The sequence below is a fragment of the Coregonus lavaretus genome (assembly GCF_964263955.1).
Source record: "Coregonus lavaretus genome assembly, chromosome: 18".
NCBI classification, from domain to species: Eukaryota; Metazoa; Chordata; class Actinopteri; order Salmoniformes; family Salmonidae; genus Coregonus; species Coregonus lavaretus.
Genome location: NC_140005.1, coordinates 6,740,504 through 6,862,399, shown reverse-complemented (window position 1 = coordinate 6,862,399; position 121,896 = coordinate 6,740,504). Strand labels below are relative to the sequence as shown.

The following is a 121,896-nucleotide window of genomic DNA, read 5'->3' as shown; positions in this document are numbered from 1 at the left end:
AAAACAAACCCCAGATGAATGACCAGTCCAGTCCAGACATCACCAGTGTGGTACAGATAACTCTTGGTGCGATTACTTTTGGCAGGCTGTGAGAAAGATTTCAATATGCATGACATGTTTTGTTCATGGATATTCCAAGTAAACAAGAAGCAGGAGTCAAGGTGAAAAGGTCAGTATGGTAGCTAAGTCACAGGTTTAAGATGGTTCTCTCTCCTTTAAGCATTGGAGTGATCAAAAACGGCTGTAAATATCACAGAGTGGACCTTTAATAAGCCTTGGAGTAGTGATTCCTTGCAGGTGGCATAAAGTAGGGTAGCATTACCAAGCCAAACCGAGCTGTACTGAGCTAGTCTGGTTACACTTCCACCATAGTTGATGGAGCCATGCTGAAAAGGACCAAGTGAAAAATATAATAATCGAGCCAGCACAGTACGGTTTGGTTCGGCACTATAGTGTGAAAAGGGAATTGGAGAGGAAACAATTACAGTGCAATGGTCTGATTAGTGCAAACCTCTTATTTACAGAACTAGTTTGAGACAGGAAGAGAAGGGAGACTCAGGAAGGAAGTGACCTTGGCAGCAGATAATATATAACAGTGTAGTCCAAATATGTTTGAAACAGAGGCTGGTGGGAGGAGCTATAGGAGGCCAGGCTCATTGTAAAGACTGGAACGCAATTAATGGAACGGTATCAAACGCATCAAACATATGAAAACCATGTTAGACTCCATTCCATGAATGCCATTCCAGCCATTACTATGAGCCCGTCCTCCTATAGCTCCTCCCACCCGCCTCCTGAAACAAAGTTCTACTTCAGCTCTGTCAAGCACAGAATAGCCTCCCAAAATGATGCTTTTCAACAGGTGTAAATAATTATTGATTGTTCATTGAATAATTATTTATTTGTTTTTAAAGGGCTCTTTGAAATGCCAGTGTGATACTTTATCATATTATAGTTTGCAGAGTAATGAAGTCGTTGTTATGACACATGCAATACCTCAGGAAGCCAGACGGTGGCAGCAGAGTTTAATATCGTCATATTTCTATGTAGCCTCATAGAATTCATCCGCACACTTGGCCTAGTAACCAACTGGCTGGGGTAAACCTGCTGCATTCATTGTAAAATACACATCACAAGATGAAATAGTCATTTTACTCTATCAGCTTCAGTTGGAACCAAATGTATGTGCTTTCAGTATAGACCAAATGCACATCATCAATATAAATCTCTCTTTGTCTTTCCAAGGCGGAGTGGCATCTGTAGCAGGCCAGAGAGGCTGCCATTGATATGGCATAGGGAAGAAATTCAACTCCTGCTTTTCTATTGGTTTCCTGAGCTGTGAAATATACAAAATAAAGGAGAAAGACAGAGCGATAAAACCAAAACAACATGTACTGCCTGTTGTATCCCCCCTCCCCCCCCCCCAACAAGCCAATCCTATGAACTGATCTAGGATCAGCTTGTCCTCCTTAACGATTAATGGGGGAAATGCAAAACCAGGGGCGGGTCTAAGGGCAACTTCCTCCTACTCCAATAAGCTCATTGGGATCCATGTACAGGAAAGCCTCTGGGAGTGCTCCTTCCCTACCCTACCCCACCCTACCCCCACCCTACCCTACCCCCACCCTACCCCACCCCACCCTACCCTACCCCACCCTATCCTACCCCACCCTGATCCATAAAGAAACTGCATGTATGTCTCACACTATTCGCCACTGCATGACACTCATGTCCTTGCCCCCAGTGGAAACCAGGCAACTGTCGTCAAACAGGAAGTTCACATTGGTCACATGACTGCTGTGTCCGCCATAGACATGACTGGGAGCCTGGAAGGAGAAATAAAACTCAACCAATGGCCTCATATAATCTTTACAGGCTCTTCTCAATTTATATATCTAACTCATTTTTGTATCTTACCCGGAATTGGGAGCAGGGGTATGAGAAAAGGCAGACTTTTCCAAAGTCGTCTCCTGTGACAAGCAGCTGCTTCTCATTGGATCTGGAGACTGCGTTGATGTCAGTCCCGTCGGAGCCATCAGGCCATAACCCTGTGGACCAGAGAGTTACAGTATCGGTCCCATTATGTTATATTCTCTTATCCCTGCACTCTGCACACAATGTGAATGGCCTTATAGTATGGCTGATGTCACACAGCCAGCCCAATTATTGGCAAAACAGCTGATCTGATTGGTCAAAAGACCAATTAGTGGCGAAAAGATCAGAATTGGGCTGCCTATTTAAATGCAGCCTATGTCTCCAGCTTCTTCAACAAGTAAATTATCCAGCTACTTCAACAAATAGATTCTCCAGCTTCTTCAACAAATAGATTCTCCAGCTGCTTCAACATTCCTCACCAAAGACTTGGAAGCCCAGAGTGCATGTGGAGGTGGCCCAGGGGATGTCCCGGGTGGTCTCCACACTCACCACCTGTTTGCACACAGACGGGATCCCTGGAACGACATACAGCTGATTGAAACGGGGAGGTGCTACCTGAACTTGTCCAATAAGAACACAGACTTTTAATTTTCCGTTTGAATGAACATGACAATACTTACAATAGAGTATCTCATAGTCTCCTGAGTTGGACACCAGGTACTGAGAGTCCACTGACCAGTCCAGATGGGTGATGAAGCTGGAGTGGCCCTGAGAGACAGAACGAGAGAGACAGAGAGAAACAGAGAGAAACAGAGAGAGAGACAGAGACAGTGAGAGGGAGAGAGACAGTGAGAGAGAGAGGAGAAAGAGAGAGAGAGAGTGTGTGTGTGTGTTTGTATGTGTGCGAGAGAGGGGATGGAAGGTAGCGGGAGAGAGAGAGTAGAGGAGAGAGAAGAGAGAGAGAGATGATGGGAATCAGCTATAGTCGGAATGGATGACTCAGCTTGTTTTAAACCATAATGCACTAGGGCTGTTGAGTGTGCGTAATTTAGCATGTCCTCCTGGTGTGATGCTGAGGAGAAGAGGGGGTAGGTCTTAAAAATAAAAGGTGCTCACCGAGCACTTCCCCAATCTGCTGTACTTCCTGCCACCGTTCCCCACTGCGTAGATATAGATGTAGTTATCGTGAGAGCCGATGGCCAGGAAATTACCATCTAGGAATAACGACAGGAGATGTAGGTTAGAACAGATAATGTGGCCTGTATCAGTATTACTGTTAACCTGTAACTGTTAGGAGTTCTCTCAGAGCAGGCCTACCGTAGACCTCTTGGTATCACTTTACAGAAGGTAGGTTATAATGCATTATGATGCAGCTATAAAGCATTATGAGTATAGTCCCCTTGTATTTTCTTACAACCATCTGATAACGATCATGACTAGATAACAGCCATTTAATGATCCTGACTAGATAACAGCCATTTAATGATCCTGACTAGATAACAGCCATTTAATGATCCTGACTAGATAACAGCCATTTAATATTCCTGACTAGATAACAGCCATTTAATGATCCTGACTAGATAACAGCCATTTAATGATCCTGACTAAATAACAGCCATTTAATGATCCTGACTAGATAACAGCCATTTAATGATCCTGACTAGATAACAGCCATTTAATGATCCTGACTAAATAACAGCCATTTAATGATCCTGACTAGATAACAGCCATTTAATGATCCTGACTAGATAACAGCCATTTAATGATCCTGACTAGATAACAGCCATTTAATATTCCTGACTAGATAACAGCCATTTAATGATCCTGACTAGATAACAGCCATTTAATGATCCTGACTAGATAACAGCCATTTAATGATCCTGACTAGATAACAGCCATTTAATATTCCTGACTAGATAACAGCCATTTAATGATCCTGACTAGATAACAGCCATTTAATGATCCTGACTAAATAACAGCCATTTTCATTTAAAATATGTACTATAAATATGAATCCTTATGAGTCATTATAAAGCCTCATACATGCTTATAACAAGTAGCCTAATAAAGCCTATAACAGCACTTACCTGGAGCAAAGCGGACAACAGACAGCTGTTCATTTCCATCAGTGTGCACTGTGACTAGATCCTTAGAGTCTGTATCCAGCACCAGCCACCTGTATGATGGAAGATACCCATCCTCTCATCATCAAAAGCATACTGACACATCACATCTCTCCTGTAGTTTCACAAAGCCCACTTTGAGACTCCTATTGTAATGAGAAACACTATACAGATGATTATTATTATTATTATTATTACTGGTAGATCTCTATGGTTTCTTGTGATGGAATTGGCATAGTGTGATTCTCCTCAAGCACCACTTTGTCACCTGCCGGTCTGCGTTCCTATAGCAACCACTGCTCCAGAGGGATGGAATCCAGCAGACTGGGCCGCGTCCTGTCCACAAAAGAAAACAAAAAGGAAGTCTCATGTCAATGCTGCATCCTGAAACATTCACCACACCTCAGTGAATAACTAATACAACACAAAAGAGACTGAAGCTTTTTCAGAGATGTCTTGAGATATTACCCTACGCTTTCCTCCACTATCTTATAACTAGGGCCCAAACTGAGTTTTTTCCTGAATCAGGTCACGTGGTCAGCAAAAGCTTGTGGCAGCCTGCTCCCAGCCACAGCCAACATAGTTGGCATGACAACATTATTGGCTATACAATACAAACAGATATGGGACCAAGCTAAGCTTGTGGCCCTTCTACAGTTATCTGAGTGTAACGTGTGAGGCTCAGAGTTGTCCCCAGGGGGCGCTGTCTGTCTGTCTACCTCCATAGTCTTGGTCCAGACAGGCTGGTGTGAGGAGGAGTCCCACAGGCTGACGTGCTTGTCGTGACCACAGGTGAGGAAGTGGGGTTTCCAGGGGTGCACGGCCAACCCCCACAGCTCATCGGTGTGACCCTGGAGAAGTTAGGGACGCCAGTTAGCATACCATAATTTAACAGCTGCAGTGTTTTGCTTATAATGTAATTGTTAGGCATCTTTCGAAACTTTAGGTTTAATGTCTGCATGAACTAGAATGTCAGATAATTGTACCCACTTGTGTGATGGGGGTAAATTCGCCATATAAACTGCCTTGTAGAACATAGTTCCTGGTGGTCCCAATAAGCACACTCTCCCCTTTGCCCTCGGCAACAGTCCGGACGGGACCAAATAATTCAGGAACCTGGGAAAGGTGGGAAAATAAATATTATTATTCATACCAACGGTAAGCTTCCTGCCACAGTGGATGTGAGGGTTGTTTTCTTTGTCTTTTCAATGTTTGATTTCACAGATGGCTGAGTGGGGGGATGGGGGAGAGCGGAGGTTGTACAGTACGGAGAGGGGACATGGCCCATTGTAAAACAGAGCGTTGTTTGCATTGTACAAATCATTGGCATTATTATTTTCATCATATGAATACAGTGGGGAGAACAAGTATTTGATACACTGCCGATTTTGCAGGTTTTCCTACTTACAAACCATGTAGAGGTCTGTAATTTTTATCATAGGTACACTTCAACTGTGAGAGACGGAATCTAATAAAAAATCCAGAAAATCACATTGTATGATTTTTAAGTAATTAATTTGCCATTGTCCATTCGGAAGACCCATTTGTGACCAAGCTTTAACTTCCTGACTGATGTGTTGAGATGTTGCTTCAATATATCCACATAATTTCCCTTCCTCATGATGCCATCTATTTTGTGAAGTGCACCAGTCCCTCCTGCAGCAAAGCATCCCCACAGCATGATGCTGCCACCCCCGTGCTTCACGGTTGGGATGGTGTTCTTCGGCTTGCAAGCAGCCCCCTTTTTCCTCCAAACATAACGATGGTCATTATGGCCAAACAGTTCTATTTTTGTTTCATCAGACCAGAGGACATTTCTCCAAAAAGTACGATCTTTGTCCACATGTGCAGTTGCAAACCTGCCTTTTTTATGGTGGTTTTGGAGCAGTGGCTTCTTCCTTGCTGAGCGGCCTTTCCGGTTATGGCGATATAGGACTTGTTTTACTGTAGATATAGATACTTTTGTACCTGTTTCCTTCAGCATCTTCACAAGGTCCTTTGCTGTTGTTCTGGGATTGATTTGCACTTTTTGCACCAAAGTAAGTTTATCTCTAGGAGACAGAGCACGTCTCCTTCCTGAGCGGTATGACGGCTGCATGGTCCCATGATGTTTATACTTGTGTACTATTGTTTGTACAGATGAACGTGGTACCTTCAGGCGTTTGGAAATTGCTCCCAAGGATCAACCAGACTTGTGGAGGTCTACAATTCTTTTTCGGAGGTCTTGGCTGATTTCTTTTGATTTTCCCATGATGTCAAGCAAAGAGGCACTGAGTATGAAGGTAGGCCTTGAAATACATCCACAGGTACACCTCCAATTGACTCAAATGATGTCAATTAGCCTATCAGAAGCTTCTAAAGCCATGACATAATTTTCTGGAATTTTCCAAGCTGTTTAAAGGCACAGTCAACTTAGTGTATGTACACTTCTGACCCACTGGAATTGTGATACAGTGAATTATAAGTGAAATAATCTGTCTGTAAACAATGGTTGTAAAAATTACTTGTGTCATGCACAAAGTAGATGTCCTAACCGACTTGCCCAAACTATAGTTTGTTAAAAAGAAATTTGTGGAGTGGTTGAAAAACGAGTTTTAATGACTCCAACCTAAGTGTATGTCAACTTCCGACTTCAACTGTATCTCACCGGAGAAAGCATCCGAGCGAGCGAAACAGCGCCCCCTCTGTTTCAGTATATGTAGCCCATGTATCTGATGCTGTCTGGACTGAAAGTGTATGACATTATTGCCGCCCGTAGCATTGAATTCAAATAGCAAGGGAAGCCAGCGAGCATTTGGCCTCCCCTGATAATTTTTTAAAAATAAAATAAAAGCCAATCAGTGTTGAGCTAAACCGAGTGAGGTCAACTGTGAATGGTCCTGGTGCACAAAAAAAAAAGGTAAAGGGATGACAAAAAAAAACATGAATGATTATTGTCACTGTGTCGTTGTCCTTCGGTGGCTAGCGAGCTAAAATGATCCCTTTCCTAAATTAGCCATGGATGGAGATAGGGAGTTGGACTTGTGGTTTTGCTTAATTCTCCGTACTGGCCAATGATTATAACGGCGATTCTGATCCAACCATTAATTCATACATTGTGCCCCTGGCCTGAGAGGATGGGAGTTAAATATATACAGTGAGGGAAAAAAGTATTTGATCCCCTGCTGATTTTGTACGTTTGCCCACTAACAAAGAAATGATCAGTCTATACTTTTAATGGTAGCTTTATTTGAACAGTGAGAGACAGAATAACAACAAAACAATCCAGAAAAATGCATGTCAAAAATGTTATAAATTGATTTGCATTTTAATGAGGGAAATAAGTATTTAACCCCCTCTCAATTAGAAAGATTTCTGGCTCCCAGGTGTCTTTTATACAGGTAACGAGCTGAGATTAGGAGCACACTCTTAAAGGGAGTGCTCCTAATTTCAGTTTGTTACCTTTATAAAAGACACCTGTCCACAGAAGCAATCAATCAATCAGATTCCAAACTCTCCACCATGGCCAAGACCAAAGAGCTCTCCAAGGATGTCAGGGACAAGATTGTAGACCTACACAAGGCTAGAATGGGCTACAAGACCATCGCCAAGCAGCTTGGTGAGAAGGTGACAACAGTTGGTGCGATTATTTGCAAATGGAAGAAACACAAAAGAACTGTCAATCTTCCTCGGCCTGGGGCTCCATGCAAGATCTCACCTCGTGGATTTGCAATGATCATGAGAACGGTGAGGAATCAGCCCAGAACTACACGGGAGGATCTTGTCAATGATCTCAAGGCAGCTGGAACCATAGTCACCAAGAAAACAATTGGTAACACACTACGCCGTGAAGGACTGAAATCCTGCAGCGCCCGCAAGGTCCCCCTGCTCAAGAAAGCACATATACAGGCCCGTCTGAAGTTTGCCAATGAACATCTGAATGATTCAGAGGAGAACTGGGTGAAAGTGTTGTGGTCAGATGAGACCAAAATCGAGCTCTTTGGCATCAACTCAACTCGCCGTGTTTGGAGGAGGAGGAATGCTGCCTATGACCCCAAGAACACCATCCCCACCGTCAAACATGGAGGTGGAAACATTATGCTTTGGGGGTGTTTTTCTGCTAAGGGGACAGGACAACTTCACCGCATCAAAGGGACGATGGACGGCGCCATGTACCGTCAATTCTTGGGTGAGAACCTCCTTCCCTCAGCCAGGGCATTGAAAATGGGTCGTGGATGGGTATTACAGCATGACAATGACCCAAAACACACGGCCAAGGCAACAAAAGAATGGCCTAGCCAGTCTCCAGACCTTAATCCCATAGAAAATCTGTGGACGGAGCTGAAGGTTCGAGTTGCCAAACGTCAGCCTCGAAACCTTAATGACTTGGAGAAGATCTGCAAAGAGGAGTGTGACAAAATCCCTCCTGAGATGTGTGCAAACCTGGTGGCCAACTACAAGAAACGTCTGACCTCTGTGATTGCCAACAAGGGTTTTGCCACCAAGTACTAAGTCATGTTTTGCAGAGGGGTCAAATACTTATTTCCTTCGTTAAAATGCAAATCAATTTATAACATTTTTGACATGCGTTTTTCTGGATTTTATTGTTGTTATTCTGTCTCTCACTGTTCAAATAAACCTACCATTAAAATTATAGACTGATCATGTCTTTGTCAGTGGGCAAACGTACAAAATCAGCAGGGAATCAAATACTTTTTTCCCCTCACTGTAGCTAGATGTAGTAGGCTAATGTTAACTAGTATGCTCATCGTTGCCCATGAAAGGAAGTTAGGCTAGTGAGTAAGCATTTTAGCCAGGTAACCTAGGACAACAAAAACTAAAAGGGTGTACTGTATGACAGATTCATAGACCGTTTCGGCAACATGAAAGAGAGGAGGATGGGATTTGCGTTTCTTTACAAGTAGGGTGAGTCAACATGTTTTTTCTACTTGCAAGCACACACAGAAATCAGTACCATGGACAGCCACATCATATTTAGCTTATGTTGATTGGACTAAATTGTTTTTGGTATCTTTAAGTTGTCACTGTATTAGACTAAGCAGAGGTGATTTGATGATGTTGAAATGTTGAAGTTGAAATGGTGCTGGAATAGTGGAGGCAGCTTTGCGACTTGCAATAACTCTCCGTAGTTCTAAATCAATAGTTGTTTAGTGGTCCGAAAATGTTGGAAACTGTAGGTCATGTAACTGTTTGTTACATGCAATATTTGCTTTGTGGACTTCATCAAACAGATGTTGCTCTCCGGTTTTGTGATGAAACAAACGTGTGGTTGAATTTATTCTGCCACTGTGTGACTTTTTGTTGTCTCGGCCTTATTGTATATCACGGTGGGGTATGAACTAACAGGTTACACGGAAAAAAACAACACAATTATCAAGTTTTGTTTTTCTGGCTTCCCAAGTGATTTTACCCACACATTGCTACTGGTCTCACCTCAACCGATTGTATCTGCTGGTAGCTCCCATCCCAAGAGATGAGTTTCCGATCCTTTCCCCCTGACACCAGTGTGCCACTCCTCAACATGCACAGTGCAAAGATGCTCCCATCGTGTGCGCCCTGAATGGCATGGCTAATTCGATTAGTGCCTGCATGACAGAGAGAAAGACAGAACACCCTTGGAGAAGGCAGAAGATAGCGGTTTTGTTTTAACCTCACAACACGTGGTCAGGAGCAGTTCTTCTCACAAGACAGGCTTTTGTTGTTCTATCCTAGGAATGACCCCGTTCTGACCCCAGCATCCTGACAACTGTCTCATAGTAAAGAGCCTTTGATGAGCCAAAACATCTGACATCAGTGGCACAGCCCGGAAGTAACAGATACAAACTTTGAAAACAACGTGACGGTCAGCTGGGGTAGGATAAATACTCAGCAGGTCTGTTTCATTTGCTTCGCTTTCGATCAGAAAACCTTTCCGTAATGTTATTTTCTCTTCAAGATGTATGCGTGGAACTTGTGAGGCTCTTGATGTATGTGAGCTTTGCTTATTGCTTCACTTTCCTTATAGCTGACACACAGTAGTAAAGAATGACAGTGTTTACCTTTCCCCCACACCAGAATATTTCCACTTGAGTCTCCAGTTATGGTATCTCCATTTTCTGAAAAAGTCACACTCAAGACAAACTTGGGCTTCTCTTGTTTCTGTAAGAAATATAAATATGGCTTTATTTACTTGGGGTGGGGTGGGGGCAGAGATACAACAGAGTTGTGGTAGTCACAAAACATACAGAGACAGACATGCAGCTTCACTGACACTACCTTTCTAACATGGGGCAAAGAACTAAAGCAACACAGCCAGTACTAGCTACATCCACTTTTGGCAAAAAGCGTCTGCTAAATGGCATATGTCATATTGATTTTGACAAATACATTTTCCCCTAAAACTCAGATGATCTAGCAGATGAACGTGAGGCCGTGTAAATAAGAGATCTTGAGTCGTACCTCAAACAAGCCTTGTTTCTTGACCAGGGTGCCCCTTTCCAGAGTCCAGAAGTAGAGGTGGGACTTCCCACACGTGACTATAATGTTGGTGTCAGTGGGGTGGAAGTCGGCAGCGAACACTGCCTCGTTGGAACACTGTAACGGGACAGAAAGAGTCACGGTCACAGTCAGAGTGCCTCTGACTCCATCTGTTCAGGGGCAAATGTGAACATTCTGAGGCTATGGCTGAACATTCGCCTTACAAATCATGAGAACATTTCAAATTGTCTATGAGGATATATATAGAGCAACTCAAAAGCCAGGTAAGCTTTCCTGAGACCTGAAGACTTGCGTTGGATTCCCCAAGCTAATGCCTAGAATTTAGCTCAAAGGGCTAAGACAGTCTTGATGCGCACAGGTTCAAACCCTGGTCGCACACACACACACACACACACACACACACACACACACACAGACACTCACCTTGACGTCAGCCAGTCTCTCCTCTCTCTGCCAGTCCCACACAGAGAGCACATGGTCGTTGGAGTCGTCTACCACACACAGCATGTTACCGCCGTTCTGCACAGACCAACAGAGCGGGATCAGCCCTGTCCTCAGTTATTTAGGAAAGCTTTTCTGACAAGTAAAGAGACACTCAAAATCTGGTTCATATATTAGCTATGATTGTTTTCATGAAGGTCCATAGCTTACCGACTTGGAGAAGGCAAGGCAAACCAGGGCGCGGTCAAAGAAGCCTGTTCCCAGAACGTGGAGGGTGTTGAGGCTCACTGAGTCCCAAACCCGCACATGAGGAGCCAGCTGCTGTCAGTACACACACACACACGCACGCACGCACACACACACACACACACACACACACACACACACACACACACACACACACACACACACACACACACACACACACACACACACACACACACACACACACACACACACACACACACACACTATTTCTAATCATGAAATAAGTGTACTGATCATAGATTTAAAGTTATGTGACAATGAGAGGTCTCTTACTTTGCCATCAGAAGAGGTGCCTGCTACCTGTCCTGTTGCTATGGTGATTTTATCAGGATGGACAGCCAGGCTATAGAACAGACACATAGGAACAGAGAGACGGCAAACACTTTGAACATCTGAAGGGTGGATTTGAAAAATGATGACAAAACCACAGAGACCTCAAAGCAGATCAAAGACAAGTGTTTTGTGTCTTACGAAACTGTGAGTTGCTATCATATAATATATGTTGTTCTGTCAAACTGAAGGTCATGTGGTGTCGTTACAGTAGGTAATGTCTGATTTCATTCTTACTGATGTTGACAAGACTCCCCCCTCTTCTATTACTGACAGCAGATAGAAGGGCACTACAGAAGGGCACTACAGAAGGACACTACAGAAGGACACTACAGAAGGACACTACAGAAGGACACTACAGAAGGACACTACAGAAGGGCACTACAGAAGGACACTACAGAATGACACTACAGAAGGGCACTACAGAAGGACACTACAGAAGGGCACTACAGAAGGACACTACAGAAGGACACTATGCCTTACAGAGAGATAAGAGAATGTCAGAGGACTCTTTACTACAGAGTGAAAAGGAAGCTAACATCTCCCTGTGCCCTGCCACGAATCATCGCTTTATTAGTTAGATATTCATTATCAGCATGACCCCAGGCCGACCCTTCGCCTGTTAATGTGCCAGTCGTCATTGCTGAGTTTTTAGCTCATTATATTTCTTACCAGGCTTTTCTGTCTGAGATAATTACCTGCCCAACACTTTAACTGAGGAAAAGCTGCTGCAGACCAGCCACCTGTTTACTTTAGTCTGCCTCATTATGAAGGGGTTATTCCATAGCATTAGACAGGAATACTGATCAAAGCATTGCTGAGACAAGGTACCTCTGTCTGCACTAAAATACATGGAGGATTTAATATGACGGTGGGCAACAGGCCTCCGCATCAAGGTGCATAACAAAGCATAGCCTTTTCAGCATAAATTAAACACTTTCAACTTGGAGTTGTGTTGCATGTTTCTTTGGATAGCGGAAAGATAGCATAGTTATCAACTAATTATTTAAATACATCGCTTTAATAAATGTTGAATACTGTCGGTCTGAGAATACTGTACACGGGAGATGGTGACAATGATTTAAGGGTTAAATAGGGCAGTCTCTCTTCTGGCATGACCCCAGTTACCTCTCTGACTCTTAGGCCCTACTACTCAATGTTTGACAAGTAAAGTGTCCAGATAAGAACATCAACACACATCCACATCGGAACACAGTATACAGGGAGAAATATAGTGTTGTGTCATATTCTGTTTCCTCTCACCACTTGATGTCGTCAGTGTGCCTGGTGTAGTGTCTCTGGAGCTGATCGTCCACATTGTAGAGAACCACCACAGAAGCAATGAAGTACACTGTCTCTCCCGTGGGTAGCAGGTACAGGTTACTGCGACAGTCACGCCCCCGGTACCCATAACTGGACATTTAGGTCAAGAGCCACACAACTTCAGACGGAACTTCAACTGTAGCCTACATATAAACCAATCTAGTTTGACTGAATTCAATGAGGCATGTTAATAAAAGCTCTTGGCACCTTAGGGCCACCGTAGTCTATATTTACAACCTATCACTCAGCATCATCCATCATGCATACAGCTACCCTCTGTAACCTTCCGGAGTTCCAAATGGATAATTCAGTAAGATATGATAGACGCACTTCTGTTGAAAGTCAGTTCTATCCATCTTCCCTTTTTTTGGAAAATCCACAGTCGCCTTCAGGCAAAACACTAGACCGAACACAGAACATTCATAGTTTCATCCTGATCCTGGTGTTTCCAGAAATATGCTTTTCTTTTAAATAATCAGTATAATCTCCTCTCTCTCACTCTAATGAAATGGGGGTCGATACCTTCAGGGACAGAGAGGGGGAGAAAATAGGGTGCAGCCTGCTGGCTTCTGGGCTATAGGCAATTGCTGAATACCAGAAAGCAGGGTTTGTATTTCAGTATGCAGTGGAGATGAATAGGAAATAAATATCTACTGGAACATCCAGGATGTTTTCATTCACAGCTGTGCAATAGAGTGAATTCTGAATTTAACTTAGCAATACATGGGGGATACATCTAGCAATGCATCTCTGGCCTGAAAGAGTAGATTTTCAAGCCTGTTGTTATGAACATAACTAAAATGTTGTAATGACACGTAACAATCCGTTTCTTATCTTTTGAAACATACATTTTCTATTAGCCTTCCATTTTGAAAAATGACTCCACAACAGTGAAAAAAAGGATACACCCAGTCCAGTTTGAGCTTCTTGTTTGGCAGGTCCGATTTGGCTTCCAGGCAGTAGGTATCCACAAGGTCTTTGGGCATGTACATGGTGATGGGTCGTCCCTTCAAATACATTTTCACATACCCTTCCTCTAAAAGAAGCAACAGACATTTTCAGTGGACAATTTGTCCTGAATCATTGGTAACAAGGAGGAGTGTTTGTGATGGTGAGAACAGTGTATGAGACTCACGAGAATGAAAGAGGGGTGTATGAGACTCATGAGAATGAAAGAGGGGTGTATGAGACTCATGAGGATGAAAGAGGGGTGTATGAGACTCATGAGAATGAAAGAGGGGTGTATGAGACTCATGAGAATGAAAGAGGGGTGTATGAGACTCATGAGAATGAAAGAGGGGTGTATGAGACTCATGAGAATGAAAGAGGGGTGTAGAGCAGTGGGGGCTGCTGAGGGGAGGACGGCTCATAATAATGGCTGAAGACAAAGAAAAAAAAAAACACACAACAGTTGACTTTAGAGTGCATATTTGTAGAGGTTAGAAAGTGTAAAAATAATCATATTGGTCTCAGGCGTTACACCAATAGTTCATGAGTTATAAATTCAGGCCAGTCTTTTAATCAATACTTGCAGTTGAAACCAGTGGAGGCTGCTGAGGGGAGGACGGCTCATAATAATGGCTGGAAAGGAGTGAATGGAATGGATTCAAACCATGTGTTTGATGTATTTGATACCATTCTACTCATTCCACTCCTACCGTTACCATAAGCCTGTCCTCCCCAAATAAGGTGTCACCAACCTCCTGTGGTGTAGAGACGATCAATAGTTTAGAGGGGTGTCATGGTTATGAGATGTTGATATACAGTACCAGTCAAAAGTTTGGACACACCTACTCATTCAAGGGTTTTTCTTTATTTTTACAATTTTTTTACATTGTAGAATTATAGTGAAGACATCAAAACTATGAAATAACACACATGGAATCATGTAGTAACCAAAAAACAAATAAAAAAATGTTTTTTATTTGAGATTCTTCAAAGTAGCCACCCTTTGCCTTGATGACAGCTTTGCACACTATTGGCATTCTCTCAACCAGATTCATGAGGTATACAGACGATAGCCCTATTTGGTAAAAGACCAAGTCCATATTATGGCAAGAACAGCTCAAATAATCAAAGAGAAACGACAGTCCATCATTACTTTACGACATGAAGGTCAGTCAATCTGGAAACGTTTAATGTTTCTTCAATTGCACTATGATGAAACTGGCTCTCATGAGGACCGCCACAGGAAAGGAAGACCCAGAGTTACGTCTGCTGCAGAGGATACGTTTATTAGAGTTACCAGCATCAGAAATTGCAGCCCAAATAAGTGCTTCACAGAGTTCAACTAACAGACACATCTCAACATCAACTGTTCAGAGGAGACTGCGTGAATCAAGCCTTCATGGTCAAATTGCTGCAAAGAAACCATTACTAAAGGACACCAATAAGAAGAGACTTGCTTGGGCCAAGAAACACGAGCAGTGGACATTAGACTGATGTAAATCTGTCCTTTGGTCTGGAGTCCAAATTGGAGATTTTTGGTTCTAACCGCTGTGTCTTTGTGAGACGCAGTGTAGGTGAACGGATGATCTCCACATGTGTAGTTCCCACCATGAAGCATGGAGGAGGAGGTGTGATGGTGCTTTGCTGGTGACATTCTGTTTTTATTTAGAATTCAATGCACAATTAACCAGCATGGCTATTACAGCATTCTGCAGCGATACGCCATCCAATCTGGTTTGGGCTTAGTGGGACAATCATTTGTTTTTCAACAGGACAATGACCCAACACACCTCCAGGCTGTGTAAGGGCTTTTTGACCAAAAAGGAGAGTGATGGAGCACTGCATCAGATGACCTGGCCTCAACAATCCCCCGACCTCAACCCAATTGAGATGGTTTGGGATGAGTTGGACCACAGAATGAAGGAAAAGCAGCCAACAAGTGCTCAGCATATGTGGGAACTCCTTCAAGACTGTTGGAAAAGCATTCCAGGTGAAGCTGGTTGAGAGAATGCCAAGAGTGTGCAAAGCTGTCATCAAGGCAAAGGGTGGCTACTTTGAAGAATCTAAAATCTAAAATATATTTTGATTTGTTTAACACTTTTTTGGTTCCTACATGATTCCGTGTGTGTTATTTCATTAGTTTTGATGTCTTCACTATTATTCTACAATGTAGAAAAACCCTTGAATGAGTAGGTGTGTCCAAACTTTTGACTGGTACTGTACATTTAAAAAATAAAAAGTTTCAAAAGAAGTGAATGAATTGAGTAAAGGAAATGATAGATCAGCAAACACAGAGATAGATTTTAGAGGCTTTCGATGTCCTTTTATTCGTCATTTCAAATACATTCAGATAATAACAAGGAACGGTGCAAAATGAACTGAGAAGACAAAACATGCATAGGGTCATGGTGCCACAGCAAGGGAAGCAAACCAACCTGAAGACTCAAAAATAAGAGTCAAAAACCAAAAACCAACCAAGACGAAAAAACATAAAAACATGACAGTCATGGAGAGGAATGTTTTTTTTTTTCAAGTCAATTTTTACATTCAAGTTTAACACAGAACTTCTTTCAATCTAATGCCAAGCGCTGGTTTAGGCCTAGCTTAGTAACAGATTTGGAAGTACTGGCTGGGGGATTTGACGGGGCTCCTGTAGCTCGGAGTGTCTAAGGGGGAGTAGGAAGACTGGCTGACTGACTTTCTCAGGGGGATGGTGAACGTCGGCGTCTTCCTGACTCCAGTGGACCTGACAGACTTGTCAGATTCGCTCTTGGAGTCAGGCGTGTGGGGAGCAGAGGAGCGGCCAGACAAGGCCGCTACGCAGGATTTGGGCGCCTCAGCGGTTCCAGTCCTTTTTGACGGGCGGGTCAGATATATCTGCACGGTTACTAGGTAGGTGAGGTGGTAGAGTTGGAGAGGGGCCAGTGGGAAGGGGGAGGAGGGGTCGGTAGAATATATCCAAGTTAGATGTGATCGACAACTTGCTGTTACGCCACAATGGACGACCACAAAACACAGGACTGGTACAAAACAAGCTACGGTATCTACTGGTTAACAACAGCTGGATGGCTAATCTACTGGGGTTTTTACTCTTTAAGTTAAACTTCAGCCTTTTACTAAAAGAGTGCATCAGTGGCTCAACATATAACTAATGTCTATGGTAAACATGACACAATAAAGCGTCTCTTTTTTGGTCTACTTTAGCCGGCATCAGGTTGAATAACAGTCTTTAAATAGGTTCACTTCACTTGACCTACCATTTACTATGGACCTGCTTTTATTATGTATTTCATTATTATTCTATATTTTTTTGCCACTGACAGCCTTGAATCTGTCACAGGGACCATGAGTTTCACGACAGTCTGCTTCCAAACATGTCTCTTTCATCTTTCATTAGCAAAGCTTATGGAAATTAGCCACAAGCTGTCCATCAAACAACTCCAAAAAGAATTCAAAAGCTATAAAGTAAAGACATTGTAATGCAAACAGCCCTTTTGAGGATACATGATACCAAGACAAGACAATTGGCTTTTTGTGCTCTGAAAAGGGGACTCTTAGGAGATCAGGGTGCACTGCAGGAAATATTTGGTGGGGTTCCTATGGTGACAAGGACAAAAGAGTGCTGTGTGGCTGTGAGCAAACATCTCTAGAATGTGGCAATTCCACACTAAGGTTAAACAGCTAGTCTAAAAAGCATCACTGCAATCAACCACACACAGTTCAGACTCAGTGTGTTAGAGCATGGTTTCCCAAACTCGCCCCCCCCCAGGTGCACATTTTGGTTTTTGCACTACAACTACACAGCTGATTCAAATAATCAACTCATCATCAAGCTTTGTTTTTTTTTAAATCAGCTGTGTAGTGCTGGGGCCAAAAACAAAACGTGCACCCGGGGGGGGGGCGAGGGACAGAGTTTGGGAAACCCTGTGTTAGAGAGTGTATATTAGTCCACAGTTGGCTGACATATTGGGGAGGGATCCTATCACACTCACTGTCAACCCAAACCCACCCATGCCATGGGCCAGCTCTCTGTGCATTGGGCCTATGAGCCAGTAGCCTATACTGTACGTTCTCGCACCAGACAAGAACAAGAGCTGTAGTCTAAGTGTAATAGCTCCAGGTATGTGCAACGTAATATCCTGCCGACTACGCCATATTGTGGCATGGAGGGGTCTTACATTTGACATTTTAGTCATTTAGCAGACGCTCTTATCCAGAGCGACTTACAGTTAGTGAGTGCATACATTTTCGTACTAGCTACCACACTATTTCTTTGGGCGCAATTCCCATGATGGTGGCGTAGTGCGTTAGATAACCCCCCCCACGCCACATACGGCTAATTTATGTATAGATTAACTATTTTTCTAAGGCCTTAAGAGAACACAATGTCCAGAGAGCTGCTAAGGTAAGGGGGCTTGAGGACCAAGGCCTACCTTTGCAGTGCGTCACTCGTCGCATCCCTTTCAGAGAGAAGGGGACAGAAGGACCAGGTGAGGTTTTGCTTCCTGTTCCTGACCTGGGCTTCCTGTTCCTGACCTGGACTTCCTCATCATTGTGACTTCTTACACTTCCTCCGTTTTATGCAAGTGCCTTGCCTCAGCGTCTTCTTGACAACACTTAGGCTATTGTGCTTGAGGTATTTTCTGTTTGAATCTAGGCAAATCATCCATCCATCCATCCATCCATCCATCCATCCATCCATCCATCCATCCATCTGATCTACCAGTCTGAACAGGAGCATCTGACAATTTCACATAGGCTAGAGGCTAAGCATGTAGGGTTGGTGTCACTTGTTTGGTCCTTAAGGATTAGTGGAAGGTTGGATGGGCTATAGAGAGATTCTAATCAACAGAAAACAATTCCACAGATTATATGAAGGCACAGTGTCCATTGGGATTATTCAGGATTTATCATCTTGATACATTGATTCGTTGACTTCTTCTTAAGGTTGAAAGTTTACGACACTACCCTGGGACTGTACTAGTCTGATCAGGGTATTATAGACAGTAACTGATTCAAATCATCAACAAGGCTAAGTTAATGGTGGTACCAGTACATTTTCTCTGCTGATCAGCACCCACTGTCTTGCTGGAATCAATCCCCAGCCACAGTAAGGTTCAGCAAGAATCAACCCCCAGCCACAGAAAGGTTCAGCAAGAATCAACCCCCGGCCACAGAAAGTTTCAGCAAGAATCAACCCGCGGCCACAGTAAGGTTCAGCAAGAATCAACCCCCGGCCACAGAAATGTTCAGCAAGAATCAACCCCCAGCCACAGAAAGTTTCAGCAAGAATCAACCCCCGGCCACAGAAAGTTTCAGCAAGAATCAACCCCCGGCCACAGTAAGGTTCAGCAAGAATCAACCCCCGGCCACATTAATGTTCAGCAAGAATCAACCCCCGGCCACATTAATGTTCAGCAAGAATCAACCCCCGGCCACATTAATGTTCAGCAAGAATCAACCCCCGGCCACATTAATGTTCAGCAAGAATCAACCCCCGGCCACATTAATGTTCAGCAAGAATCAACCCCCGGCCACATTAATGTTCAGCAAGAATCAACCCCCGGCCACATTAATGTTCAGCAAGAATCAACCCCCGGCCACATTAATGTTCAGAGGGGTGATGATCAATCAGGGAGAATTACACCAAATAAATCAACCTAATGGGATACAGCAATCTAATTTATCCAGCGATCAATACCATCCTGGAGATCTCATAGTGTTTACTGTTACTACCACTGTATACAAACTCATACAGTAAAACATGTAGTACAGGTGCATTACTCCTGGTAAGGAAAGGAAAAAAGGAAATTATAGATGACAATGGAGGTTGAAATGCTTCGTCAGAATTTATGGGAGGATGGAAGTGGTTATGGAGGGTTGGATGATTATTGGTTGGAGGATGATTGTTTTCAGCACGTTACAACAGAAACGTCACCACTGTCCATCACAGCACATCACAGAACATCACAGAACATCACAGAACATCACAGAACATCACAGAACATCACAGAACATCCCTGACTGGTACTCTAAGAGCTGGGTATTAACCAAGTGAGCAAAAGTGTCATTACAACCAAACTTGTCACTAATGACATCATTGCAACCAGTTTGGCCTGCTGGGGAGGAGGCGCTGACTTTAACCTGCAAAGACCCTGTAACATACCTTACATTTGGTTTTGCACGTCTGACAACCAATGCTGACAAATTGAAGGAATCCAACCATTTAATCAAATAATGGCTCAAATGTTCAGTTGACAACAGCTATCATATATGTCTAGAATAGATCGTGCAAAACAAAATCAATGACATTTTCCAGGGTTATGTTACGATACGCTTCTCAAAATCTTTAACCCTCTCTAACTCACAGGGAGCCAATGAGTGCATGGCATCACTGATTAGAGTCCTGTTGGCTCTTACCTGTATTGAAAACGGGCTCCTTCAGTTTGCTGCAGGGTGGGTGAAAAAAAATCTGTGTCAACACTGAACCCGGCACTGCGCCAGGTATGTTCAATCAAGCGCAGATAAAGTATTTGAACGATAAGAAACACTACTTGAACCCAGGGGGTCATGTGCAGTAGGGTAAAACGTTTTGAAACTGACTGAAACGGTTAGGTTTCCACTAAGAAATGCTTGTTTTAGTTTTACGTTTCAAAACATTTCACTACGGTGTGCCCTACTGAACACTACCCAGGTCTGGCTGTGAAGGACCAGTCGTTGTTGTTATGCTGGCGGTACCTTTCGCTGGCTCTCTTGCCGCCGGAGTTGCTCCCGGTGGAGCCGGTGCGGGTGCGGTTGGTCTTGGAGTCGCCGCTGTCTTTGCGCGTCAGCGTACTCATCGTTTCGTTGGAGTTGGTTCTCCTCACAGTACTGGGGAGAGATGGTAAAATGGACGATAAAACTACCTGCCTTTTAAATGAATACAGGTGCTTAAAAGATATCGTCCAAGGAATTATGTTTTCTAAGGCGCATAAGGAGTACTTCGTTACTTGCCTGTAAACTATTGAAATGCACACCCAAGATTTCTCTCTCTGGGGAAGAGATAGTAAAATGGATGATCAAATGCCCTGATGGTAAAAGAGAGAAGCCTAACATGAATTGTCTGGGGAATACCGTTAAAATAGCCTGTTATTTAGCTGTATCCCCTCAGAGGGTTTTCAGGTGCAAATCCTTCTGGAAAACATGATCTATCAACTGAAAATCCTTCTGGAAAACATAATCTATCATCTGAAAAATCAAAGACTTCAATTTATTTGAGTGTAGCGGCAAGGACAAGCAAGGACCATACCAGCAAGCTATAAATACCACTATCTGTTACAAGTCCTCATACGTCCCTGTAAGTATCATAGTACACCAAGGAAGGCCCTATACTAGGAAACGAGATTACTGATCCACGACAGAGAGAGACTTTTCCCTCGCTTTCCACTGTGGACACATTTGTGAGGGTATTAGAGGAGATAGTTGAAACATGTCAAAAGGCTTTCCATTAAAATGCCTGTACAAAGGAAGGGCCTTTTCAGCAGTCCATTGGCTAGAATGGCTTCCAGGCTCAAGTCTAATCCGGCCTACAAAACCCAAATCTATTCACTTCTGCCGTTGGGGCTGATGTTATCCCCCTGAAACAAGGTCCGGGGATATGTGTGTGTGTTGTGTGTGTGTGTGTGTGTGGGGGGGGGGGTAGTTGAGGTATGCCAGGCAGCAGGCATACCTCGATCAGGAATGGAGTGAATAAGGTCATTGGGCTTTAGGTTGGCATGGGAGCAGCACCTACTGTAGTTGATTTAATCAACACACACACAAAGAGGGAGGGAGAGAGAGATCGAGAGAGAGATTCATTCATTTGTTTGTTGAATTATTAATTAATTAATTAATTCCATTTAATTTATACAGGATAGTCCACTCAGAAACAATAACAATTGCCACTGCTTTCCAGGGAGAGAGATGTTTTGTGATGAATGTTGTTATTCATTGTTCATAGAAATGATCTGTAAATGAAATGACTCATTAATCTATGGGGGATGGGTAGCATTGAGGTAACATTATGAGCATTTAGGATGATGATAACATCTCAGTCTGGACACTTTCTCATCTGCTAGGAGAAGTGATGTAGGGGGTCTGGGGGGTTAGGGCCAGACAGACTGGAGAGACTGGGTCTGGGGGGGGGGGGTGGGGGTTAGGGCCAGACAGACTGGAGAGACTGGGTCTGGGGGTCTGGGGGGGGGTTAGGGCCAGACAGACTGGAGAGACTGGGTCTGGGGGTCTGGGGGGTTAGGGCCAGACAGACTGGAGAGACTGGGTCTGGGGGGTTAGGTCCAGACAGACTGGAGAGACTGGGTCTGGGGGGTTAGGGCCAGACAGACTGGAGAGACTGGGTCTGGGGGGTTAGGGCCAGACAGACTGGAGAGACTGGGTCTGGGGGGTTAGGTCCAGACAGACTGGAGAGACTGGGTCTGGGGGGTTAGGGCCAGACAGACTGGAGAGACTGGGTCTGGGGGGTTAGGTCCAGACAGACTGGAGAGACTGGGTCTGGGGGGGGTGGGGGTTAGGGCCAGACAGACTGGATCTGGGGGGGGGGGTTAGGGCCAGACAGACTGGAGAGACTGGGTCTGGGGGGTTAGGGTCAGACAGACTGGAGAGACTGGGTCTGGGGGGTTAGGGCCAGACACTGGAGAGACTGGGTCTGGGGGGGGGTTAGGGCCAGACAGACTGGAGAGACTGGGTCTGGGGGGGGTGGGGGTTAGGGCCAGACAGACTGGAGAGACTGGGTCTTGGGGGGGGGGGGGGTTAGGGCCAGACAGACTGGATCTGGGGGGGGTTAGGGCCAGACAGACTGGAGAGACTGGGTCTGGGGGGTTAGGGCCAGACACTGGAGAGACTGGGTCTGGGGGGGGGTTTAGGGCCAGACAGACTGGAGAGACTGGGTCTGGGGGGGGGGGGGGGTAGGGCCAGACAGACTGGATAGACTGGGTCTGGGGGGGGGGGGGGGAAAGAGGGAAAGGACACAGTGAATGGTAGACAAAAAAGACTGGTGATATATGATACCACTCTCTGTGATATATGATACCACTCTCTGTGATATATGATACCACTCTCTGTGATATATGATACCACTCTCTGTGATATATGATACCACTCTCTGTGATATATGATACCACTCTCTGTGATATATGATACCACTCTCTGTGATATATGATCCCACTCTCTGTGATATATGATCCCACTCTCTGTGATATATGATACCACTCTCTGTGATATATGATACCACTCTCTGTGATATATGATACCACTCTCTGTGATATATGATACCACTCTCTGTGATATATGATACCACTCTCTGTGATTTATGATACCACTCTCTGTGATATATGATACCACTCTCTGTGATATATGATACCACTCTCTGTGATTTATGATACCACTCTCTGTGATATATGATACCACTCTCTGTGATATATGATACCACTCTCTGTGATTTATGATCCCACTCTCTGTGATATATGATACCACTCTCTGTGATATATGATACCACTCTCTGTGATATATGATCCCACTCTGTGATATATGATACCACTCTCTGTGATATATGATACCACTCTCTGTGATATATGATACCACTCTCTGTGATATATGATCCCACTCTGTGATATATGATACCACTCTCTGTGATTTATGATACCACTCTCTGTGATATATGATACCACTCTCTGTGATATATGATACCACTCTCTGTGATATATGATACCACTCTCTGTGATATATGATACCACTCTCTGTGATTTATGATACCACTCTCTGTGATTTTTAGGAGAATTCGTGTGAACATCGGCATACCTCAAAATACAAATAATAGTCTCCAATGTAAACAATTCAGCTTCCTGAAGACTCCCTTCCGTCTCTTAACACAGAGTGTAAACTATCCTTTCTGCAAAGAGTTAGAATTCAGAGGTCCGGATATAAGGGAGGCCTCTATGTGCACACGACCAGGGAGGCACTGTTCATCTCATCATTGGACAAAACACTTACACCTCTAATCCTATTAAGACACAACAGACCATTGACATTTCCCCTGTGCCTTAGTGTGTCAATGTGTCTAGCCTGGTCCGCTATATACTGAGCGTACAAAACATTAGGAACACCTGCTCTTTTTCCATGACATAGACTGACCAGATAAATCCAGGTGAAAGCTATGATCCCTTATTGATGTCGCCTGTTAAATCCACTTAAATCAGTGTAGATGAAGGGGAGGAGACAGGTTAAAGAAGGATTTTTAACGCTTGAGACAACTGAGACATGGATTGTGTATGTGTGCCATTCTGAAGGTGAATGGGCAAGACAAAATATTTAAATGCCTTTGAACGGGGTATGGTAGTAGGTGCCAGGCGCACCGGTTTGAGTGTTTCAAGAACTGCAACGCTGCTGGGTTTTTCACACTCAACAGTTTCCCGTGTGTATCAAAATGGTCCACCACCCAAAGGACATCCAGCCAACTTGACACATCCAGCCAACTTGACACATCCAGCCAACTTGAGTCAACATGAACTAGTATCCCTGTGGAACACTTTCGACACCTTCTAGAGTCCATGCCCCGATTAATTGAGGATGTTCTTAAGGCAAAAAGAGGTGCAACTCAATATTAGGAAGGTGTTCTTAATGTTTGGTACACTCAGTGTATATCACTCTAGCTCTATTGATTCAGTCTGGAGAAAGTTCATTGATACGGCATCCATATTAGGAACTCCCTCCCTCTTCTCCCCTTTGTATCAATTTACTCCAGAGTCTATAATCTCATCCATCCACCATCCACTCGTCAGTCCTGGATTATGATCATTCGACTCCAGGCATAACCATCAGTGGAGGAGCGCCTTTTGTTCCCCTGACAGTAGGGATTGATTACCTGCGCTCCCCTTTCCCCAGTCAGCCCCAGTCAGTTAAATCAAGGCCTGGTCTCTGAATGCCACGGCGGTGGATATGGGGACGGCTGTGACAGCACTGTCCATTTGTTTTACTACCCATGTAAAATGTCAATGTCTCTCCCTTCGGAGGAGGAGGGGACATTTATGAGGGGGAAATGAGACGTGGCAGACAGACAGACAGACAGACAAACAGGGGAGATAGTAGTTACACAGTGAAGAGAAACAGTGTGGGTTTGTAGCAGACATAATGTGGGTTTGTAGCAGACAATGTGGGTTTGTAGGAGACATAATGTGGGTTTGTAGGAGACATAATGTGGGTTTGTAGGAGACATAATGTAGGTTTGTAGGAGACATAATGTGGTTTTGTAGGAGACATAATGTGGGTTTGAGGAGACATAATGTGGGTTTGTAGGAGACATAATGTGGGTTTGTAGGAGACATAATGTGGGTTTGTAGGAGACATAATGTGGGTTTGTAGGAGATATAATGTGGGTTTGTAGGAGACATAATGTGGGTTTGTAGGAGACATAATGTGGGTTTGTAGCAGACATAATGTGGGTTTGTCTACAAACCCACATTGTCTCCTACAAACCCTTATGTCTGCTACAAACCCACATTGTCTCTTACAAACCCACATTACGTCTCCTACAAACCCACATTATATCTCCTACAAACCCACATTATGTCTGCTACAAACCCACATTATGTCTCCTACAAACCCACATTATGTCTGCTACAAGCCCACATTATGTCTCCTACAAACACAAATTATGTCTACTACAAACACAAATTATGTCTACTACGGAGACATAATGTGGGTTTGTAAGAGACAATGTGGGTTTGTAGCAGACATAAGGGTTTGTAGGAGACATAATGTGGGTTTGTAAGAGACAATGTGTGTTTGTAGCAGACATAATGTGGGTTTGTAGGAGACATAATGTGGGTTTGTAGCAGACATTATGTGGGTTTGTAGCAGACATAATGTGGGTTTGTAGGAGACATAATGTGGGTTTGTAGCAGACATAAGGGTTTGTAGGAGACATAATGTGGGTTTGTAAGAGACATAATGTGGGTTTGTAGCAGACATAATGTGGGTTTGTAAGAGACAATGTGGGTTTGTAGCAGACATAAGGGTTTGTAGGAGACATAATGTGGGTTTGTAGGAGACATAATGTGGGTTTGTAGGAGACATAATGTGGGTTTGTAGGAGACAATGTGGGTTTGTAGCAGACATAATGTGGGTTTGTAGCAGACATAAGGGTTTGTAGGAGACATAATGTGGGTTTGTAGGAGACATAATGTGGGTTTGTAGGAGACAATGTGGGTTTGTAGCAGACATAATGTGGGTTTGTAGGAGACATAATGTGGGTTTGTAGGAGACATAATGTGGGTTTGTAAGAGACAATGTGGGTTTGTAGCAGACATAAGGGTTTGTAGGAGATATAATGTGGGTTTGTAGGAGACATAATGTGGGTTTGTAAGAGAAAATGTGGGTTTGTAGCAGACATAAGGGTTTGTAGGAGACATAATGTGGGTTTGTAAGAGACAATGTGTGTTTGTAGCAGACATAATGTGGGTTTGTAGGAGACATAATGTGGGTTTGTAGGAGACAATGTGGGTTTGTAGGAGACAATGTGGGTTTGTAGGAGACATAATGTGAGTTTGTAGCAGACATAATGTGGGTTTGTAGGAGACATAATGTGGGTTTGTAAGAGACAATGTGGGTTTGTAGCAGACATAAGGGTTTGTAGGAGACAATGTGGGTTTGTAGGAGACATAATGTGGGTTTGTAGGAGACATAATGTGGGTTTGTAGGAGACAATGTGGGTTTGTAGCAGACATAATGTGGGTTTGTAGCAGACATAAGGGTTTGTAGGAGACATAATGTGGGTTTGTAGGAGACATAATGTGGGTTTGTAGGAGACATAATGTGGGTTTGTAGGAGACAATGTGGGTTTGTAGCAGACATAATGTGGGTTTGTAGGAGACATAATGTGGGTTTGTAGGAGACATAATGTGGGTTTGTAAGAGACAATGTGGGTTTGTAGCAGACATAAGGGTTTGTAGGAGATATAATGTGGGTTTGTAGGAGACATAATGTGGGTTTGTAGCAGACATTATGTGGGTTTGTAGCAGACATAATGTGGGTTTGTAGGAGACATAATGTGGGTTTGTAGCAGACATAAGGGTTTGTAGGAGACATAATGTGGGTTTGTAAGAGACATAATGTGGGTTTGTAGCAGACATAATGTGGGTTTGTAAGAGACAATGTGGGTTTGTAGCAGACATAAGGGTTTGTAGGAGACATAATGTGGGTTTGTAGGAGACATAATGTGGGTTTGTAGGAGACATAATGTGGGTTTGTAGGAGACAATGTGGGTTTGTAGCAGACATAATGTGGGTTTGTAGCAGACATAAGGGTTTGTAGGAGACATAATGTGGGTTTGTAGGAGACATAATGTGGGTTTGTAGGAGACATAATGTGGGTTTGTAGGAGACAATGTGGGTTTGTAGCAGACATAATGTGGGTTTGTAGGAGACATAATGTGGGTTTGTAGGAGACATAATGTGGGTTTGTAGGAGACATAATGTGGGTTTGTAGGAGACAATGTGGGTTTGTAGCAGACATAATGTGGGTTTGTAGGAGACATAATGTGGGTTTGTAGCAGACATAAGGGTTTGTAGGAGACATAATGTGGGTTTGTAGCAGACATAAGGGTTTGTAGGAGACATAATGTGGGTTTGTAAGAGACATAATGTGGGTTTGTAGCAGACATAATGTGGGTTTGTAAGAGACAATGTGGGTTTGTAGCAGACATAAGGGTTTGTAGGAGACATAATGTGGGTTTGTAGGAGACATAATGTGGGTTTGTAGGAGACATAATGTGGGTTTGTAGGAGACAATGTGGGTTTGTAGCAGACATAATGTGGGTTTGTAGCAGACATAAGGGTTTGTAGGAGACATAATGTGGGTTTGTAGGAGACATAATGTGGGTTTGTAGGAGACATAATGTGGGTTTGTAGGAGACAATGTGGGTTTGTAGCAGACATAATGTGGGTTTGTAGGAGACATAATGTGGGTTTGTAGGAGACATAATGTGGGTTTGTAGGAGACATAATGTGGGTTTGTAGGAGACAATGTGGGTTTGTAGCAGACATAATGTGGGTTTGTAGCAGACATAAGGGTTTGTAGGAGACATAATGTGGGTTTGTAGGAGACATAATGTGGGTTTGTAGGAGACAATGTGGGTTTGTAGGAGACAATGTGGGTTTGTAGGAGACATAATGTGAGTTTGTAGCAGACATAATGTGGGTTTGTAGGAGACATAATGTGGGTTTGTAAGAGACAATGTGGGTTTGTAGCAGACATAAGGGTTTGTAGGAGACATAATGTGGGTTTGTAGGAGACATAATGTGGGTTTGTAGGAGACATAATGTGGGTTTGTAGGAGACAATGTGGGTTTGTAGCAGACATAATGTGGGTTTGTAGCAGACATAAGGGTTTGTAGGAGACATAATGTGGGTTTGTAGGAGACATAATGTGGGTTTGTAGGAGACATAATGTGGGTTTGTAGGAGACAATGTGGGTTTGTAGCAGACATAATGTGGGTTTGTAGGAGACATAATGTGGGTTTGTAGGAGACATAATGTGGGTTTGTAAGATACAATGTGGGTTTGTAGCAGACATAAGGGTTTGTAGGAGATATAATGTGGGTTTGTAGGAGACATAATGTGGGTTTGTAGCAGACATTATGTGGGTTTGTAGCAGACATAATGTGGGTTTGTAGGAGACATAATGTGGGTTTGTAGCAGACATAAGGGTTTGTAGGAGACATAATGTGGGTTTGTAAGAGACATAATGTGGGTTTGTAGCAGACATAATGTGGGTTTGTAAGAGACAATGTGGGTTTGTAGCAGACATAAGGGTTTGTAGGAGACATAATGTGGGTTTGTAGGAGACATAATGTGGGTTTGTAGGAGACAATGTGGGTTTGTAGCAGACATAATGTGGGTTTGTAGCAGACATAAGGGTTTGTAGGAGACATAATGTGGGTTTGTAGGAGACATAATGTGGGTTTGTAGGAGACATAATGTGGGTTTGTAGGAGACAATGTGGGTTTGTAGCAGACATACTGTGGGTTTGTAGGAGACATAATGTGGGTTTGTAGGAGACATAATGTGGGTTTGTAGGAGACATAATGTGGGTTTGTAGGAGACAATGTGGGTTTGTAGCAGACATAATGTGGGTTTGTAGGAGACATAATGTGGGTTTGTAGCAGACATAAGGGTTTGTAGGAGACATAATGTGGGTTTGTAGCAGACATAAGGGTTTGTAGGAGACATAATGTGGGTTTGTAAGAGACATAATGTGGGTTTGTAGCAGACATAATGTGGGTTTGTAAGAGACAATGTGGGTTTGTAGCAGACATAAGGGTTTGTAGGAGACATAATGTGGGTTTGTAGGAGACATAATGTGGGTTTGTAGGAGACATAATGTGGGTTTGTAGGAGACAATGTGGGTTTGTAGCAGACATAATGTGGGTTTGTAGCAGACATAAGGGTTTGTAGGAGACATAATGTGGGTTTGTAGGAGACATAATGTGGGTTTGTAGGAGACATAATGTGGGTTTGTAGGAGACAATGTGGGTTTGTAGCAGACATAATGTGGGTTTGTAGGAGACATAATGTGGGTTTGTAGGAGACATAATGTGGGTTTGTAGGAGACATAATGTGGGTTTGTAGGAGACAATGTGGGTTTGTAGCAGACATAATGTGGGTTTGTAGCAGACATAAGGGTTTGTAGGAGACATAATGTGGGTTTGTAGGATACATAATGTGGGTTTGTAGGAGACATAATGTGGGTTTGTAGGAGACAATGTGGGTTTGTAGCAGACATAATGTGGGTTTGTAGGAGACATAATGTGGGTTTGTAGGAGACATAATGTGGGTTTGTAAGAGACAATGTGGGTTTGTAGCAGACATAAGGGTTTGTAGGAGATATAATGTGGGTTTGTAGGAGACATAATGTGGGTTTGTAAGAGAAAATGTGGGTTTGTAGCAGACATAAGGGTTTGTAGGAGACATAATGTGGGTTTGTAAGAGACAATGTGTGTTTGTAGCAGACATAATGTGGGTTTGTAGGAGACATAATGTGGGTTTGTAGGAGACAATGTGGGTTTGTAGGAGACAATGTGGGTTTGTAGGAGACATAATGTGAGTTTGTAGCAGACATAATGTGGGTTTGTAGGAGACATAATGTGGGTTTGTAAGAGACAATGTGGGTTTGTAGCAGACATAAGGGTTTGTAGGAGACATAATGTGGGTTTGTAGGAGACATAATGTGGGTTTGTAGGAGACATAATGTGGGTTTGTAGGAGACAATGTGGGTTTGTAGCAGACATAATGTGGGTTTGTAGCAGACATAAGGGTTTGTAGGAGACATAATGTGGGTTTGTAGGAGACATAATGTGGGTTTGTAGGAGACATAATGTGGGTTTGTAGGAGACAATGTGGGTTTGTAGCAGACATAATGTGGGTTTGTAGGAGACATAATGTGGGTTTGTAGGAGACATAATGTGGGTTTGTAAGAGACAATGTGGGTTTGTAGCAGACATAAGGGTTTGTAGGAGATATAATGTGGGTTTGTAGGAGACATAATGTGGGTTTGTAAGAGAAAATGTGGGTTTGTAGCAGACATAAGGGTTTGTAGGAGACATAATGTGGGTTTGTAAGAGACAATGTGTGTTTGTAGCAGACATAATGTGGGTTTGTAGGAGACATAATGTGGGTTTGTAGGAGACAATGTGGGTTTGTAGGAGACAATGTGGGTTTGTAGGAGACATAATGTGAGTTTGTAGCAGACATAATGTGGGTTTGTAGGAGACATAATGTGGGTTTGTAGGAGACATAATGTGGGTTTGTAGCAGACATTATGTGGGTTTGTAGCAGACATAATGTGGGTTTGTAGGAGACATAATGTGGGTTTGTGGGAGACATAATGTGGGTTTGTAGCAGACATAATGTGGGTTTGTAGGAGACATAATGTGGGTTTGTGGGAGACATAATGTGGGTTTGTAGGAGACATAATGTGGGTTTGTAGGAGACATAATGTGGGTTTGTAGGAGACATAATGTGGGTTTGAGGAGACATAATGTGGGTTTGTAGGAGACATAATGTGGGTTTGTAGGAGACATAATGTGGGTTTGTAGGAGACATAATGTGGGTTTGAGGAGACATAATGTGGGTTTGTAGGAGACATAATGTGGGTTTGTAGGAGACATAATGTGGGTTTGTAGGAGACAATGTGGGTTTGTAGGAGACATAATGTGGGTTTGTAGGAGACATAATGTGTCGACTTAGTGGACTAATCAAATAAACACACCACAGGTGTGATGATTTCCTATGTTGAGGTAGAAATGTGTATTTCAATAGTGTGCACGTATTGAGCTTTAGGGTACAATTTACTTTGACTACGTTCAAATATTCATACTAGCAGCTGGAAGCAAACCAGACCAAAATGTGGTTGTCAGCGTGGAACACAGTCATTACTGTTTTCATAGGATCAATAAGCCAACACTAAAACACTAAGGTTGGTTTTACTCAAAGCAAGAAAAATACTGTTGAAAGATACCTCATAAGCTGACCCTATTTCTCATTAACTGACCCTATGTCTCATAAACTGACCCTAAATCGGGTCACGTGGTCAGGAAAACCTTAGGCCTACCAAAAGGTAATGGGAGGGATTTGAGTTGTGTTTACCTCTTGGTTGCTGGTGCAGCAGCATCCTTCCTAGAGCCGGAGAGGGCCGGTAACGTGCCACCACTTTTCTTTGGTAGGACAGTACCGTTGTTGACCATGGGCCTTAGAGGCAGGGCAGCCATCATGGGTCTGGCTGTAAAACAAACACACACAGTAGCACAGAGTGAGTGGCGCTTTGCATTGAACCAGCTGCAACTGATGCTCTGCCCTGAACCAGCTACAGCACACAGAAAAGACCCACTCCTCATGGTGACTAGCTGTTGGGAACTGTCATAGTCAGGTGTGAAGTGAATGAACCGGAGAGGAGATTGTGACAACAATGTAAAGGCAATAATTAACAGGAAAGGTTGAATACAATGCATTGGAGACATCCCAGCGATGTCATTAAAACCGATGACATTATAACCAGAAACTGGTTGAAATGTCATTATAACATCATTTCAACCGGTTTTGCCAAGTTTTTTCCCCGCTGGAATTGACCACATGGAAGCATACCCAATACTGTACACTTCCACTGATCTTCTGACTCGGTCTATCATTTTGAATGGAGATGGAAGTCACTAAACTGCCCTCGTCACGAGGTGTACAACTAACAGGCTGATGGGAAACTCATGGAGTAAGCCGAGTCATCGGATGACGCACTGAACGTGGCCGAGATGTTTAACTCTTGAACCCAGTATGCACATTCCACATTTCTTTACCGATGCTGGGCCAAAAAAGACTGATGACATAATGGAAGAAAAGCCCACACAGGGTTAGGGTTATATATAATATATACAGTATGCTTCTCCCGTGATCTATTTCTGCATTTACAACATTTTGGCTGAAACAGCCTTCATCAATAGTCTTCATCAGCCTTCATCATCAGCCTTCATCCTGATCGGTTGCGTCACCGCCTGGTATGGCAACTGCTTGGTATCCGACCGTAAGGCACTACGGAGGGTAGTGCGTACGGCCCAGTACATCACTGGGGCCAAGCTTCCTGCCATCCAGGACCTCTAAACTAGGTGGTGTCAGAGGAAGGCCCAAAAAATTGTCAAAGACTCCAGCCACTCTAGTCATAGACTGTTCTCTCTGCTACCGCACGGCAAGCGGTACTGGAGTGCCAAGTCTAGGTCCAAAAGGCTCCTTAACAGCTTCTACCCCCAAGCCATAAGACTGCTGAACAATTAATGAAATGGCTACCCAGACTATTTACATTGAACCCCCCCTTTGTTTTTACACTGCTGCTACTCGCTGTTTATTATCTATGCATAGTCACTTTACCCCTACCTACATGTACAAATTACCTGGACTAACCTGTACCCCCGCACATTGACTCAGTACCGGTACCCACTGTATATAGCCTCATTATTGTTATTTTATTGTGTAACTTTTTAAAAAACTTTAGTTTATTTAGTAAATATTTTCTCAACTCTATTTCCTTAAAACTGGATTTTGTTGGTTAATTAAGGGCTTGTAAGTAAGCATTTCACGGTAAGGTGTACCAAAAATCTTTTTTTTTATGGTTATCAAACCTTTTGTGTTATGAAAACATTTGCATTTTTATATTTGATTACGTGTTGTATTCGGTGCATGTGACCAATAAAATTTGATTTGATATTTGATTTGATCATCAGACTTAAATCAGTCTTCACCATCAGCCTTCATCATCAATCTTCATCCGCCTTCACCAGCCTTCATCAATAGCCTTCATCATCAGCCTTCACCAGCCTTCATCAATAGCCTTCATCAATAGTCTTCACCAGCCTTCATCAATAGCCTTCATCATCAGCCGTCATCATCAGCCGTCATCATCAGCCTTCATCAATAGCCTTCATCATCAGCTTTCATCAATAGTCTTCACCAGCCTTCATCAATAGCCTTCATCATCAGCCTTCATCAATAGCCTTCATCATCAGCTTTCATCAATAGCCTTCATCAATAGCCTTCATCATCAGCCTTCATCATCAGCCTTCATCATCAGACTTCATCATCAGACTTCATCATTAGCCTCCAACTTGACTAGACGTTGTGTCCTGTAAATTGTATGTGGATGCAGGAATAAAGAACAGGAGCAGACTTCACTTCCTTTATTAGAACTCATGCGCAGTTAGTCACACTGCTGGAACATCACTCACACCTTGAGTGACTCCCAGCGCTCCATTCTAACATCATTAGGGGCCCACTTTACTTCCTCAGCATAATTGCTAAACAGGACTGATAAGGGTTGCCAGGCCTGTATTTGTATGGATGGCAGAACAGTGGCTATAAAATATTTATCACTGCAGATAAAGCTGCTGGGGTTTGTTATGCTTGCTTTGCCCGGCTGGCATGCGCGCGCGTGTGTGTGCGTGTGCGTGCAATCTTTGATTTCTGTGTTTGCGTGTGTATGCAGCAGAATCACTCTTGGCAGGGCATACTGACAGTATATATAGCAGAATTAGACCAAACAGAGGCACCAGGCAGACACAGAGAGAGAGAGAGAGAGAGAGAGGAGAGAGAGAGAGAGGAGAGAGAGAGAGAGAGAGAGAGAGAGAGAGAGAGAGAGAGAGAGAGAGAGAGAGAGAGAGAGAGAGAGAGAGAGAGAGAGAGAGAGAGGAGAGAGAGAGAGAGAGAGAGAGAGAGAGAGAGAGAGAGAGAGAGAGAGAGAGAGAGAGAGAGAGAGAGAGAGAGAGAGAGAGAGAGAGAAGAGGAGCGATGACTCTCACCGCCAAAATATGCATAATGTGACTAAATTCAGCTACATAACTAGGTGCACTGCGAATGATGATGTTCTCACAGCTGTTGTCTGTTTTGTAGCCACATAATATGATTTAGTGTGGGTATCAGGACATGCTAGAATGAAGGAAAAACCATGCAAGTGTTTTCCACAGCTACCACCTCTCTATGGAATGGAATGGCATGCAGTCTGGTGCAGTCTGGTGCAGTCTGGTGCAGTCTGGTGCAGTCTGGTGCAGTCCGGTGCAGTCTGGTGCAGTCCGGTGCAGTCTGGTGCAGTCTGGTGCAGTCCGGTGCAGTCCGGTGCAGTCCGGTGCAGTCCGGTGCAGTCCGGTGCAGTCCGGTGCAGTCCAGTGCAGTCCGGGCAGTCTGGTGCAGTCCGGTGGCAGGTCTGGTGCAGTCCGGTGCAGTCTGGTGCACCACCAACATCAGAATGCTGCATCGCAGTGCTAGCTGTGCCACTAGAGATCCTGTTCGAATCCAGGCTCTGTCGTAGCCGGGCCCGCGAGCGGGGAGGACCCATGCGACGGCGCACAATTGGCCCAGCGTCGTCCAGGGTAGGGGAGGGAATGGCCGGCAGGGATGTAGCTCAGTTGGTAGAGCATGGCGTTTGCAATGCCAGGGTTGTGGGTTCGATTCCCACGGGGGGGCCAGTATGAAAAAATATATATATATAAAAAAAATAATGAATGCACTCACTAACTGTAAGTCGCTCTGGATAAGAGCGTCTGCTAAAATGACTAAAATGTAAATGTAATGCTCTCCATTGACCGTGTCACAGTAGACGCCAGGGCTCAGTAGACACCAGGGTTCAGTAGACGCCAGGGCTCAGTAGACACCAGGGTTCAGTAGACACCAGGGTTCAGTAGACACCAGGGTTCAGTAGACGCCAGGGTTCAGTAGACACCAGGGTTCAGTAGACACCAGGGTTCAGTAGTATAATGTACATTTTAAAGACATCCCTTTCATTATGTCATAGGTAGTAGGGATGTCTGGAAATGTACACCATACATTAAACACAGTTGACTCCATAGACACATGGCAGTGCTCAGTAGGGTTGCACAACGCAGGCCATGTTAGAGGGGACAGATCCTACCTGGCTTTCCACCATTGCTTTCTGATGAGGGGGACCTTTTCATCAAAGCTGGGTCTACAGCCGTAGGTACACAGACCCACAACAACAACAGAGTCCAGGGGAGGAGAACAGGAGGATGAAAGAGTATCAGAAGTAGAAAGAGATAGATGGAGGAGAGGAAGAGATAGATGGAGGAGAGGAAGAGATAGATGGAGGAGAGGAAGAGATAGATGGAGGAGAGGAAGAGATAGATGGAGGAGAGGAAGAGAGAGATGGAGAAGAGGAAGACAGAGATGGAGGAGAGGAAGAGAGAGATGGAGGAGAGGAAGAGATAGATGGAGGAGAGGAAGAGAGAGATGGAGGAGAGGAAGAGAGAGATGGAGGAGAGGAAGAGATAGATGGAGGAGAGGAAGAGATAGATGGAGGAGAGGAAGAGATAGATGGAGAAGAGGAAGAGATAGATGGAGAAGAGGAAGAGAGAGATGGAGGAGAGGAAGAGAGAGATGGATGAGAGGAAGAGATAGATGGAGGAGAGGAAGAGATAGATGGAGAAGAGGAAGAGATAGATGGAGGAGAGGAAGAGATAGATGGAGGAGAGGAAGAGATAGATGGAGGAGAGGACGAGATAGATGGAGGAGAGGAAGAGAGAGATGGAGGAGAGGAAGAGATAGATGGAGGAGAGGAAGAGATAGATGGAGGAGAGGAAGAGATAGATGGAGGAGAGGACGAGATAGATGGAGAAGAGGAAGAGATAGATGGAGGAGAGGAAGAGAGAGATGGAGGAGAGGAAGAGATAGATGGAGGAGAGGAAGAGATAGATGGAGGAGAGGAAGAGATAGATGGAGAAGAGGAAGAGATACAGTGGGGAAAACAAGTATTTAGTCAGCCACCAATTGTGCAAGTTCTCCCACTTAAAAAGATGAGAGAGGCCTGTAATTTCCATCATAGGTACACGTCAACTATGACAGACAAATTGAGAAAAAAAAATCCAGACAATCACATTGTAGGATTTTTAATGAATTTATTTGCAAATTATGGTGGAAAATAAGTATTTGGTCACCTACAAACAAGCAAGATTTCTGGCTCTCACAGACCTGTAACTTCTTCTTTAAGAGGCTCCTCTGTCCTCCACTCGTTACCTGTATTAATTGCACCTGTTTGAACTTGTTATCAGTATAAAAAGACACCTGTCCACAACCTCAAACAGTCACACTCCAAACTCCACTATGGCCAAGACCAAAGAGCTGTCAAAGGACACCAGAAACAAAATTGTAGACCTGCACCAGGCTGGGAAGACTGAATCTGCAATAGGTAAGCAGCTTGGTTTGAAGAAATCAACTGTGGGAGCAATTATTAGGAATTGGAAGACAAACAAGACCACTGATAATCTCCCTCGATCTGGGGCTCCACGCAAGATCTCACACCGTGGGGTCAAAATGATCACAAGAACAGTGTGCAAAAATCCCAGAACCACACGGGGGGACCTAGTGAATGACCTGCAGAGAGCTGGGACCAAAGTAACAAAGCCTACCATCAGTAACACACTACGCCGCCAGGGACTCAAATCCTGCAGTGCCAGACGTGTCCCCCTGCTTAAGCCAGTACATGTCCAGGCCCGTCTGAAGTTTGCTAGAGTGCATTTGGATGATCCAGAAGAGGATTGGGAGAATGTCATATGGTCAGATGAAACCAAAATAGAACTTTTTGGTAAAAACTCAACTCGTCGTGTTTGGAGGACAAAGAATGCTGAGTTGCATCCAAAGAACACCATACCTACTGTGAAGCATGGGGGTGGAAACATCATGCTTTGGGGCTGTTTTTCTGCAAAGGGACCAGGACGACTGATCTGTGTAAAGGAAAGAATGAATGGGGCCATGTATCGTGAGATTTTGAGTGAAAACCTCCTTCCATCAGCAAGGGCATTGAAGATGAAACGTGGCTGGGTCTTTCAGCATGACAATGATCCCAAACACACCGCCCGGGCAACGAAGGAGTGGCTTCGTAAGAAGTATTTCAAGGTCCTGGAGTGGCCTAGCCAGTCTCCAGATCTCAACCCCATAGAAAATCTTTGGAGGGAGTTGAAAGTCTGTGTTGCCCAGCGACAGCCCCAAAACATCACTGCTCTAGAGGAGATCTGCACGGAGGAATGGGCCAAAATACCAGCAACAGTGTGTGAAAACCTTGTGAAGACTTACAGAAAACGTTTGACCTGTGTCATTGCCAACAAAGGGTATATAACAAAGTATTGAGAAACTTTTGTTATTGACCAAATACTTATTTTCCACCATAATTTGCAAATAAATTCATAAAAAATCCTACAATGTGATTTTCTGGATTTTCTTTCCTCATTTTGTCTGTCATAGTTGACGTGTACCTATGATGAAAATTACAGGCCTCTCTCATCTTTTTAAGTGGGAGAACTTGCACAATTGTTGGCTGACTAAATACTTTTTTTCCCCACTGTAGATGGAGGAGAGGAAGAGATAGATGGAGGAGAGGAAGAGAGAGATGGAGGAGAGGAAGAGATAGATGGAGGAGAGGAAGAGATAGATGGAGGAGAGGAAGAGATAGATGGAGGAGAGGAAGAGATAGATGGAGGAGAGGAAGAGAGAGATGGAGGAGAGGAAGAGATAGATGGAGGAGAGGAAGAGATAGATGGAGGAGAGGAAGAGATAGATGGAGGAGAGGAAGAGATAGATGGAGGAGAGGAAGAGATAGATGGAGGAGAGGATGAGATAGATGGAGAAGAGGAAGAGAGAGATGGGGGAGAGGAAGAGATAGATGGAGGAGAGGAAGAGAGAGATGGAGGAGAGGAAGAGATAGATGGAGGAGAGGAAGAGATAGATGGAGGAGAGGACGAGATAGATGGAGAAGAGGAAGAGATAGATGGAGGAGAGGAAGAGAGAGATGGAGGAGAGGAAGAGATAGATGGAGGAGAGGAAGAGATAGATGGAGGAGAGGAAGAGATAGATGGAGGAGAGGAAGAGATAGATGGAGGAGAGGAAGAGATAGATGGAGGAGAGGAAGAGAGAGATGGAGGAGAGGAAGAGATAGATGGAGGAGAGGAAGAGATAGATGGAGGAGAGGAAGAGATAGATGGAGGAGAGGAAGAGATAGATGGAGGAGAGGAAGAGAGAGATAGAGGAGAGGAAGAGATAGATGGAGGAGAGGAAGAGATAGATGGAGGAGAGGAAGAGATAGATGGAGGAGAGGAAGAGATAGATGGAGGAGAGGAAGAGAGAGATGGAGAAGAGGAAGAGAGAGATGGAGGAGAGGAAGAGATAGATGGAGGAGAGGAAGAGATAGATGGAGGAGAGGAAGAGATAGATGGAGGAGAGGAAGAGAGAGATGGAGGAGAGGAAGAGATAGATGGAGGAGAGGAAGAGATAGATGGAGGAGAGGAAGAGAGAGATGGAGGAGAGGAAGAGATAGATGGAGGAGAGGAAGAGACAGATGGAGGAGAGGAAGAGGTAGATGGAGGAGAGGAAGAGATAGATGGAGGAGAGGAAGAGATAGATGGAGGAGAGGAAGAGAGAGATGGAGGAGAGGAAGAGAGAGATGGAGGAGAGGAAGAGAGAGATGGAGGAGAGGAAGAGAGAGATGGAGGAGAGGAAGAGATAGATGGAGGAGAGGAAGAGATAGATGGAGGAGAGGAAGAGATAGATGGAGGAGAGGAAGTGATGGGACTGGAATGGGTGACTTTCTGTTTGTCACCGAAAGGGGTTAAAGTTTTGCATCTTTTTGAATTCAGTATGTATGTTTGTGTCTGTCTGTGTGTGTCTACCTGTGTGTGTCTACCTGTGTGTTTACCTGTGTGTGTGTGCGTGCGTGTGTGTCTACCTGTGTGTGTCTGCCTGTGTGTGTCTACCTGTGTGTGTGTGTGTGTATGTCTACCTGTGTGTGTGTGTGTGCGTGTGTGTCTACCTGTGTGTGTTCTATGAGTTCTTTGTGTGTACAATACATCTGTGTGTGCATACACATGTACGTGTGTATATGTGTGTATATGTGTGTGTATATGTGTGTGTGTGTATATGTGTGTATACACAGTTGAAGTCGGAAGTTTACATACACCTTAGCCAAATACATTTAAACTCAGTTTTTCACAATTCCTGACATTTAATCCTAGTAAAAAGTCCCTGTTTTAGGTCAGTTAGGATCACCACTTTATTTTAAGAATGTGAAATGTCAGAATAATAGTAGAAATAATTATTTATTTCAGCTTTTATTTATTTCATCACATTCCCAGTGGGTCAGAAGTTTACATACACTCAATTAGTATTTGGTAGCATTGTCTTTAAATTGTTTAACTTGGGTCAAACGTTTCAGGTAGCCTTCCACAAGCTTCCCACAATAAATTGGGTGAATTTTGGCCCATTCCTCCTGACAGAGCTGGTGTAACTGAGTCAGGTTTGTAGGCCTCCTTGCTCGCACATGCTTTTTCAGTTCTGCCCACACATTTTCTATGGGATTGAGGTCAGGGCTTTGTGATGGCCACTCCAATACCTTGCCACAACTTTGGAAGTATGCTTGGGGTCATTGTCCATTTGGAAGACCAATTTGCGACCATGCTTTAACTTCCTGACTGATGTCTTGAGATGTTGCTTCAATATATCCACATCATTTCCTTCCTCATGATGCCATCTATTTTGTGAAGTGCACCAGTCCCTCCTGCAGCAAACCACCCCCACAGCATGACGCTGCCACCTCCGTGCTTCATCGTTGGGTTGGTGTTCTTCGGCTTGCAAGCATCCCCCTTTTTCCTCCAAACATAACGATGGTCATTATGGCCAAACAGTTTTATTTTTGTTTCATCAGACCAGAGGACATTTCTCCAAAAAGTACGATCTTTGTCCCCATGTGCAGTTGCAAACCGTAGTCTGGCTTTTTTATGGCGGTTTTGGAGCAGTGGCTTCTTCCTTGCTTAGCGGCCTTTCAGGTTATGTCGATATAGGACTCGTTTTACTGTGGATATAGATACTTTTGTACCTGTTTCCTCCAGCATCTTCACAAGGTCCTTTGCTGTTGTTCTGGGATTGATTTGCACTTTTCGCACGAAAGTACATTCATCTCTAGGAGACAGAACGCGTCTCCTTCCTGAGCGGTATGACGGCTGCGTGGTCCCATGGTGTTTATACTTGCGTACTATTGTTTGTACAGATGAACGTGGTACCTTCAGGCGTTTGGAAATTGCTCCCAAGGATGAACCAGACTTGTGGAGGTCTGGCTGATTTCTTTTGATTTTCCCCTGATGCCAAGCAAAGAGGTACTGAGTTTGAAGGTAGGCCTTGAAATACATCCACAGGTACACCTCCAATTGACTCAAATTATGTCAATTAGCCTATCAGAAGCTTCTAAAGCCATGACATCATTTTCTGGAATTTTCCAAGCTGTTTAAAGGCACAGTCAACTTAGTGTATGTAAACTTCTGACCCACTGGAATTGTGATACAGTGAATTATAAGTGAAATAATCTGTCTGTAAACAATTGTTGGAAATATTACTTGTGTCATGCACAAAGTAGATGTCTTAACCGACTTGCCAAAACTATAGTTTGTTAACAAGACATTTGTGGAGTGGTTGAAAAACAAGTTTTAATGACTCCAACCTAAGTGTATGTAAACTTCTGACTTCAACTGTATGTGTGTGTGTATGTGTGTGTATATGTGTATGTACGTGTGTATATGTCTGTATGTGTGTATGTGTGTGTGTGTATATGTGTGTGTGTATATGTGTATGTGTGTGTGTATATGTGTGTATATGTGTGTGTGTGTGTATATGTGTGTATATGTGTGTATGTGTGTATACAGTGGGGAGAACAAGTATTTGATACACTGCCGATTTTGCAGGTTTTCCTACTTACAAAGCATGTAGAGGTCTGTAATTTTTTATCATAGGTACACTTCAACTGTGAGAGACAGAATCTAAAACAAAAATCCAGAAAATCACATTGTATGATTTTTAAGTAATTAATTTGCATTTTATTGCATGACATAAGTATTTGATCACCTACCAACCAGTAAGAATTCCGGCTCTCACAGACTTGTTAGTTTTTCTTTAAGAAGCCCTCCTGTTCTCCACTCATTACCTGTATTAACTGCACCTAATTGAACTCGTTACCTGTATAAAAGACACCTGTCCACACACTCAATCAAACAGACTCCAACCTCTCCACAATGGCCAAGACCAGAGAGATGTGTAAGGACATCAGGGATAAAATTGTAGACCTGCACAAGGCTGGGATGTGCTACAGGACAATAGGCAAGCAGCTTGGTGAGAAGGCAACAACTGTTGGCACAATTATTAGAAAATGGAAGAAGTTCAAGATGACAGTCAATTACCCTCGGTCTGGGGCTCCATGCAAGATCTCACCTCGTGGGGCATCAATGATCATGAGGAAGGTGAGGGATCAGCCCAGAACCACACGGCAGGACCTGGTCAATGACCTGAAGAGAGCTGGGACCACAGTCTCAAAGAAAACCATTAGTAACACACTACGCCGTCATGGATTAAAATCCTGCAGCGCACGCAAGGTCCCCCTGCTCAAGCCAGCGCATGTCCAGGTCCGTCTAAAGTTTGCCAATGACCATCTGGATGATCCAGAGGAGGAATGGGAGAAGGTTATGTGGTCTGATGAGACATAAATAGAGCTTTTTGGTCTAAACTCCACTTGCCGTGTTTGGAGGAAGAAGAAGGATGAGTACAACCCCAAGAACACCATCCCAACCGTGAAGCATGGAGGTGGAAACATCATTCTTTGGGGATGCTTTTCTGCAAAGGGGACAGGACGACTCCACCGTATTGAGGGGAGGATGGATGGGGCCATGTATCGCGAGATCTTGGCCAACAACCTCCTTCCCTCAGTAAGAACATTGAAGATGGGTCGTGGCTGGGTCTTCCAGCATGACAACGACCCGAAACACACAGCCAGGGCAACTAAGGAGTGGCTCTGTAAGAAGCATCTCAAGGTCCTGGAGTGGCCTAGCCAGTCTCCAGACCTGAACCCAATAGAACATATTTGGAGGGAGCTGAAAGTCCGTATTGCCCAGCGACAGCCCCGAAACCTGAAGGATCTGGAGAAGGTCTGTATGGAGGAGTGGGCCAAAATCCCTGCTGCAGTGTGTGCAAACCTGGTCAAGACCCACAGGAAACGTATGATCTCTGTAATTGCAAACAAAGGTTTCTGTACCAAATATTACGTTCCGCTTTTCTGATGTATCAAATACTTATGTCATGCAATAAAATGCAAATTAATTACTTAAAAATCATACAATGTGATTTTCTGGATTTTTAGATTCCGTCTCTCACAGTTGAAGTGTACCTATGATAAAGATTACAGACCTCTACATGCTTTGTAAGTAGGAAAACCTGCAAAATCGGCAGTGTATCAAATACTTGTTCTCCCCACTGTATGTGTGTGTGTGTTTACCTGTATATGTGTATATATGTGTATGTGTGTGTGTACGCGTGTCTACGTCTGTGCTTGTATGTGTGTGACTCAGTTACCTTTGGTGGGCCCCCTCCTATTGGTCACGGTGTTTTGCTCCTCAGAGATGCTGAGGCGGCGCACCACGTCGGCCAGCGCCGACTTGAGCAGCTGGATCTCGTCCTCCTGCATCTGGACACGCTGCTCCAGGGAGGCGATGCGGTCCGTCACCTCCATGCTGCTGGCTGCCGACACACTGTCATCTGGGGACGACACGCACGCACGCACACACACACACACACACACACACACACACACACACACACACACACACACACACACACACACACACACACACAATGGTGGTCACATGTATCTCACAGGCTCCCAGAGTGTTGTTGCAGTAGCTACTGTATTGATTATGGCTTTCTCTTTCTCTCTCTCTGTGTCCTTGAATGATTTTGGTATTAGCGTAGTTTAGTACATCTGTGCACCATCCATGGAACATCAGCATCTGACAAAATCTACAGAACAGTGGTGGCGGTGCCAAATGTACCGTGATGCCCGTCACCGTCCCCATCCGTCAGATCAATAGCCCCATACAGCCCCAGCCAGCCACCCAGCGGCCGACACCCCTCAAACTCAAAGGGCAAAGGCTTTTGTACAAGACAGCTTTATTCATGAGCTCTCTGTCTGTCTGTCTGTCTTTGTCATGTCTGTCATGTCTGTCTTGTCATGTCTTGTCATGTCTGTTCGCATATTAGCCTCCCGGCCTGTTGGTCTGTTTGTCCATCCGTTCAAAGCCCTCCTCGTGGCCTCCAGCTGCCCCCACTTTAAATTCACTTCGCATCCCTACAGTAATGATTACAGGCATTACTGTACCCTGTTGATTAATGCTCCATTGGAGAGACAGGCCAGGCCAGGCTAAGCCTCAACACCGTTTCACACTGGGCCCATACTGCCGGATAGCCTTCAGACATAGTTCTATAATAGGCTACCGTTAGTCATGGAAGTACACCGTAGATGGATAGATCTGAATGAGATATACTAACATCAAGGTCAAGGTGGTGTGGTCTTCTTTCATGGCTCGTCCCTTTCAATTTGATCTGCACTACAGTCAATCTCTTAGTAGGTTAGATAGGTTCTGCATGCTCCATGGTTCCAGGATCATTGGAGTGTTACGTTAACCTAACAGGTTACACTACAAATTATCTGAACTCACATTAGATTGATTTCCCTTAATGAAAACCAACCATGGACTGTAGATTCTAGAAAATTGGCTTTGATGGGAAATAAAGGTGCACAACCCAAATCAATCACGATGACAAATAAATAATGAGGAAGACGTCTAACTTACTTACTAGGCCTTTAAACATACGATACTCAAACAAAGGGCCGCCTAAACCCAATGTGAAGGCTTTTTATTAGACTATAAATGATTCCTTTAATGGAGGCCTTCTATAGATTCAGCTGTAAAGACGGATCTGCCACTACAGCGATGTTCTCTAAAGAAGTACAAAGCCCAAATCTCAGTGCTAGCAGCTGCTTGGGGCATGGTACGAGCACGGATACAATGACTGCCTGTCACAGCCCCGATACCGCTGCGATTGGTTAGCCGATTGTACCGCTCACTAATGTCACCTGGGCTCTCAAATGGAATTGACTACTCCCACAGCAGACTGCTCAAAAACAGAGAGAATAAGTCAGGCAATGGAATCAGAGTAAACACACATCGGTGTTCTCCTCCCCGAAATATGCTCCTTCATGAGAAAGTACCGGTCCCTGCGATGATGCCGACCAATTCCTGAGAAGGTTCTCAAGTGCTAATTGAATGTTAACTGTCCCCAAGGAGGAAGGACCATTGCTTGTCAATCCCTGGCACAGGAAGGACAATTGCTTGCCAGTCCCTGGTACAGGAAGGACCATTGCTTGTCAATCCCTGGTACAGGAAGGACCATTGCTTGTCGATCCCTGGTACAGGAAATACCATTGTTTGCCAGAGCCTGGGCCTGGTACCAAAAAGGTTGAGAAACACTGGATCAGGTCATAGGACAGAAGATGATAGATTTCTAAGCGGAAAGCCGTGAGAAAAAGAACGCACAAAACATTCTGTTTGTTGTCTTTCAATTGCACCTTGTTTTGTCTCGAAGCCGAGACGTTTGTGTAGTGGGCTTGTATCTATCTGGCTGTCCTCTTTAACCTCAGTGTCAATACCAATCCGCTCAGGGTAGATGCTGTCCCAAGAAGTGTCAGACTCAATTAGAGAACAATCCTTGTAGCCGCTCCTCTCTCTCTCTGCTAACCCATCCACCTGTCCATCAACATTCTCCCAAATGGTTCTCCATCAACATATTCCTCACTGTGATTACCTTTCTCCAAAAATAACCAATGTCGTGACGGGTGAACGGCCACGTCTGCTTCTTTAAGCGCATGCTGATCAACCGATCCTTGGCGTTTCGACCTAAGGCAGCCAAGAGGAAGCAAGGCACTCTACTTTGCACCACAGACATTTCTGAGTAGCTTTTTTCAAGCACCTGATGCCATTAATGCACCTTAACCTCCCCCTTTCCCCACATCCATTTCACAAGCTTCTGGCAGCCTCCGACAGGTCTAGTTAACGGTGCACCGAGGAGACAGGAGTAAAAAGGGGCTGCTGTGGATTGTGCATGATCAAAGCAGAGGGGGACTCTCTTTCTGTCTATGTATTCCGGTGTAACATCATTAATAATACATCTCGTCTGCCTGCGCTATCTATCCATCTCGCTGACTCACTCTGCTTGACTTTATATTAGCCAGAATGGCGGCATCTGAGGTGAGATTGAGATGAGAAGTGAAGGAGAAATAAACAAGAAATGAAAGAGAAATGGAAAGGAATCGCCACAGAGGACTCATCTTTGTTGCTTCATAAGATTATCTCAGAATGTTCTCATATTTCTAGGCTGTTGCCTCTCTAGGAGAAAATATATCAGTCCTAGCTGTGTGATTGATGTGCATTATATTTCCCTTCAGTATGCTGGAGAGGCCAAACAATAGAGCTAAATTGACTTATGAAAACGGGACTGTGAGCACCGACAGCAGGCGTCACATCTCTCAGGACCAGTGAGTCATGCTACAGACACCATTTCTACACGAAATCCATCTGGCGGCCTGGCTTCACTGAAAGCCTAGCAGATTAGCACAAAGTGCTTTCCAAAAGGCAGATTTAACCTAACACTGGCTCTCAAATGGAAAATGATTAAATCGTGGGGCTGATACGAGTCTTTCAACCAATCCTTTTTTTCCTCAAGGCCATGAACAAAGATCACAATTCATTGACTGGCTTGCAGGATGACACCTAAAGTTCATCATCCTCCAGATTCAATTTGTCTGAACGGTCACTCCCTGATTGAGAAGCTGTGAATCAAGTCAGATAAAATTGAGTTAAAAGCATATTGTTGGGGTTAGTCTAGTGCAGGGATGGGAAACTTTGATGGGGGCGGGGGGCCACAAAAAATCGGAACTCATCATGAGGGCCCGCAGTTGCTCGCGGGTCTGCGTACCCACATGTGCGTACAGCCCCCCTTTTGACAGCGGAGAGAAATATTTGACGTATAATTTTTTGCAATTCTACACATTTTGCCATGGGACAGAGAGGAACATTTGCTGTTTTACAGCTAATTTCCTGCAATTCTACACATTTTTCCATTGGGTGGAAAGAAATGTTTACAGGTTTAAATATGATATCTGAGTGAGACTGAAATCAAATAGGGGGCCCCCACGCCGGTAATTCGACAATGATTGCTAAGTGTAGATAGCTGGCCGATAGACTAACTTACCAATCTAAAAATGTTTTGCTGACGTGCGCTAATTGAGTGACTATAAGTGACTGACATCACAAGGGAACAACTAGCTGCCCATCCCTGGTGGGTAACACCACGCACCACCTTTCAGCGCATATCTGCCCCGGTCCCATCGCTAATTAGGCACAAACACTCACATTGTAGTATCCAACCTAATCTAACCCAGCTGTCATTGAGAGATGGTGGGTCAACTGACAGAGGTGTATTAGCCAATGAGCTGGACAGATTACAGTTTGTCCATTTGGCTAACGCACGCCCTGGCTTCTGCTGGAACGGCCGGGGCTTAGGGCCTATAAATAGTACGGGGAGGATCAGAGGGACCGCTTATATTTTTCGATGACCTGTGTGAAGGAGGAAAGAAAGGAGGAAGATTCTAGATGATCGAGGGGCCCAACTGCCCCCTGGGACCCCACTAGATGTCCTTGGAGGAATACTCAAGAATCCTCCTGACATCAGCCACATCCTTCCTCAGGTCAAACAGCGGTCAACGTGTAACAGCATTAGAACCACACGCCCTCCCCCAGTTTTACACCCTGCTGGCTTAGGGTTTCATTAGGGAACGGTCGGTCTGACCTAGTCCCGGATTACCATACTCCCAAGACAAACGTGAAGAAGCCTGGAAATCAAGGCGAGGTCACCTCAAAGATGGATCTTGGTGCGTCTGGGGAGATGAAAGAGATATGTGAAGCATTGTGTGGTGTTTACAAGGTCTGGTTGAAGGGATACTAGTGCTAAGCGATTAGTGCTTTTTGAGGTCGGTTTGTTTTCAGTTAGATTATTTAAAAAATAATCACGATTTCGGTTTAGATGAATTTTTTTTTTTTTTACATTAAATGCACTATGCATTATGTGGGTTGAATGCTCTAACAACACAGAATAAAACTATTAACAAAAGTCCCATGATGGTAGTGACTGCCCATTACTGCTTATCACTTATTAACCATCATTTATTCACATTACTTGAATAAAACATTTCAGGTGTTGTGTATATTACATTTGTTTTCTTTGATGACTTTATTATTTCATTCCAAGTCATCATCTCATCTCTATAGAGCTGCTGTCTGACTAAATCACTATTTTAGTAGTTTCTTCAAAGTAAATAAGGCAGGCTTTTATGACTGCTGAATACCAACTATCAATCACTTAGATCATGTATTTTCAGGTAGAGATACCTCACGAAGAAACTGCTCTCTTGGTATCCACTCTTGATCAAGCATTCTTCTTTCACCTACATAGCGGGCGCAAAAGAAACACAGACCGGACAAATAGCCGCGCAATGGATTATGGTCATTCAGATAAAACAAATGGAATTCAAATAATTGAACTGTCTGTCAATTAGTTGTTTAAAAAAACTAAAAATAACCAACATCTAATCGCTCAGCACTAAGGGATACATGAAAACCGAGTGCTAGGAGCACAATGCTAGGAGCACAATGCTAGGAGCACAATGCTGGGAGCACAATGCTAGGAGCACAATGCTGGGAGCACAATGCTGGGAGCACAATGGGTCGTCCCCCTCCACCCATTCTGTCAAACCCCCTCTGCTCTGTCTGTAAAAGGTCCCAGGAGAGTGGCAAGCACTGGGGAGATGGGTGGACCGACTGTTGTTTGCTATATAGGCTATAGTCTAATCATACAATTTCAGTCAGAGGACAGTCAAGAGATCCAGCCTGGCAGTGCTCTGTGAGGCAGAACCAACCACAGCAGCCTCCTTTTCCCCCACACGTCCACCCACACAAACACACACACGTGCACCTCCACACACACACACACTCACACTCACCCCTCCATTCCCCACCAGGCTCAGTGGCACGAGACCAGAGAAGGAACACAGAGGAGTCCCATTGCGTTCCTCTCCAGAGCTTCTGTTAAAGAGCGAGCGGCCACAATGCAGGCAGAGTATTAAGGAGGGGGATACTGTGCCCATATTGGTCAATGGTTATCACTATAAACTCAAGGGGGGGTTGGGTTGGGGGTATAGATTTATGTTCTCATTGATGCAGGTTCTGTTTACCTCAACTGACATTGTAGTGTGTAGGTCTCTGGGACAACAACAACAACAACAACAACAACAACAGCTGGGTGAACATGGGTAAGAGGCCACAAAATGTCCGCTCTCTCTCTTGATTCCTGTCCACGCTAAAACATCTGTCCAAGGTCATTTTTATTAAATTATTTTACTCTCCTAAATTATTTTTGCTCTCCTATTAACAGTAAATACATGTTTTATAGGCACTGTGTGTAAAAGCAATCTGGCCTCATCTGAGAAGAGACATTTACCAGAGCCGACAAACAAAAAAACTAATCTGTATGCCAACCAATTAAACAGGGCTCAAATCGTCCAGGTGACTAGTAAAACTGGACACTAACAAAGAAAGGTACAGCTGATACCATGTGTTGCAATGGCCGCACAGGGCTGGTAACGTTGTATGATATTGGGATCCTGTCTCTATCCAGATGAAGAACTCCCTCCCACCTTTCTACATTCATCATCCACGCATTCCCTAGGACCCGCTCCAAGCCTCGCCCAGGCCCCAGCTTACGGTAAGTTACTCACTCCATCATAGAACACAGCAAAAACAGATAGAACGCAGCATAGAAATGAGGCAGCCTTTTCTGCTGACTCATCACCAATCTCTATGGGAGGAGGGTACACCAGTGCCCTGATGGCAATTAAGGATTCACACACACACACACACACACACACACACACACACACACACACACACACACACACACACACACACACACACACACACACACACACACACACAGCTTTGACTTTAAGAAGTGGGGCAGAACATAAGGGCCATATATATATGTCATGGTTTGCTCGACTCCCTACTTTGACACAATGCTCTTTTCAGTGTGCCCGATTGGCCAACCTTTTCTCCCACAAACAAGGCTTTGTGCACGAATAACAAACGGCAGGGAACTTTGGGCTTATTCAGACAGTGTTGTTGTAAGAGTTGGGATTTACATGGTGTGGAAATCAAATGAGAAGAGAAACATTGGACAATCAGGGACGTTCCAGGCCAGATTCGATGTATGGGCCTGATCATATGTCAAGCAGTTGGCTTAGAAGAATGGCCCAGAAATGCAACCTTGTTTACAAAACTATCCTTATAGGTGCACAAAGACCACATAAAGGCGGAGTAAAACTTAACTAGTATTTGAGGGGAAAGACTGAACCACCAAAAGCTACTTGAATACTTTTGAAAATGAATTTCATTGATCTCATTCTCTTTATTCCCTTAGATGGGATATTTAATGTTTTCTATATATATTTCTCTGTATAAACTGGGTGGGTCGAGCCCTGAATGCTGATTGGCTGGCAGCCGTGGTATATCAGACCGTATACCACTGGTATGACAAAACATTTATTTGTACTGCTCTAATTAGGTTGGTAACCAGTTTATAATGGCAATAAGGCACCTCGGGGGTTTGTGATATATGGCCAATATACCACGGCTAAGGGCTGTATCCAGGCACTCTGTGTTGCGTCGTGCATAAGAACAGCCCTTAGCCGTGGTATATTGGCCATATCCCACACCCCCTCTGGCCTTATTGCTTAAGTATACAACCACAAGCTAATGGGAATGGCATCTCTTAGCCATCCATCTACTTAACTGGGCTTATTTCCCATTTCCCCCTGTAATAACAGCAATCAACCAATCAAACCACTCAGCTCTGAGAGACACTCTAACCAGCATCAGGTTAATTATATCTGGTAAGATTAGAACTGGGCAATGAAAATATGGCTTTGATTTATAAGGTGAAGCCAGGACATGTGATGGGCCCTGGCCTTGGGGTGGGGTAGTATGCAAATACAGAGAATTACACGATAATTAAATAACTGCGCTCACCGCTCAGTGATCACCTTGTCATACTACATTTACATTTTACATTTTAGTAGACGCTCTTATCCAGAGCGACACATACATACATTATTTGTATTTTATTTTTCATACTGCCCCTCCCCCTGGAAACGAACCCACAACCCTGGCGTTGCAAACGCCATGCTCTACCAACTGAGCTACATCCCTGCCGGCCATTCCCTCCCCTACCCTGGGCCAATTGTGCGCTGCCCCATGGGTCTCCCGGTCGCGGCCGGCTACGTCAGAGCCTGGAATCGAAACCAGGATCTCTAGTGGCACAGCTAGCACTGCGATGCAGTGCCTTAGACCACTGCGCCACTCGGGGGATACTAATTGAATTCATCCACTGGTCATAATATTTTCAGTGAAACATACATTACAGTTGGCTTACTGGTCTAACTATTTACATATTAAATCCAAATACCAGATTGGAATAATCCTGTTAGCTCCAGAATTTGTTATGAACAAACCTTTATTTCCCGTAGAGTTGTGCTGAATCCTTTTAACATCAGGGTTGTGTTCCCTATTACATGCAGAAAAGGTTTTAAAACAATTTTCTAACGGAAAACGAAAATGAATGTTTCTTATTGGACAGGAAGTCCCTCTCAGTTTTGGTCCCTTGTCTTTCGGTTGGTATCCAACGAGCACGACCCAGACGAGGAATGAGGAGATACCTCCTCAACGTTAACCAGAGCACTAAACAGCTTCTCCCCGGAATCTTGCTGCTGAAAGTTTGATGATTTATGACCCCTCCAGCTCCCTGTACTAAACTGCAAAGCCCCAGCAGTAGAATACCTCTCGCACCAACACTTCCACACATCCAATAGAACATTGCACTTTTATCATGCTCTCCCATTGTTATTCATACGCATGAAATGCAGCTCAAGGAATGCTTGTGTGGAGGAGTTGTATTCCCCCTGCATGTGTTTCATGACCTCATTATCTGTCTGCATCTTACACATTCAAAATGCTAGCGGCTTATACTTCCATCCCCCGCCCCCTCCCCAAACACAGACACTCTCACTGCTATTTCCACTCTCCCTTCCACAGATGGGAACATTACGAGGAAAAGAGGCGATGACCTGCTGTCACTAACCTCCTTATTACACTCATCCTCACAGTAGGGCACCTCAGGAAGCATTAGCTACACTATGTATTTCAGACATATATTTAGCACGCGCCTTTACGCTGTTCTCTGCGTGTTCCATAGTTTAATAAGGGTCATCGTGGGTTGATGACGCCGTGTTCCATAGTTTAATAAGGGTCATCGTGGGTTGATGACGCCGTGTTCCATAGTTTAATAAGGGTCATCGTGGGTTGATGACGCCGTGTTCCATAGTTTAATAAGGGTCATCGTGGGTTGATGACACCGTGTTCCATAGTTTAATAAGGGTCATCGTGGGTTGATGACGCCGTGTTCCAAAGTTAATAAGGGTCATCGTGGGTTGATGATGCCGTGTTCCATAGTTAATAAGGGTCATTGTGGGTTGATGATGCCGTGTTCCATAGTTAATAAGGGTCATCGTGGGTTGATGACACCGTGTTTAATAAGGGTCATCGTGGGTTGGTGACACAGTGTTCCATAGTTAATAAGGGTCATCGTGGGTTGGTGACACAGTGTTCCATAGTTTAATAAGGGTCATCGTGGGTTGATGACACAGTGTTCCATAGTTTAATAAGGGTCATCGTGGGTTGATGACACCGTCTTCCATAGTTTAATAAGGGTCATCGTGGGTTGATGACACCGTGTTCCATAGTTTAATAAGGGTCATCGTGGGTTGATGACACAGTATTCCATAGTTTAATAAGGGTCATCGTGGGTTGATGACACCGTGTTCCATAGTTTAATAAGGGTCATCGTGGGTTGATGAAAGGAAAATCACGGCCATGCTGTCACTGTATGTATGTATGATACACAACATGAAATGACTTGCCCGATGTTTGATGAAACAGATGTTAACTTCTCCAGTATATCTGTTTTACTGGACACTTAGACATTGATGAATTAGACTTATTGCATTTGAATAACGCAGGCAAAGATCTTATGGATTGAATCAGAAAATATATAACTTTTACTTTCAGTCCCTCCATGTATTCATGGTGCTGCTTCATACTACCATGAACCAAGCCCTTTCAGTAAGACTATCATCACACTGAGGATAAAGGTACAGGTAGCAGTGTTCATTTCATCATCAAAAAGTGACAAAAATAGTCGTCAAAAACATATTTTTCTGTGGCAATTGACGCAACTATATCTGACTAAACAAACCCAGAAAAAAAACTATAACTAAACAAAAATGATTTTTCATTTCAGTTGACTAAAATTGTGACTAAAATCGGACTACGAAGTGGACTGGACAAGAGTTTTTGGAGAGATTGAGAGCTTTTCAGTGATAAGCACAATTAATATTAGCAGCAGAGATGAGCAGTGCTGTTCTGTTCAACAGGGGGAAGGACGCGCCACACCCGGCACACACAGCCTAGCCTACATCAGCTGGTGAGCTGCGGGGGAGCAAGCGATGGGTGCGGGCAGACAGGCTCCGCTCCGGCTCCCGCCTCCGATTTTACCCACAACCCAGGCGACTCTTGGTTTCCCTGTAGCTAACCAGTCACCACCAGCCTTCTAGTAAGCTACCCTTTGCCTGGTTAAGAAACACAAGCAGCTTTACGAAATTAAAAACAATAGCAGCGTTGAGTTTAATAGTAAAACAATCGTCTAGCTCCCTTAAGTATATAGAAAAGTAGGCAGTGTTTGAATTTGTAGTCTTGCTCAACCTTCCCACTTTCTCCACTGCAACGCATAGGAACGTAGCCAAGTCTCCTTTTCCTCGGCTTAATTCTAGCCCTTACCGTTCAAGAGATATGACCCATAATACCGACGCTACGTTTTTTCTTCTTCTTTCTATCGTGCATTGACAGGCCACATTTTACATTCATAAAACATATCGCGGGCCGGTCTAAAATTAGGCTACTTGCGGACATGACCGTTAACCATTTGTTTAGGCTACACCTTGTTCTGTCATGTAACCTCATTGGCTAGATATAGCTAACAACCTGGGGGCGCGTTCAGCAGGACGCAACGTTTTGGAACGTTCAGATATAAATATGCTATGTGGAACAAACATGCCTCTCTGACATGTTGAATAAGGAATAATGTCAGCTCTATTCAGGAAATTTCTATCTGCAATGTTTGAGTTTGTTTTGCAACGGAACGTGGCCCTGGTAACATTACCAGTAGCCTACTGAACGTAGCCCTGGTAACATTACCAGTAAACTGCTGAACGTGGCCCTGGTAAAATTACCAGTAGTCTACTGAACGTAACCCTGGTAACATTACCAGTAACCTGTTGAACGTAACCCTGGTAACATTACCAGTAGCCTGCTGAACGTAGCCCTGGTAACATTACCAGTAGCCTGCTGAACGTAACCCTGGTAACATTAACAGTAACCTGCTGAACGTAACCCTGGTAACATTACCAGTAGCCTACTGAACGTAACCCTGGTAACATTACCAGTACCCTACTGAACGTAACCCTGGTAACATTACCAGTAACCTGCTGAACGTAGCCCTGGTAACATTACCAGTAGCCTGCTGAACGTAACCCTGGTAACATTACCAGTAGCATACTGAACGTAACCCTGGTAACATTACCAGTAGCCTACTGAACGTAACCCTGGTAACATTACCAGTAGCCTACTGAACGTGGCCCTGGTAACATTACCAGTAGCCTGCTGAACGTAACCCTGGTAACATTACCAGTAGCCTGCTGAACGTAACCCTGGTAACATTACCAGTAGCCTACTGAACGTAACCCTGGTAACATTACCAGTAAGCCTACTGAACGTAACCCTGGTAACATTACCAGTAGCCTACTGAACGTAACCCTGGTAACATTACCAGTAGCCTACAGAACGTAACCCTGGTAACATTACCAGTAGCCTACTGAACGTAACCCTGGTAACATTACCAGTAGCCTGCTGAATGTAACCCTGGTAACATTACCAGTAGCATACTGAACGTAACCCTGGTAACATTACCAGTAGCCTACTGAACGTAACCCTGGTAACATTACCAGTAGCCTGCTGAATGTAACCCTGGTAACATTACCAGTAGCCTACTGATGACGGATGGTCTGACATTCTCCTGTAGAATTCTCTAATACTGAGCAGAATTCATGGTTCCTTCTATTAAGGCAAGTCGTCCAGGTCCTGAGGCAGCAAAGCATCCCCAAACCATCACACCACCACCACCATGCTTGACCTTTGGTATGATGTTCTTACTGTGGAATGCAGAGTTTGGTTTTCGCCAGGCATTACTGGAACCATGTCGTCCAAAAACTTATACTTTTGAATCATCTGTCCATAGAACGTTCTTCCAAGAGTCTTGATGATCATCCAGGTGCTTTTTGGCAAACTTGAGTCAACTTTTTGGGCGAGATGGGTCCCATTATGCCTGGCGAAAACCAAACACTGCAGACCTAATCCCAATTGAGATGTTGTGGCAGGACTTGAAACGAGCAGTTCATGCTTGAAAACCCACACGTCACTGAGTTAAAGCAGTTCTGCATGGAAGAGTGGGCCAAAATTCCTCCACAGCGACGTGAGAGACTGATCAACAACTACAGGAAGCATTTGGTTGGAGTCATTGCAGCTAAAGGTGGCACAACCAGTTATTGAGTGTAAGGGGGAAATTACTTTTTCACACAGGGGAATTGGGTGTTGCATAACTTTATGTAATTGTTGTGTTATTTGTTCACTTATGTTCCCTTTATCTAATATTAGGTGTTGGTTGAAGATCTGATAACATTCAGTATCACAAATATGCAAAAGTAGAGAAAATTAGAAAGGGGGCAAACACTTTTTCACAGCACTGTAACTCCTCTTACCACTACACTATATCTGACTGGGTTAATAACTCCTCTCACCACTACACTATATCTGACTGGTTAATAACTTCTCTCACCACTACACTATATCTGACTGGGTTAATAACTCCTCTTACCACTACACTATATCTGACTGGTTAATAACCCCTCTTACCACTACACTATATCTGACTGGGTAAATAACCCCTCTCACCACTACACTATATCTGACTGGTTAATAACTCCTCTTACCACTACACTATATCTGACTGGGTTAATAACCCCTCTTACCACTACACTATATCTGACTGGGTAAATAACCCCTCTCACCACTACAATATATCTGACTGGTTAATAACTCCTCTCACCACTACACTATATCTGACTGGGTAAATAACCCCTCTCACCACTACAATATATCTGACTGGGTAAATAACTCCTCTCACCACTACAATATATCTGACTGGGTTAATAACCCCTCTTACCACTACACTATATCTGACTGGGTAAATAACTCCTCTCACCACTACACTATATCTGACTGGGTTAATAACTCCTCTCACCACTACACTATATCTGACTGGGTAAATAACCCCTCTCACCACTACAATATATCTGACTGGGTTAATAACCCCTCTTACCACTACACTATATCTGACTGGGTTAATAACCCCTCTTACCACTACACTATATCTGACTGGGTAAATAACCCCTCTTACCACTACACTATATCTGACTGGGTAAATAACTCCTCTTACCACTACACTATATCTGACTGGTTAATAACCCCTCTTACCACTACACTATATCTGACTGGTTAATAACCCCTCTTACCACTACACTATATCTGACTGGGTTAATAACTCCTCTTACCACTACACTATATCTGACTGGTTAATAACTCCTCCTACCACTACACTATATCTGACTGGTTAATAACTCCTCTCACCACTACACTATATCTGACTGGGTTAATAACTCCTCTTACCACTACACTATATCTGACTGGTTAATAACTCCTCCTACCACTACACTATATCTGACTGGTTAATAACTCCTCTAACCACTACACTATATCTGACTGGTTAATAACCCCTCTTACCACTACACTATATCTGACTGGTTAATAACCCCTCTTACCACTACACTATATCTGACTGGTTAATAACTCCTCTTACCACTACACTATATCTGACTGGTTAATAACTCCTCTTACCACTACACTATATCTGACTGGGTAAATAACTCCTCTCACCACTACACTATATCTGACTGGGTTAATAACTCCTCTTACCACTACACTATATCTGACTGGGTTAATAACTCCTCTTACCACTACACTATATCTGACTGGCTTAATAACTCCTCTCACCACTACACTATATCTGACTGGGTTAATAACTCCTCTTACCACTACACTATATCTGACTGGTTAATAACTCCTCTCACCACTACACTATATCTGACTGGGTTAATAACTCCTCTCACCACTACACTATATCTGACTGGGTTAATAACTCCTCTAACCACTACACTATATCTGACTGGGTTAATAACTCCTCTTACCACTACACTATATCTGACTGGGTTAATAACTCCTCTTACCACTACACTATATCTGACTGGTTAATAACTCCTCTTACCACTACACTATATCTGACTGGGTTAATAACTCCTCTTACCACTACACTATATCTGACTGGGTAAATAACTCCTCGTCACTACACTATATCTGACTGGTTAATAACCCCTCTCACCACTACACTATATCTGACTGGTTAATAACTCCTCTTACCACTACACTATATCTGACTGGGTTAATAACTCCTCTTACCACTACACTATATCTGACTGGGTAAATAACTCCTCGTCACTACACTATATCTGACTGGGTAAATAACTCCTCTCACCACTACACTATATCTGACTGGGTTAATAACCCCTCTTACCACTACACTATATCTGACTGGGTTAATAACCCCTCTCACCACTACACTATATCTGACTGGGTTAATAACTCCTCTTACCACTACACTATATCTGACTGGGTTAATAACTCCTCTCACCACTACACTATATCTGACTGGATTAATAACTCCTCTTACCACTACACTATATCTGACTGGGTTAATAACTCCTCTTACCACTACACTATATCTGACTGGGTTAATAACTCCTCTTACCACTACACTATATCTGACTGGGTTAATAACCCCTCTTACCACTACACTATATCTGACTGGTTAATAACCCCTCTTACCACTACACTATATCTGACTGGTTAATAACTCCTCTTACCACTACACTATATCTGACTGGGTTAATAACTCCTCTTACCACTACACTATATCTGACTGGGTAAATAACTCCTCGTCACTACACTATATCTGACTGGGTAAATAACTCCTCTCACCACTACACTATATCTGACTGGGTTAATAACTCCTCTTACCACTACACTATATCTGACTGGGTAAATAACTCCTCTCACCACTACACTATATCTGACTGGGTAAATAACTCCTCGTCACTACACTATATCTGACTGGGTAAATAACTCCTCTCACCACTACACTATATCTGACTGGTTAGTAACCCCTCTCACCACTACACTATATCTGACTGGGTTAATAACTCCTCTTACCACTACACTATATCTGACTGGGTTAATAACTCCTCTCACCACTACACTATATCTGACTGGGTTAATAACTCCTCTCACCACTACAATATATCTGACTGGGTTAATAACTCCTCTTACCACTACACTATATCTGACTGGGTTAATAACTCCTCTCACCACTACACTATATCTGACTGGGTTAATAACCCCTCTTACCACTACACTATATCTGACTGGGTTAATAACTCCTCTCACCACTACACTATATCTGACTGGGTAAATAACTCCTCTCACCACTACACTATATCTGACTGGTTAATAACTCCTCTTACCACTACACTATATCTGACTGGGTTAATAACCCCTCTTACCACTACACTATATCTGACTGGGTTAATAACTCCTCGTCACTACACTATATCTGACTGGGTTAATAACTCCTCTCACCACTACACTATATCTGACTGGTTAATAACTCCTCTTACCACTACACTATATCTGACTGGGTTAATAACCCCTCTTACCACTACACTATATCTGACTGGTTAATAACCCCTCTTACCACTACACTATATCTGACTGGTTAATAACTCCTCTTACCACTACACTATATCTGACTGGGTTAATAACTCCTCTTACCACTACACTATATCTGACTGGGTAAATAACTCCTCGTCACTACACTATATCTGACTGGGTAAATAACCCCTCTCACCACTACACTATATCTGACTGGGTTAATAACTCCTCTTACCACTACACTATATCTGACTGGTTAATAACTCCTCTTACCACTACACTATATCTGACTGGGTTAATAACTCCTCTTACCACTACACTATATCTGACTGGGTAAATAACTCCTCGTCACTACACTATATCTGACTGGGTTAATAACTCCTCTTACCACTACACTATATCTGACTGGTTAATAACTCCTCTTACCACTACACTATATCTGACTGGGTAAATAACTCCTCTCACCACTACACTATATCTGACTGGGTAAATAACTCCTCTTACCACTACACTATATCTGACTGGGTTAATAACTCCTCTCACCACTACACTATATCTGACTGGGTTAATAACTCCTCTCACCACTACACTATATCTGACTGGGTTAATAACTCCTCTCACCACTACACTATATCTGACTGGGTTAATAACTCCTCTTACCACTACACTATATCTGACTGGGTAAATAACTCCTCTCACCACTACACTATATCTGACTGGCTTAATAACTCCTCTTACCACTACACTATATCTGACTGGGTAAATAACCCCTCTCACCACTACACTATATCTGACTGGGTTAATAACTCCTCTAACCACTACACTATATCTGACTGGGTTAATAACTCCTCTCACCACTACACTATATCTGACTGGGTTAATAACTCCTCTTACCACTACACTATCTGACTGGTTAATAACTCCTCTTACCACCACACTATATCTGACTGGATTAATAACTCATCTTACCACTACACTATCTGACTGGTTAATAACTCCTCTTACCACTACACTATATCTGACTGGGTAAATAACTCCTCTCACCACTACACTATATCTGACTGGGTTAATAACTCCTCTTACCACTACACTATATCTGACTGGTTAATAACTCCTCATCACTCCACTATATCTGACTGGGTTAATAACTCATCTTACCACTACACTATCTGACTGGTTAATAACTCCTCTTACCACTACACTATATCTGACTGGGTTAATAACTCCTCTTACCACTACACTATATCTGACTGGTTAATAACTCTTCATCACTCCACTATATCTGACTGGGTTAATAACTCATCTTACCACTACACTATCTGACTGGTTAATAACTCCTCTTACCACTACACTATATCTGACTGGGTTAATAACTCCTCTCACCACTACACTATATCTGACTGGGTTAATAACTCCTCTTACCACTACACTATATCTGACTGGGTTAATAACTCCTCTTACCACTACACTATATCTGACTGGGTAAATAACTCCTCGTCACTACACTATATCTGACTGGGTAAATAACCCCTCTCACCACTACACTATATCTGACTGGGTTAATAACTCCTCTTACCACTACACTATATCTGACTGGTTAATAACTCCTCTTACCACTACACTATATCTGACTGGGTAAATAACTCCTCTCACCACTACACTATATCTGACTGGGTAAATAACTCCTCTTACCACTACACTATATCTGACTGGGTTAATAACTCCTCTCACCACTACACTATATCTGACTGGGTTAATAACTCCTCTCACCACTACACTATATCTGACTGGGTTAATAACTCCTCTCACCACTACACTATATCTGACTGGCTTAATAACTCCTCTTACCACTACACTATATCTGACTGGGTAAATAACCCCTCTCACCACTACACTATATCTGACTGGGTTAATAACTCCTCTTACCACTACACTATATCTGACTGGCTTAATAACTCCTCTTACCACTACACTATATCTGACTGGGTAAATAACCCCTCTCACCACTACACTATATCTGACTGGCTTAATAACTCCTCTCACCACTACACTATATCTGACTGGGTTAATAACTCCTCTCACCACTACACTATATCTGACTGGCTTAATAACTCCTCTTACCGCTACACTATATCTGACTGGGTAAATAACCCCTCTCACCACTACACTATATCTGACTGGGTTAATAACCCCTCTTACCACTACACTATATCTGACTGGGTTAATAACCCCTCTTACCACTACACTATATCTGACTGGGTTAATAACTCCTCTTACCACTACACTATATCTGACTGGGTTAATAACTCCTCTTACCACTACACTATATCTGACTGGGTAAATAACTCCTCTCACCACTACACTATATCTGACTGGGTTAATAACTCCTCTCACCACTACACTATATCTGACTGGGTTAATAACTCCTCTCACCACTACACTATATCTGACTGGGTTAATAACTCCTCTTACCACTACACTATATCTGACTGGGTTAATAACTCCTCTAACCACTACACTATATCTGACTGGGTTAATAACTCCTCTCACCACTACACTATATCTGACTGGGTAAATAACTCCTCTCACCACTACACTATATCTGACTGGGTTAATAACTCCTCTCACCACTACACTATATCTGACTGGGTAAATAACTCCTCTAACCACTACACTATATCTGACTGGTTAATAACTCCTCTTACCACTACACTATATCTGACTGGTTAATAACACCTCTTACCACTACACTATATCTGACTGGGTAAATAACTCCTCTAACCACTACACTATATCTGACTGGGTTAATAACTCCTCTTACCACTACACTATATCTGACTGGGTTAATAACTCCTCTCACCACTACACTATATCTGACTGGTTAATAACTCCTCTTACCACTACACTATATCTGACTGGGTTAATAACTCCTCTCACCACTACACTATATCTGACTGGTTAATAACTCCTCTTACCACTACACTATATCTGACTGGGTAAATAACTCCTCTCACCACTACACTATATCTGACTGGGTTAATAACTCCTCCTACCACTACACTATATCTGACTGGGTTAATAACCCCTCTCACCACTACACTATATCTGACTGGTTAATAACTCCTCTCACCACTACACTATATCTGACTGGTTAATAACTCCTCTTACCACTACACTATATCTGACTGGGTTAATAACTCCTCTTACCACTACACTATATCTGACTGGGTTAATAACTCCTCTTACCACTACACTATATCTGACTGGGTTAATAACTCCTCTTACCACTACACTATATCTGACTGGGTTAATAACTCCTCTCACCACTACACTATATCTGACTGGCTTAATAACTCCTCTTACCACTACACTATATCTGACTGGGTTAATAACTCCTCTAACCACTACACTATATCTGACTGGGTTAATAACTCCTCTAACCACTACACTATATCTGACTGGGTTAATAACTCCTCTTACCACTACACTATATCTGACTGGGTTAATAACTCCTCTAACCACTACACTATATCTGACTGGTTAATAACTCCTCTAACCACTACACTATATCTGACTGGGTTAATAACTCCTCTAACCACTACACTATATCTGACTGGGTTAATAACCCCTCTCACCACTACACTATATCTGACTGGGTAAATAACTCCTCTCACCACTACACTATATCTGACTGGGTTAATAACTCCTCTAACCACTACACTATATCTGACTGGATAAATAACTCCTCGTCACTACACTATATCTGACTGGTTAATAGCTCCTCTTACCACTACACTATATCTGACTGGGTTAATAACTCCTCTCACCACTACACTATATCTGACTGGGTTAATAACTCCTCTTACCACTACACTATATCTGACTGGTTAATAACTCCTCTCACCACTACACTATATCTGACTGGTTAATAACTCCTCTTACCACTACACTATATCTGACTGGTTAATAACTCCTCTTACCACTACACTATATCTGACTGGGTTAATAACTCCTCTAACCACTACACTATATCTGACTGGGTTAATAACTCCTCTTACCACTACACTATATCTGACTGGTTAATAACTCCTCTTACCACTACACTATATCTGACTGGGTTAATAACTCCTCTCACCACTACACTATATCTGACTGGTTAATAACCCCTCTTACCACTACACTATATCTGACTGGTTAATAACTCCTCTTACCACTACACTATATCTGACTGGTTAATAACTCCTCTTACCACTACACTATATCTGACTGGTTAATAACTCCTCTCACCACTACACTATATCTGACTGGTTAATAACTCCTCTTACCACTACACTATATCTGACTGGTTAATAACTCCTCTTACCACTACACTATATCTGACTGGTTAATAACTCCTCTCACCACTACACTATATCTGACTGGTTAATAACTCCTCTTACCACTACACTATATCTGACTGGGTTAATAACTCCTCTTACCACTACACTATATCTGACTGGTTAATAACTCCTCTTACCACTACACTATATCTGACTGGGTTAATAACTCCTCTTACCACTACACTATATCTGACTGGGTTAATAACTCCTCTTACCACTACACTATATCTGACTGGTTAATAACTCCTCTTACCACTACACTATATCTGACTGGTTAATAACTCCTCTTACCACTACACTATATCTGACTGGTTAATAACTCCTCTTACCACTACACTATATCTGACTGGGTTAATAACTCCTCTTACCACTACACTATATCTGACTGGGTTAATAACTCCTCTTACCACTACACTATATCTGACTGGGTTAATAACTCCTCGTCACTACACTATATCTGACTGGGTTAATAACTCCTCTCACCACTACACTATATCTGACTGGGTTAATAACTCCTCTCACCACTACACTATATCTGACTGGGTTAATAACTCCTCTTACCACTACACTATATCTGACTGGTTAATAACTCCTCTTACCACTACACTATATCTGACTGGGTAAATAACTCCTCTTACCACTACACTATATCTGACTGGGTTAATAACTCCTCTTACCACTACACTATATCTGACTGGGCCAAAATGAGCACTGCTAGGTAGTGTACACCATGTTATAAAAGCAGATGATTCATACATCACATGGCGATCAGACGGTTGGCATTACATAAGTAGAATAATTTCTGAACTGGCAACAGTGAGGGCAGCTACAGCCACTCAGCCAGTCTGCGGTTTCAGACAAGACGCTCCACAGTCCCCTGGAGCGGAGCAGTTAATGGCTTCGTATCCGACAACAGAACATTAGCCAGGAGGAGGAAAAGAAAGGCTGCTAGGTGAGGTCATCCTGACGCTGCTTTAACAACCCAAACAGGTTTCTTCAACCAGCCCCGTTGCACATGCTTTGGTTAACGGCTTTACAGGGGGGGGGGGGGGGGGGGGGGGGGACTGTGCCACTCTGTTGGTTACTGTGCCAAGTACCAATCTCTTGGCGACATTGGTGATGCTGTGGGTAGGGCCAGCACAGTAGGCCCTAGAGGAGCGGGGATGTAGGGCAGTGACAAGGATGTCTGGTGAAATCTGAAGGAACTTCCATCTTGTTGCCAGGGAAAGAGAGTGAATTCTCTGGATTTACCAGGTCGTCGTCTATTAGCTGATCATTCATAACAACACTAAGTGGATATGACCAGCTGATCCACTGCCAGTATTAAAGGCATTCCAGAGTTGTGGAGGATACATTCAACACTGTAGATCCTCTTCTAGAAATACAGTTCCCTGATAATTGGACTACTGCACTACTAATGGGGCTAATTTCCCTTAGTAGCCCATCTCCTCAGGACAAAATAATGCTTTTCTAGTTTGTTGAGTCGCTGACCCAGTCCCCCTGCCATTAGTCTGGTTGGCTAACAAATGAAGCGTTCAAGAACAAAATGACATGACTTTTACAGACAGTTCTACAGCTGGCCAACGCACCATTGGGTGATCTCAGCGCCTCCAGACTACACACTCAACGAAGTCGTGTGTTGGAACAATGAGGCCCTCTCGCCTGATATGAACCACGCCCCTCAGTCAGTGTGACAGTGAGTTTTTCTAGTGAGAGAACATTGGAAAATCCCTGGCAACAGATTCACAACAGCTTGGTATGTTTCGTCTTCTGGCTTGTAAGAGGGAACTTTCTGAAGTAATTACAAACCGTGTAAGGCAGTGTTTTGAAGCGCTTGCAGGCTTTTCGCTTACACAGAAGTGTCATTAACCCACTACAGAATTAGAAAATGTCAACCACGTCAGAGTAGGGCGTGGTTCTGTGCCAATTGGGAGACTTGAGAACATTCAAAACCCAGAGACTTTAGTAAATATTTTTGTGTTTGACAACAGTGTGAAAGGTGATTTTGACTTGATTCTTGCACTTATTTGAATTATTAAACACCCTTTAGTGTGACAGCGATTAAACAGTATGTCACATTGCAATAACCTTTCTTCTTTCTGTCAGATTACAGGATCATTATTGACAGTGTGAAAGGTCAACATCATCCTCGGAGGAGGAAGCTTTATTTCTTTTGAACCAGCTTACACCTGTTTTTCAGGTAACCCAGCATGCCTGAGTTAATCATTGACATTATCACCAAGTCCTGCACACCACACAGCACACTTCAGCATCAGTTCTGTTCAGGACTTGACTTTGTAAATGTCATTGGTTGTCTCATTTCTCAACAATGGTAATTAAGTTCTATAACGTCAACCTTCTATAATTCATTAACCAACCACGTCATTAGATGATGTTTGAGTATTCTGTTTATTTTGCTACATGGTACAGATCTAGGAATAGCTTCCCCTATCCAAATCCTAACCTTAACCATTGGTGGATGAAATACAAAATGTAAAACAAGACCAGCGTCTAGAGGCAACCTACTCCCTTTGGCTCAGCAGAGCTCTTAAGTAAGAATGTCAGACAGTGTCTCCTGTATCTGGGCAGACGTCAGGCTGTGTTGAGAAGAGATATTGATTGGTTGTGACAAAGTGATGTGTCATGCACCTTCACTCACTCTACTAATAACCTGCAACCCCAACTCCACTTCCTGTCTCCAGCTATCACACTTGAACTGTCCAGCATACAAGCGGATGACAATCAGCACATCCACAACGCTTTATGAGAACACAGGAGCCACAGACCAGACATCTGGTTAAATCCCTTATCCATTTCCTCATCCAGATCATTATCTTTTTTTCCCTGCTGGTTGACATTTTTTGCAGAGCGTGTTGACAATCCTTCGACCCAGATTCTTGGCAGAAACATTTCCTCGGCGGGTGTTTGATATTATTTTCGCATGGTTCAACTCTAAATTGTAATATTGTTCCCAGCTACGTCTGAATTAGGTTCATGTTATAGCCTACAATCCCATCTATGTCTTCCACATAAGACAGCATCTTCTCAGCACCAAGGATAAACGTTCACTTTCATCAAAGCCCTAAGTCGAGCTTGAGCTGCAAAATAGCCATCACGCCTGCAATAACAGCCCTGCCGGCAGGGACTACCTCTTTGGTGCTAAGTTTAAATCAGGCAGTGGTGACATCTCACGTTAAGCACACAGACAGATTGATGACCAGGAGGAGATGAGTTTACCGTTACAGAACTGCAGCAGCGAAGAGGTGTCATAGAGGCTGCTGTAGCTGGAAAACCCGTCCTCCATTCTGGACTTCCACCGCGCTCCTCCACTCCCTCCTCTCTTGTTCCCTCTCTCCTCCAGCGAGTTCCCGTTACTTTCGCTTGCTTGCTACCACCGAGGCTCTTCCTCCATTCAACATCCAGTTTTCCCGGGTCAGGCTACCAGTGTCAGTTAACATGGCAACCCGTTCACTACGATTATGTAATGTGAACCTCAGACTCTCTTCTCTTCTTTGAATGGTCCTGAGGACAAACTCAAAAAAATTAGAGGGGGTGAACCTCCGGGAGAAGTTCAAAACACAGGTTCTCCTCTCCTCTCCTTCCCTCAGTCCCTCCAGTTGAAGCTGTGTGGCGTTAAACCGTGTGCTGAGCTCCACAAGAAAAACAGATTTGAGAGGCTTGAGCTGTAAGTGGAGCGCTGGCAGCAGAGTGTGTGTGCATGAGAGAGAGAGAGAGAGACAGAGAGAGAGAGAGAGAGTGAGTGTGTGTGTTTGTGCGTGTGAGTGTTTGGATAATGCCTTGGACAGAGTTCCCCGGCCCAGACTTTCACTGACTGTGGACGAGTGAGAGCAGAGGGGGTTGGGCCTCTTTCAAAACACAGATCCTCCCTCTTGCCTAGATAGGACACAGAGAAAGAGAAAGAGAAAGAGAGAGAGAGAGAGAGAGAGAGAGAGAGAGAGAGAGAGCACCTATGATCACCAGAAAGGAAGGGAATAAAGGGAAACAAGGAAGAAGAAAAATTGCAGCTAGTAGAAGGAAATGAAATTAGATGTAGTAAGTAAGAAGCTGTCTTGTTGTTCAGCTCTTCTAGCCTGCTGACAGAAACCATCCTGTCAGAATAATCATCCCAAAACAGCCACTGATACGAGAGAAACCCAACGGATATGAACAAATATAGAATAAAGCTCTTTCTCAGTCTCAAAGAGAAGAGAGGAATCTGTCCATTCAGGAGAAAAAGAACAGAGACAGATGGAAGTGTAACACAGAGAAGAGATAGAGGGTCGCTGAGACTAGAATAGGGACTTCTATGGAAGAACAGTGTCCCAGTCTACCTACCGGTCAGAGTTAAACGGGTTCAGATAGAAATAGATGACAAAGAACAAACATGGCTCTCTGACAAGCGGAACAAGAAATCACATCCGGTCTATTCGTAACATTCCTATCTGCAACGTTCCACAACATTTGGCTCCGGAGTCAGACTGGGGCAGAGAGGGATTTGGATCACAACGTCACAAAACAAATGTGAAGTCACATCTTCCCGCACCATTTTCCCAAGAAGCTAAACAAGAAGGTAGTTGAACACAATCAGAATTGAAGCTAAACATGATTATTATCAGCCTTATCGGTCTTAAAGCAGACAGTGTAATCATCAAAGAAGATGAAGAGGGGGAGAGAAGGAGGGAGGGAGGGAAAGTGCCTCTATTTTGACTGGGGGTTTTCTGCAGCCGTCAAAGAAGAGATAGGGGAGGATGAGAAGGAGAGAAAGGGAAGGAAGGAAGGAAGGCAGGCAGGCAGGCAGGCAGGCAGGCAGGCAGGCAGGCAGGCAGGCAGGCAGGCAGGCAGGCAGGCAGGCAGGCAGGCAGGCAGGCAGGCAGGCACAGGCAGGCAGGCAGGAAGGAAGGAAGGAAGGAAGGAAGGAAGGAAGGAAGGAAGGAAGGAAGGAAGGAAGGAAGGAAGGAAGGAAGGAAGGATCTAAATTTTGACTGTGGGTCTCCTGACTGCAGCAGTCACGGGGGAAAACCTATTTCAATTATTCATGCGCCTGGCGTGGGATGGAAAAGATATATGCATAAAGATGACTGTGACCTATATTTACTTCTCAAACACTCCTCACTGTTCTGCCTCACGAAACAAAACAGGGCCAAAAACACAACAATGCTTTAATGATGGTTGCAAGAAGGGACAGAACTCAGATCTGTTTTCCACCTGGACTGCTATGTCTCGGAGCATGGCAGTGATTTGTTAGGGGCTTTTCAACTGACCCTAGAACAGCCGGGGTAGGGTATCTCAGTGTTCTCTTCTATTTCCCCTCAGGGGATTGCACTGTGCGCTCTGTTCTGTCCCACCTAGCTAGTCTATTACGCAACAGGATAAAGCCCCCCTAACACTTCTATTTTCTGGCAACCTACAGGAGCTAACAAGGCTCCCCCCTTTTAGCGCTTTTATATCAGAGACGTTGGAAACATTACTGGATCTCTCGGTCTGTATCAATGCTGCAGTGCTGCCTTCACTTGTCCATGTTTTCCCTTCTGCATCACAAATAAGAATGATGGGGACACCCTTTGAAAGATGTTTATCTGTCTGATGATATTTAAATCGTTTTTATCCCGGCATAGTGGTATGTAATACAAATTTGCACACACAAAAAAGACCAATGTACATGTAGGCCTACGTATAAAAACACAATGGTCGGTATGTCCTTTAGATGCCCTCAATTGAAAACCACAATATTGTCTGAGGAAAGCTTCACTGTGACTGAACTAGAATACAGTCAGATTAGAGTGTATTTTACTGTAGCCCCCCCCCAACCCCCCCCAGTCTTTATGAATGCAGTTCTAGATTAGGGCAGGAGAGGGTGAGGTAATACGGTGGTTGGTTGAGGGGCGTGAGGCAGGGGTATCCCACGGGTGGCAGCTGGAGGAGGGCTCTACTCCCCCTCAACCCTCACACCCCCCCGCCCCGTCCCTAGCGCCCCGTCCGCCACCCTGTCCCCCCCTTCACCAGCCCCCTCACTGCTTTGGGGCAGTATTAGAGGGCCCGCCAGTCTGCCAGGATTAAAGCCACAATCAAAGGTAGATGGCTGTCCTAGAGGATTCATCCATTTTCTATGATGTACCTACAGTGAGGGAAAAAAGTATTTGATCCCCTGCTGATTTTGTACGTTTGCCCACTGACAAAGACATGATCAGTCTATAATTTTAATGGTAGGTTTATTTGAACAGTGAGAGACAGAATAACAACAAAAAAATCCAGAAAACACATGTCAAAAATGTTAAAAATTGATTTGCATTTTAATGAGGGAAATAAGTATTTGACCCCTCTGCAAAAGATGACTTAGTACTTGGTGGCAAAACCCTTGTTGGCAATCACAGAGGTCAGACGTTTCTTGTAGTTGGCCACCAGGTTTGCACACATCTCAGGAGGGATTTTGTCCCACTCCTCTTTGCAGATCTTCTCCAAGTCATTAAGGTTTCGAGGCTGACGTTTGGCAACTCGAACCTTCAGCTCCCTCCACAGATTTTCTATGGGATTAAGGTCTGGAGACTGGTTAGGCCACTCCAGGACCTTAATGTGCTTCTTCTTGAGCCACTCCTTTGTTGCCTTGGCCGTGTGTTTTGGGTCATTGTCATGCTGGAATACCCATCCAAGACCCATTTTCAATGCCCTGGCTGAGGGAAGGAGGTTCTCACCCAAGATTTGACGGTACATGGCCCCGTCCATCGTCCCTTTGATGCGGTGAAGTTGTCCTGTCCCCTTAGCAGAAAAACACCCCCAAAGCATAATGTTTCCACCTCCATGTTTGATGGTGGGGATGGTGTTCTTGGGGTCATAGGCAGCATTCCTCCTCCTCCAAACACGGCGAGTTGAGTTGATGCCAAAGAGCTCGACTTTGTTATATACCCTTTGTTGGCAATGACACAGGTCAAACATTTTCTGTAAGCCTTCACAAGGTTTTCACACACTGTTGCTGGTATTTTGGCCCATTCCTCCATGCAGATCTCCTCTAGAGCAGTGATGTCTTGGGGCTGTCGCTGGGCTACACGGACGTTCAACTCCCTCCAAAGATTTTCTATGGGGTTGAGATCTGGAGACTGGCTAGGCCACTCCAGGACCTTGAAATGCTTCTTACGAAGCCACTCCTTCGTTGCCCGGGCGGTGTGTTTGGGATCATTGTCATGCTGAAAGACCCAGCCACATTTCATCTTCAATGCCCTTGCTGATGGAAGGAGGTTTTCACTCAAAATCTCACGATACATGGCCCCATTCATTATTTCCTTTACACGGATCAGTCGTCCTGGTCCCTTTGCAGAAAAACAGCCCCAAAGCATGATGTTTCCACCCCCATGCTTCACAGTAGGTATGGTGTTCTTAGGATGCAACTCAGCATTCTTTGTCCTCCAAACACGACGAGTTGAGTTTTTACCAAAAAGTTATATTTTGGTTTCATCTGACCATATGACATTCTCCCAATCCTCTTCTGGATCATCCAAATGCACTCTAGCAAACTTCAGACGGGCCTGGACATGTACTGGCTTATGCAGGGGGACACGTCTGGCACTGCAGGATTTGAGTCCCTGGCGGCGTAGTGTGTTACTGATGGTAGGCTTTGTTACTTTGGCCCCAGCTCTCTGCAGGTCATTCACTAGGTCCCCCCATGTGGTTCTGGGATTTTTGCTCACCGTTCTTGTGATCATTTTGACCCCACTGGGTGAGATCTTGCGTGGAGCCCCAGATCGAGGGAGATTATCAGTGGTCTTGTATGTCTTCCATTTCCTAATAATTGCTCCCACAGTTGATTTATTAGAACCAAGCTGCTTACCTATTGCAGATTCAGTCTTCCCAGCCTGGTGCAGGTCTACAATTTTGTTTCTGGTGTCCTTTGACAGCTCTTTGGTCTTGGCCATAGTGAAGTTTGGAGTGTGACTGTTTGAGGTTGTGGACAGGTGTCCTTTATACTGATAACAAGTTCAAACAGGTGCCATTAATACAGGTAACGAGTGGAGGACAGAGGAGCCTCTTAAAGAAGAAGTTACAGGTCTGTGAGAGCCAGAAATCTTGCTTGTTTGTAGGTGACCAAATACTTATTTTCCACCATAATTTGCAAATAAATTCATAAAAAAATTTCTGGAATTTTTTTCTCTCAATTTGTCTGTCATAGTTGACGTGTACCTATGATGAAAATTACAGGCCTCTCTCATCTTTTTAAGTGGGAGAACTTGCACAATTGGGGGCTGACTAAATACTTTTTTCCCCCACTGTATTTCCCTCATTAAAATGCAAATCAATTTATAACATTTTTGACATGAGTTTTTCTGGATTTTTTTGTTGTTATTCTCTCTCTCACTGTTCAAATAAACCTACCATTAAAATTATAGACTGATCATTTCTTTGTCAGTGGGCAAACGTACTAAATCAGCAGGGGATCAAATACTTTTTTCCCTCACTGTACCATCTGCCTGGGGGCTGACGACCCCAATGTGTTATTACTAGGGTGCGTCACAAAACTAAGTCCCCCTAGCCTCAGTCAAACATTAGAGTCAACCCCAATTTGTCCTGTTTGGAGAGATCTGAGGGCACCCAATATGCTCCAAATGGATTGCAGCCAAAATGTCTGTCTTTGTGTAAAAGTTGTTGGGGAGTTACACAAATGACCTAGTAGTCAACTATTTGGTCAACCCTAGCCTAGGGACGACGTTAGGTCAACCCCAATTTGTCTGTTGGAGATCTGAGAACACAAATGAGTTGGAGGAAAACGGTAACCAAAATGGTGTTAGTCTGTCTGATGGGCTGAGAGAGAGAGCCGGATTGATGAGGCCCAAGGTTCAAAAAGGGGTAATCAGCGGTCTCGGCAGTACACCAACACACTGTCAGAGCCTCAGACTGGAGCTCTATTCTATTATATCTAACACTGGCTCATCTGGCTGTGAGAGCCGGATAGTGTGACAGCAGGTCATCGCCTCTTTTCCTCCTAATGTTCCCATCTGTGGAAGGGAGAGTGGAAATAGCAGTGGAGTGAGTGAGAGTGTGTGTTTGTGTGTGTGTGTGTGTTTGTGAGCGCGTGCGTGCATTCCTCCTGTGTTCAGGCCTCAACTAAATGTAGCCTCTTTCGGAAATGAAAGCCTGAGCCTGCCTGACTCTCTCCACCACTGGATCCTAGCTAATTTCTCCCCAGGCAAGCCCTGTTTGCGGTATGTCTCACCACCAAGCAACAGCAACTGTCCAAACAAAAATCATAAATATTTGTCACTGCGGTATATATAAATCGGCAGGAATAATATCTTGACCTAAAAACCCAGAAGCCACACTATGTGACGGACTGTTAATGCTCAGCTGTACAGTCACTCATGTTGGGTTCATCCAACCACAAATCAATATTCTGGTTGTAATAATAAATAAATAAAACATATAAAATGTCCTTATTCTTTCCTCATTATAATAGGAGTGGCATGTGACTGGTGGAACTGTCATACAATGTGACCAGCCAGTATCCTAACATGACCAGCCAGTATCCTAACATTACTAGCCAGTATCCTAACATGACCAGCCAGTATCCTAACATGACTAGCCAGTATCCTAACATTACTAGCCAGTATCCTAACATGACCAGCCAGTATCCTAACATGACCAGCCAGTATCCTAACATGACCAGCCAGTATCCTAACATGACTAGCCAGTATCCTAACATGACCAGCCAGTATCCTAACATGACTAGCCAGTATCCTAACATGACCAGCCAGTATCATAACATGACTAGCCAGTATCCTAACATGACCAGCCAGTATCCTAACATGACCAGCCAGTATCCTAACATGACCAGCCAGTATCCTAACATGACTAGCCAGTATCCTAACATGACTAGCCAGTATCCTAACATGACCAGCCAGTATCCTAACATGACCAGCCAGTATCCTAACATGACCAGCCAGTATCCTAACATGACTAGCCAGTATCCTAACATGACCAGCCAGTATCCTAACATGACTAGCCAGTATCCTAACATTACTAGCCAGTATCATAACATGACCAGCCAGAATCATATCATGACCAGCCAGTATCATAACATGACCAGCCAGTATCCTAACATGACTAGCCAGTATCCTAACATTACTAGCCAGTATCCTAACATGACCAGCCAGTATCCTAACATGACCAGCCAGTATCCTAACATGACTAGCCAGTATCCTAACATGACCAGCCAGTATCCTAACATGACCAGCCAGTATCATAACATGACCAGCCAGTATCCTAACATGACCAGCCAGTATCATAACATGACCAGCCAGTATCATAACATGACCAGCCAGTATCCTAACATGACTAGCCAGTATCATAACATGACCAGCCAGTATCCTAACATGACCAGCCAGTATCCTAACATGACTAGCCAGTATCCTAACATGACTAGCCAGTATCATAACATGACCAGCCAGTATCCTAACATGACCAGCCAGTATCCTAACATGACTAGCCAGTATCATAACATGACCAGCCAGTATCCTAACATGACTAGCCAGTATCCTAACATGACTAGCCAGTATCCTAACATGACCAGCCAGTATCATATCATGACCAGCCAGTATCCTAACATGACCAGCCAGTATCCTAACATGACCAGCCAGTATCCTAACATGACTAGCCAGTATCCTAACATTACTAGCCAGTATCCTAACATGACCAGCCAGAATCATAACATAACCAGCCAACTGTCACAGCACATCAAAGTGCCTCATGTTTAGCCAGCAGCATACCACCCTGCATCCCACTGCTGCCTTGCCTCTGAAGCTAAGCAGGGTTGGTCCTGGTCGGTCCCTGGATGGGAGACCAGACCACCCTGTATCCCACTGCTGCCTTGCCTCTGAAGCTAAGCAGGGTTGGTCCTGGTCGGTCCCTGGATGGGAGACCAGACCACCCTGCATCCCACTGCTGCCTTGCCTCTGAAGCTAAGCAGGGTTGGTCCTGGTCGGTCCCTGGATGAGGGCCAGTAGGAGGCACTCTTTCCTCTGGTATAAAAAAATATCCCAATGCCCCAGGGCAGTGATTGGGGACATTGCCCTGTGTAGGATGCCGTCTTTTGGATGGGATGTTTGTCACGGTTTCGGCCGAGGCTGCCTCTCTTCCTTGCTCGGGCAGGCTTCGGCGTTCGTCGTCTCCGGAATACTAGCTGCCACCGTTGTATGTTTCTATGTTCGTTTGGTCTTGTCTGGAATTGTACACCTGTTGTCGTTTAGTGTCATTAGTGTCCTATAAGTTCTCGTTGTGTTTGTCAGGTGTTGTGTGTGATTGTTTCGCTGTCGTGTATTTGCTCTACAGTATACCGTTTGCTCGTTGTAGCTTTTCTCCTCTGTTAAGGAGAGTATACTCGCACATGTTTAGTGCGCCCTTTTGTTTTACGCCTGCGTGCGGAGTTTCTTGCCTCAGGGCTTTTGTCTCGTGTATTAGTTTGTGCCTTCACTAAAGTCTTTTGGACTTATTTTCTGCGTCCTGCGCCTGATTCCAACACCACACCCACCTACAGCAAACCCTGACAGAATCACACACCAACCTGAATGGAATCAGCAGGAGCCGCAGCAGCACAGGAGACGTTGGAGGATCGGGTCCGGGAGCAGAATGACCAGATCCTGCGGATCGGGACCGCCCTGCAGGATGTGATCAACACACTCCAACGCTGGGAGACCCGAGGGACACCCCCAACGCCACCTTCCCTGCCATCACCATCAGCAAGTCAGCCCATTCCCGCTCCGGAACCCAGCGGAATTCGACTCTCGCTCCCGAGGGCCTACGATGGGACCGCTGCCGGGTGTCAGGGCTTCCTTCTCCAGGTGGAGCTTTACCTGGCCACCGTGCACCCGGCGCCCTCGGGACACGAGAGCGTGTCCGCCCTCATCTCCTGCCTTTCCGGCAAGGCGTTAGAATGGGCCAACGCCGAGTGGAGGAGGATAGACGCTACCACCATCACATACGCTGAGTTCTCCCGCCGCTTCAGGGCGGTGTTTGACCATCCACCGGAGGGGAAAGCGGCGGGGGAGCGTCTGTTCTGCCTCCGGCAGGGGAAGAGGAGTGCCCAGGAGTTCGCGTTGGAATTCCGTACTCTAGCGGCGGATGCAGGGTGGAATGAGCGGGCCCTCATCGATCACTACCGCTGTAGTCTACGTGAGGACGTCCGTCGGGAGCTGGCCTGTCCGGACACCAGCCTCTCTTTCGACCAGTTAGTCGACATGTCCATCAGGCTGGACACCCTGCTGGCTACCCGCGGACGTCCCGAGGGAGGTCCGTCCATTTCACCCTCCAGCGCCTCCGAGCCGAGCCCCATGGAGCTTGGGGGCGCTGGCGCTAGAGAGAGGAGGGGTCGGAGTACGAGGGGGTCCATCTCCTGCACCAACTGTGGTCGGGGAGGACACACCGCGGCTAGGTGCTGGGGATGGCCTCCTAGGGGAGAAGACGACAGGCCCCGCACTGGGGAGTCCTTCCAGGTGAGTAGGCGCCCCACTCACCCAGAGCTCTCTGTTGCGCACTTCTGTATACCTGTGCGTTTTCCACAGGTAGCACCTCATTCCCAGCATAAGGCGCTGGTAGATTCAGGCTTGGCTGGGAATTTTGTTGATAGGAAATTTTGTTTAGATTTAGGGATTCCCCTTCTTCCTGTTGACGTCCCCTTCCCCGTTCATGCCCTAGATAGCCGTCCGTTGGGATCGGGCTTGATCAGGGAGGTCACGGCGCCACTTAGGATGTGTGCGCAGGGGGGTCATCAGGAGATGATCCAGCTATTTCTGATCGACTCGCCTGCGTATCCGGTGGTGCTGGGCATGCCCTGGTTGAGTACCCATAACCCGTCTATTTCGTGGCAGGAGAGGGCTCTGATGGAGTGGTCTGACCAGTGTGTGGGTCGATGTTTAGGCGTTTCCGTAGGGGCTACCTCGGTGGAGAGTCCAAACCAGGTGCCCGCACTGCACGTTCCCCCCTGAGTATGGGGATTTGGCTATTGTGTTCAGTAAGTCGAGGGCGACGCAGTTGCCTCCCCATAGGCAGGGAGATTGTGCGATAGACCTCCAGGCAGGAGCTGCGCTCCCACGGAGCCATGTGTATCCTCTGTCTCAGGAGGAGAAGAAAGCTATGGAGACTTACATAGACAAATCTCTGAGACAAGGATACATACGGCCCTCCACTTCCCCTGCGTCCTCGAGTTTCTTTTTTGTGAAGAAAAAGGATGGTGGGTTACGCCCGTGCATTGATTACCGTGGTCTCAATCAGATCACGGTGAAATACAGTTATCCACTCCCGCTGATTGCGACCATGACGGAGTCATTGCACGGGGCGCGTTTCTTCACTAAATTAGATCTCAGGAGCGCGTACAACTTGGTGCGCATTAGGGGGGGCGATGAATGGAAGACAGCCTTTAGTACCACCTCGGGCCATTACGAGTATCTTGTCATGCCATACGGGTTGATGAACGCTCCTTCAGTGTTCCAATCATTCGTGGATGAGATATTCAGGGACATGCAGGGGCAGGGGGTGGTCGTGTACATAGATGACATTCTCGTGTACTCGTCTACCCGAGTCGAGCATGTGGCTCTGGTGCGCCGAGTGTTGCGGAGGCTGTTGGAGCACGACCTGTATGTCAAGGCAGAGAAGTGTCTGTTTTTCCAGGAGTCGGTCTCCTTTTTGGGTTATCAGTTGTCTGCGTCAGGGGTGAAGATGGAGGTAGACCGGGTGTCAGCCGTGCGTAATTGGCAAACGCCAACCACTGTGAAGGAGGTGCAGCAGTTTTTGGGGTTTGCGAATTACTACCGGAGGTTTATCCGGGGTTTTGGACAGGTGGCAAATCCCATAACGTCTCTTTTGAAGGGGGGTCCGGTGCGTTTGCAGTGGTCAGCCGAGGCGGACAGGGCGTTTGGGAGGCTGAAGGACCTGTTTACCTCGGCTCCGGTGCTGGCGCATCCGGATCCCTCTTTACCATTTCAGGTAGAGGTGGACGCGTCAGAGGCCGGTATAGGAGCCGTGCTTTCGCAACGGTCCGGCACGCCCCCTAAACTCCGCCCCTGTGCTTTTTATTCCAAGAAGCTCAGTCCGGCGGAGCGAAATTATGACGTAGGGGACAGGGAGCTGTTAGCCGTGGTACAGGCCCTAAAGGTGTGGAGGCACTGGCTTGAGGGGGCTCAACACCCTTTCCTCATTTTGACGGACCACCGTAACCTGGAGTACATCCGGGCAGCTAGGAGACTGAACCCTCGCCAGGCGCGGTGGAATATGTTTTTGACCCGGTTCGTATTTAAGATCACGTACATCCCTGGGTCACAGAACGGTAAGGCAGACGCACTGTCTCGGCGGTATGACACGGAGGAGAGGTCCGTAGAGCCCACTCCCATACTGCCGGAGTCTTGTCTGGTGGCACCGGTAGTGTGGGAGGTCGATGCTGAACTCGAGCGGGCGTTGCGCACCGACCCTAGTCCACCTCAATGCCCGGAGGGTCGGAAGTACGTTCCGCTCGAGGTTCGGGATCGATTGATCTATTGGGCTCACACGTCACCCTCCTCTGGACATCCTGGTATCGGCCGGACAGTGCACTGCCTTAGTGCTAAGTACTGGTGGCCCACGTTGGCGAGGGATGTGAGGGTTTATGTCTCCTCCTGCTCGGTGTGCGCCCAGTGTAAGGCGCCTAGACATCTGCCTAGGGGTAAGTTACTACCCCTGCCCGTTCCACAACGACCATGGTCTCACCTCTCGGTGGATTTCATCACTGACCTTCCTCCCTCACAGGGGAATACTACTATACTGGTCGTTGTGGACCGGTTCTCTAAGGCCTGTCGTTTGCTCCCTATGCCGGGCCTTCCTACTGCCCTACAGACCGCCGAAGCGCTATTCACCCATGTTTTCCGGCACTACGGGGTACCCGAGGATATTGTGTCTGATCGAGGTCCCCAATTTACCTCCAGAGTCTGGAGAGCCTTTATGGAGCGGTTGGGGGTCTCGGTGAGCCTCACCTCGGGTTACCATCCGGAGAGTAATGGGCAGGTGGAACGTGTGAACCAGGATGTGGGTAGGTTTCTTAGATCATACTGCCAGGACCGGCCGGAGGAGTGGGCACGGTACGTTCCCTGGGCAGAAATGGCCCAGAATTCCCTACGCCATTCCTCCACTAACCTAACCCCTTTCCAATGTGTGTTAGGTTACCAGCCGGTTCTGGCACCTTGGCAGCAGAGCCAGATCGAGGCTCCTGCGGTGGATGAGTGGGTGCGGCGCTCGGAGGAGACATGGAACGCTGCACACGTCCACCTGCAGCGGGCCCTCCGTCATCAAAAGGCGAGCGCCGATCTCCACCGCAGTGAGGGACCGGTGTACGCACCTGGTGATCGAGTCTGGCTCTCTACCAGAAACCTGCCCCTCCGCCTGCCCTGTCGGAAACTGGGTCGGCGGTTTGTGGGGCCGTTTAAAGTCCTGAGAAGATTGAACGAGGTGTGTTACAGATTACAACTACCTGTTGAGTATAAAAGTATTAACCCCTCGTTCCATGTGTCTCTTCTCAGGCCGGTGGTAGCTGGCCCACTCCAAGAAAATGAGATCAGGGAGACTCCTCCGCCCCCATTGGACATCGAGGGGGCACCGGCGTACTCCGTGCGGTCCATCTTGGATTCGAGACGTCGGATGGGGGGTCTCCAATATCTGGTGGAGTGGGAGGGGTACGGCCCGGAGGAACGGTGCTGGGTGCCGAGGAGAGACATTTTGGACCCGTCTCTCCTGACGGAATTCCATCGTAGTCACCCGGCGCGCCCTGCTCCGCGTCCTCCTGGTCGTCCCCGAGGCCGGAGTCGGCGCACGTCTGGAGCCGCGCGTCAAGGGGGGGTACTGTCACGGTTTCGGCCGAGGCTGCCTCTCTTCCTTGCTCGGGCAGGCTTCGGCGTTCGTCGTCTCCGGAATACTAGCTGCCACCGTTGTATGTTTCTATGTTCGTTTGGTCTTGTCTGGAATTGTACACCTGTTGTCGTTTAGTGTCATTAGTGTCCTATAAGTTCTCATTGTGTTTGTCAGGTGTTGTGTGTGATTGTTTCGCTGTCGTGTATTTGCTCTACAGTATACCGTTTGCTCGTTGTAGCTTTTCTCCTCTGTTAAGGAGAGTATACTCGCACATGTTTAGTGCGCCCTTTTGTTTTACGCCTGCGTGCGGAGTTTCTTGCCTCAGGGCTTTTGTCTCGTGTATTAGTTTGTGCCTTCACTAAAGTCTTTTGGACTTATTTTCTGCGTCCTGCGCCTGATTCCAACACCACACCCACCTACAGCAAACCCTGACAATGTTAAACAGGTGTCCTGACTCTGTGGTCACTAAATATCCCATGGCACTTATTGTAAGAGTAGGGGTGTTAACCCTGGTGTCCTGGCTAAATTCCCAATCTGACCCTGCATCCCACTGCTGGCCCTGCATCCCACCTCATACAATCATGGCCACCTAATCATCCCCAGCTTCCAATTGGGTCATTCATCCCCCCTCCTCTCCCCTGTAACTATTCCCCAGGTCGTTGCTGTAAATGAGTGTGTTCTCAGTCAACTTACCTGGTAAAATACAACTTTAATAAAATGTCAAACAGAGGGACTGGGAACAGAGGGAATAACATGTTATTCCTATTGATTTCATCCTCTCAGTTCTATTCTAACGTCACAGGTTCAGTACAGCAGCATTGCCACGGTAACTGTGTACACAGAAGTGCTAGTGCCAGATCATAGAAGCTAAGGTTCTTCTGATTTCTGAATCTGGGTCAATCTTTTGTTCTGATTTAGCCTTCCATCAGTCTATAATTGCATTTTGTGCATATTTAAAATGACTACCATTTCCTATCTTACTACTACCAACCTCACTATCATGATGTCTGTCCTTGATTCACGTGGTTACTAACACCACCAAAATGGCTACTACTAGCAACAGTTCCAACTACCTAGTACACTGTTCTCTCTAATTCAAGGTTAAGTGAATCTGTTTTGGGGGAGCCACTGTTCTCGTCATCGAGGCTTCAAACAGAGCACCCTGTCTCCCTGGCTTCATGTACCGTAGATAGAGCTACATGAAGTAAGATTCCATTCAACCGCCAATCAAAGCACCAAAGGATCTGGGTGCAAAACACAGTTATTAAGCTATTCCAAAAGTCAACTTTGAAGCCGAATCAATCAAAATAGTTTTTTTTTGTAGTCAAATTGAAATTGACTTTGGGTCTTTACAGAAAATGTCAATGCTTGATCTGTGAAACATCTTCATAGCTGTGAAGATGAGATTGTTAGTGTGTCAGTCAGGCTGGCACGGACCCACCACAGGAACAGACAGAGCCTCATTAGCCCAGGCTGCGTCCCAAATGACACCCTGTCCTCTGTATAGCTAGTGCAGTAGGGTGCCTGTCCTCTGTATAGCTAGTGCAGTAGGGTGCCGTTTGGGATGCTGACACACACAGCACGCCACGTGTCCCATCACACTGGCATGCGTCTGGCTCTGACTGTGTGTTCGCTAATGAGGTCGATGATCTCTTCAAATCACAAGTGTTAAAACAGCAAGAGGTTACATGCACTAAATGCTGCTGGTGATTTGGCTGTGAGCACAGTACTGAGAAGTCCTATTCAATCCAATTAAACGCAATAAACATTATTAAATCTCTGATGGGCAATTATACAACTACTCCGTCCTCTCGTAGATACAATGCATCATTCCTTTAACTGTGTAACTTCAATGCGTAACTGCTGTTCACCATGTCTGGTCATCATGACCTTCATAGCTAAGTCCTACGTCCACAGTACCCTCTGGGCTTCAGTGGATCCCTTCTAGTCAGCCAATGACGTCATAAAGGTCTCTGTGCCCCTGTGGGGACCTCTGGAGTGCTCAATAGGATATGTGCTCAACATGCGCACAATTGAACACACACAGATGCACACACACATCGCTGGTTGACCTCACTCTCCCCTTTTAGGCCAACTGAGCTGATGATGTCATTGAGGTGTGGATCCAATTTGTAAGTCGCTCTGGATAAGAGCGTCTGCTAAATGACGTAAATGTAAATGTAAATGATTAGGGTCCATAAGCCATGGCAGGCTAGCAGCAGTGAGGCTGGTTACCCACAATGCATAGCTTCTGTGTGCATACAACTGAGGGTCAATGGACAGTTGGGAAACTATAGTTTGAATAGCATAGACCACACATACACAAATGTATGTGGACACCCCAACATCATGCTTTGGGGCTGTTTTTCTGCAAAGGGACCAGGACGACTGATCCGTGTAAAGGAAAGAATGAATGGAGCCATGTATCGTGAGATTTTGAGTGAAAACCTCCTTCCATCAGCAAGGGCATTGAAGATAAAACGTGGCTGGGTCTTTCAGCATGACAATGATCCCAAACACACCGCCCGGGCAACGAAGGAGTGGCTTCGTAAGAAGAATTTCAAGGTCCTGGAGTGGCCTAGCCAGTCTCCAGATCTCAACCCCATAGAAAATCTTTGGAGGGAGTTGAAAGTCTGTGTTGCCCAGCGACAGCCCCAAAACATCACTGCTCTAGAGGAGATCTGCATGGAGGAATGGGCCAAAATACCAGCAACAGTGTGTGAAAACCTTGTGAAGACTTACAGAAAACGTTTGACCTGTGTCATTGCCAACAAAGGGTATATAACAAAGTATCGAGAAACTTTTGTTATTGACCAAATACTTATTTTCCACCATAATTTGCAAATAAATTCATAAAAAACCCTACAATGTGATTTCCTGGAAAAAAAATTATCATTTTGTCTGTCATAGTTGACGTGTACCTATGATGAAAATTACAGGCCTCTTTTTAAGTGGGAGAACTTGCACAATTGGTGGCTGACTAAATAATTTTTCCCCCCACTGTATGTATGTATATATATATATATACACACACACACACACACACACACACACACACACTACCGTTCAAAAGTTTGGGGTCACTTAAAAATTATTGTTTTCTAATGAAAAGCAATTTTTTGTCCATTAAAATAACATCAAATTGATCAGAAATACAGTGTAAACATTGTTCATGTTGTAAATGGCTATTGTAAATGGAAACGGCAGATTTTTAATGGAATATCTACATAGGCATACAGAGGCCCATTATCAGCAACCATCAGTCCTGTGTTCCAATGGCATGTTGTGTTTGCTTAACCAAGTTTATCATTTTAAAAGGCTAATTAATTAGAAAACCCTTTTGCAATTATGTTAGCATGGCTGAAAACTGTTGTGCTGATTAAAGAAGCAATAAAACTGGCCTTCTTGAGACTAGTTGAGTATCTGGAGCATCAGCAATTGTGGGTTACAGGATCAAAATGGCCAGAAACACAGAGCAGTGAAGAGGCGACTCCGGGATGCTGACCTTCTAGGCAGAGTTGCAAAGAAAAAGCCATATCTCAGACTGCCCATCTTTAATTAATCTTTTATTTTTATTGGCCAGTCTGAGATATGGCTTTTTCTTTGCAACTCTGCCTAGAAGGTCAGCATCCCGGAGTCGCCTCTTCATTATTTAATGAAGCTGCCAGTTGAGGACCAGTTGAGGACCTGTGAGGCGTCTGTTTCTCAAACTAGACACTAATGTATTTGTCCTCTTGCTCAGTTGTGCACCGGGGCCTCCCACTCCTCTTTCTATTCTGGTTAGAGCCAGTTTGTTCTGTGAAGGGAGTAGTACACAGCATTGTACGAGATCTTCAGTTTCTTGGCAATTTCTCGCATGGAATAGCCTTCATTTCTCAGAACAAGAATAGACTGATGGGTTTCAGATGAAAGTTCTTTGTTTCTGGCCATTTTGAGCCTGTAATCGAACCCACAATTGCTGATGCTCCAGATACTCAACTAGTCTCAAGAAGGCCAGTTTTATTGCTTCTTTAATCAGCACAACCGTTTTCAGCTGTGCTAACATAGTTGCAAAAGGGTTTTCTAATGATCAATTAGCCTTTTAAAATGATAAACTTGGATTAGCAAACACAACATGCCGTTGGAACACAGGACTGATGGTTGCTGATAATGGGCCTCTGTACGCCTATGTAGATATTCCATTAAAAATCAGCAGTTTCCAGCTACAATAGCCATTTACAACATTAACAATGTCTACACTGTATTTCTGATCAATTTGATGTTATTTTAATGGACAAAATAATTGCTTTTCTTTTGAAAACAAGGACATTTCTAAGTGACCCCAAACTTTTGAACAGTAATATATATATATACACACACACACACACACACACACACACACACACACACACACACATATATATATATATATATATATATATATATATATATATATATACAGTGGGGAGATCAAGTATTTGATACACTGCCGATTTTGCAGGTTTTCCTACTTACAAAGCATGTAGAGGTCTGTAATTTTTATCATAGGTACACTTCAACTGTGAGAGACGGAATCTAAAACAAAAATGCAGAAAATCACATTGTATGATTTTTAAGTAATTAATTTGCATTTTATTGCATGACATAAGTATTTGATACATCAGAAAAGCAGAACTTAATATTTGGTACAGAAACCTTTGTTTGCAATTACAGAGATCATACGTTTCCTGTAGGTCTTGACCAGGTTTGCACACACTGTAGCAGGGATTTTGGCCCACTCCTTCATACAGACCTTCTCCAGATCCTTCAGGTTTCGGGAATGTCGCTGGGCAATACGGACTTTCAGCTCCCTCCAAAGATTTTCTATTGGGTTCAGGTCTGGAGACTGGCTAGGCCACTCCAGGACCTTGAGATGCTTCTTACGGAGCCACTCCTTAGTTGCCCTGGCTGTGTGTTTCGGGTCGTTGTCATGCTGGAAGACCCAGCCACAACCCATCTTCAATGCTCTTACTGAGGGAAGGAGGTTATTGGCCAAGATCTCACGATACATGGCCCCATCCATCCTCCCCTCAATACGGTGCAGTCGTCCTGTCCCCTTTGCAGAAAAGCATCTCCAAAGAATGATGTTTCCACCTCCATGCTTCACGGTTGGGATGGTGTTCTTGGGGATGTACTCATCCTTCTTCTTCCTCCAAACAAGGCAAGTGGAGTTTAGACCAAAAAGCTCTATTTTTGTCTCATCAGACCACATGACCTTCTCCCATTCCTCCTCTGGATCATCCAGATAATCATTGGCAAACTTCAGACGGGCCTAGACATGCGCTGGCTTGAGCAGGGGGACCTTGCATGCGCTGCAGGATTTTAATCCATGACGGCGTAGTGTGTTACTAATGGTTTTCTTTGAGACTGTGGTCCCAGCTCTCTTCAGGTCATTGACCAGGTCCTGCCGTGTAGTTCTGGGCTGATCCCTCACCTTCCTCATGATCATTGATGACCCATGAGGTGAGATCTTGCATGGAGCCCCAGACCAAGGGTGATTGACCGTCATCTTGAACTTCTTCCATGTTCTAATAATTGCACCAACAGTTGTTGCCTTCTCACCAAGCTGCTTGCCTATTGTCCTGTAGCCCATCCCATTCTTGTGCAGGTCTACAATTTTATCCCTGATGTCCTTACACAGCTCTCTGGTCTTGGCCATTGTGGAGAGGTTGGAGTCTGTTTGATTGAGTGTGTGGACAGGTGTCTTTTATACAGGTAACGAGTTCAAACAGGTGCAGTTAATACAGGTAATGAGTGGAGAACAGGAGTGCTTCTTAAAGAAAAACTAACAGGTCTGTGAGAGCCGGAATTCTTACTGGTTGGTAGGTGATCAAATACTTCTGTCATGCAATAAAATGCAAATTAATTACTTAAAAATCATACAATGTGATTTTCTGGATTTTTGTTTTAGATTCCGTCTCTCACAGTTGAAGTGTACCTATGATAAAAATGACAGACCTCTACATGCTTTGTAAGTAGGAAAACCTGCAAAATCGGCAGTGTATCAAATACTTGTTCTCCCCACTGTATATATATATATATATATATATATATATATATATATATATATATATATATATATATATATATATATATATATATATATACACACACACACACACACACACATACACACACGTTGTAGTTTTTTTAAAGGAACTCGATCTGGATATAAACTTACTGTTGAAAGTTTTAATAGCAGAATGCACAACGTGCAATTTACCTTAGAGAGCTATTTATAACTTGTCAGAAATGTCCAGGGTCAACCAGCCCATGTGAGATGTTTCCACAAATTGATTGGACATGATTTGCAAAGGCACACACCTGTCTATATAAGGTCCCACAGTTGACAGTGCATGTCTTAGCAAAAAGCAAGCCACAAGGTCAAAATAATTGTCCGTAGAGCTCCGAGACAGGATTGTGTCGAGGCACAGATCTGAGGAAGGGTAGGAAAATATTTCTGTAGCATTGAAGGTCCCCAAGAACACAGTAGCCTCCCATCATTCTTAAATGGAAGAAGTTTTGACCCACCAAGACTCTTCCTAGAGCTGGCCGCCCGGCCAAACTGAGCAATTGGGGTAAAAGGGCCTTGGTCAAGGAGGTGACCAAGAACCTGATGGTCACTCTGACAGAGCTCTAGAGTTCCTCTGTGGAGATGGGAGAACCTTCCAGAAGGACAACCATCTCTGCAGCACTCCATCAATTAGGCCTTTATGGTAGAGTGGCCAGACAGAAGCCACTCCTCAGTAAAAGGCACGACAGCCCGCTTGGAGTTTGCCAAAAGGACTCTCAGACCATGAGAAACAAGATTGTCTGGTCTGATGAAACCAAGATTGAACTCTTTTGCCTGAACTGCTGCTCTTTAATTATTTAAATGTTTTGTTGTTTATTTTTTACTTAACACATTTTTCTTAAAACGGCATTGTTGGTTAAGGGCTTGTCAGTAAGCATTTCACTGTAAGGTTGTATTTGGCGCATGTGACAAATACAATTTGATTTGAATTGAATGCCAAGCGTCACGTCTGGAGGAAACCTTGCACCACCCCTACGGTGAAGAATGGTGGCGGCAGCATCATGCTGTGGGAATGTTTTTCAGTGGCAGGGACTGGGAGACTAGTCAGGATCAAGGCAAAGATCAACGGAGCAAAGTACAGAGAGATCCTTGATGAAAACCTGCTCCAGAGCGGTCAGGACCTCAGAATGGGGGTGAAGGTTCACCTTCCAACAGGACAACAACCCTAAGCACACAGCCAAGACAATGCAGAAGTGGCTTCAGGACAAGTCTCTGAATGTCCCTGAGTGGCCCAGCCAGAGCCCGGACTTGAACCAGAACAAACATCTCTGGAGAGACCTGAAAATAGCTGTGCAGCAACTCTCCCCATCCAACCTGAGAGCTTGAGAGGATCTGCAGAGAAGAATGGGAGAAACTCCCCAAATACAGGTGTGCCAAGCTTGAAGCGTCATACCCAAGAAGACTCCATGCTGTAATCGCTGCCAAAGGTGCTTCAACAAAGTAGTGAGTAAAGGGTCTGAATACTTATGTAAATGTGATATTTCCGTTTTTTATTTTTAATAAATTAGCTGACATTTCTAAAAAGCAGTTTTTGCTTTGTCATTATGGGGTATTATGTGTAGATTGATGAGGGAAAAAAACAATTTAATCAATTTTAGAATAAGGCTGTAAAGTAACAAAATGTGGAAAAAGTCAAGGGGTCTGAATACTTTCAGAAGGCACTGTAAGTATCAAAAGTAAATGGAATTGCTCAAATATACTTAAATATCAAAAGTAAAAATAAATTCCTTAAATTAAGCAAACCAGACGGCACAATTGTTTTATTTTAGTTTTTTTACGGATAGCTACGGGCACACATAATTTACAAACAAAGCATTTGCTTTTAGTGAATCCACCAGATCAAAAGGCAGTAGGGATGACCAGGGATGTTGTCTTGATAAGTGTGTGAATTGGACCATTTTCCCGACTTGCTAAGCATTCAACATGTAAAGAGTACTTTTGGGTGTCAGGGAAAATGTCTGGAGTAAAAACTACATTATTTTCTTCAGGAATGAAGAGGAGTAAAAGTAAAAGTTGTCAAAAATATAAATAGTAAAGTAAAATACAGATGCCCCAAAAAAAACTACTAAGGTAGTACTTTAAAGTATTTCTACTTAAGTACTTTACACCACTGGACACAGGTAGGTCAGATGATGTATAGAATTGCAAGAAAATGTGCTTTAAACCTGCAAAACTCTCTCCACCAACAAGAGGATTGTGAACAGTTTGTGTCATGAACAGTGCTTGTGCCCATAGAAATAGATGTGGAGATAGGGGGGGGGGGCGCAGTATGTTCCCCAATGCTGGAAGGGGGGGGGGGTCCAGAGTGAAAAGGTTTGGGAACCCCTGCCCTACAGAGTGTAGATCTCCTAGTGTTGACATTCCAGTGGACTCCATCACCATTTGTATTTTGTGAGGCGTGCGATGCTTCATGTTCTGTGTAGCGACTACAATATTAAATCACATCTGACTTGGCTGCTCTGAATTCGTGTTCGTCCCCTCCCCCACTTCCTGTACCGATAGGAACACAGATAGCAGGACACACACACACACACACACACAAACACACACATTTACTCTGCATCCGACACAGGCTTTGAATGCATCACTTGGAAAGCAATTAACGTAATCTCAGCTAGACCTACAGTCAAAAGGCACACAGACTCAGTAATCAATACAGCCAAGAATAAAAACGCAGCTTGTGAAACCATGCACGTCAGCATCCACAGCGGAGGACATTCCAATGTCCTGTAAACATTGGTCATAAACTACATTTCCATCAATGATGTATATGAACCCTGGATGACTGAAGCCACCGTGCAGCCACATTGGCACTCCTCCATTGTAAAAAATAATTTTGGAAGCTTCAGAAATGCATTTATTAATGTCTACATTCGTTTTTGACACGTTTATTCTATTTCAGACACCTTAAAATGAATACTTTTAAATTATATTATGTGTTTTGTTTTGAGAGTACTAACGTTGGTTGCTGTCCCCACGACAACAACAAAGAAATACTTAAATACATGTCATCTGTAACTGAAACATTTAATTGATCTGCTCCTACTGGGGAGTGCCAATATGGCCGACCGGTGGCTTCAAAGCCTCTCATTGGCCAATACATAGCATCAGCCATCCGGGGTTTATATACGTCATTGGTTTCCATCCAACCATTTCATTAAGATTAATTACCTGACAAAAGTCACAACTGGGCTGTTGGAAATGCCTGTACAAATTTATAAATGCTGTCGTGACGTGACTTTAACATTAATCTGAAGACTGTTATTTATCTAAATCAACTAACTATGTTTAAATTGTTACCCGATTAAATTAATCATGTAACAATTAAATCATTAGGATCTGGGGCACCACGAGAGCGGTCCTTTAAAAGAGTTACCATCTCCCGAATTAAACTCTAAAAAGGTCTTTACCGATCACATCTATAAACAGGCAACTTATTAATCATAACCTCGTATCATCATTCTGAGTCGTAACCTCCTTGCGTCTGCAAAAACCAGAGCCTTAATTATGATTCAGTACTACACAAATTGGTTTAATTATTTACTAGCTAATTAAATGGGAACACAGGAAAAACACACACACACACTGTACCGGTTATTAACTGGAAACTTAATTAGATGAAAACAGGTCCCTAGCAGAATGACAACAACATTGATGCTTGTTAAAGAAGAGAGGGAGAGGGACACTTAACATTGCCACATTCAGAAACTACTCTCCTCTATAGTAACCATATACTTTGCACACGAACCGCCGCCCTCTTTGAGTAAGAAATCATGAATGTATTTACGTGAAATGCCTGGATCGCCGTGCATCTCTCTCGGTGGACAGGACCGCCCTGGAAAGGGTGTTGGGCCTTCTCGCGGCACGCTTGTAAAGGTCTGATTGTCCAAAAAGTTCCAACAAGTCTTCTACTGTTGTTCTCCTCTGTAGTTGTCCGGTATCCAGTGACTTGTCATGTAGTCCTGAACAGAACTACAGAATAGATTTTCCTTCCATTCGCTCTTGAAGTTGCTTCTTTAAAGATAGGCTAGCCAGCCGTATCGATGATTCCCAGTGGGGTGATGGGCGTGGCGTAACAGGATGGGCCTACTTAAATTCGCTTTCGAAGATACTTTACTTAGGACAGCCAATCAGCCGTACCCGTGATTGACCGGGGAGGTGAGTTCCAACCGTTTTAAACGTGTAGCGGCCGCTCTGCGTCTTTCTGGTCTAATGTGTTAATTCGTAACCCATACGCTCTGCTCAAAAGGGGGCGGTTCCGTCAGGCTAACACACTTTCTGACCTCACTTTGGGCGGCGACTACTAACTGTGCCAAGTTATGAAAAACAATCTCAATATTACTTCTCAAATCCCATCCCTCTCTTAACAAAAAAATACTTCCATCATTTTTCATATTACACGGACAACGTATAGGATGAAAACTTCCTACATGTAGTGGGTATACTTTCCAAGTTATAGTATTTCCTTTATAATATTTTTAATGACATCACAAAATAACAAACAAAATGACCTTAGTGTCCAATAGATCGCCTCTGACCATTCCCCAAGTTCTACGTTGTTAGGAATATAATTCCAGTATTCGCTTTTGAACGTGTTAAAGTTTCAGCAAGGAAAAAGTATGTTGAAACAAAGACATTCCTTTGGGGGATCTTGAAAGGGAGAGCCTGGCCTTCTTTGTTGATTTACGACAGGGTGTGAGCTGTTAACCCCCCTCTATGGGTGAGAGGGGGTCTGATTGAAGTTATTCATTGCAAACCTGATCTGACCTATTTGGATTCTCGTGGACAGTCATGACATGCAGTTTATTAGGCTATAGATGAAATAAGTTATGTGCACCCATTTAGCAAAATGTTGTTGAAAAGACAACTATGCTCGACGTCCAATCTATGTTCGGTTTTGGTTGAAAGTTGAAAAGACGCATTTTTCATGTTGAAAATGTATTTTTTTTATGTTGTTGAAAAGACGACTATACAAATACGTCCATCTACGTTCAGTTTTGGTTGAAAGTTGAAAATACATTTTTCAGGTCGTTGCTTCAATGACTTGAAAACTTGATTTTAACGTACTTGCATACACATGGACACAATATCAAAAATTGGTCTATGAATTTTTTTAATAACAAATCATACATCACTCCAGTATCTACACACAGTATTTATTTACATCAATCAAGTGCTAATTGTCTTAATTTCACTACTGAAAAAGCATGAATCAAATCACCTGCTCATATTGGTCCATATTGGTCCTCTGTAGCTCAGCTGGTAGAGCACGGCGCTTGTAACGCCAAGGTAGAGGGTTCGATCCCCGGGACCGCCCATACACACAAAAAAATAATTATGCACGCATGACTGTAAGTCGCTTTGGATAAAAGTGTCTGATAAATGGCATATTATTATTATTATTATTATTATTATTATATTTCAAATATCCGACATGACAAAAGATACATTTTTAATTATTCCTTGGCTCACCATTAAATGAATTATTGCCAACACATATTAACAAAGAAGTTTCCATTCGATTTTGATATTTCATATATACATTTCATGTAACATTTAGTAATCATGATTTATGCAACCAACTGAGAATTTATTTGTACAATTATATTGTAGACAAACAATGGAATAAAACAAGCTTATATTTCCGGTTGGGCATCCTACTCTCACTCTTCCAATCAATGGCATCAACATATTGGAAAACCAATCAACCAATCAATCAACCAACTCTTGCAAAACCGATGAGCAAATATGTGAAAAAGCAACACATATCTTGGTCCATCTTAGTATGAAAAACAGTATAAATTCAGTATGTATATTCCACATGTCAAAATTGTGCATGGTATGTACAGTGTACAAAACGCTATGGACACCTGCTCTTTCCAAGACTGACCAGATGAATCCAGGTGAAAGATCCCTTATTGATGTCACTTGTTAAATCCACTTCAATCAGTGTAGATGAAGGGGAGGAGACAGGTTAAAGAAAGATTTGTAAGCCTTGAGACAATTGAGACATGGATTGTGTATGTGTGCCATTCAGAGGGTGAATGGGCAAGACAAAATATTTAAGTGCCTTTGAACGGGGTATGGTAGTAGGTGCTAAGCGCACCGGTTTGTGTCAAGAACTGCAATGCTGCTGGTTTCTTCACGCTCAACAGTTTCCCGTGTGTATCAAGAACGGTCAACCACCCAAAGGACATCCAGCCAACTTGACAACTGTGGGAAGCATTGGAGTCATCATGGGCCAGCAGCCCTGTGGAACGCTTGACACCTTAAGGAGTCCAAAGCAACACTGTATCTTGGTCCATCTTTAGTGTAAAAACGGTATAAATTCAGTTCTCCAGCAGCTTCCAGCACACCCTCTGCCACACCATGTCTGAGCACATGCAGGAGGAGAAGCGAGGGACTAGCACTTCAAACACTAACCCTGTAACTCTTCTGATGAATGGAAAAGTGTTGCAGTTGACAATCATTAATGCCGGAGGAACACCATGTTGAATGCAGCTTTGCTTACCACTGTGTCCCTGAACACAAGCCTTCGCCAGTGCATGGGCCACAATAGTCAGGGAGCAGTCTTTTCCATCTGGTAACAACACAGTGTATTGACAGTGAGTGACACACAATAACATACATGTTCAATGTAGACAGTTAAAAACAACAATAAATAGGCCCTTAATAAGAATGTACTATATTGCATTAAATAACCACCATCTGCATGGACATACAAACCTTTGAGCCTGACAGGTTCTCTAGCGCAGTCTAAGGATGTTTATAAAAACTACTTAAATGCTTAGTCCCCTCCCATAATCAAACAAGTATATTGGCAAAGTTTAGAGCTTGTCAGTGAAATATTACCAAATTGAATTGTTTTTTCACCATACAAACACGTATTGTTCTTGTATCATATCTACATGCGTATTGGATCGTCCTGAAAGAGAATGATAAACCTTTTGGACCTGATTAATGATTTTGCGCACTTAAAACATGTTTGACTAACTAACTAACTAACTAACACAAATGGTGCAGTAATCAAATGTATCACGGCAGAAAAGTGCGTGCTGGCGCACCAACAGTAGGTAAATTTAGCCAACCTCTTTCCTCTCTTTTAGCAACATATTAAGCCCCTCTTACGAGCTAACTAACTAGCTAGCTATGATATTATGATGGATAACTACAGCAAGCTAGTTAGCTAGTTAACAAACCAGCTAGCTATGCTTTCCCACCTTGTTAACTAGCTACGTAACTTAGCATCTGACTGCAGACTGTTAGCTGCTAGAGTAAAAAAATGTTTTATAACGTTAGCTATCTAGCTACATAATCTAACAGTTAGCTACACACACCAATGACTAGCTAATCCCCAGCAGTAGCTAGCTAGCTAGGTAGCTACATTTGGCCAACTATTTGTCCTCGTCTCCCCTTCTTAGTGGCTTTTAATGCACCTTTCTCTCGAACTATGATAGCTAGTTAGATAGCTATATTGAACAAAAATATAAACAGAACATGCAACAATTTCAAAGATTTTACCGAGTTACAGCTCAAATAAGGAAATCAGTCAATTGAAATAAATTAATTAGGCCCTAATCTATGGATTTCACATGACCGGGAATACAGATACCTTTAAAAAAAGGTAGGGGCATGGATCCAAAAACCAGTCAGTATCTGGTTTGACCAGCATTTGCCTCATGCAGCGCGACATCTCCTTCGCATAGAGTTGATCAGGCCGTTGATTGTGGTCTGTGGAATGTTATCCCACTCCTCGTCAATGGCTGTGCGAAGTTGCTGGATAATTGCGGGAACTGGAACACGCTGTCGTACACATCGATCCAGAGCATCCCAAACATGCTCAATGGGTGACATTGTCTGGTGAGTATGCAGGCCATGGAAGAACTGGGACATTTTCAGCTTCCAGGAATTGTGTACAGATCCTTGCGACATGGGGCCGTGCCTTATCATGCTGAAACATGAGGTGATGGCAGCGGATGAATGGCACGACAATGGGCCTCAGGATCTCGTCACAGTATCTCTGTGCATTCAAATTGCCATTGACAAAATACAATTGTGTTCATTGTCCGTAGCTTATGCTTGCCCATACCATAAAACCACCGCCACCATGGAGCACTCTGTTCACAATATTGGCATCAGCAAACAGCTCGGCCACACGACGCCATACACGTGGTCTGCTATTGTGAGACCGGTTGGACATACTGCCAAACTCTCTAAAACGACGTTGGACGTGGATTATGGTAGAGAAATTAACATGCAATTCTCTGGCAACAGCTCTGGTGCACATTCCTGCAGTCAGCATGCCAATTGCACACTCCCTCAAAACTTGAGACATCTGTGGCATTGTGTTGTGTGACAAAACTGCACATTTTTGAGTGGCCTTTTATTGTCCCCAGCACAAGGTGCACCTGTGTAATGATTATGCTGTTTAATCAGCTTCTTGATATGCCACATCTGTCGGGTGGATGGATTATCTTGGCAAAGGAGAAATGCTCACTGACAAAGATGTAAACAAATTTGTGCACATAATTTGAGATAAATAAGCTTGTTGTTCATATGGTACATTTCTGGGATCTTTATTTCAGCTCATGAAACATGGGACCAACACTTTACATGTTGCGTTTATATTTTTGTTCAGTGTAGTTAACCCATACAGAAAGTTAGATAGTAAGCAAATCAGTTAGCTAGCTATGCTTTCCCAACTTGTAGCTAGTCAAATATATTTAGCTATCCACTTCTGTCTGTGTTGTAACGTTAGTTAGCTAGCTATCTAGCATCTGCATTCTATAGAAAAGTCTAGAGAAAATAATAAGTTTGCGACCTGAACAGATTACAAAAACGTTTAGAAAATGATTCTGACAAAAACGTGTACTTACAGTCCCCACTCTCGCTTGTCCTCAAGTTTTTGAAGGTCGGCGCTGTGCTGTGTGGCTTCTGCGTGGTCGCCGGGGGAGCGAATGGCGCGAATGGCTCAATCTTTTGTTCTCCTAGCGCTTACGCCGTAAGGTTGTCACAGAAGTAAATTGGTGGTTAAAATATCTAATTCAAATAGTTATACATTTTGTTGTTAAATTGTGCACCCATAAGATTACAGGCCATTTTCACTCATATTCTGCATTATGTCAGAACATCTGACAAGCTACATTTGTCGAAAAACTAATAATATTTTATGAAGATTGTATTGTGGATATTTCCATGAAGCCACCATCATTTAATCAATATAGGCTATGCAATATATGATTACTTTCATGGATCTCATGTTTTCAGAGAGTACAGCAAGTGATACAATTTTTGGCCGACCTCAAATCTTGGGTGAGAACCTCCTTCAGGGCATTGAAAATGGGTCGCATGACAATGACCCAAAACACACGGCCAAGGCGGGAGGGAGCTGAAGGTTCGAGTTGCCAAACGTCAGCCTCGAAACCTTAATGACTAGGAGAAGATCTGCAAAGAGGAGTGGGACAAAATCCCTCCTGAGATGTGTGCAAACCTGGTGGCCAACTACAAGAAACGTCTGACCTCTGTGATTGCCAACAAGGGTTTTGCCACCAAGTACTAAGTCATGTTTTGCAGAGGGGTCAAATACTTATTTCCCTCATTAAAATGCAAATCAATTTATAACATTTTTGACATGCGTTTTTCTGGATTTTATTGTTGTTATTCTGTCTCTCACTGTTCAAATAAACCTACCATTAAAATTATAGACGGATCATTTCTTTGTCAGTGGGCAAACCTACAAAATGAGCAGGGGATCAAATACTTTTTTCCCTCAATGTAGGTAGGCTACACGCACTGTATCTGCCAGCTGTTGGCTAGAGCACAAATGCCAAGACCAGCATGGGAACATTTGCTATATATTAAAGAAAAAATTATCAGTAGAGCTGAAAATGCAATGGAAACCCATCTAACTTTTATTTTTTATTCGGTACATGGGAATTTAACATCAAAAGTTATTTGTATGTGCACTAGGTCATCACGCACAGCCTTCTATTCGCAAAAAGTCCGTTTGACAGAAACATCTCTGGTGGGAAAATGTGCATATTGTTTTATGCAGATTTGAGAATATTCGCATGTAAATCTGTCGCAAATTGCATGGAAACATAGCTATATACCTCGATTAAATATTCCTGTCAGTTTGATTGGAGGATCCAATCCGATCCAAACTAAAAGCAACATTCCGCGATAGATTTGTAATACCTCACTAGCCTACTGTGTGTAAGGCGAAGCTAGGCTACAATAGGATGTCATATCACTAGGGGTACTTGTCGTCAAGCGATAGAGGGATGCCTGCTTGACATCAGTGTCCCAGAAACTATGCCCATCCCCATGTAATGTCTGCAGCTCTCTGAGTTAAAGCTGTTGGCTATTTGTCACACACGCTGAACTGTCAACTCTCACCACATGTATAATACATCTCAGTTACACCAGGCAGGTACCCAATGCTGCTTCCCATTTTGCCTCACCTCCATCTGCCACCTCCACATTCTCCCCATCCTTTGTTTCTTGCCCCAGGATGACCGTGGTATGAGCTCGCACTGCAAATCATTTGGAGAGTAAAGGTATTGCGTCAAACAGAGAATCATGTGTCTTGGACATGGCTAAAGGTAGATATGGTGTGCTGTGGATTTTTACAATCAATATAGCTGACATCGTGATTATAGCCTACAATATGTCACGTTTTAGTTCATATGCTTCATTAAGAGTACTGTATACTCTTACCACAGGCAATAAGTGTCTATAAAAGCATCAGACCTCAAAATAATCTCTGTCCATATTACAGTTCTTGAAAGCCTTACAGTTTTCACTACTTTTGATCATGTTTTTCCAGTCAGGTACTTGCCTTCGTTCCATAAAACGCTGACATTGCCTCACATTCGTCCTTATGCATTGATGTCACTACAACCACAAACATTTCCACTTCCAGCATTTGCTCATACTGAAGGAATGTACACATTTGTAAATATGTGTGCATACTGACACATAGTGGTAGGGAGTTGTAGCACATGAGACTGTCAGGGTTGTTAACATCTGGGCAAGTCATAATCAGATTTTAAACTTAACCCTAACATTAACACCACCGTTAACTTTAACTTTATGCCTAACCCTAACCTTAAATTAAGAACACTTTAGCAAATTTTGACTTTGCCACTTGCCCATCTAGTGGGAACCTAGCTGTCGAGAACCCAAGGGGGCCGACAGCTTCCCTAGTCTTGGGTTCTCAGCTGAACATATCGACCACAGCTGGCTCCATGGGAACTACAATCTCGATGCTCTGTTTAAACATTTGGAAAGCGTTAATAATCCTTGCTTGCGATACGTTTTTGGAAACCCTCTACATACACTACCAGTCGAAAGTTTGGACACACCTACTCATTCAAGGGTTTTTCTTTATTTTTACTATACTTTACACTGTAGAATAATAGTGAAGACATCGAAACTATGAAATAACATATATGGAATCATGTAGTAACCAAAAAAGTGTTAACAAATCAAAATATATTTTATATCTTCAAATAGCCACCCTTTGCCTTGATGACAGCTTTGCACACTCTTGGCATTCTCTCAACCAGCTTCATGAAGTAGTCACCTGGAATGCATTTCAATTAACAGGTGTGCCTTCTTAAAAGTTAATTTGTGGAATTACTTTTATTCTTAATGCATTTGAGGCAATCAGATGTGTTGTGACAAGGTAGGGGGGGGGGGGTATACAGAAGATATCCCTATTTGGTTAAAGACCAAGTCCATATTATGGCAAGAACAGCTCAAATAAGCAAAGAGAAACGACAGTCCATCATTACTTTAAGACATTAAGGTCAGTCAATACAGAACATTGAATGTTTCTTCAAGTGCAGTCGCAAAAACCATCAAGCGCTATGATGAAACTGGCTCTCATGAGGACCACCACAGGAATGGAAGACCCAGAGTTACCTCTGCTGCAGAGGATAAGTTAATTAGAGTTACCAACCTCAGAAATTGCAACCCAAATAAATGCTTCACAGAGTTCAAGTAACAGACACATCTCAACGTCAACTGTTCAGAGGGGATTGTGTGAATCAGGCCTTCATGGTCGAATTGCTGCAAAGAAACCACTACTAAAGGACACCAATAATAAGAAGAGACCTGCTTGGGCCAAGAAACACGAGCAATGGACATTAGACCGGTGGAAATTTGTCCTTTGGTCTGGAGTCCAAATTGGAGATTTTTGGTTCCAACCGCCATGTCTTTGTGAGACGCAGAGTAGGTGAACGGATGATCTCCACATGTGTAGTTCCCACCGTAAAGCATGGAGGAGGAGGTGTTATGGTGTGGGGGTGCTTTGCTGGTGACACTGTCTGTAATTTATTTAGAATTCAAGGCACACTTAACCAGAATGGCTCCCACAGCATTCTGCAGCGATATGCCATCCCATCTGGTTTGGGCTTAGTGGAACTATCATTTGTTTTTCAACAGGACAATGACCCAACACACCTCCAGGCTGTGTAAGGTCTATTTTACCAAGAAGGAGAGTGATGGAGTAAAGCATCAGATGACCTGGCCTCCACAATCCCCTGACCTCAACCCAATTGAGATGGTTTGGGATGAGTCGGACGGCAGAGTGAAGGAAAAGCAGCCAACTAGTGCTAAGCATATGTGGGAACTCCTTCAAGACTGTTGGAAAAGCATTCCAGGTGAAGCTGGTTGAGAGAATGCCAAGAGTGTGCAAAGCTGTCATCAAGGCAAAGGGTGGCTATTTGAAGAATCTCAAATATAAAATATATTTTGATTTGTTTAGCACTTTTTTGGTTACTACAGTGGGGAGAACAAGTATTTGATACACTGCCGATTTTGCAGGTTTTCCTACTTACAAAGCATGTAGAGGTCTGTAATCTTTTATTATAGGTACACTTCAACTGTGAGAGATGGAATCTAAAACAAAAATCCAGAAAATCACATTGTATGATTTTTAAGTAATTAATTTGCATTTTATTGCATGACATAAGTTTTTGATCCCCTACGATCCAGTAAGAATTCCGGCTCTCACAGACCTGTTAGTTTTTCTTTAAGAAGCCCTCCTGTTCTCCACTCATTACCTGTATTAACTGCACCTGTTTGAACTCGTTACCTGTATAAAAGACACCTGTCCACACACTCAATCAAACAGACTCCAACCTCTCCACAATGGCCAAGACCAGAGAGCTGTGTAAGGACATCAGGGATAAAATTGTAGACCTGCACAAGGCTGGGATGGGCTACAGGACAATAGGCAAGCAGCTTGGTGAGAAGGCAACAACTGTTGGCGCAATTATTAGAAAATGGAAGAAGTTCAAGATGACGGTCAATCACCCTCGGTCTGGGGCTCCATGTAAGATCTCTACTCGTGGGGCATCAATAATCATGAGGAAGGTGAGGGATCAGCCCAGAACTACACGGCAGGACCTGATCAAAGACCTGAAGAGAGCTCGGACCACAGTCTCAAAGAAAACCATTAGTAACACACTACGCCGTCATGGATTAAAATCCTGCAGCGCACGCAAGGTCAGCCTGCTCAAGCCAGCGCATGTCCAGGCCCGTCTGAAGTTTGCCAATGACCATCTGGATGATCCAGAGGAGGAATGGGAGAAGGTCATGTGGTCTGATGAGACAAAAATAGAGCTTTTTGGTCTAAACTCCACTCGCCGTGTTTGGAGGAAGAAGAAGGATGAGTACAACCCCAAGAACACCATCCCAACCGTGAAGCATGGAGGTGGAAACATCATTCTTTGGGGATGCTTTTCTGCAAAGGAGACAGGACGACTGCACCGTATTGAGGGGAGGATGGATGGGGCCATGTATCGCGAGATCTTGGCCAACAACCTCCTTCCCTCAGTAAGAGCATTGAAGATGGGTTGTGGCTGGGTCTTCCAGCATGACAACGACCAGAAGCACACAGCCAGGGCAACTAAGGAGTGGCTCTGTAAGAAGCATTTCAAGGCTCTGGAGTGGCCTAGCCAGTCTCCAGACCTGAACCCAATAGAAAATCTTTGGAGGGAGCTGAAAGTCCGTATTGCCCAGCGACAGCCCCGAAACCTGAAGGATCTGGAGAAGGTCTGTATGGAGCAGTGGACCAAAATTCCAGCTGCAGTGTGTGCAAACCTGGTCAAGACCTACAGGAAACGTATGATCTCTGTAATTGCAAACAAAGGTTTCTGTACCAAATATTAAGTTCTGCTTTTCTGATGTATCAAATACTTATGTCATGCAATAAAATGCAAATGAATTACTTAAAAATCATACAATGTGATTTTCTGGATTCCAAATGTGCTTCTCCCCCTCTGAACCCTGTAGTAGAAGTTCTCTGCTTTTGGCATTAACTATTCATTCTGCTATCTATTACTGGTTTATTGAGCGTGTCTGGTTAGCTGAAGAGAAGCATGCTAACCACATAACATCCTAAATGGAAGTATTTTCAATTAATGAGACAGTGATAGAGGGACTTATGTCATGCAATAAAATGCAAAGTAATTACTTTAAAATCATACAATGTGATTTTCTGGATTTTTGTTTTAGATTCCATCTCTCACAGTTGAAGTGTACCTATGATAAAAATTACAGACCTCTACATGCTTTGTTAGTAGGAAAACCTGCTAAATCGGCAGTGTATCAAATACTTGTTCTCCCCACTGTACATGATTCCATATGTGTTATTTCATAGTTTTGATGTCTCCACTATTATTCTACAATGTAGAAAATAGTAAAAATAAAGAAAAACCCTTGAATGAGCAGGTGTGTCCAAACTTTTGACTGGTACTGTATATACAGTGCATTCAGAAAGTATTCAGATCCCTTGACCTTTTCCACAATTTGTTACGTTACAGTCTTATTCTAAAATTGATTAAATTAAATTTTTCCCCTCATCAATCTACACACAATACCCATAATGACAAAGCGAAAACAGGTTTTTAGAAATTTTAGCAAATTTATTAAAAATAAAAAACAGTAATACCTTATTTACATTAGTATTCAGACCCTTTGCTATGAGACTCTAAATTGAGCTCAGGTGCATCCTGTTTCCATTGATCATCCTTAAAATGTTTCTACAACTTGATTGGAGTCCACCTGTGGTAAATTCAATTGATTGGACATGATTTGGAAATGCACACATATATATACACCACCGTTCAAAAGTTTGGAATCACTTAGAAATGTCCTTGTTTTCCATGAAAACATACATGAAAGGAGTTTGAATAGGAAATATAGCAAAATGCATAGGAAATGTAGTCATTGAAAAGGTTAGAAATAATGATTTTTAATAGAAATATTAATTGTGTCTTCAAACTTTGCTTTCGTCAAAGAATCCTCCATTTGCAGCAATTACAGCCTTGCAGACCTTTGGCATTCTAGTTGTCAATTTGTTGAGGTAATCTGAAGCGATTTCACCCCATGCTTCCTGAAGCACCTCCCACAAGTTGGATTGGCTTGATGGGCACTTCTAACGTACCATACAGTCAAGCTGCTCCCACAACAGCTCAATAGGGTTGAGATCCGGTGACTGTGCTGGCCACTCCATTATAGACAGAATACCAGCTGACTGCTTCTTCCCTAAATAGTTCTTGCATAGTTTGGAGCTGTGCTTTGGGTCATTGTCCTGTTGTAGGAGGAAATTGGCTCCAATCAAGCGCCGTCCACAGGGTAAGGCATGGCGTTGCAAAATGGAGTGATAGCCTTCCTTCTTCAAGATCCCTTTTACCCTGTACAAATCTCCCACTTTACCACCACCAAAGCACCCCCAGACCATCACATTGCCTCCACCATGCTTGACAGATGGCATCAAGCACTCCTCCAGCATCTTTTCGTTTGGTCTGCGTCTCACAAATGTTCTTCTTTGTGATCCGAACACCTCAAACTTCGATTAGTCTGTCCATAACACTTTTTTCCAATCTTCCTCTGTCCAGTGTCTTCGTTCTTTTGCCCATCTTAATATTTTCTTTTTATTGGCCAGTCTGAGATACAGTGAGGGAAAAAAGTATTTGATCCCCTGCTGATTTTGTACGTTTGCCCACTGACAAAGAAATGATCAGTCTATAATTTTAATGGTAGGTTTATTTGAACAGTGAGATACAGAATAACAACAAAAAAATCCAGAAAAACGCATGTCAAAAATGTTATAAATTAATTTGCATTTTAATGAGGGAAATAAGTATTTGACCCCCTCTCAATCAGAAAGATTTCTAGCTCCCAGGTGTCTTTTATACTGGTAACGAGCTGAGATTAGGAGCACACTCTTAAAGGGAGTGCTCCTAATCTCAGTTTGTTACCTATATAAAAGACACCTGTCCACAGAAGCAATCAATCAATCAGATTCCAAACTCTCCACCATGGCCAAGACCAAAGAGGTCTCCAAGGATGTCAGGGACAAGATTGTAGACCTACACAAGGCTGGGATGGGCTACAAGACCATCGCCAAGCAGCTTGGTGAGAAGGTGACAACAGTTGGTGCAATTATACGCAAATGGAAGAAACACAAAAGAACTGTCAATCTCCCTCAGCCGGGGCTCCATGCAGGATCTCACTTCATGGAGTTGCAATGATCATGAGAACGGTGAGGAATCAGCCCAGAACTACACGGGAGGATCTTGTCAATGATCTCAAGGCAGCTAGGATCATAGTCACCAAGAAAACAATTGGTAACACACTACGCCGTGAAGGACTGAAATTCTGCAGCGCCCGCAAGGTCCCCCTGCTCAAGAAAGCACATATACAGGGCCGTCTCAAGTTTGCCAATGAACATCTGAATGATTCAGAGGAGAACTGGGTGAAAGTGTTGTGGTCAGATGAGACCAAAATCGAGCTCTTTGGCATCAACTCAACTCGCTGTGTTTGGAGGAGGAGGAATGCTGCCTATGACCCCAAGAACACCATCCCCACCGTCAAACATGGAGGTGGAAACATTATGCTTTGGGGGTGTTTTTCTGCTAAGGGGACAGGACAACTTCACCGCATCAAAGGGACAATGGACGGGGCCATGTACCGTCAAATCTTGGGTGAGAACCTCCTTCCCTCAGCCAGGGCATTGAAAATGGGTCGTGGATGGGTATTCCAGCATGACAATGACCCAAAACACACGGCCAAGGCAACAAAGGAGTGGCTCAAGAAGAAGCACATTAAGGTCCTGGAGTGGCCTAGCCAGTCTCCAGACCTTAATCCCATAGAAAATCTGTGGAGGGAGTTGAAGGTTCGAGTTGCCAAACATCAAGCTCGAAACCTTAATGACTTGGAGAAGATCAGCAAAGAGGAGTGGGACAAAATCCCTCCTGAGATGTGTGCAAACCTGGTGGCCAACTACAAGAAATGTCTGACCTCTGTGATTGCCAACAAGGGTTTTGCCACCAAGTACTAAGTAATGTTTTGCAGAGGGGTCAAATACTTATTTCCCTCATTAAAATGCAAATCAATGTATATATTTTTTATGACATGCGTTTTGGGGGATTTTTTTGTTGTTATTCTGTCTCTCACTGTTCAAATAAACCTACCATTAAAATTATAGACTGATCATGTCTTTGTCAGTGGGCAAACGTACAAAATCAGCAGGGGATCAAATACTTTTTTCCCTCACTGTATGGCTTTTTCTTTAAAACTCTGCCAAGAAGGTCAGCATCCCGGAGTCGCCTCTTCACTGTTGACGTTGAGACTGGTGTTTTGCGGGTACTATTTAATGAAGCTGCCAGTTGAGGACCTGTGAGGCATCTGTTTCTCAAACTAGACACTCTAATGTATTTGTCCTCTTGCTCAGTTGTGCACCGGGGCCTCCCACTCCTCTTTCTATTCTGGTTAGAGCCAGTTTGCGCTGTTCTGTGAAGGAAGTAGCACACATCGTTGTACGAGATCTTCAGTTTCTTGGCAATTTCTCGCATGGAATAGCCTTCATTTCTCAGAACAAGAATAGACTGACGAGTTTCAGAAGAAAATTATTTGTTTCTGGCCATTTTGATCCTGTAATCGAACCCACAATTGCTGATGCTCCAGATACTCAACTAGTCTCAAGAAGGCCAGTTTTATTGCTTCTTTAATCAGCACAAGAGTTTTCAGCTGTGCTAACATAATTGCAAAAGGGTTTTCTAATGATCAATTAGCCTTTTAAAATGATAAACTTGGATTAGCAAACACAACATGCCATTGGAACACAGGACTGATGGTTGCTGATAATGGGCTTCTGTACGCCTATGTATATATTCCATTAAAAAATCAGCAGTTTCCAGCTACAATAGCCATTTACAACATTAACAATGTCTACACTGTATTTCTGATCAATTTGATGTTATTTTAATGGACAAAAAAATTGCTTTTCTTTTGAAAACAAGGACATTTCTAAGTGACCCCAAACTTTTGAACGGTAGTGTATATACAGTGCATTCGGAAAGTGTTCAGACCCCTTGACCTTTTTCACATTTTGTTACGTTACCTTCGACCTCATGGCTTGGTTTTTGCTCTGACATGCACTGTCAACTGTGGGACAGTTGTGTCTATATATTTTTTTCCTGGTTCCCCTTTCCCATTTTGTATTGCAAAGTGTAATGGATCTATACTATAGTTCAGTTGGGGGCAGTAATGAAACATATTGGATGCCAACTGCCGTTAAACATTTACATTTTACATTTTTTGTCATTTAGCAGACGCTCTTATCCAGAGCGACTTACAGTTAGTGAGTGCATACATTTTTAAACCTCACCAAAGAAGAAGAAGAACCGTTTGTCTTTTGAAAAAGGTTTTTTGTCGATAAGAAAGTTCCAAAGGGTTCCAAAACCCTTTCACCATTAAGGCGTATCGATGTTTAGACAGTTTAACATTAGCGTCTATTGAATGGGCTAGTGGGAAGCCTCTGAGCCAAAAGGATGCACTGTTTCTATGCTATAAATAAGCAATAAGGCCTGAGGGGGTGTGGTATATGGCCAATATACCACGGCTAAGGGCTGTTCTTAAGCACGACACAACGTGGAGTGGCTGGATACAGCCCTTAGCCGTGGTATATTGGCCATATACCAAAAAACCCAGAGGTGCCTTATTGCTATTATAAACTGGTTACCGTCGTAATTAGAGCAGTAAAAATAAAAGTTTTGTCATACCCGTGGTCTGATATACCACGGCTGTCAGCCAATCAGCATTCAGAGCTCGAACCACCCAGTTCATAATGCAGTGTAGCCTATTTATATAGGCAACCCGAATAATAGCTGTCCCATTCTTTCTAACACGATTCCACCATAAATCTTCATGCGTGTCAGTCTGGAGAGAACCCAGTCCATGTGCTGTATAGAGAACAGTGGGCTATTTAAATGAACAGGAATGTGAATCCCATCCATTTCAATGTGCATACTGTATATCCACAAAGAACATATGACACAAGGACCTAAGTGTTGGTATAGCTGTTGTCCGTCTATCAATAGATCCGAACAAAGATACTCCTCAAGGGAAGAGAATAGGAGTGTCTGCTCTAGTCATTCTATTTCTATTATTAAACTTCTACTATGCCATTCTCTTGCTTTAAGGCAGAGCTGCTTCGCATAGGTGCGTCTTTTTTTAAATCATGGCCCAACATTAGCCAAGTAACCTATGAATAAAGGGTTTTTATATCTCCTGTTTTTCTAGCGTGAGGCAGCTTGATGTACACTGGACAGGACACTAGTCTATCCACAGGGTCTTACCCCCCAATCTGAGTGTCAAGCAGAGACACATCGGGTCCCATTTTTACAGTCTTTGGTATGACTCAGCCCGGGGACCGAACTGCCAACCTTCCTATTTAAGGGCAGACACTACAATGCCACTGAGTTGGTTAATAATAAAAAACAAAGACTGGTCAATGAAAAACAAAACACGTTCAAATTAAATAATTAGACATAGGAATCTATTTCCTATTTGTTTTATTTTAATAAACTTTAAAGAATTGTATGTCTTCACAACGTAGTTAGGATGAGCCAGGAAGATGTCTTGAACACGCCCATGTCCCTTTTTCTCAACTTACGGTCTGTTTAGCTAGTTTAGTGCTACACATTTTGATTTAGTATAGCTATGGAGTGAGAGTGCTGGGGGTGAGAGACTGAAGGGACTATCCCAGACCGCATGGGGAGGGCAGGGGTGAGAGCCCATTGTTTCTCCTCCCCTGCCGGTGCTGCTGTCAACCTTCAGCTCTTCTCAGTCTCAGGCTCTACTTGTGTGAAATGACCCCTCACTTAATGCCCGTCGGTCACACAAGATGTGGGCACACATAAGCACACAACCCCATGTGGGAACAGCTCGTTACCCTTTGTTGCTGATGCCATGTCAGAGAGACTAGATGACTCCGGTTCCCCTCTGGAATAGGACACCACTTACAGTAAATTTAATGACACAGAAATCACTATCGGCCACTCGCTGTGAGGCACTGTCAAGCAGAAAATCATTGTTAAGAACCCCTCCCTCTCTCATACAAACATGCACACAGTTACGTACATAAGTCTCGATGTGACAGAAAAGTACTGAAAATTAAGTCTCCATATATGGTCACAATGTGAAGCTCTCCTCTGGCTGAATATTTGCAGGGTGAGCTGTCCCAGTGGTCTCAGATCAACACAGGATGGAGCTGATCGGCCCTGTCTGTCTGTCTGTCTGTCTGTCTGTCTGTCTGTCTGTCTGTCTGCCTGCCTGCCTGCCTGCCTGCCTGCCTGCCTGCCTGCCCTGTCTGTCTGTCTGTCTGTCTGTCTGCCTGTCTGTCTGTCCGACCTCTCTGTCTGCCTGTCTGTCTGCCTGCTTGCCTTCTCTCTCTGTCTGTCTACCTGTCTGTCTGTCTGTCTGTCTGACACTCACCCATAGGCAGTCCCTCGCAGCCGCAGTCTGACATGTTGACGAGGGACAGTTAGTAAAGTCCTTCTCCTTCACCTCCCGCGGTGTCAGATTGCTCCTGCTTCTCCTCCTCTCACAGAGCGTGTGTGTGAGCGTGTGTGTGAGCCCCTCCTCTACACGGCTGGCTGTGTGAGACCCTGGAGCGGAGTGGCCACCGTCGAACAGGCCGTAGGTCTGTCTGTCTCTCTGAGTGTGTTATGACTGCGGGACCCTAAGCATGCCTATCAAGCACTAATGTCCAGGCTGCTATTGGACAGTGCATCCGTTGGCAGCCCTACCCATCGGGATGACTCACCTCATTTCATCTTATGAATATTGAGAGGCCTCCTTATTAGATTTCTGAACCTCAAAACGGTGTCAAATCCATGTTTTCTTTTAGATTTTAAATGTCCATACATTTTCGATAAATTTCCTGGAACAGAGATAAATTATCTTGAAAAACAAAAAGAGACATTAACAAATACAAACTTTACTTTTTCGTACGCGCTTATCCAGAGCGACTGCCATGCTCTACCAAATGAGCTACATCCCTGCCGGCCATTCCCTCCCCTACCCTGGGCCAATTGTGCTCCGCCCCATGGGTCTCCCGGTTGCGGCCGGCTACGACAGAGCCTGGATTCGAACCAGGATCTCTAGTGGCACAGCTAGCAGTGCCTTAGACCACTGCGCCACTCGTACCGGAGAAACATTATATTGTCGGATGTTACTTTTCAAAGGGAATGTGGCATCCACAGCAGAGAGCGGATTTCATCCTGAACACAGCTGTTGCTTTATGGAATGTTACCTCCTCAGTCAAAAAAGACTTATGTGACAAAGACATATATGTGCCAACTGGTCGAACGCTGGGATTGATGCTCTGCCAAATACAAGCTCCTGTGGATACTTTGGCTCGGTTGGCAGTAGTAGTAGTGTATTTCTGCCGCTAGAGGGCGCCAATGTCACATTGCACACTGTATTGGTCTCCATGCTCAACACTACAAAGGCTCAATTGCTCAAAAATCTGTCATCTTGTCTCCCACCCTTAATCTGCATTGATTAGAACAGATTTAATAGGTGACTACAATATGGTGCTCACCATTAGGCTGGCTTTCAGCTGGTCAGTGCAGTGAAGAAGAGGAGGTAAGGTGGCGACAGACTTTTGTTTTATTTTTATTTAACCTTCATTTTGACAGGGATTGTCAGGGAGTCATGCTGAGACCAAGGTCATTTTTGCAGATGAGCCCTTTACACATCAATACAATATGAAAAGCCACACAGAGATACCAAAACACTGTCATAGAAAACAAACACATTCTTCATTTTTAAAATGGGGACACGGTTAGTGTGAGCACCATCCAATGTACTAATGCATAATGCTGTCTTTCAGGTGGGACGTTAAATGGGTGTCGTAAGAGTATCCTGGCTAAATAACCAATCTGGCCCTCATACCATCATGGCCACCTAATCATCCCCAGCTTCCAATTGGCTCATTCATCCCCCCTCCTCTCCCCTGTATATTTTCAGATACCCCTGTATATATTCAGATACATTTTTAAGTGTTTTGGAAAATAAAATACACTTGGTTTTACCCGCCATTAGGGCAGTTTAAAACCCTAATGATAAATGAGTTCACTGAGGTGTGGAATTGTTTTTGATTACCTTTAAATCATTTATGATGCCTGTGATGTTCTAATGTAATGTACTTATTATTGTGTCTTGTAGTTGTATCTTTTATTTTATGTCCTCAGAGCACCATTGAAAATGAGACTCTGGTCTCAATTGGGCTCCTCTGACTAAATAGAGGTTAATAAAATATATAATTAAGTACCAATTTCAGTTTAACAAAGGCTTTCTGCAAAGCAGATTGTAGCTCCAAAAGAGCCTGGACAACCGTGGGGGCAATAGAATACACAACAGTGTCATCTGCATACAGGTATGTTACATTTTTTTTGCAGATAGACCAATATTGTTTATATAGGAAGTAAAAAGTACAGGACCTAAAATCAGCCCCTGTGGGACATCTTTCATAATATCAAGGAAACCTGACTCAACACCATCATAAAATACACATTGTGTCCTGTCTGTCAGGTAGTTTTTAAACCAATTACATGACACCTGATCCAGGCCAATTGCAGACAATCTTTCAATTAGTAGAGCATGGTCAACAGTGTCAAACGCTTTGACAGGTCAATAAAGAGGGCAGCACAGTGATTCCTTTTGTCCATACAATTTACCACATCATTTAAAACCAGGGATGCAGCTGAGATGGTGCTATGACCTGGCATGAAACCAGATTGATAAACACATCTTTCATTTCATAGCCAGGAAAGATTCCCAAAAATGTGCTAGGCAAGACAGTTTAGAGATCGAGCGATAATTATTGAGGTCGGAGGGGTCACCACCTTTGTGGAGAGGGAGCACATCGGCCGCATTCCAATCCCTGGAGATAATTATCAGGTAAAAAAATATTTGTCAATGATTCTGTAATCAGGGGAGCAGAAATCTGCAGGATCAAAGGATCAAGCAGATCAGCCAAAGTGGATTTTTCTTAACATCAATCTTAAGCAAGGCATCTAGCACATCACAAGTAGAAAGTTGTTGAAATAAAAACAAAGATTCACTAGAAGTTGATGGATCTTCCATCGAGCCAACTAGAGGCTGGGAGATGGAAGAGCAGTCGACTGACTGACCAGGGTAAATTAAACCAACATCTCAAAAGCATCACTTATCATATGTTTCTCAGTAATTATGCCAGAGTCTGACAACTTGCTTAGACAGGGAAGGAGTGGAATTTCCATGCTTTTAGACAATTGAGAAAGAGCCAAAGTGACAATTGAGAAAGAGCCAAAGTGCCTTGAGGAAGGCATTATAAATACCTCATAACTGCCAAAGATATAATGATGGAAAGTTCACGATTTACAGGGTATATTCAAGTATAGTGAAATGAGTCTGTGAGGACCTAGTAAATCTAAACCTTCTCACTGAACTGGTCTGAACAAGTATTTATCGCATTATTAACATATTTGGAAGATGTGATCATATTCCAAAACACATTCATCTCCTCATCTTCTTATTACATTATTTTATCAGAATATCTGATTATTTTATCTGATTATTTTATCAGAATAACTGATTATTTTATCAGATTATCAGATTCTTTTATCAGATTATATGAGATGAGATTATTTTATCAATTATCAGAATATTTCTTATCACAAGTCAATGGTCTGAGCGATGACATGCCATGCTTGTTTGAAGGGAGACGCAAGACCCATTTCCCCAAGGGGATGCAGTTAAAGTCTGGACTGTATCCAGGCTGGGCTGCCTTGGTAGGACTGAGGCGATCACAGCCCAGTGCTGACAGACAAGCCTTGGTAGGACTGAGGCGATCACAGCCCAGTGCTGACAGACAAGCCTTGGTAGGACTGAGGCGATCACAGCCCAGTGCTGACAGACAAGCCTTGGTAGGACTGAGGCGATCACAGCCCAGTGCTGACAGACAAGCCTTGGTAGGACTGAGGCGATCACAGCCCAGTGCTGACAGACAAGCCTTGTAGATTGACATAGCAATATATTTTTCATTTTCATACATGTCATATTCACGTGTGGGAAAAAGATGACAAAATATCTCATCATCATCGATATATGATTTGTCTAACTCTGATAAGTCCTTCGCAGTTAAAAAAATAAAAAATAAATCCACATGCCCTTAAAACTACTTCAGCTACACAAGTATTTTGCCGTGTCACTTGTAGGTCATAGCACCCAAAGCTTGTTGGTCCATTCAGCTGAGTTGTTGTGTTGTGTTAAAACATGGCCACCGTGTTGGGTCTGTCTCCGTGATGTTTATCTTTGAGGATGTTCAAACGAGAGAGGGATGAGAGGAAAGAGAGGAGGGAGAGAGAGGGGGAAGGGAGAGAGAGGGGGAAGGGAGAGAGGAGGAAAGACAGGAAAGCAATACAGGAGAGAGAGGGGGAAGGGAGAGAGAGAGGAGGGAGAAGGGAGAGAGGAGGGAGAGGGGGAAGGGAAAGAGGGGGAAGGGAGAGAGAGAGGTGGGAGAGGGGGGGAAGGGAGTGAGAGGAGGGAGAGAGAGGGGGAAGGGAGGGAGAGGGGAGAGGGGGAAGGGAGGGCGAGGGGAGGGAGAGGGGAGAGGGGGAAGGGAGGGAGAGGGGAGAGGGAGAGAGAGAGGAGGGGGGAGGGAGGGAGAGAGAGAGAGGAGGGGGGGAGGGAGAGAGAGAGAGGAGGGGGGGGGAGGGAGGGAGGGGGGAAGAGAGAGAGAGAGAGAGAGAGAGAGAGAGAGAGAGAGAGAGAGAGAGAGAGAGAGAGAGAGAGAGAGAGAGAGAGAGAGAGAGAGGGGAAGACAGGAAAGGAATACGGCCTGTCAGCCACTTCAAACCTCTTCTGTGACCCTAAACGACAGCAGAGAGCGAGTAGGTAACTTTATCTAAGCTGGCTGGGGGTTGAGTTGTGTTTTGAAGGGGAAAGGGAAGGGGCACTCGGTTGTGACAGCTCTGGGCAGCTCCATCTCCCGAGGCCCTGCTCCGTCTCCCGAGGCCCTGCGCCGTCTCTGAGGCCCTGCTCCGTCTCCCGAGGCCCTGCCTAGACCCCGAGGCACTGCTCCCTCTCCAGAGGCCCTGCCTAGACCCCGAGGCCCTGCTCCCTCTCCAGAGGCCCTGCCTAGACCCCGAGGCCCTGCTCCGTCTCCCGAGGCCCTGCCTAGACCCCGAGGCCCTGCTCCGTCTCCCGAGGCCCTGCCTAGACCCCGAGGCCCTGCTCCCTCTCCAGAGGCCCTGCCTAGACCCCGAGGCCCTGCTCCGTCTCCCGAGGCCCTGCTTAGACCCAGAGGCCCTGCTCCCTCTCCAGAGGCCCTGCTCCCTCTCCCAAGGCCCTGCCTAGACCCAGAGGCCCTGCTCCCTCTCCCAAGGCCCTGCCTAGACCCAGAGGCCCTGCTCCGTCTCCAGAGGCCCTGCCTAGACCCCGAGGCCCTGCTCCCGAAGCCCTGCTCCCGAGGCTCTGCTCCCGAGGCCCTGCCTACGACCACGACCAAAACCCTCTTCTTTGATCTCCAACCAGTTTGCATAAGAGCTTAAGGGTTCTCTCCCAAACATCACTCAAACCCCACCTCATAAAACCCTCTCTGCTGACAAAGTTTGGGATCGGCGCAGCCTGTTTTAACGTCTCTAACCGTGGAAGATTACTTTCGCTGGAAGTAATATACTCCACAACCCCAAAGTGCTTGCTCCCATTTACGCAAAATAAACGTGATCGTAAAAATATCAATGTTATTAGATGATGCTGTGCAAATTAAACTTTCGGGCAGACTTCAGTTGGGCAGCCAGCAAAAATATAATTCTGTGAAATATAATGGAATGATTCTTCTAATTAGTTTTTCTCACTAAATATGTAGGCCTGCACTTTAAAAAGGGGCATTACGGTGCCGGATTGGATTCAGTGTGTTTACTGGCTCTTAGTTACAGCCTTGCCAGATACCTTCATTTCTAATGGCCTGCCTGAAGTAATGGTCTGCCTGAAGTGAGCCAGCTTTATGAGTCATTACCACAGGTAGCCAGCCAAGGATTTGCATTTAATTAATATAAATGGTGACCATTTAATGGCACTATGTTAATGATGCAGCACTTTATGCCCTAATCATCTCCTAATGGTGCTAACTTTTACATCCCCTCAATGATTCCCCTAACTGTTTTATGACTGTTGAGGCAACACGCTAATCAGGGACTTGTGGCTGTTCGTGGTGTTTTGCAGAGTTTCGCAGGTCTCTCCACAGTTTAACAGTGGTAAGGAGGATGCGTCCATCGTTGTTCAAATCTCCGCTTGGCGTGTCAGAGCACAATCATTAACAAACCAAGTAAATAAATAAATATATATATACAGTGGCTTGCGAAAGTATTCACCCCCCTTGGCATTTTTCCTATTTTGTTGCCTTACAACCTATAATAAAAATAAAAAGATTTTTGGGGGGTTTGTATCATTTGATTTACACAAACATGCCTACCACTTTGAAAAATGCAAAATAGGTTTTATTGTGAAACAAACAAGAAATAAGACAAAACAGAAAACTTGGGGTATGTCTCTATAAGCTTGGCACATCTAGCCACTGGGATTTTTGCCCATTCTTCAAGGCAAAACTGCTCCAGCTCCTTCAAGTTGGATGGGTTCCGCTGGTGTACAGCAATCTTTAAGTCATACCACAGATTCTCAATTGGATTGAGGTCTGGGCTTTGACTAGGCCATTCCAAGACATTTAAATGTTTCCCCTTAAAATCACTTGAGTGTTGCTTTAGCAGTATGCTTAGGGTCGTTGTCCTGCTGGAAGGTGAACCTCCGTCCCAGTCTAAAATCTCTGGAAGACTGAAACAGGTTTCCCTCAAGAATTTTCCTGTATTTAGCGCCATCCATCATTCCTTCAATATTGACCAGTTTCCCAGTCCATGCCGATGAAGAACATCCCCACAGCATGATGCTGCCACCACCATGCTTCACTGTGGGGATGGTGTTCTCGGGGTGATGAGAGGTGTTGGGTTTGCGCCAGACATAGGGTTTTCCTTGATGGCCAAAAAGCTCAATTTTAGTCTCATCTGACCAGAGTACCTTCTTCCATATGTTTGGGGAGTCTCCCACATGCCTTTTGGCGAACACCAAACGTGTTTGATTATTTTTTTCTTTAAGCAATGGCTTTTTTCTGGCCACTCTTCCGTAAAGCCCAGCTCTGTGGAGTGTACGGCTTAAAGTGGTCCTATGGACAGATACTCCAATCTCCGCTGTGGAGCTTTGCAGCTCCATCAGGGTAATCTTTGGTGTCTTTGTTGTATCTCTGATTAATGCCCTCCTTGCCTGGTCTGTGAGTTTTGGTAGGCAGCCCTCTCTTGGCAGGTTTATTGTGGTGCCATATTCTTTCAATTTTTTAATAATGGATTTAAATGGTGCTCCGTGGGATGTTCAAAGTTTCAGATCTTTTTTTAGAACCCAACCCTGATCTGTACTTCTCCACAACTTTGTCCCTGACCTGTTTGGAGAGCTCCTTGGTCTTCATGGTGCTGCTTGCTTGGTGGTGCCCCTTGCTTAGTTGTGTTGCAGACTCTGGGGCCTTTCAGAACAGGTCTATATATACACTGAGATCATGTGACACTTAGATTGCACACAGGTGGACTATATTTAACTAATTATGTGACTTCTGAAGGTAATTGGTTGCACCAGATCTTATTTAGGGGCTTCGTAGCAAAGGGGGTGAATACATATGCATGCACCACTTTTCCGTTATTTATTTGTTAGAATTTTCTTAAACAAGTTATTTTAATTTCACTTCACCAATTTGGACTATTTTGTGTAAGTCCATTACATGAAATCCAAATAGGGAAAAACCCCAAGGGGGATGAATACTTTTGCAAGGCACTGCATGGAATCATGCAGTAACCAAAAAAGTGTTAAACAATTCAAAATATATTTTATATTTGAGATTCTTCAAATAGCCACCCTTTGCCTTGATGACAGCTTTGCATACGCTTGGCATTCTCTCAACAAGCTTCACCTGGAATGCTTTTCCAACAGTCTTGAAGGAGTTCCCACATATGCTGAGCACTTGTTGGCTGCTTTTCCTTCACTCTGCCATCCGACTCATCCGAAACCATCTCAACAGCCTGGAGGTGTGTTGGGTCATCGTCCTGATGAAAAACAAATGATAGTCCCACTTAGCCCAAACCAGATGTGATGGCATATTGCTGCAGAATGCTGTGGTAGCCATGCTGGTTAAGTGTGCCTTGAATTCTAAATAAATCACAGACAGTGTCACCAGCAAAGCACCCCCACACCATAACACCTCCCATGCTTTACGGTGGGAACTACACATGCGGAGATCATCCGTTCACCCACACTGCGTCTCACAAAGACACAGCGGTTTGAACCCAAAATCTCAAATTTGGACTCCAGACCAAAGGACACATTTCCACCGGTCTAATGTCCATTGCTCGTGTTTCTTGGCCCAAGCAGGTCTCTTCTTATTATCGGTGTCCTTTAGTAGTGCTTAGGCCTCTACATCCAGCTTATACATACTTATACGCTGCTTACCAAGCGCAGCCCTCGACGCACAAACCCGTATTCCTACGGCAAGCCACAAGGTGCATTATCATCAAAGTGTATTTGTGTAAGAGTTTCTATTTCCCCTCAGAGTGGGGTTTGGAGTCCTACCACTGGCTCCATGTAACCTCGCAAACAAACACAACACACAAGGCAAAGAAAGAGATGCAGAGGTGGGAACAAAGAGGGTACCATTGTTTTCATAATTATACCTCAAGGGAAATCCCTTTAAATAGTTATTGGCAGCACACTGGATTGGCAGCCAGATCAAACGAGCCACTGAGCAAAAGCCCTATAAATATATCACATTCATTTATTTTCTTCAAAAACAAACCTCCCCCCACCCCATTTTCCACACTCCCGTTGTCTCACTCCTTATACCGTAGTTCCTGTTGAGGCTTTCATCTTTTTCAAATACACCTCCGAGTTCACATCTGAAACCAGATGGCTGAAACCGCTTCGGAACGAGGCGAGGAGCCGGCCTGCTGACAAGCAAAGGGAAAGAAATAAGACAAATGTAAAGTTCTTCAGTGACTCAGAATTAAAGTAAATCTTAACTGGAGCTTGATATCAGGTTTAAAGTACTCAGCGTTAAGGGGATTCAACGAGAATGATTTACGCTTTTTAGTGACAACAAGGAGTTCCCAAATTGAAATCGTTTTGATTGTAAAAATGTGTGTTTTTAAAAAGGTGAATTTAAGCATGTTACATTGTTGACTTCCCAGAGCGTCATTTTCCAATTCCACCCCTGATGACAACCCCGTTTCAGTCAATGTCTCAAGGCTGACAATCAGTGACACTAACCTGTCCACTTCCTCTGGTTGTTCAGGATGAAGATAGTGAGGATGGGAGTTACAGATGAAGGCCACCTCCTTGGCGCTGTGCACCGACTGCACCGACAGCCTTGGTGGTTGTACGAGGGCCAGCATCTGGATTGCATATTTCCAGAGGTGCTCTTGCCTCTCGTGACTGCATAATCTAATGGGAGGGAGAAGAAACACCAGGGTCTTTCTGAGACGTTGTGGGGCCTGGGACAAACTTATCTGCTAAACATTAGCATGGGATGTGAATTAGGAGCGCCTGCCCCCCCCCCCCCCTCCAACCCAACATCAGAACAGAAGTCAACTCATTCACAGTGAGAGGAAGGTGGCAGGGGTGTCATGTTATGCCATTGGTATTCTTTCACCTAAACCTACAAGGCTGGGGTTGGAAATGTTGGGGGGCACACTAATGGGGGGGGACAAGTGCTTCAGTTGGGGCATTTGTCAGGCAAACAGAGGCTCACTTTAAAAGTGAAAAATTAAGCCTGTCACTGGAAACAAAATGGTGACAGGTTAGAGCTCCAGAAACACACTGTTCCTTTATAAGAACAATCAGTAGAAAAAATAATCTGGAAAAAGGGGGAGAACATTAGGTTGATCTGTTTTACTTTAAGCCTTGGACAGTGAGTCTCTTCTGGATTTCCTCTGTCTATGGTGTTCCAAAATAGAACCCGATGCTAAATCAACATACAGAGACCATTCATAAGATCTATAGGCCCAGGAATGCGTTTAGCCTGTAACTGAAGACACATACTGGAGCTACAGTTACATTTTAGAACTAATTTGCCAGAACCCAGCAGCTTATAGTGTTAATACATCACAAACACTGTTTGTCTAAAACATGACTTCATATTTCCAGGCTCAGTCCACTCAAGTCTACTTTCCAGGTTTTACGATGATTACTATTCACAATGCAGCTGCATAACCCAGCGCTGGAGCATGGAAAATATCACTGCAGGATCTGAGCCGGGTCATTTTTAGTTATTAATATTTCATAGAGTGAAGGGCTGGAGAGTTTGGAGGGGAGGGGTCCAGAGCACTGTAAAAGCCATTTAGACCAGAGGCTGTAGTAAGACGGGGGGTTTTCATAGCACAAAACCTCTGATTAATGATGGAGGCACGTTGTCCAGGTGCCTGTCGGACTTGTACAGATGGAGCATGTCTTCAAAGGCTTCTAACGTGTCATTCACGCCCCCTTTCATCTCTCCTGGAGAAACACAGGTCAGCACAGAAAAAGGCATGAGTGGAAACACCACTGGAATTAGTCATATGCTTGGTTATATGTGAACAATAATATTTCCCCACACAAATGTGAACAAAAGTGTTTTTCCCTGGTCAGGCAGGCCCATGTGGTCGGTCCAAACACCTAGCCCTAGTTTGGGCTGTGGCGGTCATGACATTTTGTCAGCTGGTGATTGTCAAGAAAATAACAGACAGTCTGACGGTAATTGACCGTTATTAACAAAAACGTTTAGCATCTCCTGGCTTCCACGAATAGCCTACAAGCCAGATGCAGACCTTTGGAACATCTACATTTTAAAAAAAGTATAATAAATCCATTTAATATAGCCTACACCATCACATTAAATCCATTATTTATTTTAGACAGGCCTAAAGAAACATTATATGAAGAAAATGTAGTCTATTTCAGAAGAACATAATAGCATACTCTCAGTTGTCCTTATGTTAGGCCCTGATCTGGCTATGCCATATGGCTGTGGGCTACACTAGTTCATTTAGCAGACAAGATTTGGTTAGAATTCCATGGCATTATTTAAGTCGCTCTGGATAAGAGCGTCTGCTAAATGACATAAATGTAAATGTAAATTATTTCATATTATTTTATAGTATGAAAAATACAAATTGAACATAGCTGAATAAAAAACAAAGGATATTTTCTCCAAACGATATCCGAGGGTGCACACATGCGGCTATTCTGTGTTGAGCGGTTAACAAAGGAACAGGTCCTTCTATGTGCTTCATTTAGAGTTATTTATGCAACTTTAGCTGTGATACAAATGTTGAGCTATATGTTTTGATTTTTATTACATTCTAAGGCTGCATGATGCGACTCTAATGATGATTTGAAAAAAGGTTGCATGAAAGGCATGAGCTCTGCTTTGTTTCTTGTGCAGGCTGCACACACTTCATCAGTCTCTCATTCACAATTTGGCAAGCACTTGAGAATATTCTCACCAGGCCTCGAATTCCCGGCGGCATCCCCCTTGCCGTAATGCCCCCTAAAAAATCCATGCCTTTTGCGGCCAAAGTGGCCGTTGTGCCCTTGGGCTGAATATAATAATTATAATTCCCTTCTCCTGGCTGCCAATCGCCGTGCTCTGAAGCACCGCTCACTCACATGGCTCTCTCAGATATCTCAATTATTATTAGCCAATGCCCGTCACGTGATTGGGTCCTTCTCACAGGCATCTCAGCTCTGAAGTAGGCTACAAGTGAAGACATTGGGGACTCAACTGCGCGCGTCCCTCTTATCAAATTCCGAGGCGCATATTGAATATGTTAGAAAAACTGTCGACATTTACATTTCGTCAGCCAACAAGATGAGTAGGCCTAACGAACAGCAAAAGCACTAGCCTATGTCAATCTACTAACCCCCATAGTACAAAAGTTGACTTATTCTAAATAAATATTCCAAACATACTCTGGGACAGTTGTGGGATGAAATAGATCCCAAATTAATACAACCACTCGCATTAAAAAAACGTTTAAAAAGCAATGAGGCTGATTCAACAGATCAGAACGTTTAGCTTAAAATGTTGATAAACTATTAGGCTATTTCTTCACATTATAAGCGCAGCAATGCGCACACGGCAGTGGGCTATAAGTGAGAATGTTCCAAAATGTCATCAATTAGCGGAAAAACACTGTTCTCAAAAGTCACCGCAAATGCGATTATGCATGTAATGCTTTATTATAAAAGGTGCATTTTTTATGGTGAAAATTATCTTCCCCAAACTTGAAACTTACGCGCCGCCTATGTATTCCAGTTGTAAAGCGTATTAATGTGCTTAATTCATGTCATCTATGCACTTAAATAGCGAATGGAGGACGCTTTTCCCGTGGTTCAATTTCATGCCCGCCAGGTAGGCTATACTCCTGTTGTAAAGAGAAGCAATGTGCTTAATATTAGGAAAGTTGAGAAATAAATATGGTAGGCTTAGCCTATAGAAAGCTGATGGGATCCTCCTCTTTTTATTAGAGGCCATCAAAACTCTGTTTTCTCACGCAATTGCATAGCCTATGTAAATGTCCATTAATGTCAGAGTGATTAGCGGGATAACAGAGTGCTGAGTACCAGGCAGTTAGCAAGTTTGGTAGGCTACTAATGACCATCAGCAGCATCAGAGCTTGGAGAAGGCTAAATGGTCATGTGGAATTTGACTGTGGTCAAGACTCGTGACCGCCGGTGTTGCGGTAATACGGTCACCGTAACAGCCCTAGCCCTAGTTATATTGATATGCAGGAAAAAAATATATATTTTTCACATGGAAGTGCAGGGCCTACAGTTGTAGGGAAAAACTCTGGGCTCTAACATATGAAAAGGCCATATTATGTCTTTCAGAGGATTAATAGCAATGGCGGGTCATGTTCAGTAGGGCTGGGAATTGCCAGGGACCTCACAATACGATATTATCACGATACTTAGGTGCCGATACGATATGTATTGCGATTCTCACGATTCTATATGTATCGCGATTCTATACTGTGATTTTATTGTGATTCGATGTTCCAAACATTTTGCTCACCATATGTCTGCTGCAGAGGGACAAGAGAGAGCCATGAGAAAACTATTTTTGATCAGTCATGGAAATAAAACGTTTTGAAAACAAATTGGCTCCCTATTTAAAAAGAAGACGGAGAACGAGCTATAAAAGGAAACTACTAGAGTTTTGGTGCACAGCCAACCAGCACAAAAATAATACTGCGATATTGTCAAAACAATACGATATATCATCAAAAATAATATCCCAATATGTAACTGTATCGATTTCCCCCCCTCCATCACTAACGTTCAGTCTACTCCAGTCCTCACCCGTTGAGTTCATGATGTGATCCACCAGATGTCTCAGAGCAGGTGGGGCTTGGTGAGGCAACAGGTAGGTGAAGAAATACCTGAGGCGGGGGAAAAGAAGCAATGTTGACTCCTCCTCACAGTGTTAAAACAAGCGTGCAGTAAACCTGTCAGGATCATGAGTGAATACATGTAGCCTTCAAAATGGAACAAAGCGAGGTATGATCTAGCTAAACCAACAAAGACTGGGGATATGATGCAACATCACGACTACCTTACCAATGGTTCTTGTTTTTTTTTACCAAGGGGCTGGTTTCCTAGACTTATATTAAGCTTATTCCTGTACTTAAATTCACTTTCAATGAAATTTCTCCATTGAGCTGCATATATATTTTTTTAATTTAACCTTTATTTAACTAGGCAAGTCAGTTAAGAACAAATTAGCTTAACAGAGCAGCTAGCTGTATTACCTGTAGGCATTGTAAAGATTCCTCATCTCGTTGAGGCCCTCGCACACTCCCTGGGCCGAGCAGGGCTGGCTGAAGTTGCGGAGGGGGAACTGTAAGACACAGTCCTGGTCCGTCTGACAGGCGGGCTCCGTCACGCTGGCGTCGTCCAGGTCTGTCAGTTTCAGCTCCCCAGACACCATGACGAACTGACGGGGCTGGAAGTCCAGCAGAGCCACGGAGCCCAGAGGGGAGTGGGAGAGGAAGTGGAGGAGTCTCACCAAACCCAAACAAACCTGAGGGAATAATGTACAGGTTGGATGATGTTGTTGACGTTATGGTTGTCATAGTCTACTCTGTTGTCCCATTGACATGTATATTGTCATGTATCATCGTAATACATGATGATGATTTCATCATACATGATAATATCGTTTAGACTGTCTGCTGTGTTATGTAAAAACATGTGTGCAAGAAAATACTAACATGTCTAACAACGTACTAATACAGTGTTGTTACAAGTGTAATCACAGGGTTACTACACAGGCAGCATTATCGCAAAAATGAAAGCGCAAACCACCGCATTTAACCACAGCAAGGGAACACAGACGTGTAGAAAAAGAGCAGCTATGGCCTCCTTAAGGCAATCAAAGAGGCAAAACGACAGTACAGGGACAAAGTGTAGTTGCAATGAAATGGCTCAGACACAAGAGAAATGTGGCAGGGCCTCCAGACAATCACGGTTTATAAAGGGAAAGCCAGCCACCTCACTCCCCCGGACAAGCTAAACACCTTCTTCGCCCACGTCGAGGAAAACAACACCGAGCTGCCGATGTGGGCCTCCACCGTTCACGAGGACTGTGTGCTCCCGATCTCCATGGCTGATATGATTAAGACGTTCATGTATGTTAACCCTCGCAAGGCTGTCGGCCCGGACGGCATCCCAAGGCGGGTCCTCAGAGCATGTGCAGACCAGCTGGCTGGAGTGTTTACGGACATACTCAATCTCTCCCTATACCAGTCTGCGGTCCCCACTTGCTCAATCATTGTTCCTGTACCCAAGAAAGAGAAGATAACTGAACCAAATGACTATTGCCCCGGAGCACTCACTTCTGTCATCATGAAGTGCTTTGAGAGGCTAGTTAAGGACCATATCACCTCCACCTTACCCAACACCCTAGACCCACTACGAATTGCATACCGCCCCAACAGATCCACAGATGACGCCATTGCACTGCACACTGCCTTATCCCACCTGGACAAGAGGAATACCTACTTGTGAGAATGCTGTTCATGGGGCCTCCCGAGTGGCGCAGCGTTCTAAGGCACAGCATCGCAGTGCTTGAGGCGTCACTACCAGGAGACCCATGAGGCGGCGCACAATTGGCCAAGCGTCGTCCAGATTAGGGGAGGGTTTGGCTGGCCGGGATGCTGACACGGTCGCCAGTTGTACGGTGTTTCCTCTGACACATTGGTGCGGCTGGCTTCCGGGTTAAGCGAGCAGTGTGTCAAGGAGCAGTGCAGCTTGGCAGGGTCGTGTTTCGAAGACGAGTCCGTACGGGAGTTGCAGCAATGGGACAAGACTAACTACCAATTGGATATCACGAAATTGGGGAGAAAAAGGGGTAAAAAGTCTAAAGTAAATTATGTTCATCGACTACAGCTCAGCCTTCAACACTTTAGTGCCCTCCAAACGCATCATTAAGCCCTGGGTCTGAACCCCTCCCTGTGCAACTGGGTCCTAGACTTTCCTGACGGGACGACCCCAGGTGGTGAAGGTAGGTAACACGGGGGCCCCACAGGGGTGTGTGCTCAGCCCCCTCCTGTATTCACTGTTCACCCATGACTGTGTTGTTACGCACGTTTCCAACTCAATCATCAAGTTTGCTGACGACACAGTGGTAGGCCTGATTAAAAACAACGATGAGACAGCCTATAGATAGGGGGTGAGAGCCCTGGCAGAGCGGTGCCAGGAAAATAACCTCTCCGTCAACAAAGCTAAGGAGCTGATTGTGGACTACATGAGATGGCAGAGAGAGCACGCCCCCATCCACATTGACGGGGCCGCTGTGGAGAAGGTCAAAAAACTTCACTGAGGACCTGAAATGGTCACTCCACACCGATACTGTGGCGAAGGCAGCGCAACAGCACCTCTTCAACCTAAAAAGGCTGAAGAAATGTATCTTGGCCCCTCACAAGCACTCTGTCGGGCTGTATAATAATAATAATATAATATAATATGCCACTTAGCAGACGCTTTTATCCAAAGCGACTTACAGTCATGCGTGCATAAATTTTTTTGGGTGTATGGGTGGTCCCGAGGATCGAACCCACTACCTTAGCGTTACAAGCGCCGTGCTCTACCAGCTGAGCTACAGAGGACCACACTATCACTGCCTGGTACGGCAACTGCACCGCCCGCAACTGCAGGGCTCTCCAGATGGTGGTGCGGTCAGCCCAAGGCATCACAGGGGGCATACTGCCTGCCCTCCGGCACATCTACAGTGCATTCGGAAAGTATTCAGACCCCTTGACTTTTTCCAAGTTGTTACATTACAACCTTATTCTAAAATGGATTAATCATCAATCTACACACAATACCCCAAAACGACAAAGCAAAAACAGTTTTAGAATTTTTTGAAAATGTATTAAAAATAAATAACGTCAATATGACTTAGCTTAGTGGTTAAGAGCGTTGTGCCAGTAACCGAAAGGTCGCTGGTTCTAATCCCCGAGCCGACTAGGTGACAAATCTGTCGATGTGCCCTTGAGCAAGGCACTTAACCCTAATTGCTCCTGTAAGTCTCTCTGGATAAGAGCGTCTGCTAAATGAATAAAAATGTAAAACAATTACATTTACATAAGTATTCAGACCCTTTACTCAGTACTTTGTTAAAGCACCTTTGGCAGCGATTACAGCCTCGAGTCTTCTTGGGTATGACGCTACAAGCTTGGCACACCTGTATTTGAGGAGTTTCTCCCATTCTTCTCTGCAGATCCT

General features: G+C 44.1%; 1 protein-coding gene and 1 pseudogene across 2 annotated transcripts in view; both read right to left on the bottom strand.

The window, feature by feature from the left end:
• Positions 1-1,691: 1,691 nt before the first annotated feature.
• LOC311145961 (echinoderm microtubule-associated protein-like 1) lies at positions 1,692-66,476 on the bottom strand. The gene is made up of 22 exons (XM_084182364.1): positions 65,994-66,476; positions 42,734-42,916; positions 31,457-31,589; positions 20,523-20,654; positions 20,205-20,233; positions 13,743-13,872; positions 12,777-12,926; positions 11,457-11,526; positions 11,127-11,237; positions 10,899-10,994; positions 10,437-10,571; positions 10,037-10,136; positions 9,432-9,583; positions 4,989-5,114; positions 4,718-4,849; positions 4,267-4,334; positions 3,963-4,051; positions 2,992-3,089; positions 2,556-2,643; positions 2,355-2,450; positions 1,918-2,048; positions 1,692-1,826 (listed from the first exon to the last, which is right to left on the bottom strand). Exons 1-22 carry the CDS (start codon positions 66,058-66,060, stop codon positions 1,701-1,703), a joined length of 2,442 nt encoding a protein of 813 aa, XP_084038490.1. The 5' UTR covers positions 66,061-66,476; the 3' UTR covers positions 1,692-1,700.
• Positions 66,477-113,970: 47,494 nt separating this feature from the next.
• LOC311145967 (extracellular tyrosine-protein kinase PKDCC-like) overlaps positions 113,971-121,896 on the bottom strand; it is an 18,315-nt pseudogene continuing 10,389 nt past the window's right edge. The window contains exons 3-7 of the transcript in view: positions 118,920-119,191; positions 118,471-118,550; positions 115,516-115,623; positions 114,400-114,573; positions 113,971-114,077 (exon numbers count right to left, since the gene is read on the bottom strand). The product of the transcript in view is annotated as an extracellular tyrosine-protein kinase PKDCC-like (transcript). The remainder of the gene's footprint in view (positions 114,078-114,399; positions 114,574-115,515; positions 115,624-118,470; positions 118,551-118,919; positions 119,192-121,896) is intronic.

Bases quoted from the DNA above. Each gene is read 5' to 3' on its own strand.
- LOC311145961 (XM_084182364.1), bottom strand. From the start codon at position 66,060: ATGGAGGACGGGTTTTCCAGCTACAGCAGCCTCTATGACACCTCTTCG. The intron at 11,238-11,456 runs GTAAGAGACCTC...GTGTACTGACAG, and splicing joins GCACCTCTTCTGATGGCAAA to CAGCTGGCTCCTCATGTGCG. The intron at 3,090-3,962 runs GTAAGTGCTGTT...CGTTATTCCTAG, and splicing joins TGTTGTCCGCTTTGCTCCAG to ATGGTAATTTCCTGGCCATC.